This window comes from Pseudophryne corroboree, chromosome 3 (genome assembly GCF_028390025.1).
Source record: "Pseudophryne corroboree isolate aPseCor3 chromosome 3, aPseCor3.hap2, whole genome shotgun sequence".
Lineage (NCBI taxonomy): Eukaryota > Metazoa > Chordata > Amphibia > Anura > Myobatrachidae > Pseudophryne > Pseudophryne corroboree.
In genome coordinates, this window is record NC_086446.1 from 220,460,365 (window position 1) to 220,604,543 (window position 144,179).

The 144,179-nt window shown below is 43.2% G+C and overlaps 2 protein-coding genes and 2 long non-coding RNA genes across 7 annotated transcripts in view; all 4 read left to right on the forward strand.

Annotated features, from left to right (window-relative positions):
- Positions 1–14,158: 14,158 nt before the first annotated feature.
- SNCG (synuclein gamma) lies at positions 14,159–47,050 on the forward strand. 3 transcript variants are annotated; one of them, XM_063963433.1, is made up of 5 exons: positions 14,159–14,585; positions 22,378–22,419; positions 24,220–24,347; positions 28,696–28,767; positions 46,450–47,050. In XM_063963433.1, exons 1-5 carry the CDS (start codon positions 14,465–14,467, stop codon positions 46,468–46,470), a joined length of 384 nt encoding a protein of 127 aa, XP_063819503.1. In that variant the 5' UTR covers positions 14,159–14,464; the 3' UTR covers positions 46,471–47,050. The 3 variants fall into 3 exon arrangements, with proteins under 3 accessions (XP_063819503.1, XP_063819504.1, XP_063819505.1); XM_063963434.1 differs by lacking the exon at positions 14,159–14,585 and adding an exon at positions 18,828–18,897; XM_063963435.1 differs by lacking the exon at positions 14,159–14,585 and adding an exon at positions 19,989–20,047.
- Positions 47,051–57,273: 10,223 nt separating this feature from the next.
- On the forward strand, positions 57,274–81,756 carry LOC135055139 (glutamic acid-rich protein-like). 2 transcript variants are annotated; one of them, XM_063958831.1, is made up of 3 exons: positions 57,274–57,700; positions 76,426–78,387; positions 80,296–81,756. In XM_063958831.1, exons 1-3 carry the CDS (start codon positions 57,487–57,489, stop codon positions 80,358–80,360), a joined length of 2,241 nt encoding a protein of 746 aa, XP_063814901.1. In that variant the 5' UTR covers positions 57,274–57,486; the 3' UTR covers positions 80,361–81,756. The 2 variants fall into 2 exon arrangements, with proteins under 2 accessions (XP_063814901.1, XP_063814902.1); XM_063958832.1 differs by lacking the exon at positions 57,274–57,700 and adding an exon at positions 71,523–71,580.
- A 25,741-nt stretch (positions 81,757–107,497) lies between these two features.
- LOC135057611 (uncharacterized) lies at positions 107,498–117,211 on the forward strand. The gene is made up of 3 exons (XR_010244241.1): positions 107,498–107,642; positions 108,176–108,226; positions 117,137–117,211. It is a non-coding gene; the product is annotated as an uncharacterized LOC135057611 (long non-coding RNA).
- Positions 117,212–142,447: 25,236 nt separating this feature from the next.
- LOC135057612 (uncharacterized) overlaps positions 142,448–144,179 on the forward strand; it is a 2,167-nt gene continuing 435 nt past the window's right edge. The window contains exons 1-2 of the long non-coding RNA XR_010244242.1: positions 142,448–142,496; positions 143,070–143,120. This is a non-coding gene — a long non-coding RNA (uncharacterized LOC135057612). The remainder of the gene's footprint in view (positions 142,497–143,069; positions 143,121–144,179) is intronic.

Sequence of the window (144,179 nt, forward strand, 5' to 3'; positions counted from 1 at the left end):
AAATTTTCTCCAACAAGTAGTCCTAACATTTTTGATCTTTATGTTGACCTTAATAGGTACATTCGCACTCTTTGTAGAAAAAGGTATTTTGCTAAGAAAAATCTAACACTTAAGGGAGATGACTCTTTACCTATTATTTTGGACAGTTCAGATTATCCTTTGCTCACAACATTGGAAGAACTGTGGGAGGAGAATCATGTACCAATAGACTCAGGTGGGAATGAGATAAAATTATATGATATAAAAAAAGAGAACTCTAAATTTAAAGTGAAGTCGGAATTTTTTCCCATTTCGGCTAAGAGTAGTTGTATAGAATCATTTTATAAGATCACATTGGAAGACTTCAAAGAATTGGTAGGACAAAATAATTCTAGATCTTTATCAAAATTTTCTTCTAATCTTACTAGACAGGAAAAACGAGCGATTAAAAAACTGACACAGGATACATCAATAACAATTAAAGAGGCAGATAAAGGCGGGGGCCTAGTTATTATGAACACGTCATATTATCTGAAGAAATCCTTGAGTCAATTAGGAAATAAACAATTTTACAGTATTCTTGCTCAAGATCCCACTCTGAAGTTTACACAGGAACTCAAAACATTATTGGATTATGGCCTTGGCCTGGGGGTCATATCCAGGGAAGAATTACGGTTCCTGTTCCCGCACTTCCCCACCACTCCTACCTTTTACTTTCTTCCTAAAATTCACAAATTCCTCACTGCACCCCTTGGACGTCCCATTATTTCAGGCATCAATTCTCTCACCTCTAATCTTTCTTTTTATATTGATTAATTTCTTCAACCACAAGTATCTCTATTAAGATCACACTTAAAAGACACTAAAGATTTTTTGAACAAAATACAGAACATCCAGTGGAAGGAAACATATGCGTTCCTGACACTGGATGTACAAGCACTCTATACTAATATCCCCCATATCATGGGTTCACAAGTTATTTCCAAATTATTTAATAGGACACAAACTTTGGATAAACAACACCAAGACTTTCTTATACAATGCATCACGTTTATTCTTTCACACAATTATTTTATTTTCAATCACCAATATTATTTACAGCTCACAGGTACTGCCATGGGGACCAGGTTCGCTCCCAGTTATGCTAATCTGTACATGGGTGACTTTGAGGACACCCATGTGTGGTGTGCTGACTGGGAAGCGAACCTGGTCTTTTATGGTAGATACATAGATGATTTATTTATTATTTGGGATGGGGATTCTCTTTCTGCTTCTTCCTTTGTCACTAGCCTCCAATCCAATTCACACAACCTTACCTTCACTCACTCCTATGACAGGAGCAGTATGAACTTTCTGGATGTGACCCTTCAGATCATGGACAACCAAATAATAACATCCAATTTTGTCAAACCAGTTAATACTAACTCTTATCTACACTACAAGAGTGCCCACTATACACCATGGAAAAACAATATACCCAAGGGGCAACTAATGCATCTCAGACGCAATTGCTCTGACATAGAGACGTTTAAATTACAAGCTAACAAACTTTTAGAATCTCTTAGAAATAGGGACCATCCACCCAATCTTTTGAATAAGGCTCTAGACGAAGTGATTAATATGAATAGACAAGATCTACTTCGCCCACCCTCCTCCAAAAATATAGAGAAACAGGACACAAAAGAGAGAGAAATGGCCTTTATTTGTAAATATAATAATTGTGCGAAAGAGATCAAAACCATAATTGAAAGAAACTATAGAGTATTGAAACATGACAACATCCTTGGGAGTCTCTTACCTAATAAACCACAGGTTATATACAGAAAAAAACGGGCTTTAAAAACTATGTTAGCCCCTAGTTATTTCAAAATTCCAACAATAGAGAAAAATAGTGGAGGCACAAGTTGGTTGACAAAGAAACCTTTAGGCTTCCATAAATGTGGAAAGAGTAGATGCACCATGTGTCACCATATGGAACGTAAGACTACCTTTATTTCAATCCCATTTTCTAATGAAAAATATTATTTGAAATCTTTTCTAAACTGTGACTCCAAATTCGTGATATATGTGTTGACATGTGGGTGTGGTTTGAATTACGTAGGACGAACCACCAGATCGTTGCATACACGATTCATGGAACATCGACGGAACATAATACGCAAATATATGGCCCACAGTGTATCACGACACTATTTTAATGAACACAACAACAATACTGCATGTCTCTCAATAACTTGTCTTGAACATATTGCCCCCAAAGATAGAGGAGGTGATAGATTCAATAAGCTCTGTCGGAGAGAAGTATTCTGGATGTTGAAGTTTAATTCTTTACATCCAGATGGACTTAATGAAGCAATTGAATTAAATACGGTTCTCTAATTAGAGATTTATGCTCTTGTTCTGGTTTCAATAATTGGAGTTCATCTATCTCTTCTGGATGTAGTATTAAAATATAAAGGTTGCCTAAGTATACTAAAAAAGGCAAAAGTGTAGTCTGATCTATATAATAATTCTTTTGACAAATAAATTGGATTAAATTATACTATTGAGATGAACATTATTAGAAGAAATGCAGTCCTATGTATACATATATTTATTATAACTGATAGATTGGGGTCGATATTTATAAAATATCGTTCTTTATGTATGTGTATATGTTTATAACTACATATATGACATCTGGAAAGTATGTGCTCTCTGAGAATTGTATACTCACTGACTGAAAATTATATACATGCTGGTATCTTCAAATGAGTTTATGTGTTTATATGATTTATGTACACATGCAGGACTCTATAGAGACAGCACTTTCGGTGGAGACACGTATGCACACATATAAATATGGGCACATGGATATGCTGTGTGCATTTGTGTATGTGTGTCTTTTCCCTATACTGTTGCGATAAACCTCTCTTTACATCTATAAGCATACTTGTATGTATTAGGATGTTGGCCAGATCCATCATTTGCCAAAAAGAAAGCGTCAACTGATACAAATATTGATGATCAAATGTAGGGGACTATGGGAATGATTTTAGTTATGGTATAAATTAGTTTTAATATATTACATACAATGTATCTCTTTTAGGGATTGAGGTATATAAAGAATGTCCAGTACTCTATATGAAGGGGAGTTATGTCCGTGTCACGTGACTCCCGTCATGTGGCTAAAAAGGACCAATGGGATTGTGGTCACGTGATTTAGTATTCGAGTCACGTGTGTTAAGAACGTCCCTCTAAACTCTAGAAACAGCATCTAGTACTTCCCAAGAAGGGAATAACAGAATCTCCGATCACGTGACCGTGATCACATGCTTCAGTCGGACCAATGGGATTGTAGTCCATCCGGATCACGTGTTACATAGTGTCACGTGACCGGCATTTCTTGAATTTAACTTTATGTTTATTCATGGTATTAATACTCATTTTAGGGTGAGATTCACCTTGATGGAAGGAGTAGAATGTTATGATATTAACCATGTTCTTAAATGTATATTTCTAGACGGTTTGCTGTGTTTTTTTTAATTAAGCACTGAACAGGTGCAGGATATCAATTCATTAAGAAGGGTATAAATAGATACCTAATATACACTGAATTTATGCTCCTGAGGAAGCTGGATCACTTTGTTGCCAGCGAAACGCGTTGAGCCTATTCACCGACCTGGACACCACTCTCTGATATCATACCGGGACTCTGACACTTTGGGCTACAATTGGACACTGTTCCTATCACTGGGAAATTACCACAAATAAAGACCGATCCACATCTACAGCTAGCAATAGACTTTTCCTAAAGCTGATGCCATCAAACACGTCTAATGTGGAACTGGTAACTATTTCTGCTACAGTGAGTGTCATCTGGAGATTGTCCTAGCCTTTACAATACATGTCTCAGAGAAGAGTGGACTTTTAATACATCTCTCCAGTGAGAGATTATGATTGCAAGTGGTATCTATCAGATAATAGGAATCGATTCCTGTTTTTTAATGGTCTAATAAATTGTATTTTATATTCAGCAAACCGTCTTTTTATAATTTGTACAGCCAGCACTGGTATCCTGTGTTTTTTCTTCTTTAGTTTATTGGGGAACCGACCATCCCCTTACCAGCTGCTGCTGACTGCGCACTTACATATTTTCTATTTCTTGAAATTACTTCTATGCCTGATGTCACCTTACTGAGAACGGAAAACAGTTAGATCCCGACAAGCGGGATCCCGGTGGTTGATATACCGATGCCAGGATCCCAAGGGAGGACACAATCCCGGCGCCAAAATACCGACGCCAAATGGAATGCCGGCATCGAAATACTGACAGCCGGCATCCCGAGTGTCCTGACCACGGAGCAAGCTGCCGCCCTGTCGTGGAGGGGAGTGGGGGGTTTGGTTAGGTTTAGGCACCAGAATGGGGGTTAGGCTTAGGGTGCAGGGTAACTCATACTGAACCCCCTGAAAACGTGTATACCTATTTATTTTTAAAGTTATGATCCACAGGTTCTCCCTATATAATATTGTGTTATATTCAAAATGTGCTCTGTGCTGTGTAAACCAGTGCATATTGTAACAGTATCCATATTGTGTAAAATAGTTAAAAGGCTAGGGGTCTATGTAATAAGTCTTAGAGAGAGATAAAGTGGACAAAGATAAAGTACCAGCCAGTTAGCTTTTAACTTTCATTTCTCAAACACAGCCTTTAGTTAGGAGCTGATTGGTTGGTACTTTATATCCACCCACTTTATGTGTCTCCAAGGCTTAGTACATAGACCCATAAATCTTGTGGCACTGCAAGAGTTAATTTGCTGCATAGATGAGGTAATTGTGAAACCAACGCACCTTCTCCACAGGGAACCAACAGCCACCAACTGCCATGGAGGGGATAATACCTGTGTCTCCAAGTGTGTTAGGTGTGTTTGTGGATTGGTGACTGGGAACTGAGACCCCCTCACCAGTAAGAGCCCCTTTTATGCACATAATGCCAGGTAAAGCCCCTTACATGCATACTACACCAGGTAGAGCCTCTGACACACATTGTGGAAGGTAGAGCCTCTTACACACATTATGCCAGGTAGAGCACCTTACACACATTACACTAGGTAGAGCCTCTTACACACATTGCACCAAGTAGAGCCCCTTGCACACATTATGCCAGGTAAAGCCTCTTATACACATTGCGCCAGGCGGAGCCCCTCTATATATAGATAGAGTGTGTGTATGTGCCCCTCTTTTGTACCTACAGTACACTGTCATCCAACCTCTGTACTTACAGCACATAACTTCCTTCCTCCTCTGTACTCCCACTGGCGTCCCTCCTCTGTACCTACAGTAAGCTGTCCTCCCTTCTCTATACCTACACCTTTGTACTCCTCAGTACTCACACTGACTTCCCTCCATTGCTGCATTGCACATTAATAAATGCATAATACTGTTACATGAGCAGCCACCTCCCTGGTCTGGCACACTGCCCCGTACCCCAAGCTCTCAGTAGCAGGCAGAGTAACACACTGTATTATGTACTGTATATTGTCAGAAACAATATACAGTACCCAGTGGCATCACTAAGGTACTGCTGGGGGTGCAGACTGAGAGGTAACTCCAAAATGCTGACTTCTTAATGACAGAAGCTGGGTACTGCACTGTGACTTTATGTGCAGCACTCATCCCCTATCACAGTGTAGGAGCTAGCAATGCAGCCAGACAAGCCCCTAGGGGCAGCCCAGCATCTCCGGAAATGCTGGCCCCCCCCCCCCCCTGGAATGATGAAAACAGGGTCAGGCCATCAGGCCACATCCTTCCCATGAGGCCATGCCCCTTTTTGGACACATGCACCTTTGGCTTATGCTGGGAGCTTGTCGGCACACCGGGTGTCGCTGAATCCAGTGCCACCGCTGACAGTACCCACAGCAGGGTTGGCTTTTGGCCCGTTTGACAGGAGTGGTCAAACGGGGTGCCAAGTTTTTAAGGGCATGTGGCAAATTTAAATGTAGAGCCAGCCATCAGCCAATCAGAGCTTGTGGACCAGCAGATATGGGTGCTGATTGGCTGCTGGATCACAAGCTTTGATTGTCTCACGATCCGGCACCATATTCGAGATGTACACTGGAGATCGGAGACCGGACTTGCTGAGGGACAGGAGAGGCACCTGCTGCAGTCTCATCACCTTGGACACAGTATGGAGGCCAGCAGAAGCAGAACCCAGTTAAGCTAAGGAAAGCCCAGCCCAGCAGTGGTGGCAGTTAGCACTATTGAGGGCAGTTTGTGTAAGCAGCATTACTGGGGGATTATGTGTGTCTGGCACTATTGGGGCAGTATGTGTAACTGGCACTATACTTGGGGCATTATGTGTATCTGGCACAACTGGGGCACTATTTGTAACTGGCATTATACTGGGGACATTATGTGTATCTTTGACTATACTGGGGACATTATGTGTATCTGGCACTATACTGGGAGCATTATGTGTATCTGGCACTGTTGAGGGCATTATGTGTATCCTATTGGGGGTAGTATTTGTAGCTGGCACTATATTGGGGCAGTATGTGTACCTGGCACTACTGGGGGGAATTGTGTATCTGGCACTATACTGGGGGCATTATGTGTACCTGGCAATACTGGGGGCATTATGTGTATTTGGCACTATACTGAAAGCATTATGTGTATCTGGCACTACTGTGGGCATTATATGCAAGGAGCACTATTGTGCAAGTTTATGGTTCAATTTAGATATTGTTGTATTATATTGATTTATTGACTAAGGGATTTATGTAATATTCGACTTGTGTTTTTGTAAGTTAATGGAGTTTTCCATCCTCTGGCAACTTTTACTAATTATGTTTTGTGTCTTTCATGCTTCTTTTTTTGTTTCCACCAAAGCCTTTCTACCATCCAGCCAGAGTTACATGTTTATTCTTGCCTTTGTGTATAGCATAAAACTGGGTTAAAAAGCTGGGACACAAAAACAAACAAACAATATAAAAAAAACAACTAAACAAAAAAACAACAACAATGGTAACAGGTGGATATCAAGGCATCAATGGTAATACAAGCAAGAATCAAAAAAGGAAGCCAGAAAGCTACAGTAATGTACCAAGTAAAAGTCATTGATAAAGTGATACATTTAATGCGTCTTGGAAACAGCCTTTAAAGCAGGGGTGGGGATCCTCCGGCCCGCGGGCCGTATACGTCCCGCAAAGCCGTTTGTTCTGGCCCACCTGCTTGTTTGGCAGCGAGACACGCCGCCGCTCAGTCAGGCGGCGGCGTGTCCCAGTTGTTAGGGCAGGGAGGAGAGCACAGCTACTATGTCCGACAGCGGTGGGTAGGATCTCAAAACAGCCGCCGGTTCGTGAGTCAATCAGAGCTCGCTGACCGTCAGCCAATCAGGAGCCGCTGCTGCCGGTCTGAGAGCTCTGATTGGCTCGCGAACCGGAGGCTGGTTTGAATTTCTACATGCCGCCACAGCCAGATATACCCGCGCTCTCCTCCCTGCCTTGACCCGACAGCTGAGACACTCCGCCGCCAGACGGAGCTGCATCAGCGTTGAGCTGTATGGCACTGTGGGTGCATTTGTACATCTGGCACTGTAGGGGCATTTGTATATCTGTCACTGTGGGGGCATTTGTGTATCTGGCACTGTGGGGGCATTTGTATATCTGGCACTGTGTGGGCATTTGTGTATCTGGCACTGTGGGGGCATTTGTGTATCTGGCACTGTGGGGGCATTTGTATATCTGGCACTGTGGGGGCATTTGTGTATCTGGCACTGCATTGGCATATGTGTATCTAGAACTGCACTGGCATAGGTGTATCTGGAACTGCACTGGCATATGTGTATCTGGCACTGCACTATTGGGCGCATATGTGTATCACGTCCCATTTTAATTGGCCACACCCATTTTTTAAAACTCAGTACCTCTAAGAGGCATAACTACTGGGGAGCACGGTAATTTTTGTATGGCCTCCAAAGGATTTTTATAAATATACAAATGTCCCTTGGTAGAAAAAAGGTTCCCTACGCCTGCTTTAAAGAGATAACATAAGTTAAGTTTTCTCCATTTTCTTGATTATTTCAGTTATTTCAGATATTTACTGTGCATATATATCCTTATAAGCAAAAAGCCACACTCCCCCAAAAAAATTGTATTCACATTAGCTGGGGTGCATAAATCCATTGATTAATTCTGTTCTCACAGGGTCCCCATAATAGTCAGATATAGCAAAAGGAAGTACTCACCAGTCTTGTTGTATAGTGAAAAAAGTTTCTTCAAACCTCCCAGCAACATTACAGATAAAGTCGACATTTTGGCCCTAGCATGGATATTTTTCAAGACCAGTTGCACGACAGACAGGTTCACCATCCAATATATATATATATATATATATATATATATATCAAACGTGTAACCGGCACTCACGCTTCATCTACAATCCTGCCGCGGTGCTCATTAATAGCAATCAGTATATAGTCCAAAATACGGCACTCTGCGGACTTGATCAGCAAATTAAATAACAACTCCAACAGCCTTGCTTAGCAACATTTCGGCTTCTTATTAGCCTTTTTCATCATGCTGCTGGAAAAAGGCTAATAAAAATCCGAAACGTTGCTAAGCAAGGCTGTTGGAGCTGTTATTTAATTTGCTGATCAAGTCCGCAGAGTGCCGTATTTTGGACTATATATATATATATATATATATATATATATATATATATACACACACACATGATACATGTTAAGAATTATTTAACTTTTTTGTTGATGTTATTTTATTATGTTTGAAAAAAAAAATAAAGATGTAAATACAGTAGTTTATAACAGAGCCGGATTAACGGCGTGGCGGAAGGGGCGGTCATCCCTTGGCCCCCACACACTGTCCTCACAACTGCAAAAAAACATTGGAGTAGGAGTACAGCATTAACCTGTCTCCTCTCCGTCCTCCTCGGCAGCTGAGACGTTCCATTACAGCTGCGGCCGCCGAGGAGCTTCATTCACTGCACTGTGAAGTCTCGTGAGATTTGACATTATCTCACAAAACTTCACACTGCAGTGAGTGAAGCTCCTCAGCGGCCGCAGTTGTAATGGAACGTCTCAGCTGCCGAGGAAGACGGAGAGGAGACAGGTAAATGCTGTACTCCTACTCCAATGTTTTTTTGCAGTTGTGAGGACAGTGTGTGGGGGCCCCACAAATTTGTTGCCCAGGGGCCCCCACAGACCTTATTCCGGCCCTGGTTTATAATAAAAATATATATATATATTTTTTTATGAAAAGCAATCTCAAATTCTTCCATCAAAGACTTTGGGTGTGGGTAATGGGGTGTGCAACATTGTATTGCCTCTTAGAACATTCTTAGCAACATTGTTTCTGCCTGTTAGAACATTCTTAGCAATTGACATGATGAGGGCAGCTGATTCCATGTGAAATTTTGGGAGTGGAACTTTCTTAAACTTTTGCCTTAGTTCATCTGAAGCGTTATTATATATTTTATAATGATTCCACTACAAATAATACTGGTATAAATTATTGCTATAAACTGTAATTAAATACAGGCTTTCTGTTCTGTTCTTAAAGATTCCAATTATATTGTTTGAATGACTAGGTTTCAAGTGCTTTCAGACAAAGCGCAACTTCTTTACTGTAAGTTATGTTATATTTAAATTCAGAATAAAAGTAAAAGTTAAATGCTAGGTATAAACTAAACCAAATTACCGCTTAAAACAAAAAATGAGAACAGTAGCTTATGCTGGATACTCACTGGGTGGCCTGATTCAAAGATGTATGTGAATGTATTTGTAGCTGCGTTCCTGTGTGCAGCGCATGTGTGATAATAATATACTAATACTGCAGATCCTGGAAATGTATTGAGATTTCCACATGCAGCCTCACAAATATAAGCAATTGCATGCAAATGCTTAGCAATGGTCACCATATTTCACTCCCTGAGTAACCGTATGGTGGCGCAGAATGGGCGAGGAAATTTGCACCATGTTTTGTGTATACCGAATCGTAGTTTTACTCTGTAAATGGTGGCGATATGCCAACGTTTTTGCCACTACTCCCCGTTAACTCCCCCAAACAGTCCATGACTATCAATCACTTTGTGAAACGTACCTTGGAACATGCACAATGCGACTTGGTGCATGCACTGTCAGCCAATAATAGCTTACATCGTTGAATCAGGCCCCCTTTACGCTATAACGGATGATGTTGCAATCCATGATGGATCACAACATCCATGTACTGTATAATGTTTACCCTCAAATGTGCTGCATGTCCAATGGGACGATTCCACGGCCGACACTATGTTGTTAGATGCAGCATGTATTGATACGTCACACCATTGTACAGCGGATCATGTAGTGTGTACGGCAGTGCATTTTATTGTTACATCGCATTGGTATGTCGCTGGGTCACACAGTCAGGTGTGTATCCAGCTATACAAGGATGACTTCCTTTGCTCTATCGATGATTTCAACATTCATAATTTAAAATGTATGTTTGTATGGTGGCACAAATTACTACAGAAGATTAGGGGTATTTACTATGAAGAGGTGCAGCCTCAGAGTCTGTCCAGGTTAGACTTGATTCATACTGTGTTTTTCCTCTGTGAACTACTGGAAGTTGTGCACATTTATGATACAGTGATTAGTCTAGCTTTGTAAATGGGTTAATCCATCATGTGGGAAGGGTGGTCTATATACTTTATAAAATATAATGGTGAATAACACTTCTTTTCTGGTACCGGAGTGATCATTCAATTTGATCCTGCACTGTTAAATCTATTGGCAACTTGTAAATAATATCATGATACAAAATAAGCATTGAAATCTCAGACAAACTATGAATTCAAAGATAATTTTTTCTCAGCCCTACACAGGAGTAACACCCCTCAGAGTATAATATATGTGAATGGCTTTTACATATCTCTACTTTGGTATATTTGCCAAATCAGTGACGTAACCTTCACTGTGCAAGTGATAAAGCTCAACAGATATATGGCTTTTTTTCTGCTAAATCAGTAAGTAATCAATACTGCAGGAACATCTGGAGATGTGAAAGCTTAGAAGATCTGACCTTGAGAAAGTCAATAGCCTCTTACAGATGATGTAAGCTGATGTAATTAACTGGTTCATCTTTCCAACAATATTCATACATGCTTTGGCCTGTTTTGTAAGATATAGGGCTAGATGCATTATCGCTTGGAAAGTGATAAAATGGAGAGTGAAAAAGTGTCAGCCAATCAGCTCATAACTGCAATGTCACAGGCTGTGTTTGAAAGATGTCAGTTAGGAGCTGATTGGCTGGTACTTTATCCCTCTCCATTTTATCACTTTCCAAGTGACAATGCATCTAGCCCATAGTCTGAAGCAAATAAGTCAGTACAAATTCTCTTTTGTGACCAATCGACTCATTTTATAATAAAATCTAAGGGAGACTATTGAACCATAATGTGTATGTGTGAATATAGAACACAGGACATTCTGGAATACCCTAATGCAAAATGTGAGACCCAGTAATAATGTAAAACCAACACTTTTAAATTAAATCAAATATATAAATAAATGACATACGATGTAGTATTTCACTGAATGTACTAATACGTATATTACATATTTATTCATATTTTCTGAGAAAAAGAAACATATGGGAAGCTCATTAAGTGTATACACTTTTTTTTTGGATAAAAAACACATTTGTGTAATGTGTACGTATTCACCCGTATAAATTTATGTCACCATTGATTTGCATCCACTTACTCCTGGAGAGGCAGAAAATTAAGGGTAATATTGTGTCATAAAAGAGGGATTTATCAAAGATTGGCGAGAGATAAAGAGGAGAGAAAGTCCTATCCTATCAGCTTCTAACTGTAATTATACAGTGCTTGAAAAATAACAGGAGCTGACTGGTTGGTACTTTATCTCTCTCCACGTGTTGATAACTCTCTCTCATAGAGACATGCTTTTTAGGAGGCGTACCTCTTGCAGGTACCAGAAAGCTGGTGAAACAACATGCAATGATGATGGTGCCTAGCAACTGCACCATCTAGCCAGAAACAAGCTACTTTTGCAATTCCTCAAAACTCTTCTATGACAATTAATTGTGTACAAATAGGGTAATGGCATTTACTAATACCACCGTTAGTCCACATCTCTACACTATAACATACAGATCAACAATTACATGTATGTACAATTTTTCCTGTATACATAGTTTTCTATATACATTCAGTGACCAAAGTTGTCAATTTATAACTGAACCTCTCACTGAGATATTGTTTATTTGGAAACTTTTTGTATGGTATATCTATGTTAGTGATATACTATACTCATTTATGTTATTATATTGTATTGTATATATAATTGTGATAATCACATTTTGTGAATATTAAAATAATGCAAATGTATTTGTGTAATGTAAACTAAAAGACATACATTACAGTATGTGTCATTTTTTAAAGTTATTCCCATGTACTGTATTTTAGCCCCTCCAAATCTACTACCAGAGACCCCTTCCTAGTTACGTCATTACTGGCACTGGTGGAACCATTTGCTCTTTTCTTTCTATAAATTGGAAGCAAAACTAAGTCATGCTGCCTATGTATTGGTCCTTGAGTGAAGCCAGTATTCAGTGGACACTTTAATATACATGGCAATTTAATCTCCTAATCTATCATGCTGCAGAGAAGGAAGATGGAGGGGGGAGGGAGCAGAATGAAACTACAGTACACTGCATTGCTTGACATTCATTTTCAGTGTTAAAAAAAAAACTAGGAGACTTTGGAAAATTAGAGGATTAGTACAAGGAATAGTTACTGTATGGTACTACATGCTTTTAGTGTCCATTATATAAGACGCTGCCTCATTACCCATGGGAATTCTCAGCTATCTTCATGTAAATATAACATCACTATGCAGCAAACATACATCTGATAAGGCAAGTCCATCCATTATATGCTTTGATGTACAGTTTGGAGTGCAGTAGACAATGTGAGAAATGTATGCAACTATACTGATGAAAACTTATAAAAATATATATATACCTTGACTATAAGAAGTATTGGTAAACATGCAGTGATGCAGCTGTAAGAGCTAGAGAACACACTGATTTTAAAACTTGTAACAAACATCTGCCTGTGTTATTTTAGTTTCATTGGTAAAACTGGCTCCACAGAGAGTTTGCTGACTGTGGGGGTAATTCAGACCTGATCACTAGGCTGCATTTTCTCACAGCCTGCGATCAGGTCCGAACTGCGCATGCGTATGTACTGGAATGCGCAGGCGCATTGTACGACTGCACCGGGCATTGGTGCATAGCGACGGGATGGTGCGATAAAAGCTATCGCACAGGCAATCGTAAGGATATTTACAGGAAGAGGGCATTTGTGGGTGGCAACTGACCATTTTCAGGGAGTACCTGGAAAAATGCAGGCATGTCCAAGTGTAGGAGGGTGTCTGACGTCAGTTCCAGTCCCGGACAGGCTGATGTGATCGCAGCGGCTGAGTAAGTCCTGGGCTGCGCAGAGACTGCACAAAATCAGTTTGTGCAGCTCTGCTAACACATGCATTCGCACACTTGCACAGCTAAAATACCCTCCCCCAGTAATCGGCAACTATCTGATCACAGGGCTGCAAAAATCGCTGCCCAGCGATCAGGTCTTAATTAGGCCCCGTGTTTTACTTCCATTATCCATTTGGTGGATTGCAGACAATATTGAAATGTTTCTTGCATGTGGTTTCAGTATCCTACTTTAGCACTGTCTATGACATACAGTAAGTGGCAGTTGCAATGTCAGGTCAGACTGAAATGCACTTACAGTACAACGCAGCTGCATCACAGACAGGTTGCATAGATGCAGCTGTCTACCTACCTGCACTTAATTATTATTTAGTAACTAGTTTTCCTGCAGTAATGTCTCTTAGTGTCTCATTGGTATATAGAGTATAAAACATTACACTGAAATTCCTTTTTGAAGACATTAATGTTGTCCTTTTTTATACAATCATCAACATAAAAGGTGAAATAAAATCATTTCTGCGTAAGATTTCATGCAGACTGGTCTCCAGGATAGAGCTTATGCTTGTACAGCATCTCTCCCTGCATCTGCAGCAGCTTGTCCTTGAATGAGCGTATCATACTGCAGCACAGCAAATCTCTAGCTCTGGATGTAGCTGGAAATTTTCCAGTGGTCCTTTGCATCTATAGATCTCCCTCCACCCCTCATTCTGCACTCATCCATCCCTTCCTCACCCCCCCCTGCTCCTCCTCTCAAGGCCCCGTCCCCCCCTAACTGTCCCATTCTAGCAGACATCATGAATATTTTAGAGTAGGATACTCGTGGTCATTGGACAGACTGCAGTGCAGCAATTTGATAAGAAGCTAGGGAAAGCTCTGAAAACTACCACACTACTACCACCCTACTGAGGACCAGCAGATCATCTTGTGATATACGCAGGCCATCTAAGGAGTCCCTTAAACTTTACTGCATAGAAAAAGCTAGCATGGATGTCTTTAAGAAAGGTTTCTCAATAGCAAAGGAAGGCGTGGTGGCTGCTGCAGAGAAAACCAAGCAGGGTGTGACAGAGGCTGCAGAAAAGACCAAGGAGGGCGTGATGTATGTAGGTGAGTGAATACAAGTTTGGAAAATGAAAAAAAAAAAAAAAACATACTACATATGCATAGTTAACGTTTCCCACACTGGGGACATTCCCTGTTACCACTTGCTGAAACCTGCCCTGCCCTACCCAACCCATAGTTCATGCTTAGTACTGAATGATACTAGTAGATTTCCACATTTATAATATTCATTTGCATTGACAGTGTAGATGTTCTAAATATTTGGCACAGGGAACAGTTCACTTCGGAATGTGACCTTGAATTTTAATGTTTTCTGTACTTTTAAAACAGACATATTTAATACAGCTACTATGCTACAAACAAAAAGCAGAATACATAGGATGTACAGTAAAGTAATAATATGGTGAAATAATTCTACAATCTTACTATCATTCATTTCTATTCCTTCAATTTAAATTAGAATTGAAAGAATCTATATGTTCACTGCATTCAAGATGTCTTAAAAAAAAAGAATTGAGGCACATTGTATTATACGTTAGTGAAAACTATGGCTCAGATTAGTAATACATTTTGTACATAAAAGCGTCAGACATTTCTAAATAAACTTGATATAACATTGATTAGACAATTGTGTTACTGTAGAGTAGGTGAACAAAGGTTAATGACTGCGCTAGTAACTGTAGTTCACTATTTCTACCCTGCTCATGCTGTGGGGAGATTATTACAGACACTCAGGGAAAATAGATTCTATCTCCAGATCAGTCAGAGAGTCAGCTCATATCACAGTGCACATCTTACTGGAGAAGCCACAAAGTAGTGAGTGGGTCTCAAGAATCAATTAACTTGTGAGCTGTCCAAAGTGCTGATAATCTATTTCAAGGACGTCCAGATTTTTTGAATGTCTATTTTTTTCCACTAATACATCTGCACAAAAGTTATGTTATTGCTTTGACTTGCTATGATAACTGGGGATTCTTAATACAATAAGACAAAAAGAAAAATACAAAGTACAGTAGTTTCTCTTTTTAACTGCTTGGATTAATTGACGATAAGATTATTTTTTAGCATATTCCATAGAATTGCACACGTCAAAAGGCAATGTTTAATCTAACATGTAGAATAATAAATAGCCAACATACACAGATTTGTTTATGCACAATAGAAGGGATACAAAACCAGTGTTCCTTGGAATATATATATATATATATATATATATATATACACACACACGCACAAAAACACACACACACACACACCCATATCTAATTTTAATTTATATAATATATATTATATATATATATATATATATATATTTATATGCACACAAACACACACATCTAATTTTAATTTCTGTTTGATTATTTAAATACAATGTCAAATATCTCTCCCCATTATATTTAGATACTAAAATCCAGACAGACTGCTTACTTCCCATTGGATTTTATTAGAAACAGGATGTTTTAGACTTTTTTTTATGTTGCAGAGTACCTGTAATAAGACAGCTGTATGTGGTATATTGTTACAAAGCCTTGTGACAGCTCTATACAGAGCTAAGGACCTAAGGAGTCAGGACCTAGGCCGGTTTCCATCTGTTGTAGGGAGTGGCAGACAGAAAACAATGACTGATGTGAGTTCAGCTGGGTGTGTCAGTTACACTGCAGTAGCATTATTGTTAGATTTATTTCAACTGCAGGCTTAGAAAACACAAATACAACACCCTCTACTGAGCTCATGAGATCATATTCAGCATAATTTAAAGGACATCAGAAGAGCAATCACACCATCAGGCCAGAGAGCACTGTATGTACTAAGACTATCTTAGTGTCTGGAAAGCAAAGTCAGTGGCTGAAGAAGGGTTACATACAGTAAATACATATAGAGCACAGGACAATTTGTGCTTTGACATGTCCAGTTCTTTCAAGAAGAATGTTCCCATAATAATACCAGACCTCCATTTTAAAAACCCTGTAATGTGACATATACCAAACTATTAAATCTTTAGAATAATAGATAACATAAGAGCATTTTCACTGCTTGCTCATTCTGCCTGCCAATTCTTAAAATGAAAACTTATTGATTTGTATTCCATGTTTTGTGGATATGCAAGTATACTATGCACACCATAATGTATTACGTTACTTTATATCAATTTTAGTATAAACAACTGCTTTGGAAATCCGTCTGCTGATTGGACTGTTGTTAAAATGTAAATTAGTCTAAGGAAACTTTGCTAGTGCAGTAAATATGAGACAATAAGTATATAAAGATCTCTTTTCTAAACTGATATTACATAGGTCAATATCATGGAGGGCTCACATTTATCCTAGTTTGCATTTAATTGATATACACATCTCTTTCACCAGTAGTTATTTGCACCTACTAATGATTATGTCAAAAATAAACATGTAAAACGGGTAAAATGTAATACATTTGCTAACCTAAGTTGCATTGCAAAACATACAAAACACATTTATATTATGAAATAGTGCCAGGAAGCACTCTTCTGCATTATTAGCAGCCCTGCAGATGATAATGGGTCTATCCCTTGTGGCATGACATGGCATTACTAGAGTTAGCTATACAATGGGCCTTTACAGCAATAATAATATCTTAAAGGCCTAGCATATAGGAATATAATAGGATGAACAACTATACTGGATCCAAGAGCAATGTAATGGGAATAATGATATCAGGAAACCTTGAATTATTTACACTTTTTTTTTTAAAGTAAAAAAACAATAGTGGTTAAATGAATCAGCATATCCTTTCTAAGTTATAATGAGGTACCATTATGGGCAATGCCAGCCCTTCAATCACTTTACATTCATTATTAATGTTTATTAGAGACCATATTACAAGTTGTTTTTTCAATATTTAGAAGTTGGTACACATACTAAACTGATTCTCAGCAGTATTCTTAGTGTTCTAAACAGTCTGTTTTAATACAGTATAAGCAGAGGGAGACCACAACAGTTTATAACTGCATAAGACTCCATTAATATTTGTTAAATATATGCTGTATAAATGGCAATAACAAGCCCGGAATATACTGTAAAAAGTAAAGGCCTGGCATAGATTTTAATATAAAATAAACCACTTGGCTTTGGACTCCAGAATTCAGTATAATTGTACACACGTGCTTCTGGCAAAGCATGAGTCAATGGAACCTGTGTTAAAAATATTGTTGGATGTCAAATACTGACGGACTTCCATATAGATCTTAGATATAGTAATACTCTTGATAATGATCATAAAATTGATCTCTAAAAATATTTTGTTCAGTGCTCTACTCAGCTGAATTACTTTTCACTCAAATAAGAATCAATCGACAAACTTTCTGTAAGACGTGATGGAACAAGCTGTCTGTGGTGTGTTGATGTCCATCTACAGAACACAGCACTGCAGAGGTTGGGTGCGGCTACCATGCCCTGCTCCACTCAATTATCCCCACACCTACAGAGAAAACTGATTATTATGGGAAAGTAAAGCAATATAGGGCAGAACCAGTACAGACAGGAACATATACTGTCTGTCTGCCAAATCTAGGAACTGGTTACACCTGTGACACCACCTGCTAATACTTTAGACAGACGTTAAGTAAAATATTATAGATTACCTGTCTGTATACATTAATAAAACATGTAGACAGACCGATGGACAGATAGATCTAGATTATTGATTTCCATTAATTTTGGGCTGCCCTTAAAATGAATAAAAATGCCCTGATTATAAGTATGGACCCTAGATGCGAATGGTGTGCTGCCTAGCATGACTTACTACATGGATTACACTGGAAACAGTGGTGGTCAATACAAAAGGAATATAGCACCATTATCAATGCTCTATCTCTGGTATAGTTTGTTCTAAAAAAAAAATCTAGTGAATGTGTCATATATCTCTGTATGTGCATGCTTTCAGCTCTTTATACAATGCAACTTGCATTTTAGTTATAGTGGCCCTTTTTTCTGCTTGCAGCATTAAACAGCACTTTTTTGCTTTCAGTAAAGAGAGATCACCATGATAGTTCCCTGTCAGGTCGATATGACACACACACACACACACACACACACACACACACACACACACACACACACTTATACTAAAAAGACTAATGGTACAATCTGATGCCTCTGAAAGTGAGGAAGATGCGCCAGACTACGCTCCATTAACCTCCTAGTATTACTCTGCAAATGCAGCAAGAACACAGGTGAGCTGCATGATCAGCAATACAAGAGACAGGAGACAGTTCCATTATGTTTTGTGCCACTTTGTGTATGTATGTACACAACATACATCCCTACTCTTCTGGAATGTATGGTAGACTCCGGAATTTCTGGGAGTTCTCCTCGACTACTTGGTGAGTAGACCCCTTTCCCAATGAAGTGGGCAGGGGCGCCATGCTGATGCAGCACATGCAAATTGTGTAATCACAGTCCTGTGCTGTACATGCTGATAATGGCAGCATTATGCAGTGGGGTGGTGGGTGGGGGTGAATGATGATGCAAATCATGTCAGTGCCCCCTGCACTTGCCGCCTAGACCTCATCCCTGGGATCTCAGGAAGGGGATTAGTGAAAAATAGGCAGGTGTGGTACATATTCTTCACAAATAATTTCCGTTTCCCTGACATATGTATTATTGCTAAGTAGATCAAATACAATGAGTAACCAAGTCAGGGATTTAAGCATGTTCCTAATATATATTATACATGCACTAAATAAATACCAGAAAGGCATAAATATTTTATTTTATTTATTTTTAGCTCCATAATTGCCAGTACTGTGTGACACCAGAGCTAAGGGTGTTTACAACTTCAACTGCACCTGTATCTCACAAATAAAGCAGCAGATGACTTGCTCCTGGATACTGTGTAATCTTTATATTTGTGTATGCCTTGTGTATATTCATACACAATGCTGTACATGACCATGATCTTAACAGAATTCTGTAATACTCTATAAACATTAGTAACATTACACACACGAGTAAAGTTTCCATAGCAGGATCCAATCAGCAGCTGGCTTTTATCTATTTACTAGTCAGTGTAAGCAAATGTTATATTGGTTGCTATGGTTTAAACTCATATTTGGACTATGAGCAGTTTAAGTAAATAATCTTATTCTGATAGTGTAGCTGTATTAAATGTAATCTGTATTATAAATAAAATGTAATTTATTTAGCATGCAGGATAAGAATAGATGCGTAGAAATGCATCCTGCATCTAACTCTCTTAAGCAGCCTTGGGCAGGGCCACCTTAACGTATGGGTAGAATGGGTAGCTGGCCAGGGCCCCACAATTGTAAAGGCCATCCAGCAGGGGCTGGCTGGGCTGGGAGACATCTGCCAGACAGTGATTGGCTGTCAGCATTCTGATTGGTGGATGGCTGGAGTTATCCACCAATCAGAGTGTAGCATTCTCTACCTACCTCCCAGCCTGCACCATTCAGAGTGCTGACAACCATTCACTGTATGGAAGCATGTGGAGATACAGCGTGGGACCACAAGGGGGTAAGTTATTATTTTTTATTTATTCTATGAATGAGTGGGTAGGGGCCCCAGTGCATTGCTTTTCCCAGGGACTACAATGCTGTTAAGACAGCCCTGGCCTTGGACATTATTCAAAGAAGTAACTTAGAGTAATTACCATAATTATAAAGATCAATCAAAACATTGAAAAGGCAACTGATCAAACAGGGATATATTGAGTAAATTAGCTATAAGTTTCAGTTTCTGTGAGATCATATAATTCCCTTCAGAAAATGTGCAGTTAAGAAGCTAATGAGCTGACAAGCACTGCAGCTCAAGTTATAGGGCCTAATTCAGACCTGATCGCAGCAGCAAAATCTTTCTCTAATCGGCAAAACCATGTGCAGTGCAGGTGGGGCAGATGTAACATGTGCAGAGAGAGTTAGATTTGGGTGGGTTGTCTTGTTTCTGTGCAGGGTAAATACTGGATGCTTTATTTTTACACTGCAATTTAGATTTCAGTGTGAACACACCACACCCAAATCAAACTCTCTTTGCACATGTTATATCTGCCCCACCTGCACTGCACATGGTTTTGCACATTAGAGAAAAAGTTTGCTGCTGCGATCAGATCTGAATTAGGCCCAAAGTACGGTATGTGTATTATTGTATTAAAGAGATCTGTTCTGAAAATTATTTATTTTTAAAGGCACCCCCCCACCCATGAGGGTTAGCCCTAACCAGGGGTGTAGCGAGGGTGGCTCCGGTGGAGCGCGAGCTCCGGGTGCCGAAAAATGTAGAGGGTGCGCTGCTAACCACCACTCACATTCCCGCGGGCCACAGTACTGGCAGCCACAGAGTAGGAGGAGAAGCACACTGACTCGGAGACTAGGTAGAGTACAGGGCAGGTCAGAGGTGACAGCAGGAGACACTGACAGCTGGCACATGCCGGAGTTCTGCCCACCCTCTTTATAGTGTTGTGAGGAAGTAATGCTAACCATTACACCGTCCATACTGCCATGCCCCTATATGTTGTTGTAAGCCTTTGGTATGCACTGACCCTAATTTAAACATGGGGGGCACCCAAAGGAAACTTTCGCCCTGAGCTCCACATGGTCTAGAACCTGCCCCATCACCAATTTAGGATTTTGAAATAGTTTATTTTCAAATGTAACATGCCACCACATGTTGGCTAGGCCCCCAATTCTGTACAGGGGAGGGGGGCGCCAAAACATATACCCTTGCTCCGGGCACCATGGCGCCTAGCTACACCTCTGGCCCTAATTACCACCCCTGGAGGGTTAGGGTTAGGGTAGGGGGGGAGATAAAAATACTTAGCCCCTCCAATGTCAAGATCTGCAATGCCGATGTTGGTCATGTGACCACCAGCATCCCGACCAGGGGTATTTCAAACCGAACCCCTTTCATATGATTCAGCTTTAATTAGTAATATTTTAAACACTATAATAAAATAACTTGAATCAGACATATTAGCATATCCATTCTGTTCTCAAGCCTCTGTTCACATACTAAACTCAAGGTATTGATAATAGGTGTGTTTTAAATCAATAATGTTGTGCAATATTAATTTTGTAAGAACCCACCTAGTTCATGCATTAAACCCCAATTACATGGAAAAAAAATCAATAAGTTAGCAATGCTTTTATCTACTGTTTAACTAATTTAAATGTAAATGGATGGTATGTAGTAGTATACCAGGAATGTAAAGCAATAAATATTAATTAGTATATCAAGTTAAGTACTTTAACTGTCTCTTGCTATTAGGGCTATGGGGGTCATTCAGACCTGATTGCACGCTAGGATTTTTTGCTGCGCTGCGATCAGGTCAGAACTGTGCATGCATATGCACCGCAATGCGCAGGAGCGTCGTACGGGTACAAAGCAGATCGTTGCTGGGTGATGGATTGTACAAAGAATCCATTCGCACAGCCGATTGCAAGGTGATTGACAGGAAGAAGGCGCTTGTGGGTGTCAACTGACCATTTTCTGAGAGTGGTAGGAAAAATGCAGGCGTGTCCAAGCGTTTGCAGGGCGGGTTACTGATGTCAATTCTGGGCCAGAACAGGCTGAAGCGATCGCAGCAGCTGAGTATGTTCTGAGCTACTCAGAAACTGCACAAAACTTTTTTGTAGGGCTCGGCTACACATGTGATCGCACACTTGCAAAGCTAAAATACACTCCCCTATAGGCGGCGACTATCTGATCACAGCGCTGCAAAAAATAGCTAGCGAGCGATCAGGACTGAATGACCCCCAATATCTCCAATTAAATGTAAACTAAAATATTTTGGACACTAGAACATCAAGACTTGCATGACTGTGTTGACATATTCTGTCCATTTCTTTTTGTAGGTACCAAAACTAAGGAGGGTGTGGTTCACAGTGTCAGCACAGGTAAGTTGGACAAATCACCTTGCCTTTTACAGCACAAACCACAGGTGTGGCTGATCTGAGACTAAAACGCTTATCAAAGTGTTGTAGGACAAATTAAGTGCAATGTTACAAATTAAGGGGGTAATTCCAAGTTGATCGCAGCAGGAAATTTTTTAGCAGTTGGGCAAAACCATGTGCACTGCAGGGGAGGCAGATATAACATGTGCAGAGAGAGTTAGATTTGGGTGTGGTGCGTTCAATCTGCAATCTAATTTGCAGTGTAAAAATAAAGCAGCCAGTATTTATCCTGCACAGAAATAAAATAATCCACCCAAATCTAACTCTTTCTGCACATGTTATATCTGCCCCCCCCCCCTGCACTGCACATGGTTTTGCCCAACTGCTAAAAAATTTCCTGCTGCGATCAACTTGGAATTACCCCCTAGGGGCTAGATGCATCATCACTTGGAAAGTGATAAAATGGAGAGTGATAAAGTACCAGCCAATCAGGTCTTAACTGCCATGTCACAGGCTGTGTTTGAAAAATAGCAGTTAGGAGCTGATTGGCTGATACTTTTTCACTCTCCATTTTATCACTTTCCAAGCAATGATGCATCTGGCCATTAAACTTTTATTTGAGAGGGACCTCGGTGCTAATTCTGCATTATGTATCTATAATATACAGATGGGCCTCTCAGCACTACTGTAATTATGCATTATGTGTTTATAATATACAGCTGTGCTGTGCAAATATAGTTTTGCAGCAAGACAGCTTGATTGAATTTTACCAGCTTGATAATAAAAGCCTTAGATGAATATGTCCTTTCATTTTGTATGCACTGATTTAATATCTCCTTTCCCAAATTTACTTTCAGTGTCCCAATGATCTTAACCACTGGATAATATTTATTCCAAAAACTACACAAAACAAACTGTCACTTTTTTTTTTATTTGATTGAATTAGATTAAGAACATTTATTTAAAACATATCCAATCCGATTTAATTTAAAAAAATAGTTTTTATAAACATTGGTACTAACATCGATGGTCGATATATCTGACCATCGATGATCGATCTATCTGACCATCGATGATCGAAACATCGCAACTTTTCCTGACTGCTGCTCCTCTGCAGTCACTGGGTGGCCACACAGAATGTGATGGGCTACTTTTTTACATTTCCCCAGTGATGGCTAATGTCTGCAGCCACAGTGTGGGGGGTGCTGCTGGGCTCTTCAATCAACAGTGATGGGTAGCATGGCAGGCACTGGTGGAGGGAATCAGGAAGTAGAGGGATCCTGAGGTCCCTCTGATAATGGCAGCTGCTGGAAGATTATCCTCCGGCAGCGGCCTAGTGGGCATTTCTGACTGGTTGCATCTGATGTGACCACGCCAGGCAACTGGCAACACTAAACTCCATTTCTGAAAATTGCTTTGTTGATTTTTTTATGACGTCGCCCATTAGCCCTAATAAAGCACACTGTAGTAAAAAAAAGCATTAATGGCTTTTATGAAGCCTGCTAAATGGACTACCATTATATATATACATGAATGTATATATTTTAGTATGTAAAATTATTGCATTGCAGCTGAAAAAAATTGAATCATCATACCACGATTTACGTATTATAAATGTCATGTCACTATTTCTACCTCCTTACTATGCTATTTAAAGAATATGTTGTTGTAGACGACATCCATGCAGCAGTGAGGGAAATCTCTGATAGTCACAACATCATTTTCAAAGGAAAAAAACCTGCTGTGTTGAAAGGAAGTCGTTGTTAAATATTTACCTGACATTTCTTTTGTTGTAATTTTTAGTGGCTGAGAAAACCAAAGAGCAGGCCAACGTGGTGGGAGGAGCAGTGGTGACAGGAGTAAACCAAGTGGCTACAAAGACTGTAGAAGGAGCAGAAAATGTGGTAGCTTCCACCGGTGTTGTAAAAAAGGTTATTCACTTCCACAACAAATATATTTATACCCTGTATATCGGTCATCATTATAAAAATAACACATGACTATGGGGCATATGTACTAAGCTTGGAGAGTGACACTTGGAGAGAGGTAATGTACCAACCAAGCAACTCCTGTCATTTTTCAAATGCAGCCTATAACATGGCAGTTAGGAGCTGATTGGCTGGCCCTTTTTCTATATTCACTTTAGCTCTCTCCAAGGATTAGTACATCTCCCCCTATGGTAAGCTAAGTGCATGCTTACTGTATAAACTATATATTGCGGAACACATACTATATGCTTACCTTCTGAACTATCTATTCTTCACTATACTACTACCCTGGCAGCAGTGGTACATAGACACAAATTCCACTATAACTCTTTAGTTCAATTTTTTGGTCCACACATTGCCGCTTTTACTTATCCATCACCAGACAGATCCAAGGTCCCAACTATGTACTGGAATAAGTGGAAGACATATGTGTATTCCATCACAAGTTACAATGAGCAGTATCTTTGTGCTTTTAGTTATACTCAAAAACATTGAATAACATTTAATAGACCTGGGGTGGTTATGTAAAGTTTTTACAAATATATTCCTGGCAGTCACACTTTTCTGCTTTTAAGTGGGTGGTCTGTACTAAAAAAAGATCAATAATATTCTAAATCAGCCTGACATATGAGGATAGGTGGAAAATTCTATTATTATTATTATTATTATTATTATTATTACTACTACTACTACTACTACTACTACTACTAGTAGTAGTAGTAGTAGTAGTACCTACTTTCAGTTGTATAAAACTGAACATACCTTCCATTCTAAAAAAATAGAACATATACAAACATCAATAATCTCTTTCCTGCTCTTGCAAATGACTGGCAATTCGTGAGAGCAAGAACATTTAAACAGAGAAGATCCCCAGTTTTGCCACTAGAGAGCAGTGTTGCAGTATATCATATGGTGGCATTTATTGCTATGCTACAGAACACAATTTGTTCATGTGTTCTTAATCACTTTAAATATATAACACTCTTCACCTCTCTAAGTGTAATAGACAGTCAACGAATAATGTAAACAATAAAATGTATATAGAGCCTTCAATTACATGACATCAGACTACAAGATTGTTACTTTTTCCCCATAAAATTAAATTTCAAAAAGCCATTCATAAACTTAGTTACAATGCATCTTTTTTCCTAAAAATGAAAGTCTGCAATTATTATTATTATTATTATTATTATTATTATTATTTTGCCAGACTTCTTTAAACTGAAACAGCTTAAGGTTAAGCAGTAGTCTCTCTTAATACAGTTACACTAGATCAATAATGCATTCATTCAAAAACTCATTCCAAGGGGTGCATACGGCCACAAGATAGATATACAGTAAGGATGTTGGGACAGGAACACTACAGTTGTACAGGGAAAGGATGGAGGAGATATATGTTCCTTCAGAGGTGATGGGGGAAATGTGTTATCATAGATGAGGGTGTTACAAGGAAGGTGTTCAAAGAAAATTTTTCATTTTGTTGTGGCTCTTCTAACGGCTAAAGTACACCAATGTTGCCGACAGGCCAAAAAATGTTGTACACCCCTTATATAAACAATAGTTTTTTTAATACAGTATGTATGTTCTCTCACTGGTCTCCTGGCATAGAAAAAAAACGTCAAATGGAGATTATTCTATGAATATTGTTTTATAAGTTACTTTAGGAGTAAAAATGTGTACAACGTCAACATTATGATAAAATGTAATAAGTAATAATACATTAATAATGAATACTAATGAGCCTAGATGGTTGTGTCACAGATTGCTCAATTTTAGAAGAATACAGTTTGGTTACAAAGATTTTTTTAAAAATGTCAAAAACAATGCTACATAATAAAGGGGGGGGGGGTCCATAAATTAAAGTGTTGATTGAGCTTTCTATTTTTCATAGAGTAACTAGTACATGGTTTTCAGTGCAAACATTATATTTTATTATAACTAATTAGGAAATTATGTTTTGAATAGAAATCAATTTACATTTAGTGTATACTTTAAAAATATAAATTTTCATTGCAAATAATACATATTTGTAGGCAAGTGATTGTGACATTTTTCATTTTCAAGAATTTGACATCCATAAGAGATTGTTTTCTCTATTGAAATAAATAAAATTTAAGTAAAAGACCCCCACCATTGCTCACTTTTACAGCATGTGCTATGATTTATATTCTTTTTGTCCTTTAAAATATTTTTTTTTATCAAATTGTTTTTCTTTTTAAGAGATAATCCCCTAAAACAAATAAATAGTCATCTGTGCCACTATAAAGCGCAAATACAGCACTGGACACAAGACTGCTCTGATAGGCAAAATATTGATATTGTCCAAACAGTGCATTGAATTAGGAAAGAATAAGTTGTTGGGGTAACAAAAATAAATATTATTTGAGGAAAAGCAAACATGCAATTCAACATAGCCTATTTTAGTTTTCCTGGGTGGAAACAAGTGCACAATGCATTCACGATATAAGATCATAAACTAGGTCATGATGACATCCTACAGGAAAACTCCCTATTCCTAATGAGCTGGTTGTGGGAACTTGAGGTTTCAGTTAAACAAGTCTGTGCTGGAAAAACAGGTGAAGGAGAGAAACTCTGCTGTGAATCTGGATGTGCAGCATTATGTTAAAATGGGTGGGTTAGAATTAAGTATGAATAAGCAACATTTAAAGTCAGCCAGTACTAATTAGTGTACATATTGTGGGGGATTATGGAAATGTGTGCTTTGCTTATCACACTAGATCAATTCCCCATTCCGAAACTATCATAGTTGCAAGGCAAGGCCAAGTGTCTGTGCAGAAAGTTACGCATTATGATTATTTTACAATTGCTGTAAACTGTGTATAGCTAATGTGGAGGATTTGTTACAGGAGGCCGGTGGTTGGCATGCCGGCAGTCACATGACTGACACTCATGACACTTACAGTGCCAACAGGGGATGGAGTTCTTGTGGGGGTGGTGGCTAGGGCTAAATTACAGGGGAGGGGATGGCTAGGGCTATGATTTACGGGGGTGGCGTCTACGGCTAACCCCCCTTTTAGTGCCTCACCCTAAACCCCCCATTTCAGTGTGACATGCCGGGATTCCGAGTGGTGTCGGGATTACGGCGTCAGTCACATGACCACTGGGATGCTGACTGCATCTTGATATATCTGCATACAGCAGTAAACGTGCACTTCCTGCGTGGCATCACTAATTCTGTATTCTGAAGTGGCATACTACTGTACAGACAACTATTAAATTGTAATGATGCCTCAGTGTGTAATAATCACTATGACAACAGGGTGACATGGTGGTCAGCAATGCTGTTTTACATCACTTTGGTAATGTAAATGTGTGGCGTTTGTACATTATCCTCATGTTTGAATGGGTTTTCTGCAGGTTCTCCAGTTTATTCCCAAACACAAAATACATTCAGATGAATTGGCCTGTGATGAAATGAACCCTATGTTGTGTGTAGTAGAGAATATAGATTGTTAGCAGATCCACTCAGGCAGGGACTGATGGGAATAATTAAATATTCTCTGTAAAGCCCTTTATAACATGTAGATGCCCTATAGACAACTGTTAATAATAAGATATGCAGTCCTGTTGTTCTATTTCTTGCAGTGGCAAATGCAGGATTTGCATGGGGGGGGGGGGGTTTCCAGAACTGGGTGGTGCCAATCACGGGGGTGGGGACTGAGGTGACCCAGTATATGCTGGGTCCGTAAAACTAGTGTGTCTGTATATATATATATATATACATGTATATCTACACATATATATACTGTGTGTATATATATATATATATATATATATATACACACATATACACACACACATACATATACACATATACATAGCATATTAAACATGCATACATATATATATATATATATACACACTCACACACATACAGTACACATATATATACACATGTATATATATCATATGTGTGTATGTGTGTGTTGTATGTATGTATATGGATATATATATGTACTGTAATTAAAATAATTGCCACCAGGAAGACAGCAGGCTGCAGAGGACGCTAGACAGCCATTAATAATACTCATGCAGCTATAAAAAAAAACAAATTTTTAGTGGAGGGGTTTTTTTGGGTGCTCGGAAACCCCCCTGGGTGCGCCACTGTCTTGAGCAGAATATACTGTATACTGAGTGTGTTCAATGTACCCTAGGTCGCTGCCTCTTCTGCCAGCCTCAAGTCCCACCTTTATTAGTCTTCTATTGTTTGCTCCTCAAAAAGGCATTGATTTGTATTTCTGATTAAAGTTAAATATTTATTAAACTATAGGAGGACCTGGCACATCCAGAAGAAGCTGCTCCAGAGGAACCAGCTGTTGAGGCCACAGAAGAAACGAAGCAGGTAGGAAACGACTAAAACTACCATGATTTAATTACTTGTCATTTGGTACCATAATCAGGGCTGACGGAAGATGTATCCGGCCCAAGTACTGCGGTGTGGCTCATATATGAAGTGTGAATATAAATACCAAGCCTTTTTCATATGCTCCGTTACCTGGGGATGTAGGGACTTAGAGATCTAATTACTAAGCCTTGGATGGAGATAAAGTGGACGGAGATAAAGTACCAGCCAATCAGCTCCTAACTGTCATTTTTCAAACACAGCCTGTGACATGGCAGTTAGGAGCTGATTGGCTGGTACTTTATCTCCATCCACTTTATCTCTATCCAAGAATCCTTGGGAGTGCAGACACACCTCTGTAGTAAAGGCTCCTAGACAGTGCCAGGTACTGTGTACCCGCTTGCTCCCTCTCAGTGCCATTACCATTATGTCTGTCTCATCCACATTCTTCCCATTGTGCTCTGTAAGGTTGCAGTACTTATTATTTGGTAATAGTGACAGATGCTGTAGAATATACTGTATCAGATTGATGAGTGATTGTTGAAGAGCAAACATTATGTTAGCAATTGTACAAACTGCTACTCAATAAGCCTGCTCACACAAACACATCTATCAGCCAACACTACACTTTACGTACAGTAGCAACTTCAGTGCTGTGTCAGCTGCTGTAGGTGGCAGCTGAGAGCAACTAAATAAACAGAGAATGTCATGCTACATCTCTATGAAGTATCTCTATGAAGCAGTAATGCCTATTTGTAAGAAAAAAAAACTTTTAATACTAATTATGTAAATCAAATAGCCTCAAATATGCAGGAACACTGAGAATTGCACTAAATTAAGGAAAGCTTACTGGTAATTGTTTGCTAAAAGTTACTTTCTCTTATGTCCTAGAGGATGATGGGGTCCAATTTAGTACCATGGGGTAAAGATGGGTCCCTTGGGAGCCACTGGCACTTTAAGAGTTTAACAGTGTGGGCTGGCCCCTCCTACCAGACCCAGTTTAGAAAATGTGCCCGGAGGAGCCGGTCACAGCTCGGGGAGCTCTTAGGAGTTTTTCTAGTTTTATTTTCTGAGTTTAGTTAGGTACAGGCAGGCTGCTGGCAACAGCCTATCTGCTTTGGTGTGTGGGGTGCGGGGGGGGGGGGAGTAGGAGCCAATTCTAGAAGTTAATGGTTCTCTATCTCCACTGACAGGACACTGAGCTCCTGAGGGTGCTGATCGCAAGCCCACGAGGCGACCGCTCACTCCCGCAGTACAGCCGCCACCCCCTAACAGAGCCAGAAGAAAGAAGAGTGGTGAGTACAGCGCCGGTGGCCCGGTTAGCGGGTCGTGGGCGGGAATGGTGGCACAAGGGTGCACTCCAAGTTGGCTCAGCAACATGGTTTAAGCGCTTGAAGGGCATCCTGAGCCAGCGCACATGCCCTACACTGGTCACCGCTGCTAACAGGGGCTTGTTCCACTGTTAGCATATAAATCCTCAGGCCAGTATAATCCCTCAGTGCGGGCAGCGGCGCGCCATTAGTGGGGGTGGGGCTTCTCCTCAGAGTGGTTCCAGCTCTCACCAGAGCCATTTTCTCCCTGCAGATCTGCTGAACAGGACGCTGACAGGGAATGCTGCCCCCCACATAACTCCAGCTATCCTCTGTGGTACCAGGGTGTTCTAGACAGAGGGGGAGTGTGTTACTGGTTTTAATCTATTAAGGTTGATTGATCAGCGCCGGGCTTTTATCATAATAACTGCCTATACAGGCGCTGTGTGCCTGGCTCCTTATACTCTGTGACTCTCTGAAGATAATCTGGGGGAAACTGTGTCTGACATTTTCCTATATGTGTGTAAGTGTGTATATCCCACATTACCATGTCTAAGACCTCTGTCTCCTGTGCTGCAGAGTGTTTATCTTCTCCTGAAGAGTCTCTTCCATGTACTCAGGACTGTAATATGCTTTATCAGCCTTCCGAATCCGAACCCCCATGGGTGGATTCTTTAAGGGGAATGATATCACAAATTTCAACTAGGATGTCACATAATGAGAAAGAGACGCAGTTTTTGAAAAAATCTGTGGAGGGTTTGACATACTCAGTCTTCACTTCTTCGTCTAAGACCCCCTCTGCATACCCACAAAAACGTACACTTACCCAGATAATGCAAGTTGACACTGATACCGACTCTGATACAGCGGACGGTGAGGGGGATATGCAGGGGGGGGATGCATCACTCGCTAAGGGGGTGCAGCTGATGATTGAAGCCATTAGTGATATTTTACATATTACTGAGAAGGTACCGGAACAGGTAGAGAAATCTTATTTTACTGATAGTAAGAAATCCTCCCTTACTTTCCCGGCTTCTAAGGAATTAAATTCTTTATTTGAAAAATCCTAGGAAAACCCAGAGAAAAAATTCCAGATCCCTAAAAGGGTTCTCATTGCTTTCCCTTTTCCTGAGGACAGGAAAAAGTGGGAAAAACCCCTATAGTTGACGCTTCTGTATCCAGGTTGTCAAAGAAGGTGGTTTTACCTGTCCCTGGTTCAACAGCTTTAAAAGAGCCGGTTTACCGCAAAATTGAGACTACACTTAAATCAATATACACAGCTACTGGTGTAGCTTTACGGCCCATCATTGCTTGTGCGTGGATTTCTAAAGCCATATGTAAAGTGGTCAGGCACATTACTTGAGGATTTAGATACCATGGATAGGTGTGACATTGACTTGTTTTTGCTGGAGGCCATGAAGGACCTTGGCATGCTGAATGCGAGGGCTTCCTCCATGGCGGTCTCGGCATACAGAGGACTCTGGTTAGGCCAATGGACTGCGGATGCAGAATCCAAGAAAAGTGTGGAGAACCTACCTTTCACAGGTCAGGCTCTGTTTGGGGATGCATTGGATGTGTGGATTTCCGCTGCTACTGCGGGTAAGTCAACCTTTCTTCCCTCAGCAGCACCACAGGCTAGGAAACCTTATCCTACATCTACGCTGCAGTCCTTTCAGACCGCAAAGTCTAAGAAGTCCAAACCCCCTTCCACTTTCTTTAGGGGAGGTTGGGGGAAACCCAGAAAACCTGCACCAACAGGATCTCAGGAACAGAAACCGGGTTCTGCTTCCTCAAAATCTTCTGCATGATGGTGGACCTCCCAGCCTGGAAGTCAGGCAGGTGGGAGCGAGACTAAAAGATTTCAGTCACATATGGGCATCATCATGCCTGGACCCCTGGGTAACAGATATTGTTGTCCAGGGGTACAGACTGGAGTTTCAAGATCTCCCACCTCGCAGACTCTTCAATTCAGGCCAGTTTCGCTGACAGAAGGGGTTATCCTACAGGATGCCATTCAAAAATTGGTTCAAACAAGTGTCATTGTTCCAGTTCCTCCTCACCTACATCAGTTTCGGTACCACCTGTTTGTGGTACCAAAACTGAACAGTTCGGTAAGGCCAATATTAAACCTAAAGTCGTTGAACCCTTATTTGAGGGTCTTCAAATTCAAGATGGAGTCTCTGAGAGCGGTGATCTCAGGTCTGGAGGAGGGGGAATTCCTAGTATCCTTAGATATCAAGGATGCATACCTTCACATTCCAAACTGGCCACCTCACCAGGCTTATTTCAGATTTGCGCTGCTGGACTGTCACTATTAGTTCCAGGCACTGCCATTTGGCCTCTCCACAGCACCGAGGGTGATCACCAAGGTCATGGCAGAGATGATGCTACTCCTCCGCAGACAGGGAGTGAACATAATCCCATATCTGGACGATCTGCTAACAAAAGCATCTTCCAGGGAGAAGTTGTTGCAGAGTATTGCTCTATCAACTTGACTACTCCAGGATCATGGGTGGATCCTGAAACTACCAAAGTCACATTTGGAACCGACAAGGAGACTGCCCTTCCTGGGGATAATACTCGACACAGAAGTGCAGAGGGTGTTTCTACTACTGGAGAAAGTGTTGGTGATCAAATCAATGGTCCGGGATGTCTTGAAGCCAGCCCGAGTATCGGTTCATCAGTGCATTCACCTTCTGGGAAAGATGGTGGCCTCCTACGAGGCTCTACAGTACGGAAGATTCCATGCACGGATCTTCCAGCTGGATCTCCTAGACAAGTGGTCGGGTTCACATCTTCACATGCACCACTGGATATGCCTGTCGCCGAAAGCCAGGATTTCTCTCCTATGGTGGCTGCAGACTTCTCAGCTGCTCGAGGGCCACAGGTTCGGGATTCAGAACTGGATTCTTCTAACCACGGATGCAAGTCTGAGAGGTGGGGGTGCAGTCACCCAAGGAAGGTGGTCAAGTCAGGAAACTGTCCTTCCAATAAACGTGCTGGAACTAAGGGCCATATACAATGGCCTTCTACAAGCGGCACATCTCCTGCAAGATCGAGCCATTCAGGTTCAGTCGGACAATGTCACAGTGGTGTCCTACATAAACAGACATGGCGGAACGAAGAGCAGAGCCGCAATGTCAGAGGTAACGAGAATCCTCCTCTGGGCGGAAAGGCACATGCTGGTGCTGTTGGCAATCTTCATTCCGGGAGTGGACAACTGGGAAGCGGACTTCCTCAGCAGACACGATCTCCATCCAGGAGAATGGGACCTCCATCCGGAGGTATTCGCAGAGGTAACACGCCAGTGGGGCATACCTCACATAGACATGATGGCCTCTCGCCTCAACAAGAAGCTTCGGAGGTACTGTTCCAGGTCACGAGACCGACAAGCAGTGGCGGTGGATGCCCTGGTAACTCCATGGGTGTTCCAGTCAGTGTATGTGTTCCGTCCACTTCCACTCATCCCAAGGATTCTCAAGCTAATAAAAAGAACAAGAGTTCAGGTGATCCTCTTTGCTCCGGACTGGCCGTGAAGGGCTTGGTACGCGGACCTTCTGGACTTGCTGCTAGAAGATCCGAGGCCTCTTCCTGTCTGCGAGGACCTTCTTCAACAGGGGCCGTTCGCCTATCAAGACTTACCGCGGCTACGTTTGACGGCATGGAGGTTGAACGCCAGATCCTAGCTCGGAAGGGTATTCCGAACAAGGTCATTCAAACCCTGATACAGGCTAGGAAGGTAGTAACATCTAAACATTACCATCGCATTTGGAAAAAATATGTGTCTTAGTGTGAATCCAAGAACTTTCCTACGGTGGAGTTTCAACTGGGATGGTTTCTCCTTTTTCTGCAAGCAGGTATGGATGTGGGCCTACGCTTGGGCTCCATAAAAGTCCAGATTTCGGCCTTGTCCATTTTCTTCCAGAAACAATTGACTGCTCTCTCGGAGGTTCAGACTTTCGTGAAAGGGGTTCTGCACATCCAACCACCCTTTGTGCCTCCTACCACCTTGGGATCTTAATGTGGTGTTGCACTTCCTGCAATCGCATTGATTCGAGCCTTTACAGGAGGTGGATGTCAAATTTCTTACTTGGAAGGCGGTCACACTGTTGGCATTGGCATCTGCTCGATGTGTGTCTGAATTGGGGGCATTGTAATGCAAGGGCACCTACTTGGTTTTCCATGAGGATAGAGCTGAGCTCTGTACGCATCAGCATTTTCTTCCGAAGGTTGTGTCTGCTTTTCATATCAACCAACCTATTGTGGTGCCAGTGGCTACTGACTCCTCAATTACCTCATGGTCCTTTGATGTTGTGAGGGCCTTGAAAATATATGTAAAGAGAACTTCTCATCACAGGAAGTCGGACACTCTGTTTGTCCTTTATGATCCAAACAAGGTTGGGTGTCCTGCTTCTAAGCAGACAATTTCTTGCTGGATCAGGTTTACTATCCAGCATTCTTATGCTATGGCAGGCCTGCCATGTCCAAAATCTGTTAAGGCACACTCTACTCGTAAGGTGGGTTCTTCCTGGGCGGCTGCCCGGGGTGTCTCGGATTTGCAGCTTTGCCGAGCAGCTACTTGGTCAGGGTCGAACACATTTGCTAAGTTTTACAAGTTCGATACTTTGGCCTCTGAGGACCTAAAGTTTGGTCAATCTATTCTGCAGGAACCTCAGCACTCTCCCTCTCATACTGGGAGCTTTGGTACATCCCCATGGTGCTAAATTGGACCCCAGCATCCTCTAGGACGTAAGAGAAAATAGGATTTTAATTACCTACCAGTAAATCCTTTTCTCGTAGTCCGTAAAGGATGCTGGGCACCTGCCCAGTGCTTCGTATTCCTGCATTGTTACTTGGTTCAGTATTGTTGTTTCAGCCATTGCTGAATTGTTCCATGTTGGTTAGCTTTGCTTTCCTTCTGTTATGTGTGAGCTGGTGTGAATCTCACCACTATCTGTGTTTTCCTTCTCTCGAAGAATGTCCGTCTCCTCGGGCACAGTTGGAGGGGCATAGAGGGAGGGCGCAGCCCACACTGTTAAACTCTTAAAGTGCCAGTGGCTCCCAAGGTACCCGTCTATACCCCATGGTACTAAATTGGATCCCAGCATCCTCTACGGACTACGAGAAAAGGATTTACCGGTAGGTAATTAAAATCCTATTTTATGATGTATATGAAAGGGTCTGATTAAGAAGCTTTAAATTCTTCAACACATATTTTCTTCGTGTCACTCTATTCTCACATTTATATTAATGCTGCTGACAGTCAAAATTTCATATGCATTATATTTACGGCAGACTGATAATGCCGTTGTAATGTGATTTAAAGCATTTTGGCATTATATGTTAAACATGATAGTCAAGTATCATGTTTAAAGTATTATACTAACATAGTTAAAATCCTTTAAATTACATTATAATCATGGCTGCATTCTCCTGTCTACATAATGCTGTCCACATTTTGACTATCAACAACATTACTATCGACAAATTATACACTATGTATCCCACTTTCATCAGTTAAGGTGGGTACACACTAATAAATATATCTGCAGATCAATTGATCTGCAGATATATCTATGGACGGATCAGGCAGTGTGCTGTGCATACACACTGCCGATCCGTCGGGGACTGACGTCATGAACTGGGCGGGTGTGTACACACGCCCGCCCAGTTCAGCTGTCAATCACTGCCGGCCGCCGCAGCATGTGTACGGGCGGTCGGCCGACTGCCCCGTACACACACAGCGATGCGCCAATATATCGGTAGATATATTGGCCGTCGGCTGTGCTGCGCGGCCGACGCGATACGTCTGTGAACGACGGAGTTCACAGACGTATCGGCTGTACACACTGGCCGACGGTCCCGCGATATATCGGCCGTTCAAGAGAACGGCCGATATATCGACCAGTGTGTACGGGCCTTTACACTCCACAGCTAACTGCCTCTGGGGAACATGTACTAAGCCTTGGAGAGTGAATACAGTGGAAAGAGATAAAGTACCAGCCAATCAGCTCCTAACTACCATGCTACAGGCTGTGTTTAAAAAAAAATAGTTATGAACTGGTTGGATGGTGCTTTATCTCTCTCCACTTTATCACTCTCCAAGGCTTAGTACATCTGCTCTAGAAGTTTTTAAACTGCAACTTTATATTTCCAAAGAGTAATTTACACAATGGTCACTAGGGGTGCTCACAATATTAAATTTCAGGTTTACCTACTCAGACACCTATTACAGCTCAGTCAAGACATCCAACAAATGTTTTAAATGTATAAAGTTACCCGGGTCACTTTTGGGTGAAAATTTCATAAAAACATTTACAGTTGTATGAAAGATGAATTAACATGTTTATCTTTCGGCTTGATGATTGTCCTTGGTTTAAAAGATTTCACTTAACCAGTACTGTAAAACATGAGATGTATTTGATAATACAACGTTATCTTCTTTTCAAGAGTCTGTACAATCTCAATAGACAGAATGCTCTGAATATTTATTAGCAAAAGTGGCAAAAGTGGAAGTTGACTGCTCACCGAGTGTGAACGTTGTGTAAGATTGCAGCCTGTCGCATTTCATATACAAATCAATTTAATATACTGTACATGACTCTATGATAAAACTTTCCTTTTATAAAGTCCTTGCAATAATGCACAATACTACTAGTGTGAATGTGAACACTTTCTGACTCTCTTCTGTGTGTGGTGAGGACCAGGGAACATCTTCCAAACTTCCTAATTCTACTGAGGTCTTAATAATCTTTATTATTAGTAATTTTTATCTATTTATAAATAGACGTGCTAAAATAAGGCTTATGGTGTGTACATACGGTGCAATATGCACTTAACTTTATTTACGATTTTGACTATATAGTCAAAACCGTAAGGAAAGTTAGTGCATATTGCACCGTGTGTACACAGCTTGCGATGCCAATGCCTGGTCCCGCGCGATCGGCATCGCAAGAAAAAATAGACTGCAGGCAGCCCAACATTGACTCCGGCCCCGTCAAATAGTCAGTGTCGGGCAAACAGCGCATTGTGCCATGTGTACACGGCTTTAGAGAAGGAAACCCAAAATGACATAAATTACATAGAGGGGAGTTGGAAAGAGACATAGGTCACAGGCAAATGCCCAGGATTATGGTCAGAGCCATCCCTACCTAATTTGGTGCCCTAGGCAAGAATTTATTGGTGCCCCTTATGTCTTTATACCTTATGGTGCAATCTATCTGGCCCGACTGAGAGCCTCTGTATTTTCATTATAATGTTGGATCTAAATCGCATTGCAGACACAGCAAAAAGATGCTCACAATATATTAGATACGTTAGGCTGCAACTTTAACTCAAAAGAATTGGTTTTACACATCTACAAAGTCGCAGATGAAGCACAATGGAACTAGGTGTTAGAATAAGGTGTGTCTGCCTGAATCATAGCCCCTTTTACTCAGATTCAGACAACGTTAGTCTGTGCTAGCAATACAGTTCTGTCACACCCAGTTGCAGTGGCGTAACTACAAATTTTTCTCCCCCAAGCCAAAAAATTCTTCGGCGCACCCCCCCCCTTCATGCTCCATAATTGGGAGCAAGAAAGGGATAAATATGCGCGCGCCAAAAAAGGGGCATGGTTTCGTTGGAATGGGCGTGGTTTCGCATAAAGGGGCGTGGCATTGCAGGAAAAGACTATCTTATACCCCAGTTTTGCAACCTGCACGCCCATACGTTGGCCACCACAGGAAAGAAAAATAATCCTGATTCATGCCCCTTACATTATTTGTCATTTTTCCTCCTTATAGTAATGCCCAGTATACATTATGCCACATACTGCAATGGCCCTTAGACATTATGCCGCACACAATAATGCACATGACACAATATGCACACACTGTAATGCCCCCGACACATTATGCCACACAACGTAATGCCTGTGACACATTATGCCACACACCGTAATGCCTGTGACACATTATGACAGGAATCGCAATGCCCGTTATACATTATGCTAACACACTGCAATGCCCCTGATACATTATAGCACATACAATGTCTGTGACACATTATGACACACACCGCAATGTCCGTGATACATTATGCCACACACTGCAATGACCCTGAGACATTATACCACATATCACAATGCCCGCGATATAGTATACCATACACCGTAATGCCTGTGACACATTATGACACACACCGCAATGTCCGTGATACGTTATGCCACACACCGTAATGCCCATTACACATTAAGTCCTACAGTAAGGCTTCTAATTACTTTTCAATTACCTGCTCGTTGTCAGGGGTTTCATGCACTGGGTGTCATGCTCGTTGCCAGGGGTTTCATGCTCTTGGTTCCATGCACGGTGCCAGGGGTTTTCATGCTCAGGGTGTCATGCTCGTTGCCAGGGGTTTCATGCACTGGGTGTCATGCTCGTTGCCAGGTGTTTCATGCACTGGGTGTCATGCTTGTTGCCAGGTGTTTCATGCACTGGGTGTCATGCTCGTTGCTAGGAGGTAGTCCTTGTTGCTAGGGCTGTGCTCCCAGTGCCACATATGTCCCCAGTGCCAGATATTCCCCCACGGTGCCAGGTACTCACATGCCCCAGTGCCAAATATAGCCCCCCCCCATGTGCCAGGTACACATATGCCCCCCCAGTGCCACATATGCCCCCAGTGCCAGATATTCCCCCCAGTGCCACATATGCCCCCAGTGCCAGATATGCCCCCAGTGCCATATATTCCCCCCCCAGTGCCATATATGCCCCCAGTGCCATATATGCCCCCAGTGCCAGATATTCCCCCCCAGTGCCATATATGCCCCCAGTGCCATATATGCCCCCAGTGCAAGATATTCCCCCCGTGCCATATATGCCCCCAGTGCCAGATATTCCCCCCCAGTGCCATATATGCCCCCAGTGCCAGATATTCCCCCCCAGTGCCACATATGCCCCCCAGTGCCACATATGCCCACAGTGCCATATATTCCCCCCCAGTGCCAAATATGCCCCCAGTGCCACATATGTCCCCAGTGCCAGATATTCCCCCCCAGTGCCATATATGCCCCCAGTGCCAGATATTCCCCCCGTGCCATATATGCCCCCAGTGCCAGATATTCCCCCCCAGTGCCATATATGCCCCCAGTGCCAGAATTTCCCCCCCAGTGCCATATATGCCCCAGTGTCAGATATTCCCCCCAGTGCCATATATGCCCCAGTGCCAGATATTCCCCCCAGTGCCAGATATCCCCCCCCCCAGTGCCATATATGCCCCCAGTGCCAGATATTCCCCCCCAGAGCCATATATGCCCCAGTGCCAGATATTCCCCCCAGTGCCATATATGCCCCAGTGCCAGATATTCCCCCCAGTGCCAGATATCCCCCCCCCCCCCGCTTTTTGGAGGGACACGGAGGGCACAGCTCACCTCTCCTGTGTCCCTCCTGCTGCATCATCTCCGGCGGCCGCGGGTCTAATAGGGGGAAGTGCCGGTTCGTGAGCCAATTAGAGCTCACGGACGGCACTTTCCCCTATTAGACCCGCGGCTGCCGGAGATGATGCAGCAGGAGGGACACAGGGAGGCGCGCTGTGCCCTCTGTGTCCCTCCAAAAAGCGGCGGAGGGAAGGAGACTGCAGACTGACATGCGGACGCTCGTCCGCATGTCAGTCTGCTGTAAATCAGTGGCGCCCCCGCAGCCCCTCGCCCCCAAGCCACCGCGAGGGCTGCGGGTGCAGTAGTTACGCCACTGCCCAGTTGTGTTATCTATGAGAACATTTTGGTTGCCTTCCTGAACTCATATTGATCACTTTAGCCCTTGCATTCCTGCCACACCAGCCATGTTTGTGGCTAATGATTAGACTCAGGCTTGTTGCCACACCAGCTACATTATTCCCTGCCTTCCTGCTAGCCCACTTGAACTGCCTGAGCCTCATTAGCATCTCACACACCTTCAGTTTTCTATACATGCTGTCCTAATCTCAGGTAATGTTTTTTCTCTGACGTCCTAAGTGGATGCTGGGACTCCGTAAGGACCATGGGGAATAGCGGCTCTGCAGGAGACTGGGCACAACTAAAGAAAGCTTTAGGACTACCTGGTGTGCACTGGCTCCTCCCACTATGACCCTCCTCCAGACCTCAGTTAGATTCTTGTGCCCGGCTGAGCTGGATGCACACTAGGGGCTCTCCTGAGCTCCTAGAAAGAAAGTATATTTAGGTTTTTTATTTTACAGTGAGATCTGCTGGCAACAGACTCACTGCAGCGAGGGACTAAGGGGAGAAGAAGCGAACCTACCTAACAGGTGGTAGTTTGGGCTTCTTAGGCTACTGGACACCATTAGCTCCAGAGGGATTGACCGCAGGACCCGACCTTGGTGTTCGTTCCCAGAGCCGCGCCGCCGGCCCCCTTACAGAGCCAGAAGCAAGAAGTGTTCCGGAAAATCGGCGGCAGAAGACTTCTGTCTTCAACAAGGTAGCGCACAGCACTGCAGCTGTGCGCCATTGCACACCTCACACTCCGGTCACTGATGGGTGCAGGGCGCTGGGGGAGGGGTGCCCTGAGGGCAATATTAGACACCTTGGCTGGCAAATCATCACAATATATAGTCCCAGGGCTATATATGTGATAAATTACCCCTGCCAGAATCCATAAAAAAGCGGGAGAAAAGTCCACTGAAAAAGGGGCGGGGCTATCTCCCTCAGCACACTGGCGCCATTTTTTCTTCACAGTGCAGCTGGAAGACAGCTCCCCAGGCTCTCCCCTGTAGTTTTCAGGCTCAAAGGGTTAAAAAGAGAGGGGGGGCACTAAATTTAGGCGCAATATATGTATACAAGCAGCTATTGGGGGAAAAATCACTTAGTTATAGTGTTAATCCCTGCATTATATAGCGCTCTGGTGTGTGCTGGGATACTCTCTCTCTGTCTCCCCAAAGGACTTTGTGGGGTCCTGTCCTCAGTCAGAGCATTCCCTGTGTGTGTGCGGTGTGTCGGTACGGCTGTGTCGACATGTTGGATGAGGAAGGTTACGTGGAGGCGGAGCAGAGGCCGATAAATGGGATGTCGCCCCCTGTGGGGCCGACACCAGAGTGGATGGTTAGGTGGAAGGTATCAACCGACAATGTCAACTCCTTACATAAAAGGCTGAATGACGTAACAGCTGTGGGACAGCCGGCTTCTCAGCCCGCGCCTGCCCAGGCGTCTCAAAGGCCATCAGGGGCTCAAAAAAATGCCCGTTACCTCAGATGGCAGACACAGATGTCGACACGGAGTCTGACTCCAGTGTCGATGAGGTTGAGATATATACACAATCCACTAGGAACATCCGTTACATGATCTCGGCAATGAAAAATGTGTTACACATTTCTGACATGAACCCAAGTACCACATAAAAGGGGTTTTATTTTTGGGGAGAAAAAGCAGCCAGTGTTTTGTTCCCCCATCAGATGAGTGAATGAAGTGTGTAAAGAAGCGTGGGTTCCCACGATAAGAAACTGGTAATTTCTAAAAAGTTACTGATGGCGTACCCTTTCCCGCCAGAGGATAGGTCACGTTGGGAGATATCCCCTAGGGTGGATAAGGCGCTCACACGTTTGTCAAAAAAGGTGGCACTGCCGTCTTAGGATACGGCCACCTTTAATGAGCTTCTGATAAAAAGCAGGAGGCTATCCTGAAGTCTGTATATACACACTCAGGTTCTATACTGAGACCAGCAATTGCCTCAGCATAAATAGTGCTGCTGCAGCGTGGTCTGATACCCTGTCAGATAATATTAATACCCTAGACAGGGATAATATTTTGCTAACATAGAGCATATTAAAGACGTCGTCTTATATATGAAGGATGCACAGAGGGATATTTGCCGGCTGGCATCCAGAATTAATGCAATGTCCATTCTGCTAGGAGGGTATTAAAAACCCGGCAGTGGACAGGTGATGCTGCCTGTAAAAGGCACATGGAGATTCTGCCTTATAAGGGTGAGGAATTGTTTGGGGATGGTCTCTGGGACCTCGTATCCACAGCAACAGCTGGGAAGAAAATTTCTTACCTCAGGTTTCCTCACAGCCTAAGAAAGCACCGTATTTTCAGGTACAGTCCTTTCGGCTTCAGAAAAGCAAGCGGGTCAAAGGCGCTTCCTTTCTGCACAGAGACAAGGGAAGAAGGAAAAAGCTGCACCAGCAGCCAGTTCCCAGGATCAAAAATCTTCCCCTCGCTTCCTCTGAGTCCACCGCATGACGCGGGGGCTCCACAGGTGGAGACAGGTGCGGTAGGGGCGCGTCTCGGGAAGTTCAGGGACCAGTGGGCTTGCCCACAGGTTGATCCCTAGGTTCTGCAAATAGTATCACAGGGATACAGGCTGGAGTTCGAGGCGACTCCCCCTCGCCGTTACCTCACATCAGCCTTGCCTGCTGCCCTCGGAGAAAGGTAGTACTGGCGGCAATTCACAAGCTGTACTTCCAGCAGGTGAAATCAAGGTACCCCTCCTTCAACAAGGCCGGGGTTACTATTCCAAAATGTTGTGGTACCGAAACCAGACGGTTCGGTGAGACCCATTCTAAAATTGAAAGCCTTGAACACTTATATACGAAGGTTCAAGTTCAAAATGGAATCGCTCAGGGCGATTATTGCAAGCCTGGAGAATTTCATGGTATCACTGGACATCAAGGATGCTTACCTGCATGTCCCTATTTACCCTGTTCACCAGGAGTACCTCAAAACTGTGGTACAGGATTGTCATTACCAATTCCAGACGTTGCCGTTGGTCTGTCCCCGGCACCGAGGTATTTACCAAGGTAATGGCCGAAATAATTATCCCGTACTTGGACGATCTCCTTATAAAGGCGAGGTCCAGGGAGCAGTTGTTCGTCGGAGTAGCACTATCTCGGGAAGTGCTACAACAGCACGGCTGGATTCTGAATATTCCAAAGTCGCAGCTGGTTAATAAGACGCGTCTACTGTTCCTGGGTATGGTTCTGGACACAGAACAGGATAAAAAGGGTTTCTCCCGGAGGAGAAGTCCAAGGAGTTGTCGTCTCTAGACAGAGACCTCCTAATACAAATACAGGTGTCGGTGCATCAATGCACGCGAGTTCTGGGAAAGATGGTAGCTTCTTACGAAGAAATTCCATTCGCCAGGTCCCATGCAGGGATTTTCCAGTGGGATCTGTTGGACAAGTGGTCCGGGTCGCATCTTCAGATGCATCGGCGGATAACCCTGTCTCCAAGGGCCAGGGTGTCGCTGTTGTGGTGGCTGCAGAGTGCTCATCTTCTAGGGGGCCGCAGATTCGGCATACAGGACTGGGTCCTGGTGACCACGGATGCCAGCCTTCGAGGCTGGGGGGCAGTCACAAAGGGAAGAAACTTCCAAGGCTATGGAAAAGTCAGGAGACTTCCCTACACATAAATATTCTGGAACTAAGGGCCATTTACAATGCCCTAAGTCAGGCTAGACACCTGCTTCAACACCGGCCGGTGCTGATCCAGTCAGACAACATCACGGCGGTCGCTCATGTAAACCGACAGGGCGGCACAAGAAGCAGGATGGCGATGGCAGAAGCCACAAGGATTCTCAGATGGGCGGAAAATCATGTGTTAGCACTGTCAGCAGTGTTCATTCCCGGAAGGGACAACTGAGAAGCAGACTTTCTCAGAAGACACGACCTCCATCCGGGAGAGTGGGGACTTCATCCAGAAGTCTTCCAAATGATTGTACACCGTTGGGAAAGGCCACAGGTGGACATGATGGCGTCCCGCCTCAACAAAAAGCTACAAAGATATTGCGCCAGGCCAAGGGACCCTCAGGCGATAGCTGTGGACGCTCTGATAACACCGTGGGTGTACCAGTCGGTGTATGTGTTCCCTTCTCTGCCTCTCTTACCCAGGGTAATGAGAATAATAAGAAGGAGAGGAGTAAGAACTATACTCATTGTTCCGGGTTGGCCAAGAAGAGCTTGGTAACCAGTACTCCAAGAAATGATCTCAGAGGACCCATGGCCTCTGCCGCTCAGACAGGACCTGCTGCAGCAGGGGGCCTGTCTGTTCCAAGACGTACCGCGGCTGCGTTTGACGGCATAGCGGTTGAACGCCGGATCCTGAAGGAAAAGGGCATTCCGGAGGAAGTTATCCCTACGCTATTTAAAGCTAGGAAAGAAGTGAACGCAAACCATTATCACCGCATATGGCGGAAATATGTTGCGTGCTGTGAGGCCAGGAAGGCCCCAAAGGAGAAATTTCAGCTAGGTCGATTTCTGCACTTCCTACAGTCAGAGGTGACTATGGGCCTAAAATTGGGTTCCATTAAGGTCCAGATTTCGGCTCTATCAATTTTCTTCCAAAATAGAACTGGCTTCACTGCCTGAAGTTCGGACTTTTGTTAAGGGAGTGCTGCATAGTCAGCCCCCGTTTGTGCCTCCAGTGGCACCGTGGGATCTCAACTTGGTGTTGGATTTCCTGAAGTCGCATTGGGTTGAGCCACTTAAATCCGTGGAGCTATAATACCTCACGTGGAAAGTGGTCATGCTGTGGGCCTTGGCGTCGGCCAGGCGTGTATCAGAATTGGCGGCTTTGTCATACAATAGCCCTCATCTGTATTTTATATGGATAAGGCGGAATTGAGGACTCGTTCCCAATTCCTTCCTAAGGTGGTATCAGTTTTTCATGTGAACCAACCTATTGTGGTGCCTGCGGCTACTTGGGACCTGGAGGATTCCAAGTTACTGGACGTAGTCAGGGCCCTGAAAAGTATATGTTTCCAGGACAGCTGGAGTCAGGAAAACTGACTCGCTATTTCTCCTGTATGCACCCAACAAGCTGGGTGCTCCTGCTTCTAAGCAGACTATTGCTCGTTGGATCTGTAGCACGATTCAACTTGCAAATTCTGCGGCTGGACTGCCGCACCCTAAATCTGTAAAAGCCCATTCCACGAGGAAAGTGGGCTCTTCTTGGGCGGCTGCCCGAGGGGTCTCGGCTTTACAACTTTGCCGAGCTGTTACTTGGTCGGGTTAAAACATTTTTGTAAGAGTCTACAAGTTTGATACCCTTGCTGAGGAGGACCTAGAGTTTGCTCATTCGGTGCTGCAGAGTCATCCGCACTCTCCCGCCCGTTTGGGAGCTTTGGTATAATCCCCATGGTCCTTACGGAGTCCCAGCATCCACTTAGGACGTCAGAGAAAATAAGATTTTACTCACCGGTAAATCTATTTCTCGTAGTCCGTAGTGGATGCTGGGCGCCCATCCCAAGTGAGGATTGTCTGCAATACTTGTTTATAGTTATTGCCTAACTAAAGGGTTATTGTTGAGCCATCTGTTGAGAGGCTCAGTTATATTTCATACTGTTAACTGGGTATAGTATCACGAGTTATACGGTGTGATTGGTGTGGCTGGTATGAGTCTTACCCGGGATTCAAAATCCTTCCTTATTGTGTCAGCTCTTCCGGGCACAGTATCCTAACTGAGGTCTGGAGGAGGGTCATAGTGGGAGGAGCCAGTGCACACCAGGTAGTCCTAAAGCTTTCTTTAGTTGTGCCCAGTCTCCTGCGGAGCCGCTATTCTCCATGATCCTTACGGAGTCCCAGCATCCACTACGGACTACGAGAAATAGATTTACCGGTGAGTAAAATCTTATTTTTCCAAACACGTACATGTTCCCCAACCCCCTCCCCAGTCTCACACATCTTAATGTGTCCACAACTTTGGCTTTCCAAATGGCCTAGAGTCCCAGTTTCACTGTCACCAATACTCATTGTTGACCTGTCATTTGCATGAGGTCTTTGAGATGCTAGACCAGCTCAAAACCCCTGAAGGAATCCCTTTTTCAGGGATTTCCAGTCTCTCCCTCTTACCGAAAACATTATGCTTTTCTGTTCTTATTGGAAAATTAGGCCAATCTGCTCCTTCAATCTTTAAGCCAGCTGAGATCAAGTATTGGTTGCAAAAGCTCAGCCATCTTCTGGGGAAAGGGGGAGGGGATGCCAGCACAATGCCTGCTAGATGTTCTACTAGAGAAATGGTGCCCGAGGCATTTTCGTACTTGGCTTATGCCCAGGGCTGGCTCTGATATACTGTAATTATAGGACACTGAAATAGGCGAATGGTTCTCAATCCCACTGTTCACCAAATTAAGTCATGTTTTTTAAAATTTCTTTGTGTGGAAACAGGTGGGTTATTTACTGACCAAACAAAATAGATTAACTCATGTGTATATTACTAAAAAAAATCCTGAAAACATGATCTGTTGAGGAGGTACTTGAAGACTGGAGTGAAGAACCATCAAAATATGATCTAAGTATTTCAGTGTTTATGCTCTGTTGTAGTCAACATATTGATGCTAAACTAATAGATGTCAAAAATTGTCTCACTACCATAGCTTTTATTATATTAACATACTTTGCTTCATTGCAGGCTGGCGGTGGAGAAAATTAATCAACTGTTCTTACATGCTGCTGAATATCCTTGAAGAAGATGTATAGCTAATACCACATCGCTAATACCACATCAGGGAAGCCTTTAATTTAGCAGTTAAAGGCATCCACCCACTATCCATCGTACAGTTTATCATGTAGGTGTATGGATCCATGTCCTGATACTGTATGTTCAGCTAAAGTAAACCTATCATGCATCACTCATTCCATTTTTTGTTTCATGCTCTCTAACATGGGGCTCATTCTGCATTTCCTTTAAATTCCTACAATCATGTCTATCTAGCCAACCTTTGATTTTCTATATACTGTACTTACAAAATGACCTGTCAAAATTTGGATAATTTGTTATATGTCGTCTGTCCTATAACTTATGCCAATTCTGTATTTTATTTAACATCAGTACTCATTTTCATGTGCAAGTCTAAACAACTAAATCTGTAAAACTAATCTCTGCGATTGAACCCGCACTGTATTGTACCACTCTTAAGTCTGTTTTGTTAACTCAATTTTCAGTCGTTAGCATATCTGCACTTTAACTCCCATATCAGAAATGATCGTTCTTAATTACACTACTAAAACTGTTTGCGTTTAGTGTGTAATTCTTGCTGCATTCACAAAAAAATTAAAATGAAATCTATAGCTCAAAGAGAGTTTGCTTTCACGATGAAATGTTCAAGATAACAAAATATTTATTTGTGAAGTTTTCCATACCTTAACAGAATATTACTACTTTTTCCTCCTTCCTGGCAAACGTCTGGAGAGGAGATGCAGGGTTGGGGCCAGCCTCTTCACATCATTAGTTCTCATTGAATCATGTTATATTGGCCTGGCCCCTTTCTATGGTACCTGAGAATCCTTGTATTATCTATCCATCCTGCCTATATCACTAGGAAGTGGGCAGAATGAGGGGGATCTACCCAGCTTCCTGGGGTCCAGGGGACTAGCTGAAATATTGAGAGTCTCCTGCAGCTTCCGTGATATTGTATCAAATGTATGTGGTCTAATAAGCAGGCAATTCCCACCTTACTTTTTGAACACTCTGTAGCTGATTGGGCGCTCATCTTGTCTGCAGAAGCCATAAGACAGGGGGGGAATAAGTATCACTTTCATTTTGCATGAAATTCTCTGGGAAATACCTGCAGAAATTAAGCATTCCCATAAAGAATGAAGGGCGGTCCCTCCATTTTCAACCACAAAAGCAGTCCCCATTGGTTTCTATGGTGACTACTAAATTGTCCAATTTACCAAGCTTTGGTAGCTAATGCCATCTTCATGCTACCACATCGCATTTTATTTTCAGAGAGCACATTATGCTTGTTGAGTATTTACCCAGCAGCAAATGCTTCCATCTATCTGACATGTGGCTTGTGTGCGCTACAGTATAATAACCACCTGTCATTCTACCTCCCAGACTTCATCCGTGCTGCTCCACACTTCTTTACCCTACCTGACCAGATTCTTCCTAATCTCTTACTTTTAATCACTCTCTCAGGTTCTCCTCTACACTGTAATATATGATATATTAATTACTATCTGCACTAGTTCTGATTACAAGGAGTTGCCTTTTCTTAAACTGTAAGCTCTCATGAGCAGGTCCTCTCTCTCTCTCTCTACACATCTTACATCGTTACATGTTTTGTCAAACTTGAATGCAGTTGTTTTTATTTTTTTTCGTGTTTGTAGAGAGAGTATGACTTATCACCTTACAAATTATATCAACAATCAATAATGATGAAAATAACGATAAAGGTATGCAATCAATGTAGTCAGTGGAATAAAAGTAAAATACAGTACTTGATTGTATGGCAGCCGAAATCTGGATGGAACGCTGACACGGTATATGTCACTGATAAGATCTGACCTCAGACGCTATGCTAAGATATGAAGGCTCTACTACAGGGGTTGGTAATAAGGGGCCCCTGCAGCTGTTGCTGAACTACACATCTCAGCATGCCCTGCCACAGTTTTAGCATGTCCTGATAGCAAAACTGTGACAGGACATGCTTGGATGTGTAGTCCCACAGCAGCTGGAGGGATGCTTATTGCCCACCCCTGCTCGACTGTGTTTCTGACGAGACAATAACAAAAATACTAAAGGGATTACTAAAGTGGTATATGGGTTGCATAACAAATCTTAGAGGTAAGGCATCAAAAACTGAACAAGTACAGCTTAGAGAAAATACAGATGTAATTTGACTGAAACGTTGAAATATATCAAAGGTATTAATTGAGTACTAGAAGGCAGGGTGGGTTAATTTGTCAAACAATGGGATTTCTTAATCAAGAAACACTGTAAAGTTGGGAGCAGGGAGTCTAAAAAGTAACAAAGAAAATAAATATATATATATATATTGTTTTTACAGAAAATGTGATGAATCCATGGAATAGGTTGTAAACAAATTAATCACAACAAGAAGAAAAGGATGGAATAGATACAGCTATAGATTCATTATCACTATGTTTTAGTCTAATAATGTTACCAAGAACTTCATTATTGTCTGCATGGCTTGAATGTGTTTCTGCTGACCAATGGCCTTATTCAGGTTGGATCGTTCCTGCGATCTTACAAGAAGTCTCTGGATAGTCTGAAAACTTCACATGCGATCAGTGGTGCAAGTAGAAAAAATGTCTTACGGGTACTGTGTGTGTGCGCGCCGTCAAAAAATGGGTGTGACCAAATGCCACATGGGGCGTGGCCAATGAAAATGGGGGTGTGATACACATATGGGGGGGGGAGCAGATACACGTATGACCCCAATAGTGCCAGATACACGTTGTCCCACAGTGCCAGATATACATTGCCCCACAGTGCCAGATATACATTGCCCCGCAGTGCCAGATACACATTGCCTCACTGTGCCAGATACACAAATGTCCCCAGAGTGCCAGATACACATTGCCTCACAATGCTAGATATACATTGCCCCACAGTGCCAGATACACAAATTCCCCCAGAGTGCCAGATATACATTGCCTTACAGTGTCAGATACACATTGCCCCACAGTGCCAGATACACAAATGCCCCCACTGTGTCAGATATACAATGCCCCTCAGTGCCAGATAGAGAAATGCCCCCACAGTGCCAGATATGCCCCCAGTGCCAGATACAGAAATGCCCCCAGTACCAGATATGCCCTCAGTGTCAGATATGCCCCAGTTCCAGATACACATGTCCCCCCAGTGCCAGATATGCCCCCAGTGCCAGATACACATGTCCCCGCAGGGCCAGATATGCCCCCAGTGCCAGATACACATGTCCCCCCAGTGCCAGATACACATGTCCCCCCAGTGCCAGATATGCATGTCCCCCGAGTGCCAGTTACACATGTCCCCCGAGTGCCAGTTACACATGTCCCCCGAGTACCAGTAACACATGTCCCCGCAGGGCCAGATATGCCCCCAGTGCCAGATACACATGTCCCCCCAGTGCCAGATACACATGTCCCCCCAGTGCCAGATATGCATGTCCCCCGAGTGCCAGTTACACATGTCCCCCTAGTGCCAGTTACACATGTCCCCCGAGTACCAGTAACACGTGTCCCCCAGTGCCAGATATCCCCCCAGGGCCAGATATGCCCCCAGTGCCAGATACACATGTCCCCCCAGTGCCAGATACACATGTCCCCCCAGGGCCAGATATGCCCCCAGTGCCAGATACACATGTCCCCCTAGTGCCAGATATCCCCCCAGGGTCAGATATGCCCCCAGTGCCAGGTATACATGCCCCCAAGTGCCAAATAAACCTTTGGTGCCAGGTATACATGCCCCCCCAGTGCCAGATATTGCCCAGTGCCAGGTATACATGCCCCCCCCAGTGACCGATATCCCCCAGTGCCAGATACACATGCCCCCCCAGTGCCAGATATACCCCCAGTGCCAGGTACACATGTCCCCCAAGTGCCAGATATGCTCCCAGTGTCAGGTATACATGCCCCCCCAGTGCCAGACATGTCCCCCACCCCTGCTCACCGCTGCCGTCCTGTCTGTGTGAGGGGAGGAGAGCGCAGCCTGCGCCTCTCCTTCCCCTCAGTCTCCGGCGGGTGCGGGTGTCTCAGTTTAATTCAGTGCCGATCCGTGAGCCAATCAGAGCTCGCGGGCGGTGCTGAATTAAACTGAGACACCTGCGCCCGCTGGAGACTGAGGGGAAGGAGAGGCGCAGTCTGTGCTCTCCTCCCCTCACATCAGCGGCGGTGCGGCGGCGGCGGGGAGCATCGGTGTGCAGCAGAGGGAGGGAGGCTGGGATGGAGCGGCGAGGAGCGGCGGCCCGTCGGTGTGGGTATGGCGTACCCATGGCTAAATTCTTAAGGGTACGCCGTACCCACCCGTACCCGCACACTTGCACCACTGCATGCGCTGGAACAGTTCTGTGCATGTACAGAATGAGTCCTGCGATCGCATTGCAGTAATTCAATTGCATCTGTCTGATTGACAGGCAGAGGTGTTCATGGGGAGGGATGGGGGCGGTAGGCGTTACTGGAAATGGGGCATATTGCCCCCATTTCCTGGGAGTGGCGAGGTCAAGGACTACATCGCGAGAAGCAGCTTCTTTGGCCTCGCAAGCCCCCCATACATCAGGTAGTCTGAGTAAGCTTAGGCTTACTCAGCCTGCTGTCGCAGATGAACAAGTGCTGTATTGGGAGCCAAGCACAGAGAATGCACTGGCTGCAGTTAAGGATTTTTTAATGATAAGAATGAGTGAGGATCACTCTAGTGCTAAGGAGTCAGCCTATCAATATACAGTACTCTGTCAGCAGTGATAGTTTTCCAGATTGTGCCTGGCAGGTCTTTATGATGACATCTCTCATCTGTAAGCATAGTAACTTGGACTTAGTGCCCTATTACAGGGCACAAGTACAGTACATAAAGTGAACTGCTCTGTTTAGTGCATGTGCTTTAAAACACCTAACACATACAATTGGGAATAGTTGTATGATTGTATCAAGGGTGTGTGTATCCCTCAAAATATTGATTGTGATATTGTTGTAAACCAGTAACTTTAATCCTGACACATCAAACAAACTACATTCCTGCAAAGATACCCATTTTTCTGTCCCCATCACACTCGGGAGCAAGTTCACCAACAGCCCGGAGAATCAGGCTGTGTTTGAAAAATGTCAGGAGCTGATTAGTTGGTATTTTATCGTTCTCCACTTTAGCTCTCTCCAAGCATTACAAAGGTAAGATATTTTTTTTAAAAGCGATCCCCATGACTATTTTAAAAAAAGCAGTAATAGATAATAGACAAGAATAAAAAGAAAGGGGGGAAGCAGGAGAAACAACACAAGAGACAAAAAAAAGTAAAAGAAAAGTTACAGAAAATTCTAAAACACTAACGAAAACATAACGGAACAAAAATAAAAGGGGGAAAGTAAATTTACAAGAAAGAGAGAAGAAAAAAGACAAATAGTTTAAGAGAGATAGAAAAATGTTTATTGTTTGCCCATATGCATCCTGCAGCCTCACCGCCTTGTACAATTAAGGGTCTATTTACTAAGCCTTGGGGGAGATAGTTGATGGAGATAAAGTTCCAACCAATCAGCTCCTCTCATTTTTCAAACACAGCCTGTAACATGGCAGTTAGGAGCTGACTGGCTGGTATTTTATCTCTTTCTAAGGCTTAGTAAATGAACCCCATGGTTTCACAGCTATTATCATTATAATTTCCTGCACTTTATACAGTACCTCTAGTGTAAAAGATTCATCTGAAAATAGGTATAATTTTGTGTATTCATTACTCAGCACAGCCTGCAATTCCTTCCACACAATCCCAACACTCCCTCATTGAGCATAGCCTATATATTGATGCCATGTTACCAAACCTGCAGCTGCAAGTGGAGATGTGACTGAGTTACGTATGGCTCCGGAGAATGTGCAGAGTGCACACACAACATACACCCTCAAAAACGATTTGTGTTCAGTTCTGCATTGGCCCAAAAATAAGATTTTACTTACCGATAAATCTATTTCTCGTAGTCCGTAGTGGATGCTGGGGACTCCGTAAGGACCATGGGGATATAGCGGCTCCGCAGGAGACAGGGCACAATAATAAAAGCTTTAGGATCAGGTGGTGTGCACTGGCTCCTCCCCCTATGACCCTCCTCCAAGCCTCAGTTAGGATACTGTGCCCGGACGAGCGTGCATAATAAGGAAGGATATTGAATCCCGGGTAAGACTCATACCAGCCACACCAATTACACCGTACAACCTGTGATCTGAACCCAGTTAACAGTATGATAACAACGAAGGAGCCTCTGACAAGATGGCTCACAACAAGAATAACCCGATTTTTGTAACAATAACTATGTACAAGTATTGCAGACAATCCGCACTTGGGATGGGCGCCCAGCATCCACTACGGACTACGAGAAATAGATTTATCGGTAAGTAAAATCTTATTTTCTCTGACGTCCTAGTGGATGCTGGGGACTCCGTAAGGACCATGGGGATTATACCAAAGCTCCCAAACGGGCGGGAGAGTGCGGATGACCCTGCAGCACCGAATGAGAGACTCCATGTCCTCCTCAGCCAGGGTATCAAATTTGTAGAATTTAGCAAACGTGTTTGCCCCTGACCAAGTAACTGCTCGGCAAAGTTGTAAAGCCGAGACCCCTCGGGCAGTCGCCCAAGATGAGCCCCCTTCCTTTTGGAATGGGCTTTTACAGATTTTGGCTGTGGCAGGCCTGCCACAGAATGTGTAAACTGAATTGTATTACAAATCCAGCGAGCAATCGTCTGCTTAGAAGCAGGAGCACCCATCTTGTTGGGTGCATACAGGCTAAACAGCGAGTCAGATTTTCTGACTCCAGCCGTCCTGGAAACATATTTTTCAGGGCCCTGACAACGTCAAGTAACTTGGAGTCCTCCAAGTCCCTAGTACCCGCAGGTACCACAATAGGTTGGTTCATGTGAAAAACAGAAAACACCTTAAGGAGAAATTGAGGACGAGTCCTCAATTCTGCCCTGTCAGAATGAAAAATTAAGTAAGGGCTTTATATATGATAAAGCCGCCAATTCTGACACACGCCTGGCTGAAGCCAGGGCTAATAGCATCGTCACCTTCCATGTGAGATATTTTAAGTCCACAGTGGTGAGTGGTTCAAACCAATGTGACTTTAGGAAACTCAAAACAACATTGAGATCCCAAGGTGCCACTGGGGCACAAAATGAGGCTGTATATGCAGTACCCCTTTTACAAACATCTGAACGTCAGGCACTAAAGCCAGTTCTTTCTGGAAGAAATTCGACAGGGCCGAAATTTGTACCTTAATGGACCCTAATTTTAGGCCCATAGACAGTCCTGTTTTCAGGAAATGTAGGAAACGACCCAGTTGGAATTCCTCTGTAGGGGCCTTCTTGGCCTCACACCACGCAACATATCTTCACCAAATGTGGTGAAAATGTTTTGCGGTTACATCCTTCCTGTCTTCGACAAGGGTAGGGATGACTTCATCTGGAATGCCCTTTCAGGATCCGGCGTTCAACCGCCATGCCGTCAAACGCGGCCGCGGTAAGTCTTGGAACAGACAAGGCCCCTGCTGGAGCAGGTCCTTTCTTAAAGGTAGAGGCCACGGGTCTTCCGTGAACATCTCTTGAAGTTTCGGGTACCAAGTCCTTCTTGGCCAATCCGGAACCACGAGTATCGTTCTTACTCATCTCCCTCTTATGATTCTCAGTACTTTTGGTATGAGAGGCATAGGAGGTAACACATACTCTGACTGGTACACCCACAGTGTTACCAGAGCGTCCACCGCTATTGCCTGAGGGTCCCTTGACCTGGCGCAATATCTGTCTAGTTTTTTGTTCAGGCGGGACGCCATCATGTCCACCTTTGGTTTTTCCCAACGGTTTACAATCATGTGGAAGACTTCCCGATGAAGGCCCCACTCTCCCGGGTAGAGGTCATGCCTGCTGAGGAAGTCTGCTTCCCAGTTTTCCACTCCCGGAATGAACACTGCTGAGAGTGTTATCACATGATTTTTCGCCCAGCGAAGAATCCTTGTAGTTTCTGCCATTTCCCTCCTGCTTCTTGTGCCGCCCTGTTTACGTGGGCGACTGCCGTGATGTTGTCCCACTGGATCAATACCGGCTGACCTTGAAGCAGAGGTCTTGCTAAGCTTAGAGCATTGTAAATTGCCCTTAGCTCCAGTATATTTATGTGGAGAGAAGTCTCCAGACTTGATCACACTCTCTGGAAATTTTTTCCTTGTGTGACTGCTCCCCAGCCACTCAGGCTGGCATCCGTGGTCACCAGGACCCAGTCCTGAATGCCGAATCTGCGTCCCTTTCATAGATGAGCACTCTGCAGCCACCGCAGAAGAAACACCCTTGTCCTTGGAGACAGGGTTATCCGCTGATGCATCTGAAGATGCGATCCGGACCATTTTTCCAGCAGATCCCACGGAAAGGTTCTTGCGTGAAATCTACCGAATGGGATCGCTTTGTAAGAAACCACCATTTTTCACAGGATCCTTGTGCAATGATGCACTGATACTTTTCCCGGTTTTAGGAGGTTCCTGACTAGCTCGGATAACTCCCTGGCTTTCTTCTCCGGGAGAAAACATCCTTTTCTGGACTGTGTCCAGAATCATCCCTAGGAACAGTAGACGTGTCGTCGGAAAAAACTGCGATTTTGGAATATTTAGAATCCACACGTGCTGTCGTAGAACTACTTAAGATAGTGCTACTCCGACCTCCAACTGTTCTCTGGACCTTGCCTTTATCAGGAAAGCGTCCATATTTCTTTTAAGAAGAATCATCATTTCGGCCATTACCTTGGTAAAGACCCGGGGTGCCGTGGACAATCCAAACGGCAGCGTCTGAACTGATAGTGACAGTTCTGTACCACGAACCTGAGGTACCCTTGGTGAGAAGGCAAATTTGGACATGTAGGTAAGCGTCCCTGATATCCAGTGACACCATATCGTCCCCTTCTTCCTGGTTCGCTATCACTACTCTGAGTGACTCCATCTTGATTTGAACGCTTGTATGTAAGTGTTCAAATATTTCAGATCTCACCGAGCCGTCTGGCTTCAGTACCACAATATAGTGTGGAATAATACCCCTTCCCTTGTTGTAGAAGGGGTACTTTGATTATCACCTGCTGGGAATACAGCCTGTGAATTGTTCCCAATACTGCCTCCCTGTCGGAGGGAGACGTTGGTAAAGCAGACTTCAGGAACTTGTGAGGGGGAGACGTCTCGAATTTCCAATGTACACCTGGGATACTACGTGTAGGATCCAGGAGTCCACTTGTGAGTGATCCCCCTGCGTGCTGAAACTCTTGAGATGACCCCCTACCGCACCTGAGTCCGCTTGTACTGCCCCAGCGTCATGCTGCGGACTTGGCAGAAGCTGTGGAGGGCTTCTGTTCCTGGGAATGGGCTGCCTGCTGCAGTCTTCTTCCCTTTCCTCTACCCCTGGGCAGATATGACTGGCCCTTTTGCCCGCCTGCCCTTATGGGGACGAAAGGACTGAGACTGAAAAGACTGTGTCCTTTTCTGCTGAGATGTGACTTGGGGTAACAAAAGGTGGATTTTTCAGCTGTTGCCATGGCCACCAGGTCCGATGGACCGCCCCTTTATACGGCAATACTTCCATGTGCCGTCTGGAATCTGCATCACCTGACCACTGTCGTGTCTTCGTCTGGCAGATATGGACATCACATTTACTCTTGATGCCAGAATGCAAATATCCCTCTGCGCATCTCGCATATATAGAAATGCATCTATAGTCAATAAAATCTTGTCCCTGTCAAGGGTATCAATATTTTCAGTCAGGAAATCCGACCAAGCCCCCTCAGCGCTGCACATCCAGGCTGAGGCGATTGCTGGTCGTAGTATAACACCAGTATGTGTGTATATACTTTTAGGATATTTTTCAGCTTCCTATCAGCTGGCTCCTTGAGGGCTGCCGTATCTGGAGACGGTAACGCCCCTTGTTTTTATAAGCGTGTGAGCGCCTTATCCACCCTAAGGTGTGTTTCCCAACTCGCCCTAACTTCTGGCGGGAAAGGGTATACCGCCAATAATTTTCTATCGGAGGAAACCCACGTATCATCACACACTTCATTTAATTTATCTGATTCAGGAAAAACTACAAGTAGTTTATTCACACCCTACATAATACCCTTATTTGTGGTACTTGTAGTATCAGAAATATGTAACACCTCCTTCATTGCCCTTAACATGAAACGTGTGGCCCTAAAGGAAAATACGTTTGTTTATTCACCGTCGACACTGGAGTCAGTGTCCGTGTCTGTGTCTGTGTCAACCGACTGAGGTAAATGGGCGTTTTTACAAGCCCCTGACGGTGTCTGAGACGCCTGGACAGGTACTAATTTGTTTGCCGGCCGTCTCATGTCGTCAACCGGCCTTGCAGCGTGTTGACATTATCACGTAATTCCTAAATAAGCCATCCATTCCAGTGTCGACTCCCTAGAGAGTGACATCACCAATACAGGCAATTTGCTCCACCTCCTCACCAACATCGTCCTCCTACATGTCGACACACACGTACCGACACACAGCACACACACAGGGAATGCTCTGATAGAGGACAGGACCCCACTAGCCCCTTGGGGAGACAGAGGGAGAGTTTGCCAGCACACACCAAAAACGCTATAATTATACAGGGACAACCCCTTATACAAGTGTTTTCCCTTATAGCATTTTTATATATGTAATCATATCGCCAAATAAGTGCCCCCCCTCTCTGTTTTAACCCTGTTTCTGTAGTGCAGTGCAGGGGAGAGCCTGGGAGCCTTCCTCACAGCAGAGCTGAGCAGGAAAATGGCGCCGTGTGCTGAGGAGAATAGGCCCCGCCCCCTTTTCGGCGGGCTCTTCTCCCGGAGTTTGTGAGATCTGGCAGGGGTTAAATACATCCATATAGCCTCAAGGGCTATATGTGATGTATTTTAGCCATAAAAAAGGTATTATACATTGCTGCCCAGGGCGCCCCCCCCAGCGCCCTGCACCCTCAGTGACAGTTGGTGACTGTTGGTGAAGTGTGCTGACAACAATGGCGCACAGCTGCAGTGCTGTGCGCTACCTTATGAAGACTGAAAGTCTTCTGCCGCCTGTTTCTGGAGCTCTGGACCTCTTCAACTTCGGCATCTGCAAGGGGGGTCGGCGGCACGGCTCCGGGACGAACCCCAGGGTGAGACCTGTGTTCCGACTCCCTCTGGAGCTAATGGTGTCCAGTAGCCTAAGAAGCAAATCCATCCTGCACGCAGGTGAGTTTACTTCTCTCCCCTAAGTCCCTCGTAGCAGTGAGCCTGTTGCCAGCAGGACTCACTGAAAATAAAAAACCTAACAAACTTTTACTCTAAGCAGCTCTTTAGGAGAGCCACCTAGATTGCACCCTTCTCGGCCGGGCACAAAAATCTAACTGAGGCTTGGAGGAGGGTCATAGGGGGAGGAGCCAGTGCACACCACCTGATCCTAAAGCTTTTATTATTGTGCCCTGTCTCCTGCGGAGCCGCTATATCCCCATGGTCCTTACGGAGTCCCCAGCATCCACTAGGACGTCAGAGAAAAATAGTAAGAAACAGACAAAAATATACTGTATGAGGAAAAAGATTGGAAGCCAGATAAGAGGTGTTCCATTTATCAATTAATATTACTGCTGGCATATTTTGTATTACAGTGGTACTAGTCAATATGCCCAAAGTATTTAACATCACTTACCTGTTCGGAAAGGTCCCATGGTTCCCCCTGCTTGGAGGTTTCTTCTACTTAGCTGCTGACAACCCACCGCTGCTAGGGATGGATTGAGGGTAAATCTGCATGCACGATTAATGTCTGCACATGGACATTGTATTTCATCCCGGCAGAGACATAGCAATTCCTGGAAGGCTTTGCTGAAGCCAAAAAGACTTTGCTGGGGCCCCAATGCAACAAACGGGATGCATACAGCGAATAACATCTATAAATACTGTAATAGCAAAGTCACAAACAACAGTAAGCAGCGGCTAAGCCTGCTAAATACATAACCCTTTAAGTGAATTCTCAAGAAATAGTATTTAATTTGTAAATGGATTCCATAGAGAGAAGAGAGAAAGACAAATCTATAAGAAGATATTAAATAAAGAGAATAAGAACAAAGAAGAGGGCAATAAAGAGCCAGGAATAAAAGAGGACAGAACACATTCAACACCTGTGATATTCCTGATTCCCAGGGAGCCACGTTCACATCAAGCTAATGAGGGCATTCAATAGGCCTCTGGTCTACGCAAAAACAGTTGTTACCATCATTTAGTAGAGATGAGCGCCTGAAATTTTTCGGGTTTTGTGTTTTGGTTTTGGGTTCGGTTCCGCGGCCGTGTTTTGGGTTCGAACGCGTTTTGGCAAAACCTCACCGAATTTTTTTTGTCGGATTCGGGTGTGTTTTGGATTCGGGTGTTTTTTTCAAAAAACACTAAAAAACAGCTTAAATCATAGAATTTGGGGGTCATTTTGATCCCAAAGTATTATTAACCTCAAAAACCATAATTTACACTCATTTTCAGTCTATTCTGAATACCTCACACCTCACAATATTATTTTTAGTCCTAAAATTTGCACCGAGGTCGCTGTGTGAGTAAGATAAGCGACCCTAGTGGCCGACACAAACACCGGGCCCATCTAGGAGTGGCACTGCAGTGTCACGCAGGATGTCCCTTCCAAAAAACCCTCCCCAAACAGCACATGACGCAAAGAAAAAAAGAGGCGCAATGAGGTAGCTGTGTGAGTAAGATTAGCGACCCTAGTGGCCGACACAAACACCGGGCCCATCTAGGAGTGGCACTGCAGTGTCACGCAGGATGGCCCTTCCAAAAAACCCTCCCCAAACAGCACATGACGCAAAGAAAAAAAGAGGCGCAATGAGGTAGCTGACTGTGTGAGTAAGATTAGCGACCCTAGTGGCCGACACAAACACCGGGCCCATCTAGGAGTGGCACTGCAGTATGTATGTATAAAGAAAGAAAAAAAAAACCACGGTTAGGTGGTATATACAATTATGGACGGGCTGCCGAGTGCCGACACAGAGGTAGCCACAGCCGTGAACTACCGCACTGTACTGTGTCTGCTGCTAATATATAGACTGGTTGATAAAGAGATAGTATACTCGTAACTAGTATGTATGTATAAAGAAAGAAAAAAAAACCACGGTTAGGTCACTGGTATATACAATTATGGACTGCCTGCCGAGTGCCGACACAGAGGTAGCCACAGCCGTGAACTACCGCACTGTACACTGGTTGATAAAGAGATAGTAGTATACTCGTAACAACTAGTATGACGACGGTATAAAGAATGAAAAAAAAACCACGGTTAGGTGGTATATAATACAATTATGGTTGGACGGACTGCCTGCCGAGTGCCGACACAGAGGTAGCCACAGCCGTGAACTACCGCACTGTACACTGGTTGATAAAGAGATAGTAGTATACTCGTAACAACTAGTATGACGACGGTATAAAGAATGAAAAAAAAACCACGGTTAGGTGGTATATAATACAATTATGGTTGGACGGACTGCCTGCCGAGTGCCGACACAGAGGTAGCCACAGCCGTGAACTACCGCACTGTACACTGGTTGATAAAGAGATAGTAGTATACTCGTAACAACTAGTATGACGACGGTATAAAGAACGAAAAAAAAACCACGGTTAGGTGGTATATATTATAATACAATTATGGATGGACGGACTGCCTGCCGAGTTCCGACACAGAGGTAGCCACAGCCGTGAACTACCGCACTGTACACTGGTTGATAAAGAGATAGTAGTATACTCGTAACAACTAGTATGACGACGGTATAAAGAACGAAAAAAAAACCACGGTTAGGTGGTATATATTATAATACAATTATGGATGGACGGACTGCCTGCCGAGTTCCGACACAGAGGTAGCCACAGCCGTGAACTACCGCACTGTACACTGGTTGATAAAGAGATAGTAGTATACTCGTAACAACTAGTATGACTGACTATGACGGTATAAAGAATGAAAAAAAAACCACGGTTAGGTGGTATATATTATAATAATACAATTATGGATGGACGGACTGCCTGCCGAGTTCCGACACAGAGGTAGCCACAGCCGTGAACTACCGCACTGTACACTGGTTGATAAAGAGATAGTAGTATACTCGTAACAACTAGTATGACTGACTATGACGGTATAAAGAATGAAAAAAAAACCACGGTTAGGTGGTATATATTATAATACAATTATGGATGGACGGACTGCCTGCCGACTGCCGACACAGAGGTAGCCACAGCCGTGAACTACCGCACTGTACACTGGTTGATAAAGAGATAGTAGTATACTCGTAACAACTAGTATGACGACGGTATAAAGAACGAAAAAAAAACCACGGTTAGGTGGTATATATTATAATACAATTATGGATGGACGGACTGCCTGCCGAGTTCCGACACAGAGGTAGCCACAGCCGTGAACTACCGCACTGTACACTGGTTGATAAAGAGATAGTAGTATACTCGTAACAACTAGTATGACTGACTATGACGGTATAAAGAATGAAAAAAAAACCACGGTTAGGTGGTATATATTATAATAATACAATTATGGATGGACGGACTGCCTGCCGAGTTCCGACACAGAGGTAGCCACAGCCGTGAACTACCGCACTGTACACTGGTTGATAAAGAGATAGTAGTATACTCGTAACAACTAGTATGACTGACTATGACGGTATAAAGAATGAAAAAAAAACCACGGTTAGGTGGTATATATTATAATACAATTATGGATGGACGGACTGCCTGCCGACTGCCGACACAGAGGTAGCCACAGCCGTGAACTACCGCACTGTACACTGGTTGATAAAGAGATAGTAGTATACTCGTAACAATTAGGATGACACTATGACGGTATAAAGAATGAAAAAAAAACCACGGTTAGGTGGTAGGTATATAATAATAAATAATACAATTCTGGTCGGACGGACTGCCTGCCGTGTGCCGACACAGAGGTAGCCACAGCCGTGAACTACCGCACTGTACACTGGTTGATAAAGAGATAGTAGTATACTCGTAACAATTAGGATGACACTATGACGGTATAAAGAATGAAAAAAAAACCACGGTTAGGTGGTAGGTATATAATAATAAATAATACAATTCTGGTCGGACGGACTGCCTGCCGTGTGCCGACACAGAGGTAGCCACAGCCGTGAACTACCGCACTGTACACTGGTTGATAAAGAGATAGTAGTATACTCGTAACAATTAGGATGACACTATGACGGTATAAAGAATGAAAAAAAAACCACGGTTAGGTGGTAGGTATATAATAATAAATAATACAATTCTGGTCGGACGGACTGCCTGCCGTGTGCCGACACAGAGGTAGCCACAGCCGTGAACTACCGCACTGTACACTGGTTGATAAAGAGATAGTAGTATACTCGTAACAATTAGGATGACACTATGACGGTATAAAGAATGAAAAAAAAACCACGGTTAGGTGGTAGGTATATAATAATAAATAATACAATTCTGGTCGGACGGACTGCCTGCCGTGTGCCGACACAGAGGTAGCCACAGCCGTGAACTACCGCACTGTACACTGGTTGATAAAGAGATAGTAGTATACTCGTAACAATTAGGATGACACTATGACGGTATAAAGAATGAAAAAAAAAAACACGGTTAGGTGGTAGGTATATAATAATAAATAATACAATTCTGGTCGGACGGACTGCCTGCCGTGTGCCGACACAGAGGTAGCCACAGCCGTGAACTACCGCACTGTACTGTGTCTGCTGCTAATATAGACTGGTTGATATTTAAAGAGATATTAGTAGTATACAACAATACTATACTGGTGGTCAGGCACTGGTCACCACTCCTGCAGCAAAAGTGTGCACTGTTAATTAATATAATTGTACTCCTGGCTCCTGCTAACAACCTGCAGTGCTCCCCAGTCTCCCCCACAATTAATTATAAGCTTTTAATTTATACATTGATGACTGTGCAGCACACTGGGCTGAGCTGAGTGCACACAGACTGAGTCACACTGTGTGACTGACTGTGCTGTGTATCGTTTTTTTTTTCAGGCAGAGAACGGATATAGCAGAGAGAAGTGAACGGATATATTATATTAAATAAAAGTTAACTAGCAACTGCACTGGTCACTGACTGTGGTAAACTAACTCTGTCTGCGACTCTGCACAATCTCTCTCTATCTAATCTATCTATCTCTATTCTAATGGAGAGGACGCCAGACACGTCCTCTCCCTATCAATCTCAATGCACGAGTGAAAATGGCGGCGACGCGCGGCTCCTTATATAGAATCCGAGTCTCGCGATAGAATCCGAGCCTCGCGAGAATCCGACAGCGTCATGATGACGTTCGGGCGCGCTCGGGTTAACCGAGCAAGGCGGGAAGATCCGAGTCGCTCGGACCCGTGGAAAAAAAGTGAAGTTCGTGCGGGTTCGGATTCAAAGAAACCGAACCCGCTCATCTCTATCATTTAGGTGATGACAACAGAAAGTGTGTCGGATTGGAGGGGAGATGGTAGATTGATCCATAATTTGGCTCACAGGAGAGTGTAGGATGCTTGGAAGGTGAGTAATCTGCCCCAATGTATAAAGGAGACGTATGAGCCCAAGGCAAGTCTCTATTTCTCTATCAGCCTTGACCTCACTAATGTGATTTTCTAAATGTTTTACAGACTACAATTATATAAAGCAAACAAGTAAGGAAAACCAGAGACTTCTGCACTGCTTGTTAAGAACCAAACATTAAATCCCCATATAGGGTACAGCAGGCATGTACAAGATAAAATCCAGTGATAGCATATACTGAACTCAAACAAACTGATGCAGATTTGAATGTTCCCCTGGAGCGCACAGTCAATTGCTCCCTATGTAGACCTACAGTAGACGTAAGCGATAACATGCATTTATGCTGGCATAACTTTTGCACCTAGTATAGGGCAAGTACACAGTAATGATGATGATTATTCTACAATGCAGCAGACACAGATGCGTAATTATATACAGTTTGCACATTGCAGGTATGCAGGCATCTTTTGAGTGACGTACGTCTGATTTACTTCCAACACTGCATTAGTAATCATACTAGTGGCATATTATATTAACTCTTTCCTCCACATATAGCTATAATGTCCCCTGCAATCTGCAACATGCAGCTGTATTAGGATGGGGCACATTCACCAATCAGAAAAATAAACAGCAGTATTATTTTAATTTCTTGGTCACTATACAGATTCATTCAAATTACCTGCATCCATCCTACATAAAATGCTAGGGTATCATTTATAACTCCAGATCAATAATAGTTGCAGTCATCTGAGCGAACAATAATTTGATGATGATGATGATGATGTTCTTTCATGCTGGGAGCAGCACAACATGACTGTGTGACTCATGGCAGGCATAACTGGTTTCTGGATAGGTGTCAATGGAAACTTAAATAACCACAATGACAATAACAAATAACTTAAACATCTCATATGTGACAAAGTATTTATATTCATATTTAAGACATGTGTAATAATTAGCATTAACAACATGCATCAAGATATTAAAATATTAAACTGGGACTGTGCCAAATATATAACAATCAGGAAGAATTTTACTGACAATAATTGGGTGCATATATTCATTAACGTCAGGGCAAAAGAAGAGTACAGGGTTCTAGAGACTAGTGCAGCGCAGGGATGGCCATCAACCACCGATGATTTGAAATCATCGATGGTCTATGACTGATGGTAACTACTTTTACCATCGATGGGGAGAACCAGATAGATTTCTACCATTGATGTTACAGAGCAACAATGTTTTTTTTAATCGTCTTTTCAAAGGTGTCGGGACACTGAGCATAGCTCCACCAATGACACCATGAAGCCCAGACCCTGAGCTCTAATTGGCCCAAGAGTGTTGAGACATCCATGTGGCCTAATACAGGCCACACACCCAAAACTTCTATGTAAAATATTGTTGTCCCCCCTCAGCAGCCAGCCTGCCCCCCCCCCATGCACCTTTAAAAGGCCCATGCCCAGATAATTAGTGCCTCGTCCTCACTGCCAAGGCAGCAATTATAAACATTCAACTAAACCCTTCCCATGATATCTCATAGACAAACCTCCCAACATTTGACCTATCTCTCCAACTCTCCATTAGAGGTATCCATAAAGGATCAGATCTTCTCCAAAACTAGGCCCTTACATATCCTCTGCCCTATAAGACCTTTAGATACTTTGGCTTCTATAAATTGATTGCTCTTTTCTTATTTCATGTTATTCTTTATTTTATTCTTAACTTGTATTTTTTGTTATTTATTGTTAATATTATTTTTAGGCAAGTTTTTGTTTTATCTTTTACTCTTCATCCTTTACCTTTTTACCCAGTAACAAAACATACACACAAATTCAGTGAATGTGTCTGCACCTATTAATGTAATATGTGGATCAATACATTGGGCTATAGTTTATGATAGAAAGCAGAATACCACAACAAAATTATGATGGCATTAACGTGACTGTGTGTAATAAGCAATTGGAATCACATCGGAATATGGGGGTAATACTGAGTTGATCGCAGTAGCAAGTTTGTTAGCAATTGGGCAAAACCATGTGCACTGCTTGGGAGGCAGATATAACATTTGCAGAGAGAGTTAGATTTGGGTGGGTTATTTCATTTCTGTGCAGGGTAAATACTGGCAGCTTTATTTTTACACTATAATTTAGATTTCAGTTTGAACACACCCCACCCAAATCTAACTCTCTCTGCACATGTTATATCTGTCCTCCCCTGCAGTGCACATGGTTTTGACCAACTGCTTACAAATTTGCTACTGCGATCAACTCAGAATTAGGCCCTATATTTTAGCACAGTGTTGGTCATTCTCAGGTGTGTAACTAGGGATGTACAATTGAAGGGTCCAAATCATTATTTTGGTTTGATCTAAGATAGTCACCTGTGTACCAATACAATGAGATTATCAGATGGAAAAAAATTGAATTTCCTACCATATCATTAAATTGCACCTGCACACAGAAGACTCTCGGGGGGTAATTCTGAGTTGATTGCAGCAGGAAATTTGTTAGCAGTTGGGCAAAACCATGTGCACTGCAGGGGAGGCAGATATAACATGTGCAGAGAGAGTTAGATTTGGGTGTGGTGAGTTCAATCTGCAATCTAAATTGCAGTGTAAAAATAAAAGGCAGCCAGTATTTACCCTGCACAGAAACAAAATAACCCACCCAAATCTAACTCTCTCTGCACATGTTATATCTGCCTCCCGTGCAGTGCACATGGTTTTGCCCAACTGCTAAAAAATGTCTTGCTGCGATCAACTTGGAATTACCCCCTCTGTACAAAGCTCAGTGCAAAGTCAGGAGACAAAAAACTGGCACTTACCTCACTGATGTCATTCAGAAAATCTGCTACTAGTAAGTAATCTGCATTTGACACCACCAAACACAGATAAGAGCCACCAGCCAATCACATGCATCATCAGTCATAGCCAGTCATTGGAATCCTAAACTGTAATGGGCAGCCACTTGAGCTGCTTCTCTGTCCTCATATCAGCCAATGAGATATCTTATCAATCTTGTATTATCCTACTTGGACAATAAATCATGTCTGCTCACTTGACCAAAAAGTATACATTGTCTGCCACCCTGTACTGTTAAAAGTTGTATACAGCTTTCAGTTTATGTATGCCTGTGTCAACCTGCCAGTATTCTCTGTAGCTTCGGATTCAGCCTTCCAGCCATGGTTACCATAAAAGAATAAAACAATTTCCATTATTACACAAATACAAGCAACTAGTGAGTATATTGTAAAATATATTCTAATTTTTCTTACATTCATTGTGCTAAATAATATAACATACCATAAAGGTGTTGTAATTTGGCATGACATCTCTACAATGAGAAGAGCATCAGGAAATAGTATCAACATCTTTTTGTGAGACAATGTCGATCCAACAGATATATTGTGACTTCTGTGTTAACTGAAAATCACCCCAATACACTATGTGGGAGATGAATCAACACTTCTAAAGAGTTGAGAAGTGAAGAAGTTGCCCGTAGCAACCAATTAACTAATGACTATCATTTTATTGCTAGCTAGAAGCTGGTTGAAATAGACAGCTTATCCACTTTTCTACTCTTTAGAAGGTTTAATTTATTTCCCCTTATGCATCAATCGTTTCAATAAATCAATCTACAACGTCGATTTCTAGGTGCAGTGGCGTAACTATAATGGGTGATTTAGACCTCATGGGGCCCTAGGAAAGAAATCGGTTTGGGGCTTCCCTCCTTCAAACAATACACAGCACTATATTTTCATTCCTAGTTGCGAACGGCATCACAAAAGACCCTAGGTGCATGTGTAGAGCAATCGTGGTGTGTGCACAGACTACCAATAATCACTCAGTTGCATTAACATCTGCATTGCGTACAAATCTGAATCAGGCCCCAGGTCTTTTGGAAGCAGTCTTGAAACATGTGTCACATTTAAAGTAAACCGACCGTCCACATACAGTGGATGAAACCATTTTGTGTCTCCAAATATTTCTCAGCCTATCAAGAACATCACTTTACTAAATTGTCACTGGTCCTTATAAGTCGTTAGGCTGCATTCCTAGTATTATTGGTTCAGGACCTTGTATTTCTTGGACTGGACAGGATCTAGGTGTATGGATGAGTGTGTAAAGGAGACTGCAATTCCACCTTATACAGCGGTTCAAAACTGTATACTCTGGGCCTGAATCTACACAAAAATAGATAGATCTGTAAATCCAGGACACAAATCGTCCCTACCCTAATCCTGACACTAATTTATCCTTAACCACAAACTTCACCCGAACCATAACAACAATGGCCTACACAAACTCATTTCGCTAAAACTTACACAACCTTAATACCCTATCCCTAACCCCTAAACAAACCCTAATACCCTAACCCCTAAACTAACCCTAATACCCTAACCCTAACCCCTAAACTAACCCTAATACCCTAACCCTAAGATTTTCCCTCTTAAGTTAGTACTATAAAGATGGATGGCCCCCTCCCCGTTGCTCTTTACATACAACACAAAATTCTGATCTGACAGAGCGCTAGGGATCAGAAGGTGGCATCTGCAGTGGAGGCTGTGGTTTGGACACAACGAGCAGGTGGTGTGGTGGGTTAGGCTACATACAGATGTGGCCAAGTTCATCTTTGCTGCGATGCAGCATACTGCAACATGGCTTGCTGCATGGCATGTCAGCTGCGTCTATTCGCAGCCGGAGATTGCTCCATTAGTTTCTAATGGAATTAATGGAGCAATTGCTGGCTATTAAGGCAGGTGAGACTGTGATAGCAATCCTGGTGCCCCCACACCCTGCATTTTGAAATGTCGGGGTCTATCTATGGCGTCTCAGCTATTCAGTAACAGTGGCTGCCGAGGAGCTCCTGCACAGTTAATCTCAGAGGACAGGGAATCCCGCAAGACAGTTACTGCAAGCCGCCGATGTCTGCTAGTCGGCCTGTGCTCCATGCTGATCTTTAAGTGATGGTGTGTGTGTGCTTATACATGTCTGGGGGGAGGGACATTGCCGGCAATCATAGAAGTAGTGGGGGCCCCCACAATCAACGTTGCCTGGGCCCCCACCACTGTTCATCCGGCACTGTGGCGAATAGTCACAGCCTGGCCTGTCATGCAGCATACCATATAGCTATAAGATGAGCATGCCTACATCTATACACAGTAATGTGTATGCCTGTGCTCTGCTTAGTGCATATGATATATAACGATGGCAATGAGTTATCACCACAGACTATGGTGGGCAGGGGTGTATTTAGGGGTCCAAGCGCCCCGGGCAAAGTAAAGGACTGGTGCCCCCCCCCCCCCCACTCACCATATTTGAAATAGGGAAGACACGTGTGCCAAAAAAGGGGTGTGGCCAGTGGCCACTCAATAGTACCCCAATTCAAATTACACCACAGTAGTGTTTCTACTGTACATTATTCATGGTATGCTACACTGTAGTACCCCTTATACACATTATTCCATACAGTAGTGCCCATATATGTGTATATATATATATATATATATATATATATATATATATATATAGGAAGGAGTGCATGCTCCTGGGAAAGTGGGCGTAGCCTCACAATTTTATATTATATCAAACTAGAAATATATAATCACACCCCGACACATGCACACACACAATTAGTAGCCTTACACACAATACCCACAGTAGTTCTCCTTACACATAATGTCCCCAGTATAGTGTCAGATGCACATAATGTCCCCCAGTATAGTGCCAGTTACACATAATGACCCCAGCAGTACAGTGCCAGATACACATAATGCCTCCGAGTATAGTGCCAGATACACATATGCCCCCACAGTGCCAGATATACATATCCCCCCACAGTGCCAGATACACGTATGCCCCCACAGTGCCAGACACACATATGCCCCATGTTGATTTTACTATTAAAGGCAGTACTTTTAGGTAGAATCAGTTTTAGAGGCGGCAGCTATCCCCCCAGCCCCATGTAGTTCCTCAGCATCAGGGATGCCCATTAATGATCAAAGAATGCAGCAGCAGCAGCCACTGTAATTGGCGCCGGGGTCCAGCACTGCACCACAATACAGACAAGAAACTCTACATAAACTACACCTCTCAGCAGCCGCTGCTGCATGCCGTGATCCTTACTGGGCATCCCAGCTGGTGAGGAACTACACGGGGGTGGTGGGATAGCTGCTGCCTCTAAAAGTCAATCTACCTACTGCCCGCGGGTGCACCCCTCTTCGGCTGGCGCCCCTGGCGAGTGCCATCCTGGCCAATAGGAAGATACACCCCTGATGGTGGGCCTATCTTTCAGGTTGTGTGGCACAGGGCTTTCATTTGCATTTTCACACTGCAAGCACTGGGTACCTGCTTAATATAACAGTGACATTACTGGGGTGCCAGAGTAATTACTCAAACTAGACACTGACTACCCAGCAACCCTGCAATTGATAGATGTCAGTATGAGCATAAAGAGATACAGAACACCCCCCACCCACCCACCCACACACACACCTTTTTTTTCAAGTACACTATTGGATTTATATTTTATGGTAGATGGGAAGTGGTCAGGACTGCCATATTACAAGTAATTAACATGTATAGTGCAAACAACTGGACTCTAGGAACGTTTTGGACAGGCCAGATTCCTTCCTGGGGCTTGTCTATGGGCCCCTTGGGACCTACAGGGCTCCAGGTGGGTGCCAAGGTTGCTTGTGGGAAATCCAGGCCTAAATGGGTGCAGTGTATGCGGTGCACATGGGCCTCCGGGTTCTAGGGGTGCCCACACCGCACACCCAGCAGTGACGTGCGGTGGGGTGAGGCCTCCTGACACCCAGCACCCATTTTTTAAAATACTCACCTCTCTGAAGTCCCACATTGGCAGCAGCACCTCTTGACAAATCACTGGGAAAATGGTGTGGCATCCATTTTCACAGTGTTTTGCACATATGCAGTTTGGAATCTCTGGGAAAATGGCCACCGTTCCATTACCCTGAAGATCTGAGAATGCTTAATACAGTTTTTGGCCCCTAGTACTCAGACCATTGTGCTGCTGGCTACAGAGGAGGAGGCCCGGATGGAGGAGGCTGCACATGGGCCTCCTCCTCGGTCAACACGCCTCTGGCTAGGTGACACAAATGCCATTGCAGACTACAGAATGTGTGAAACAGACCCAAGTGGTGCTTAATGATACACACATAAAACCTAACATACAGTACATATAAAAATATATTTATTAGAACAATAAATGTGCAAATACCTCCCGGGAGTACAAGCAATAGATATAGTTAAAAACATAACACAATTACATCAGGTATATAGACCAATAAAGTGCAATAAAATCTATTAGCCTACTTGTATAGTATCCAACAGTCTAATCAAAATCAGGGAATCCAACTGACTAAATGGAGAACCATTGTAGAATTATAAAAGTTAAGACCAAAAAAACAACAACAACACAGAATGGACTGCTTTAAAATTTACAGCAGTTACAACTGTAAAACAAAACTGTGTCTCAATGATACATAAATACATTCTGATACATTTTTTTACACTGATATCTGTACACAAAATCATAACCTTTTATGTAATGAGATTATATAGCGAGCATAGTTATATGCTGTAAAAATCGGTGACAGGTTCTATTTTGTTAAATTGAGATTATTGAGAAATTTTAAATATAAAATTCTCTCATCTCCCTATTCCTAGTTAGCCTGGAAGATGGACAGGTAATAAGAGAGTGTATTGTATTCTAATTACCAATTGGGTATGGGTAGTGCTCTACCATCCTCTATAACTAGTGAGAAGAAGTCATGCCATGGAATATTGGGTGGGCAGAGAGAAGCAACATGAGGGATCAGCCTTTGGCTGCTTTGCATGCTAACAGGGCTAAGTGGCATGCTAATTAGTCTGATTAGTATGCAAATTTACTGATTTAACAAAGTCTTTAATTAATGAGATTAGGATTTTTTCTCCCCATAAATGTTGAAGTTTTGAATAGCATATAGGTAACACAAGAGGATCTGTTTGTGAAGTGAGCAGTCCTCTTTAAGCATTACAAAAGTCCTACATGCGCACACTAGATAGTTAAATAGTTCAGTGACCTGCAGCTGATTAACTACTGTAAATCATGACGTCACTGTTTTATAAGCATGTGTACAGAAACATCAAAGAATGATTATTTCCCATGTCCTTCTCTGTTTTTTCACACAATAAACCCTTTGGTTAGAACAGACTATATAATCTATTACACGAGCACAATGATAGTCCACGCTTTCATAAAAAAACAAATAAAAACTGTTCAGTTATATTAGACATCTGACAGCTGTTGTGCGTCATTTTGTTTAATAAAAATGTTACTCTTGATCAACACTTTGATGTCACTCATTATACCTGTGAAGCACAAGTAAAGGTATATATAAGACTATTTAAGAGATTAAAACTATTTGGATCATCAGTCATATTTCGTTTCCATACTTCTTCCTCTGTACATTGACAGAATTTGCCATGTCGGATACAAAAGACAACCAGAATCAATGTGAAAAGGATAACAAGGCTGGTAAGTACTCCTTTCCTTTAGGGCAATCCTGTCTGTATTCAGTTGCAGGCCTCTATGGAAATATACATTCTTTCATTTTAGTTTAAGCCAAGGAGGATAAATTGGTGTTATTAAGCACACTAAAGGGGGGTACTCACGGGAGAGATGTGTGCTGAGCGATCTTAACACACATCTCTCACCCCGCTCAGCACAGCGCGATGTGCTGAGCGAGGGGGAAAGCCGACGGAGGGCCGCTCACTTCACACAACGGTGAAGTGAGCGACTCGCTAGATTGAGCCTGCATGCAGGCTCAATCTAGCATCGGCGATAGCGATGCGCGGGCCGCGCATCGCTATCGCTGGAGGGCATACACACGGCAGATCCGTGCTTAAAATCTAAGCAATCTAGCAAGATTGCTTAGATTTTAAGCACGGATCTCTCCGTGTGTACCCCCCTTTACATAGCAAGGGAGATGGCAAAAGGAGATAAGAATTGCAATTACAATGGAACCCCAATACATAGTTTCAAATACATTTGCAAGATAAATATGTGCCAATTTATTTACATTTATTTATTTACTTTTTAATATTATTTTTACATTTCATATTACTAGATATTTTATTATATTAATATAATGTTTTATTAATATTGCTTGACAATTTACTAACTCTTTATTGATGCAAAAGACCTAAAATGTTATCAATTATTGGTCACTGATTATACTTTTTGGTGGCAAAAACCATAACTATTACTTACAATCATTCAGTTATTAACACTGTGCCACTGTCATTTTTCATTCTAGAATCGTATAATATAAAATGTGGCATGTTTACCAACTGTTACCATGTGTACTTTCTATTGAATAGTGTTTTATGTTATACATTAAAATGGATGGTATTGTTGAGGGGCTTATTGGAAATTATTAATGCATACACTTGTTTTCAGTGATTACAGTTTTCCTATTATTATTTATTATCTGTAATTTATATAGCGCACATATTCCACAGTGCTTTATAGAGAAATTTTGCCATCCACATGAGTTCCAGTGGAGCTTACAATCTTTATTCCCTACTACATTTACTTGCACACACACATTCACGCTAGGGTTCATTTTGTTGGGAGTCAATGAATTTACTAGTATATTTTAGAATTGTGGGAGGAAGCAGAGTACCTAGTGGAAACTCACATAAGCACTGAGAGATTATACAAACTCCACACAGTTAGGGTGGGAATCGAACCCATGACCTTGGTGCTTTGAGGCAGTAATGCTAACCATTACACTATCCATGCTGCCTATTATGAACCTTATGTAGAAAAAACCCATTATGAGAATGGTGAAAATGTGCTGCTCCTGACTATTAATGATAACAATTAGATTTATTTAACAACATCGTGATTTACATTTATTTATTTTATATTTATGTTTATGTGCAGTACGGATAAAGAGGAGACTAGCATATCACATCAGCCTTATGCTGATGCAGAATGGAGAAGAAGAGTTTTCACAGGACCGTTCTGGAGGGTTAAACATAAAAAAAATCTGTATCGCCTTAAAAGGTCCCGATTCAGGACTTTTAAATAGCTAATCAAATTAAAAATAAAAAGTAGGTTGTCTAACCCATGATGGGAAATAATATGCAAAACTAAGTCTTACAATATGTTGAAATTCCCATGCCAAAATTGTTACAATTGTAATGGAAATAGTTGCAAATATTAAAACAGCAAATAATTTGATTTGGTTAATAGTAAACAACAACCATAGTTACTTTTAAATTGCTGGTAACAAAAATAAAATTTCAAAGTGTAATAACATTATATATATATGGGTTCCAAAGCACACCTCACAGGGGCAAGAAGATAGAGCAGACTACAATGTACAAACTGTTAATGATATCTTCACAATTAGACAATTTCCAGAATTACATAAAAAAAGCAAAAAGCAGGGGTTCCTGTTTGTGAGAATTTACATTCTAAAGAGAAGAAGGGCAGTCACAAAGTAGGAGAGGGGGCAGAACTCTGGGTTGCAGAGGCTGTAGACTTAGAAAGTAGGGTGAAAGGAAGATGTGCATTCTAAGGGCAGTTAGAGGCTGGGAGGATTGAAAACAGACTACTTGAGTGAGTGTGGGCACTGCAGAGGTTGGAAGTGGTGCAGACAAAATCCTGAAAGCAAGTATTGGAAGAGTGGCTGAGTGAAGTGGGTTGGAGGAAATTAATGTGGAACTGAGGCTGGAGATGTAGGGAGAACAGGGCTTTATAGGTAAATGCGAGAAGCTTGATTTTAATTCTTTATGGCACATGGAGCCAATGGAGAGTTTGACTGGTAAGAGAGAAAAATTTGATGTGTAGCAGAGTTAAGGAAAGACTGAAGAGGGGAAAGGCTAGAGTTCTGCAAGTGGTGGACCTACATTTTTGGGGCGCTGAAACTTGAACTGTTATTGGGGCCCCTTTGCAACCAACCACAATATGGCAACATTCAAAAGATCCAAATGGCCTTGCTGCCCTTGCAAGGACCTCAAAGCCCAAATGACAGAGAATGAGGTGGTGAGGTGAAGTCCTCTAAAATTGGCAATACAGTGTGCTCCTTCCCACTATCCCTAGTCTATGGGGACAGGCCAGGTATTTGGCATGGTGAGAGAGTCTGTGTGCGCAGATGTGGTGGGTGACAGGGTGACAGAGTCTACAAGGCAGATGTGGTGGGTGACAGGGTGACAGAGTCTATGAGGCAGATGTGGTGGGTGACAGGGTGGGAGTCTGTGGGGCAGGTCTGGTTACAACCCCCCCCCCCCCACTGGATCTTTTTAATGTCTACTTCACAGCAACCCCTCTTTAATAATCAGCTAACTGCACTCCCCTTCAGTAGTCACCTCAGAGACACCTCCCCCTTTAAATAATCAACTCACAGAACCCCCACTTCATTAATCACCCCCAAAAATCTTTTCCCCCTTCTTTTCAATAAACAACTGAAACCACACTCTGCTCAGTGCCAGGAGAATTACTTTGTTAGATACCACCTTGTCTCGGCTCATTCTCACATTTCATTACTCCCAGCCTACGCTATTGCTGGGAATCTCACAAAGAGAAGTTATGCAGGTTGTCTGAAATAGTTGCTAAAAACAGATACACATTTTATGCTATTTAAAGAGTGCTAGTCTACAACTCCCAGCAGCTCCTGCAGTACTAAGTGACATGCATCCAAGCTGTAATAGCAGCTATGCTGTACTTGAAGCCTGGTAGTCATGGTGTTATTTGTGATGAGCAGGGGTTAAAGTGAGGGCGAACGAGGTGGAACTGAGTTTCACCACCTGTAATGGTAGGGGGAACTAGTTCCACCACCTCCTTTGCCCTGCACAGTAATTCCAACAGAAAAACTTGCCCCATCACCTACATCAATATATGATGCAGGTGGCGCTAGTGTTACTGATTAGCTGCAACCACCTACTTCTTCCTCAGGTCCTGGTGGATCCATAGTCCTTCTCCATCTACAGTCCACCCCTCCTGGCACTCATACACGCTATGTCTGTTGGACAGCATTTATCCCCTCCTCAGGTTCTAGTGGTTTCCTTTTCCGGCACAGCATATGTGATGTAATGCTGTCACCGCTGCTGAAGTGAAGAGGAGCCATGAAGAGGAACAGGCTCTGTGCATCTTGAAGACAAGATGAAAGGTGGCTGGAGGCAGGGCCGTCTTTTCATATGGGCTCAATGGGCACTTGCCCAAAGGCCCCATGAGTATAAGGGCCCTAGGCTGATAGCTGAGGTCTCCTCTTTCCAGGGGTACCAGATTTTTGAAAATCGGCCCTGGGGAGCCAGAGAAATCTGACTTCAAAGCAATGGTCCCCATTGAAGCCTGTTAATTGCTCTTCCCAGCAAGTTATCTCGTGTTCTGTCTGACTTAAAGTTTTTCTGAGGGTATACACCAAAAACTGTGACTCTCCCCTTTTGGCGGACATTGGCAGCTTTCCTCTACTATGCCCAGAACCAGAGCTATCAGCCTTCAAGCAGCTGGTCCGTGCTCCAGCTCCACACACCTGGTATGCAGTTTTTTATATTCGTTGGTGGATTGCTCTGGCTACTGAACTCTGATCCCCAAGACCCCTGTACCTCCTGAAAGGTGGGACTCTCTAGTTTTTTATTCCATTCAAAGCTAAGAAATCTACTTCCAGGAACATGAGATATCTGCAGTCAAGCAAGTTGCCTCCCCTTCTACAGTTTAGTGTTCTCCCCCCCACCCCATCTCCCACCATCTCTGCAGTAAAGGAATAACTAGCAGAAATTACTGCTCTAGGTCCTACATGCTGAGCGGAAGAAAGAGCACCACCCACCCCTAGCGCTGGTGGATGGGTAGGGGCCACAGTGTATTGCTGTGCCCAGGGGAGGGGGGAGGTGGCGGGTAAATGAGTTCCACCACCTCTCCAGGACCACTTTTAGCCCTGGTGATGAGCTATAACCATACAGTACATAAAAACAAGAGGTGAAAATGGGCCTCTCTAGGATTAGGGGTCCTGAAGCTTAACTTCATTAGTTTCATAGTAGATCCACCCCCGAGTTCAGTAGGACTTTAATCAAGGTGAGAGATGTGTGTGTGTGTGTGTGTGTGTGTGTGTGAGAGAGAGAGAGAGAGAGAGAGAGAGAGAGAGAGAAAGAGAGAGATTAATTAGATTGATTATATATACTTTGAACAGTGTTATGTAATATGACTGGCTCTATATAGTAACCCTGACTATATACTTGTAGAACACTTAGAAAAATCTAGATTAATAATGCATACCCGTATACTTATAACAAGGCTGCAGTGTTTGTTAAACTATTCATGGCAGGCAATATCTGTCCAGTGTCCTTTGTAAACACATTATTTAATTTCACATAGGAGAGCACACACCAAAAAATGCCATTCACTGTGATGTAGCCAAAGTCCACCAAGAAATTCCTAAGAACAGCCAAAATTCTGCAAAGTGTGAACAAGAACCCAGTGAGCCATCCAAATCTCAAAATGAATACATGAAAGACCAATCACAGAGAAGTCAAGAAGAATCATCCAAACACAATGAAGATGAATTATGCAAACTACACCAAAAAAAGCTGCCAGCCAAGAAAAAAGATTTTTTTAACCTTCACCAGAATGAATCTGCTAAAAATCAAGAAGAATCCACCAAGCACCATGAAATAGAAATTACCAAGCAGCACCACGACGAACCTTCCAAGCTCCAACAGGATCAAACTTGTAAACAGCATGAGGAACCTGCCAAGCACCAACAGGATAACATGGATAGTATCCATGCCAAGCACCAACAGGATAAAACTTCTGAACACCATGAGGAACCTTCCAAGCACCAACAGGATGAAACTTGTAAACACCATAAGGAACCAGCCAAGCACCAACAGGATGAATCTTTTAAACACATTAAGGAACCAGCCAAACACCAACAGGATGAAACTACTAAAAAACATGAGGAACCTTCCAACCACCAACAGATTGAAAGTTCTAAACACCATGAGAAACCTTTCAACCACCAACAGGATGAAATTTCTAAACACCATGAAGAACCTTCCAAGCACCAACAGGATGAAACTTCTAAACACCATGAAGAACCTTCCAAGTACCAACAGGATGAAACTTCCAAACACCATGAGGAACCTTCCAAGCACCAACAGGATGAAACTTGTAAACACCATAAAGACCCAGCCAAGCACCAACAGGATGAAACTTCTAAACACCGTGAAGAACCTTCCAAGTACCAACAGATTGAAAGTTCTAAACACCATGAGAAACCTTCCAACCATCAACAGGATGAAATTTCTAAACACCACGAGGAACCTTTCAAGCACCAACAGGATGAAACTTCTAAACACCATGAGGAACCTTCCAAGCACCAACAGGATGAAACTTCTAAACACCATAAAGAACCAGCCAAACACCAACAGGATGAATCTTCTAAACAGCATAAGGAACCAGCCAACCACCAACAGGATAACACTACTAAAATCCATGAGGAACCTTCCAACCACCAACATATTGAAACTTCTAAATACCATGAGGAACCTTCCAAGCACCAACAGGATGAAACTTGTAAACACCGTAAGGAATCAGCCAAACACCAACAGGATGAAGCTTCTAAACACCATGAGGAAACTTCTAAGCACCAACAGGATGAAACTTCTAAATGCTGTGCGGAACCTTCCAAGAACCAACCGGATGAAATTTGTAAACTCCATGAGGATCCTTCTAAGCACCAACAGGTTGAAACTTCTAAACACCATGAGCAACTTTTCAAGCACCAACAGGATGAAACTTCAAAACACCATAAGGAACCAGCTAAGCACCAACAGGATGAAACTTCTAAACACCATGAGGAAACTTCCAATCACCAACAGGATGAAACTTCTAAACACCATGAGGAACCTTCTAAGCACCAACAGGATGAAACGTCAAAGCACAAACATGGAGAACTCCCCCAAATTAAAGTACAGGAATGGTCAGAAATTCCCCAAATTGAACCTCCTAAGCTACACGAAGAAGTACTTCATACCCACCACCAGGTAGAACCACACAAACACCAAATAAATGAAACTTACAAACACCAAGAAGACCTTTCCAAAGACCACAAAGTAAAAACTCCCAAGCACAGTCAAGAGGAACCTGTCAGGGCACACCAAAGGGAGCCTTCTATGCCTCACCAAGTAGAATCTTCCCAGGACCACCAAGTGGAATCTTCAAAGGCTCACCAAGTGGAACCTCCGAGGCATCACCATGGGGAGCATTCAAGCCAACAAGTTGATTCTTCCAAGTCTCATTCCGTGAGTGAACATAAACCCCTGAAAGCTATTAAAGGTATTACATATTATACAGTAACAAGTGTAATAGTTTTAGAAAGATGATTGTAAGGGGTATTTTTATTAAATTAGTAATATTTATGTTGAAAATCAATCTAAAGCGATGTTATATTTCCAGGGCTAAAACACACATTTACTAACAGATGATTTTTTTATATAAATTATTAAATGTTAGTACAGATATAGTCAGACTCATTGTGGCTACGCCTAGTTGCAGGTGTGACTACAATAGGTTTCCACAATGCATGCACACACGTCAGTGGGCGCGTGCATTTATATTCACTCCCGTGATCCATATGCGTTGCATTGACGGGTTCTGGATGCGGATAGGCGCAGCCAGGCAAAGCTAGTGGTTGCCGTGATGCGTATGCATGTGCGTATGCGTAGTGGCAACGATGCTTCATCTGTAAATATGTGTTTTCACCCTGGAAACACAACATTGATTTAGATTGATTTCTATTTATTTGTAATCTATAAAAATCAACCTTTAGTAAATATATCCCTAAGTGTCACAAAAGTAGATATAATAGTTTTGTGCTAATCTCATTGAATAATAAAATAAACAGTTGTACAGTAAACTAGCTACAATATGTAGCATTCTACAGTTTGGGCCCTCACACATTAGGTGCCCCCACACATAGCTATTGTGTGCTGCTCCAGCAAATAGTAAGGGACCATACACATCTGCATTAGCGGCGGGAAGGTGAGCAGCGCCTGTCAGTGGAGGTGACGCAAGAGCCAGGCAGTTGCTGAGAGTGGGCGACGCAGTGCAGCTTTGCGGCAGCTGAACTTGCCATAGTAGTGGTGGGGTGAACTGTCTGGGAGGCTGCTGAGGCACCGGCTGTATGTCCTAAGTACACGGGAGCAGGTGCCAGTGCTGAAGCGACTGAGGGAAGCAGTGCGTCTTTACTGTTATCGGGCATCGGGCTGTCTTCAAGCATTACAGCCAGTCCTTGCTGCCCATGTCAGCAGTAGAAGGAAGCAATTTTACTACAGGGGGCCCACACAACTTTGTTGCCCCTGGGCCCCCACCAGCCTTAATTCGGCCCTGGCACTACCAGACATAATGTCTATTGTCTAAGCATCACTCTCTCCCTCTAAATTAGGGTGGCCAATCCCGTGAGATCAGGATTGGTGGCATCTCGGGATTTAAGACTAAAATTGGACGGGATTCAGTCCCGGGATTGGAGCTTCCAATCCCGGGGATTTCGGGATTAGAAAGCCACCTTGTATTTTCAATGCCAGGCAGAGTTGAGCGTCTTAAGGAGGCTCAGACGCTGCCCAGCTCGCTCCTCCCGGCTCCCCCTGCCCCCAGCTGTGTGCACTGTGCAGCATGACGTGAAGTCAGAGGACACACTGCACAGTCCACCTGCACTGCCCCGATCTCACTTCATCGCCCACCGCCTGCAGCAAGTGAACCTGCCCGCACTCCCCGCGGATTGTGTGTAGTTCTGTGGGTTAGGCAGGTCCAGGAAGGGGGTGGGGGCATTGAAGATTGTAATTTTAAAATCTTTAACCCAATCCCGGGATTGATCATTTTTCAATCCCAATACCTGGGATTGAAAAAAAGCCCCGGGATTGGCCTCCCTACTTTAAATGATAAGCTTTCGCATGCAGGTACCCCTCTCTACCCTCTGTCTCACATCTAGTAAATGAGCCCTAGTTTTTGGTAGCATTTCAAGGGACAACTCTTATTTTTAGACTATTGGGATTCAAGAATTACTATACTAATTTTCTTGGCAGAACACCGTGGTGGTCAAAGCACCATAGCTTCCATTATCCCCACTGGTTGTCTGTTAACAATGCTGATGACTGTTCAGTATAAATGCAGCTTAAAGAGCATTGAATTCAGTAGCTGCACCTGCACTATCATACACATATGTAATGTCACTTACTCTGTCTACAGATTCCCACAAGGATTCCTCGCCTGCAGCCAGTCACCCAGCACATTTGAAAGATAGAAAAAAGTGACCTCCTAAATATGAAACATTTCATCCTCGTTTTTGGACAGTACTGTACAAGTAATCCCGCTAACTGCATTCTCAGTATTTATTAACATTTTTGTAATATATATTTTCATATTTTCTTGCCTGCCTTTGATGCTTTCTATTGTCCAATATATTTTTATTTTATGTGAGCTGGGCCTTTTTCCTGATTTCTCTTTAAATATACATGATTACATTTATGATCTTATGTTTGTGTTGATGGTAATTTAGTCACTTTATTATGTACTTTTTTATATACATCTTGGCAATTATAGAATGTTGGAATTTTTGATTAGCTGAAATTCTCTGTACACAGATTGCAGACTGAGCCAATACTGTACCTTTTATTTTGTACAGTAGATGCTCTAGCTATAGTTTAGAGTATAAACATTAAAAATAACAATAGTTGTATTACCAAAGGTAGTATTGACTATGTATGAATTCAGTTGTATCTTCTAGCAGTCTCTTAGGGGTCCATTCATAATGTTAATATTGGGTGCCGGTTGGCTACCAAAAATTAAGTATCCAAGTAGCAGCGATGGATACAAATGTAGCAGAGCTATTCTACATTCCGTCGGTGCAGTGACAGCTGATTCACAGACTGGAGCACACATGTGCGCACAAGAACCCTATGTTCGACGGAATGAGACAAACAGGGGCACAGAGGGACCTGATTGGATCCCTCTTTGCAACCCTGGATCTCTTTCCAATAGGAAAGAGCCAGGGTGTGGGAACAAATACCATCTGAATATGTGAAAGGCTGCCACTATCAAACTCTGAACATTTTGTATTTTCAGAGCTTGATGATTTGAGGTCCACATATCAGTGTATGGGGCAGCTGGTCAGAATGTCAGCTGAAAGGTATATACTGTATATCTCCTGCATAACTTACAATGAATTGCCTCAATACTTAACATTTTCACCTACTTTTGCAGAAATTAAGGATTGATGAATAGACCAATTCTTCAGAACAAAGAAAAAATATTTGCCACTACCTTTTTCTGAGATCATTGGATGCACTGTAATTTAAAATTTTGGTAGACTTTTGCAAAACTGGAGTAACATAATCACTAGCAGCAGAATAAAGGATCTGAATAGGCTTTTTTACAATGTTACATGGAAATTTCCAACTGTATGTACTGAGGCGTACAAACTAAAAATGTTATGGTGTGAGCAAAAGGCCAAGGACTGCTATATGGCCTGGAGCCCCTTTCTGTCGCATTTGGTGTCTATTTTACAACAGTTGTAACAGTGACTTTAGATATATCACTTGGCCAACCCTAGTTTAATAGTTATTGTATTCTCAGGGTGGATTGATGAGTTTCTGAGGGAATTATTTCATAGGGCATTTTGTTCTGATTTGTGATGTGTCAGCATGTGTATGGGGGGGGGGGGCTCGCTATGACATGAGCCTGCTCCGGACGCCATGGTGGCTCTATGCCCCTGTGAATGCACCCATTGTCTACCTTATGATCTGGTGACAGTGAGACTGTGAGACATCTGCTAATGTTTTAAACCATCCACAGGGGGCTATTCAGACTCAGACACTATTTTGCAAAAAACCCCAGCAGACAGGCGGTTATTGGGCGTGACAACCCCCGGCCGACGGCTGCCTGGCCTGCCAATCACATTTCAATTGCATACTTCCCGGATGGAATCGCATAGTGAAACCCTGCACACATACAATGCGATCACATGCGGGAAGTATGCAATTGAAATGTGATTGACAGGCGGCGGTCGGCCAGGGGTTGTCAACGTGGTGTTGGTGGGGAGTGGTGCTGGAAACGCAGGCATGTCATGATTGTTTTTGGGGCAGTCTGATGATGTCACCTGCATTTCCTGTGGTGGGAAACATGTCAGCGGTGCGCCTGCATATGAAGCTTGGCTGCATATATAGGGGTCTATCTCTATTACACAATTTGTATGTTGTGATTGCATTTGAAATGGGATCGCAACGCAGGGCGGCGCTACACATCCTGGGCGGCCTTACCCAGTGCTGACTGGACCCCAGCAAGCGATTTTATCAGTAGCAGGTTTGCGTTTTTAACAAAATTCCTACTGAGTCTGAGTAACCCTAACAGGCCGCAATCATTTGCGCTCTCTCTTCCATTGTCATACAACTGACAAGAGCAGTCAATGGGAAGTGCAGCTTCCAGGTCTCGTGTGTCTGCTTATGCTTACTGCAAATTGTGATAGCAAAATGAATGGGGCTTCTAAGGAAGACCAAAAAAAATCAATTTGAGAGAAGAAAATGTACACATGAAGATAATTTCATTTTTGATAAACTGAAACATCAGTTGATGAGTTCAAATAAAGCGCTTATCATTTCATCCCCAATTTTATTTCCTTCCTCCCTATTTGCTTTTGAGGAGAAGTTCATGGGGGTCAAAAACAGTCTTTGCCCACCCAACAGAAATCATGGGGGGACAACTGCGCCAGATACTAGATGAAAAATAATATATAAAAAAGAAACACATACTGTGAATAAATGCTTTTTATAAATAAAGACTACACACATATATGGGTATTTATCTTCTTTCATCCAGTTTTTAATCCAGGTGGAGTAGAGGGTGAGGTCTGCATCTCAACTGTTTATGATGGGAGGGACCCCATACTATGTTCCTGTTATTATAGTGTGACCTGTCATAGCGTAATGTTGGTTGAGGCTACTGCTACACTCACAGTAAAGGGCTCTTGCCTTTCCCTCTCCAGTGGTGCGGCATGCCAGTAATTTGCAAAAATCTTAACATAGGGGCAGGCATATGTTTTTTTATGTGCATGCACAGTACAAAAATGTGTATATTATGCTAAAAACTCAAAATTAGCCTCTAAATATATAATAATACTATAACCATACTCACAAAAGAGCTGCCAGATGTTTTTATTTAGGGTATATAGTATTACTTAGTCCGGTATCCTATTAGGTACAATCCTTTTTCGGACGATAAAAAACACCTAATAGTGCGACTTTTGGCCAATGGTCATTATCTCGCTATACAATTATAACACTTTTTTTTCGCCTAAAGATGGACCCACGATCGTGGAATAAATCATGGGATCTGGGATAAGCTCCCAATTCCATGTGTTATTATGGCTCAGACAGCTGTTTATCACAGATTAAGCATAATCCCCTATAGCTGGCCTGTATCCGGGCTAATTGGATTGCCCTGGTTGAATCCATTAGCAGTGGTAAATTGCCGCAATGGTTCCCAAACTTTCTTGAATCACGGCACCCCTAGGCTTGTCATCTTCAGGTTCAGTTATGTGGTGGTGGACAGGGTTGGGATTCTGTTTGTCCACATAACTTTATGATTGGAAACCGCTATCACTAGTTTTTTCTCCCACATTGACCATGAAAAATTGAATGTAGTACTGGATTATACCAACCTGTGGCACCTCAGTTTGGAAACCACTGCTTTAAAAGTTATATTATTTGTGGAAAGAGATATTTTTGTCTTTGTATAATTTCCATTTTGCATACAAAATCTATTTATATAAAATGATAAGCACGATGCATTATAATTAAAAGTTGTTATCTTACATAAGTAAAAGGAATAACATACTGTATAGCGCAATCATATTTCTTAACTATTATTATTATTATTGTATAGTTGCTGTAAATAATATATATAATAAAGCTAATATTTGCTCAAAAAACATGTCTGTATTTTTATATCCTTGTTTATCCTAATAGCTGTTTTCTAAAATTTAGCTGCAGGGGCTCGGGACGTTTGCCGTGATGTCAGAGCACCATGAACCTCATTCAGGTCCAGTTGTTCTTTCATCCTGATGTGCAAAGTACAGATATAGCCATGCTCAACATACTGTGATGCGGCATGCTAGGCTGTGACTATTTGCAGCCAGCGATTGCTCCATTAACTCCTAAATCGCACCCTGGCATGCCACGCGGCAGGCCGTATTGCAGCATGTTGTATTGCAGTAAAATGAGCATAATTACAGGGACAGCAACACTATCAGTTTGTGAAAACAGCTGAAAATAGAGGCCAGGGATCTCCGTCGTTGCACAGAGATTTCCTGGTCTCTGCCACAGGTAGCTTGCGCATGGGTGCTGCAAGCCGCCTGATGGTACCACCTGATTGCTACTTTAAAAAAACAGGGAAACTCTCACAAAATCTCTCACATTCTAATTCTCACACCCTATTATATCCCCCAACCCCCCATAATGGAAAACCCCAGAGTCTTAAAGTGTTTGGGATGAAACATATCAAACTTGGTATACTAGGAGTGGATCTAGACCAAGAACTTTTAATCCTATGGGACTCAATGAAGGGAAAAGCTATTTATCATACAGATGTGTTCTTATATATCTGTCCTTAATATTTCATGCAGTGTGAGATGCCTGGCATAAGTGAGCTGCCAGGTCCTGGGCAACTCTGCCAGTGTTAGGAGTCTTTTTTGACGCAATGGGAGAAATTGCTGAATAATTTGATATATGACACTGTGTGTGCCTAAAGGTGGGTACACACTAGACAATTTGCTCCGTGAGCGATATCATATAGTGTCTTGCCTTGACTTCGGGGAGGCTGATATAGTGCATACACACTGGACGATATGGCTACCTATATAGTTCAGTGACATCACGCCGTGCCTGGCCCATACATGCAGTCCTGGACGATAAGTCCAAATTGAGCTGCATGTACACACCACAAAGGGGGTCGATAACAACCCGTGGTAGCGCACATCGTCCACCGGCCATAGCATACTCTCTGGGCGATATTATAAATTATATCACTCAGAAGGCTGAAAATTAGCGATATCGTCTGAAATATTGACTAGTATGTATGTACCTTTAGTCTGTCTATGGAGCTCAAAGGAACTTGGTATGGAAAAAAACCACAGCCACTGCATTGTAGCACTTCGTAATTCGTATACAGATTCAGAGACTCAGGCGCACACAGATATGCAAGTGTTGCAAATCAAATTAATCAGCAGTCTTTTCAATCATAAATTGTATTGAGGTACTAAATTTGAATGCAGGTACAAACATTAAGTGAGGTCATCTCCTATATATTAGCCCAGATCTGTGAATCTGTGACTCATTTTCTAACACTGGGTGGTGTCACAATGCTGGGCGGAGTAAGAGTCATAGAGTCACAGAGCTGCCCAAATATACAGGAGAGGTGGCTGGATGCAGGCCATGATTCTTTTATTGTCTGGTGAATAGTTTCTGCACCTGCCCCTCCCCCACCCACGGCATCCCCACCCCTCCCCCACCCACCGCACCCGCGATGCCCCAGCACCCCCTACCCAAACTGCTGCACCTCCGCACCCGTCACTCCACCATCCGCAGCGCCTCTGGACCCCATCCCCCATCCGCGGCACCCAGGGCCGGCTCCAGGCATGTTCCAATAGAGCGGCCGCGCAGGGCGCCACCCTTAATGGGCGCCGCATGCTTGCGCCGCCATATTGGAACCTGGCTGGAGCACCTGTGACTGCAGCACACAGCGATCCGTCCCTTTATCCATTCCCGGCCCGGCCCGCCCGCCTCCTAATAGTGGTAGTATAGTAGTAGCCTCGAGTAGCAGTGGACGGCCGCGGCTGACTGTGTGTGGTGTGTGCGTGCCGCCCTGCTGCCCCGTACCGATGACTCGTCATCATGAGGTGGGAGTGCTGCCTGTGGGCGGGTCGCGGACTGAATGTAAACTACACAGGCTGTCCGCGCTGACGCTATACGGCGGCAGCGGCTCCGGCGTATGACGTCAGACGCCGGGCGCCGCCGCACAGCGCACATAGCCGAATCGATCATCAGACCTTACAGCTTAGTCTCTGCCTCTGCCGTCTGCGGACCGCCCACAGACCACAGTACTCCCCCTCAGAGATGAGTCATCGGCACAGGCAGCCACTGATAGCCTGGAGGCGGGACGCTGCTGCAGACTGCCTGGCCGCCGCCTTCCCTTCCTCCTGCTGCAGCTGCTTAACACGTGAGTCACACAGAGACCAGTCCAGACCAGTTCTGCTTAGTTACAGCCACCCACAGTGTGGGGGCATATCTGGCACTGTGGGGGCATTTATATATCTGGCACTGTGGGGGCATATCTGCACTGTGGGGGCATATCTGCACTGTGGGGCATTTATGTATCTGGCGCTGTGGGGGTATATCTGCACTGTGGGGGCATTAATGTATCTGGCACTGTGGGGGCATATCTGCACTGTGGGGGCATTTATGTATCTGGCACTGAGGGGGCATATCTGCACTGTGGGGGCATTAATGTATCAGGCACTGTGGGGGCATATCTGCACTGTGGGGGCATTAATGTATCTGGCACTGTGGGGGCATATCTGCACTGTGGGGGCATTTTATGTATCTGGCACTGTGGGGGCATTTATGTATCTGGCACTGTGGGGGTATATCTGCACTGTGGGGGCATTGATGTATCTGGCACTGTGGGGGCATATCTGCACTGTGGGGGCATATCTGCACTGTGGGGGCATTTATGTATCTGGCGCTGTGGGGGTATATCTGCACTGTGGGGGCATTAATGTATCTGGCACTGTGGGGGCATATCTGGCACTGTGTGGCCATTTATGTAGCTGGCACTGCTGGGGGGGGCATGTCGCGTGTAGCTGGCACTGCTGGGGGGGGCATGTCGCGTGTAGCTGGCACTGCTGGGGGGCATGTCACGTGTAGCTGGCACTGCTGGGGAGCATGTCATGTAGTGTTCCCGCTAGGCGTCTGTGGCTAGGCAATGTGTCTCAGTGCTCTCCCTGGTGCAATGTGTCTCAGTGCTGTGCCTGGCGCAAAGTGTATAGGAGGTTCTACCTGGTGCAGTGTGTATTAGCTGCACTACTGTGTGGTGTAATGCAAATTGCCACTATTATGTGGCCACGTACCTTCCCCACAAAGTAACTCCCCTTAATTTTTGCTGCGCGCCTTCGGCGCGCACTGTCCATGCTTTAACGTATGGGTATGGGAACAACAAGCAGTATGTACATCATTTTGCCCTCCTAACTTAAAAATGTGCCCTCCCTGTGATCAGCACCATGCCCTAAAAAGTGAACACTATCATGTGTAGCTGGCACTGCTGGGGGGCATGTCATGTGTAGCTGGTACTGCTGGGGGGCATGTCATGTCTATCTGGCACTGCACATTATGTGTATCTGGCACTATACTGGAGACATTGTGTGTAAGGAACACTACTGTGGCTATGTGTAAGGCTGCTAATTGTGTGAAAATATGTTTATAGTTTGATGATATGAAGTTACGAGGCCACGCCCACTTTTCCAGAGGCCACAGCCACTTTCCGGGAGCGCGCGCGCCTTCGCCGCGCGCATGGGGGGGGGGGAGGGGGGGGCGCTTTTACATTTTCTCGCTCAGGGTGCTAGTAGGCCTGGAGCCGGCCCTGGCGGCACCCCCATACCTGCCACTCCCCCACCTGCATCAACCTTGTTCCCCCCCACCCGCTACCCTCCCGACCCCCTACCCTACTCGCAACAGCCATGCACTTGCCCCTCCTCCACCCACAGCACCTCCGCCCCTCCACCACCCGCAGTGCCTCCGGAACCCATCCCCCATCCATGGCCCCCACTTCTCCGCACCTGCCCTACCCGCAACACCTCCCGACCACCTCCCCCATCCGCAGCACCCCTTCTGCACCCACCCCTCCACCACCCGCCCCTCCCCCAAACCCATCCCACCCTGCTCCTCCCCCAAATGCAATGAATCACCTGTGCTGTGCTTTCTTAAAAGGTGTGAGGAGAAACCAGGAGGAGGGGGTTGAATCTAGGTGTGAAGTAATCAGGTGTGAAGTAATTAGGAGGAGGGGCTGATTACAACAGCTGGCTAGAATCTATTTAACCAGTGACTAGACTCATTTGAGCTTGCTCATTGTGAGGGCTTGCATTGTAAAGGGAAGCTTGGTTTTTTAAGTGAATTGTGAGTTGGAAACAGCAGCAGGTGAGTTAGAATACAGAAAAAGGTGCATTTTATAATACACAATCAAGAACATAAAAATTTGCAATACCATTAATTCTCTGGTGAGGCTGCAAGGGGCTGACCTTGTGAGTGAGTGAGAGGGTCTCTAACTTGGAGTAGCAGCAGAGGGGCTGAGATTTCGTCTGTGTGTGAGGGGCAGATATTTTGAGGGTATAGGGCTGCCTTTGTTTCTGTCTTTGTTTTTGTTCTATTTTGTGTGTGAGCATACTAGGTACTGCCCAGGGACGCTGCCGGTGGGGAAAGAGCCTACTGCTGCTGCCAGCAGGTACTACCAGGGACCCACAATCTGCCTGTGGGGTCTGAATCCACTGCTGAGCTGCACAAGGGGGCAAGGAAGACTGCTGCTGTAGACATCATAGGAAAGAACAGAAGGGGACGGAGACAGCTGAATAAAAGCGAAGGAACCAGTGACTACTACTGCATAAAAGCGAAGGATTAGGGGACGCAAAGGATAGATAAGTATAAGCCCAACTTCATTATTGTATAGTGAGTGTTTTGCCTAGATTGTTTTGCTTCTCTATTTCTTCTTGGGTAACAGGGAGTTAGACCTTACAGAAATATGGGTGGGGCTGTGATTGGGGATTTCACTCAGTGCATGTCGTGCAAGATGATTACACCTGCACGAGGTGTGTGCGAACGGTTGCCCTGGAAGCCCAGGTAACTGATCTAGAGCAAACTGTTACGCGACTAAGGGACATTCACAATCTCGAGCAAAGTTTAGATGGAGTTGAGGGAGGGGTCACTGGTAGATGAGGATGACCAGGCAGTTAGCTGGGTCACAGTTAGAAGGAAGAAAAAGAGGGGGAGGCTCGACATCTCTGAACTATCAAACCCGAATAAATTCGTACGACTGGACGAGGAATCGGAGGATGATAGTGAGGAAATGACGGTGACGGAGGAGACTGTTCCATCTAGCAACCAGAGGAGCGGTCCCTCTGGCGCAGTTGGGATAAAAGTTAGTAAGGTACCTACTCAGATTGTGGTGGTAGGGGATTCCATTATTAGGAAGACAGGGCAATCTGCTACCGGGACCTCGATCGCCGTACGGTCTGTTGTCTCCCGGGTGCTCGGGTGTGGCACATCGCGGACCGGGTAGATAGATTGTTGGGAGTGACTGGGAAGGATCCAGCGGTCTTGGTGCACGTTGGCACCAATGACAAAGTTAGTGGAAGGTAGAATGTACTTAAGAAAGACTATAGGGAATTAGGCAAGAAACTTAAGCAAGGACATCTAAGGTTATATTCTCCGAATTATTACACGTGCCACGCGTTAGCCCAGGAGACAAAGGGAGATTAGGGAGGTAAATGCGTGGCTTAGGGATTGGTGCAGGAAAGAAGGGTTTGTGTTCCTAGAACATTGGGCGGATTTCTCAGTCTGGCGCCATCTTTTTTGTCATGATGGATTGCACCTGAATGAGGAGGGGGCAGCGGTGCTGGGGAGAAGGATGGTTAGAAGGTTGGAGGAGATGTTAAACTAGGTGCCTGGGGGGAGGATTTAGCAAGAAATTATGGGTCATTCAGTAAGAATAGCAGGGGTGGCATTAGTGTACAAAACGGGGGAGGAGTAGGGGGGAGGAATAGAGCAGACGGCAAGGGTAGCAACATGGGAACTAAAAAGGGTTTTAGAATAACAGTAACCAATGACGATTATGGGTCATCTTTGCTGCATAAGAATTATGATGTCCCTACCATAAGGGGAAATACATATCTCAATTGTATGTATGTAAATGCTAGAAGCTTTACAGGTAAAAAGGGGGAACTACAAATCCTCGCAGCAAGCAAGGAATATGATATTATAGGCATTACTGAAACGTGGTTGGACGAATCTCATGATTGGACAGTCAATCTAGAGGGTTACATGCTGTACAGGAGAGACAGACTAAATAAACGAGGTGGAGGGGTATGTCTTTACATAAAGCCATTTCTAAAACCTGTTATACGGGATGATATTCAAGAAGGGACTGTAAATACTATTGAGACGTTATGGGTAGAAATTGCATGCAGGGGTAAAGGAATAAAGAAGTTATTGGGATTATGCTACAGGCCGCCTGGTATTAATGTGTCTGACGAGAAATTGTTACCGAATCAAATTGAAGAGCAACAGGAGTAGTAAACATAGTAGTGATGGGAGACTTTAACTATCCCGAGATAAACTGGAAAATCAATTCATGTGATACTGCTAGGGGCAATATGTTTTTAAACATGCTAAATGATAATTACTTAGTTCAATTAATCGAGGAACCAACTAGGTACAATGCAATCTTAGACCTGGTATTAACTAACAATGGGGAATTGGTATCAAATATTGAAGTAGGAGAGCCCATAGGTAACAGCGACCACAATATGGTCACATTCAATATCAGTTTTCATAAGCAGTCCTATACTGGCTCAACTAGGACTCTAAACTTTAGCAAAGCCAACTTTAACATGATGAAGGAAGCGTTAAGGGACATTGAATGGGAAATTCTGTTTCATGGAAAAAATACTACAAAGAAATGGGATGTATTAAAATCACTGCTAATTAATAATACTCGTAAATTTATTCCCACCAGCAGCAAAAAAAGGAATAAAAATCCCAAACCAATGTGGTTTAATAAAAATATAAAGGAATTAATGGACAAAAAAAGACGGGCATTAAAAAAATACAAATCTGAGGGGGATGCGGAGTCATTTCAGCACTATAAGGACTGTAACAAAATATGCAAAAAAAGAATAAGAGCGGCTAAAGTAGAAACTAAAAAACTAGTAGCAAAGGAAAGCAAAGCGAATCCCCAAAAAAATGTTAAGCACATCAACAGCAAGAGACTAAAGAAGGAGAGTATAGGCCCTTTAAAGGACAAGAGGGGAGTCTTAATCAAAAATGATAATGACATAGCAAACAAACTAAGTTTTTTTCAACAGCATTTACCAGAGAGGACCAAATGCTGGGTCTAACACAAAATCTCAACGAAGATAATGTCCCACTGCTAAATGCTTATTTATGTGAGGAGGTAGTCTGTGACCGATTAAAAAAGTTAAAGATTAATAAGTCACCTGGTCCCGATGGAATTCACCCGAGGGTTCTTATGGAGCTGCACGCTGAACTAGCAAGACCTCTATTTTTTATCTTCATGGATTTGGTTAAATCGGGTATGGTTTCCAAAGACTGGCGTATAGTGGAGGTAGTGCTGATATTCAAAAAGGGGAGCAAAGCTGAACCAGGTAATTATAGACCAGTTAGTCTTACATCTATAGTGGGGAAAGTATTGGAAGGTATTCTAAGGGACAGTATTCAAAACTTCCTTGAAGCAAATAAGGTCATTAAAAGGAACCAACATGGATTTGTGAAGGACAGATCATGTCAGACCAACTTACTAGGCTTTTATGAAACAGTAAGTGTGAACCTTGATCAGGGTAAAGAGGTGGATGTAATCTTTTTAGACTTTGCCAAAGCTTTTGACACTGTACCACACATGCATCTTATCTATAAGCTACAAGAAATAGGGCTAAGAAGCACAATATGCACTTGGGTCAGTAATTGGTTAGATAATAGGGAGCAGTTCGTTGTGGTCAATGGATCATTTTCAAATTGGACTAAAGTACTAAGTGGTGTGCCACAACGGTCTGTACTCGGACCACTGTTGTTCAACATTTTCATCAACGACCTAACAGTAGGTCTAGAGAGCATGGTGTCAATTTTCGCAGACGATACCAAATTGTGTAAGGTTATAAATATGGAGGGGGATGCTGAATCTCTTCAGAACGACTTAACTAAACTGGAAGCATGGGCAGCAAAATTGAGAATGAGGTTCAATACAGACAAGTGTAAGGTAATGCATTGTGGGGGCAAGACCAAAAATAACACCTACATGCTAAATGGGGTAATATTAGGGGATTCTGAACTGGAAAAAGACCTAGGGGTTCACATAGATAACAAATTAAGCATCAGTACCCAAAGTAGGAGTGCAGCAAAGAAGGCTAATAAGATATTGGTATGCATAAAATGGGGAATTGATGCAAGGGACAAGCGTATTATACTCCCCTTATATAAATCACTAGTGAGGCAACATCTTGAATACTGTGTGCAATTTTGGGCACCATATTACAAAAAGGATATCCTGGAGCTAGAAAAGGTTCAGAGGCGGGCAACCAAACTAATCAAGGGCATGGAGAAGCTGGAATATGAGGAAAGGCTTGCAAGGCTAGGCATGTTTACATTGGAAAAGAGGAGACTAAGAGGGGACATGATCACATCTACAAATATATAAGGGGTCAATACACAGAGCTTGGGAGGGACCTGTTTTCTATAAGATCAGCACAGAGGACACGTGGTCACTCGCTTAGGTTAGAGGAGAGGAGTTTCTGCACATTGAGGCAAAAAGTTTTTTTCACAGTAAGGACAATACATGTTTGGAATTCCCTGCCTGAGAGAGTAGTAATGGCGGACTCAGTCAACACCTTTAAGAATGGGTTAGATAAATTCCTATTGGATAAAAATATTCAGGGTTAGGGTGCGTAGGCACGCATTATAGTTAATATACTAGTCCTAACATAAAAATAACTAGTCCAATAATAAGACTGCATAGGAGACCACAAATAGGTTGAACTCGATGGACAATTGTCTTTTTTCAACCTTAGTTACTATGTTACTATGTTACCTAGTTGGTACATATGAACAGGTACGCAATTGCAGAAACTTCCCTATATACATTGCAATACTGTACATTCAAAAACATTCAAGAAACAAGAAAAAGAGTAAGAGTAACCCCCTAAGAGTCAGCCAGTGGATAAAATGGGGGTAAATATTGGAATCTGCACTCAATTTTAGAAAATGGATAGTACTGGGGTAGGGGGCCGAAATGGGATAGATTACCGTAAGGGAGAAATAGAGAGATAGAAAAGTGTAAGAAGGAGAAGGATTAATCAGCACAGTCTTCATGTGCGTTATAATCATATTGTATTGTGATTAAGATGCATTTCTGGCAAAAAATATGCAAAAACTGATGCTTGATGCCACAGAGGACCTTGCGGGCTATTTGGCACGATTACAGCAATGATGTATGAGGACACATCTGTATCTTTAGCGAGATATTAAAGCCATGACCAACTTTAATAACAACCTTGTACATAACAACTGTACTTAAGACACTACCTCTATGTATGCATATATGGACACTTGAACTTAGACAATAGAGATATACAGTATTATCAGACTAGTTACCAGTCCGTCAACATGATGGTCAACATAACAGTAATGTCACTGCCGACGGCTGTGCGAGCCAGAACGGTGCAACAGTTGAATTGCTCATCGGGCGCCATCTAGTGGCCACCAGTGTGTGTAAAATTCTTGAATTCCCCCATAGAGTTGAGGAGCAGTGTTTATAATATAGTATGCCAGTATTTGGTAGAATTAATTATGGCCAGAGGTGTGGGATTAAAGTGATATTTATGTACCTACTGAGCAGGAATAAGAGTATAGTCAACAACAATATCTTTACAAAAAATACAGGGGCAGATTTATTAAGCTCGGTGAAGTGATAAATTGGAAGGTGGTAAAGGACCAGCCAGTCAGCTCCTAACTGTCATTTTTCAAACCCAGCCTGTGACATGGTAGTTAGGATCTGATTGGCTGGTCCTTTATCACCTTCCACTTTATCACTTCCCCGAGCTTAATAAATCTGCCCCACAGTACTCTATTTGGACAATAGAGTAACATCAATTTTTCTTCCAATTTTCTTTTCCACTTTTTTTTTTTTTTTACTTATTTTTACAGTATGAGTATGTACTTTTTTTTTACATGTCAGCAACTCCCATTATAGAATATTGGTCTCTTTCACAACTTTTGATTATATGTATTAGTAATCATATACAGTATATTGAACATCACTCATTTATGTATTTTGTGTAACATAATCTTCTTACACATATATTTCTATTTCTATTTTTCTTCACTAATGGAATCACAGTTCACATTTTTCCATATATACTTTACATACACAGGTTTATTAGAATTGTTACACTTATGTATTACACACCCATAACTGCACGGTAGAATCACAACACATCATCATATTAATTAATTTACACATTAAAGAGATACAGGGGTCTATTCATGAAGCAGTGAAAAGTGTGGAGAAGTGAGCCAGTGGAGAAGTTGCCCATGGCAACCAATCAGTCGCTACATATAATTTTATAGAATGCACCTGATAAATGTTACTTCAAGGCTGATTGGTTGCCACTCTTTTCACTGCTTCATGAATAGACCCCACTTTCTTTACTATAAACGATATATTTGTATTTGCCACTATTTTGTATAATATACACTGGCTATTTATAATGACCATATATTGGTTAAGCTGAATATGATAGACAGCAATACAAAGAATTCCCACTGACGAATGGAGGAGCCACTGACAGGCCAATAGAGAAGAGAGAGCTGTGATTGGATGGACATATCTTGTGACTGGAGCCAGGTATTTGATTGGTCGTTCATAACAAATATATTCCAGACAGTGCTGGCAATCTGGTCGGCTGTGATAAAGCTCTTATGATGGTAGAAAACATGTTAGCTTGGTGCTCCCTGCATCCATCTCTTATAATATTGTGTTGTGTATCTACAGTACATGCATAGCTAGACCAGCTAGTAAGTGGGATGGACAAGGCATAGAACAGTGAGTTTTAAAATGCCACTTGAGCTTGTGAATGAGACGCTGCTACAGCACATTGTATTCTCAACAGAAAATCCCTCATTAACTCCACACTTGCTGTGTACTGAAACATCAGTGTGTGCTTTGCTTTCCCATGATATAGGATATGAATAGTATCTGTGGGCAAATTAACACTTTTATACAACAAATGGCAGCTTACAATGAATAAGTAATAGAAGGAGATGTAAAGGATATTGAGAATTAATTACTATTATTCTATGAGTACACTGCTTTTTTATATAAAAATAAACCAGATTTATGTGGATGGTATAAATCTCACTAAAACTATGGATTTCACTATTTCAGTGAGTTTAGAATACCAAACTAGTGCCTCACTAATGATCTGTGCACACAATTATTAAACTATTCACATATATGATATTAATGTGTCTAAACAATTAGGCTAATCATGGGTAAGAATATCCAATATCATTCTTGAGGTGCACGATATATATGATCCAGAGAGAAAAAACAGTATTCAATTTTATTATTATACACTGGACTTTAAATTATTAAAGACTTGTGCAAAATACATGAGTAACTAAAATACCAACATAATAAAGGTATATAGCATCTCCTTTAAGGATCTCTACACATTAAAAACCATTACAGTATGTTTGCATATAACTAATATGCTGAATGCTAAGGATAACTGCAGGCAGATACCTAATATTATAGTGCACATGATATTTGATCCCAAGATAATATATTGACTCTAGGTCATACTCTATTATAAAGCTTAAAGAATAATTATCACTACTGTGAAACACTAAACTAGGTTATTGCACAAGTCCTATTGCCAAGGATACTGCATATCAATGATTTCAGGAAATTAACTCTCAGGTGCCCGGTACTACCAAAGCCATAGCTAGACTTTTTGGTGCCTTGTACCATAAAGAGAATTGGTCCCCCCCCATGTTTTCAATAGGGATATAAGGAGTATGCCTCGTGGGGAAGAGGCATGCCAAGATTGAACCCAGAGAAAGCCCATGCTATGATGTTGTTATTCAGTTACAATACCCTTTATTAAATAACACATTTCAACATACTGCCATACCCAGGATTCAAACCTATAACCTGTTGAAATCTAATCAAGCACCCTACTCATTGAGTTATGTGATCCTGCATAAAAACTATGAACACTATATGAAGCTACCGGTACAGTAGCCAACCACTACATAGATTTGCTCAGCCACAATGCTGGCTCAAATAGTATTCTGTAGCTTAGATTGATCTACCTTTCTATGCAAAGGCAGATAGCGCATTTCATAGATTGTCTGACTGCAATGCCACAGGCAATGAGTTTGAATCTGGGGTATGTCAGCATCTTGAAATGTAGTAAAGGACAGTGTGACTGAATAACAAAGAAATCTCAAGTTGAGTTCATGAATGTTGTATAGGTATTAGTGACAGAAGGTGTCAGGGTAGGAGACAGGGGCAGTCTAGAGATGCTGGGGGAAGCTCCAAGTGAAAGTAATTAAAACAGATAATTACAAGTACCGCCAACAGCACCCCCTACCCTGCAACGCTATGTGCGGTGCCCCCTCTGCACACACCTAGTTACGGCCCTGTGTACTACACATATGTCTCTCTATGTAAGTGACAACTTATGGATAAGGTACATCAGTGATATGCAGGTCGATGTGTGATTAATATATGTGATATTATCTCACCAGCTGTGCCCTTTCATTTCACCTACTGGCTCACAAAACGCTGTATTTCTTGTTAGGCAGTACCATTGGCATATCTATAATGGGTGCAGTGAGTGCATTGCACATGGGGCCTCAGGTCCAAGGGTAGCCCCCACCACACACCCTGCACCCATTTTTTATTACTTATCTCTCCAGAGACCAGCAGTGGCACTGCAGCTGCAACCTGAAATCGCATTAAAAATGGTGCGGTGGCCATTTTCCCAGAGATTTGTGCAAGCACAGTAGAGATTAGTCATATTACCAGAGACCTACTCATGCGCAATAAACTCTGGCACAACAATGACAGAGTCTACTGTACCATAGAGTATAGCTCCCAACATGACCCTCTCCAGGACGGACGCGATGCTCTGCTTCTGGACTTTTTTCCTAATGTATGATTGCCGGCACCTGTGTTGAACATGTTAATGGATATGAAAGGTGTTTCACTACAGGTGATGGCAATCATAAATTAAGAGGGAAGTCCAGAAGCAGGGCATTGTGTCCCTCCTGGAGAGGGTCATGTTGGTGAGGTATGCCATAGAGAGGAGGGGGCCTCACGGACACGGAAGTCTGCACACAAGCCTCTCCTCTCTTAATCCACCCCTGGACAGCAAACTTGAAAGAACTGTATTTATAGCATCAAGAATAAAGGGATACATTACTAATTCTGTGATAACTGTCTACGTGTACAGGGGTCTTGTCCTTTGTATTATGAATTACAGTAGTTAGCACCCCCAACAGAACTGTATTTACATTACCAGATACATTACTAATTCTGTGATTACTGTACGTATAAGTGTGCAGTAGTCTTGTCCTTTTTATTATGAAGATTTGGATAGTGCAAAGTGAATTTTAGATGTTTGTTCAACACTCCTGCCATCAGCTGAGACTCATATAAGGCCACTTAGGAAGAGGCCAGCACAGTGATTCACAGCATGTGGTCACAGCAGATAGCACGTTCCCCTATCGAGAAAGGTTGCAGAATTAGGGGGTTGATGTATCAAGCAGTGGAGAAGCTGTCCAGGGGCAAACGCAAGATTTATTTGGTGGGGTTTCCGTGTGTGTATATATATATATATATATATATATTGTGGGGTATGGTCTCAGTAATAAAAAGTTTACTAAAATGCTAAAAACACACAAAACCTTATTAGAGGTGTCTGCCACCCCTTAAGATTGCAATACTGGTACAGTACTGCTGAAAAAAGTATATAGTGGGGCGATAAGGGTACCGGCAACTAGTGTTGTTTAAAAGTACAAATGCTAAAACTTATACTTTATGAGCCAAAAAATATAAAATTGAACAAACAGTTTTTAATAATAACACATAAAAATGGGATAAAACATAAAAAGTTTTCCAAATAGTGATAAAAACATAAAGGTCAGATATAAAGGTATGGAGTAATGACTTAACTTAAAATAGGCAAGGGGGTCACTGCAGGGAACCCATATATTTATTTTTTTCAATAGGTAAAGGGCTTCACCCTATTTATAAAGCACTACAGCTGACAATAGCCATCGCTGAGGTACTCCTGCAAAGCTTTGCATGGGGAGGCTAGTTATTGCTTTTTTCCAAGGGCAGTGGCAGTAAATATACAGGTTAAGTATCCCTTATCCAAAATGCTTGGGACCAGAAGTATTTTGGATATCGGATTTTTCCGTATTATGGAATAATTGCATACCATAATGAGATATCATTGCGATCGAACCTAAGTCTAAGCACAGAATGCATTTATGTTTCATATAAACTTTGTACATACAGCCTGAAGGTAATTCTAGCCAATATTTCTAATAACTTTGTGCATTAAACAAAGTGTGTGTACATTCACACAATTCATTTATGTTTCATATACACCTTATACACACAGCCTGAAGGTCATTTAATACAATATTTTTAATAACTTTGTGTATTAAACAACGTTTGTGTACATTAAGCTATCAGAAAACAAAGGTTTCTCACTCTCACTCAAAAAATTCCATATTTCGGAATATTCCGTATTTCGGAATATTTGGATATGGGATACTCAACCTGTAATGCTAGTTGTCCTTATAAACTATTGGTATGTCAGAGGAAATTTTAAATAAGCATTTTAAATATATTAAACTATTTTTCTCATTTTAGAAATTTTTATTTTTATTTTTGATTTTCAAAATATTAAGAATTTTATATATATCTCTATCTATCTATCTATCTATCTATCTATCTATCTATCTATCTATCTATCTATCTATCTATCTATCTATCTATCTATCTATCACCATATCAATATAATTATATATATATATCTCACTGTATAACACACACACTTACATATATGCATTATTACACACACATACATACATACATACATACATACATAACACACCACACACATAGGCTGTTGTACATACAAACAAAATACATGCATTACATAGCACACACACAGGCTGGCGGACATGCAGTACGAACAATACATAAATTACACAATGCACACACAGGCTACTGGACATACTGCAAGAACAATTCATGCATTACACAACACACACAGACACACACACACACACAGGCTACTGGACATACATACATACAAACATACACACACACACACACACACAAACAAACAATACCAGTTGCAGAGAGGAGTACGCTGCAGAATGGGCGTAGAGGGAGCAGCGCCTCCATATGCATTGCGGCTTGCAGAAACTGAGCTCTGTAGATCAGAGCTCACTGCTGCGGCAACTGCAATCGCGGTCGTGGTTAGTGTTGAGATGGAGACAGAGCTGTCTCCGTCTCTGAGAAAAGAAATTCAGTTGGTCAGGGGAGGTTTCTGGGTACTCAGACCCCCCCCCCCCCCCCTCTTCCCCCTGCGTGTGCCATTGCTGTCTATAGCAAGTTAGCAACCAATTACCTTTGAGGTAGTATTTATCAAGTGCATTCCTCAAAAATGGTAAGTAGATGCTGGTTGGTTGCAATGGCAACTTCTCAAATGGTCTACTGCTGGTTTTGCCTACAGCGTGCAATCCATTACACAGGGGTTTTCCTACATACTAATCTAAAAAGAAATGCACATCTTACACACTGGATCTTATTCAAGTTGTCTATGTTAGGTATTTCATTTTTGCTTTTTAGAAACAAATATATGCCAATATGACATTTATTGTTATTTATATAGCCGATCAACAAAAGTTGAATTTTATATTTGATAAAATGGTAAATAAGGTTTTGGAGTCTCTTTTATAACAGTTCTTTTAAACTAGAGATGAGCGGGTTCCATAGGCAAACGCGGGGGGGGGGGGGGTTCCGGTTGCCCAGGAACCCCCCTCCTCTTGGAATGTGGCTCAAATTATGACAACAATAGCAATGGTATATAATATGATTACTAGAGCGGCCACCACATCATGCACTTTAAGAGACCTAGCAGAGCTGCTGCACATGCCCAGTGGTAGCAGCTTCTTCTACCAAGTTTGCTGTGTGTGCGGATCTGAGTTTTCTTGCAGTATACTGGACCAGAGACTAGCTACCAGGAAGAGAGACAGGAGCCTTACCATGAGGTGGGAGGATGTGTGCTTAGAAAATGCAATACTGGTTCTATTATATTTGTATATATATTTATAGAGTTTAAGAACCTATGCCCTAGACCATCTATAGTGTTAAATATTAATAATGTGTATTCCATACATTGCCCAGTGTATAAAAAGACCAATGTTATAGGTCCAGGGTCATTACTAGGTTTCTATACTGCTTCCCCAGACTCATGCACTTGCTCCAATATTCCACAGAGTGGGATATTGTGGACTGTATTTAGAAACCCCCCTCTTGAAATCCTGTGTTTGCCACTGGGTTCGGTTCCCTGAGAACTGAACCCCCCCGAACTTCACTATCCGAGGCCGGATCCGAGCCCGGCTCGGGTTTTCCTGCTTGACTCGGAAACCAGAACGAGGCAAAACGTCATCATCCCGCTGTCGGATTCTCGCGCGTTTTGAATTCCATATAAGGAGCCCTGCGTCGCCGCCATTTTCACTCCAGCATTGGAGAGTGTAGCGAGAGGACGTGTCTCCGTCTTCAGTGTCTGTGAGGGAGGGAAAGTGGGGTGGCGATTCCAGTGCTGTCTTGTGCTGCTCAGTTCAGTGTGGTGTCTTATGCTGCATCAGTCCAGTCACAGTGGTGGTGTCTTCTGCTGCCATATGTCCAGTGTAACTGTACAGGTCCAGTGCAGTGGTGCTGTGTTTTCCTGCATCAGTACAGTGGTAGTGTCTTGTGCTGCATCAGTCCAGTCACAGTGGTGGTGTTCAGTGTCGGACTGGGGCATGCAGGGCCCACTGGGGAAATGCAGTGTTAGGGGCCCATGTTAGGGATGTAGCCAGTCTGCAGAGGGGGTGTGCCCTGTCACCTCATTGGTTTGATTAACCATTAGAGAGTTCAAATCGTGAAAAAAGTTTTCAAAATACAGTGCGCAATAAAAACAGAAGTGCAGCTACACAATATACACATGTGTGCATCCAAAACACACTATGGAATAGACAGAAGAAAAAGAAGTGTATATTGGTAGTAGCGCTCTCCAGTAACCATGTTAGATGTCACCCATGTGTAAGAATCAAGACATGAAAGTTGATTCACCGTATAACGAAGAAACAGGGTCTCCTGTTGCCTTCTGGTCACATGAAATCAAGTGATCACAATAGAATAATTCTTTTTTCAGGGGACTCAGTAGTGGACCCAGCTTATAATCTACGAAAGAGAAAATATAAGCACCTCCTAATCCTTTGGCAAGGATAATTGATGGAGGTACTTATAGCACAAAATATAGTGTAACAAGCCTTTTAAAAGGGTCACATTTATTATGTACAAAATGCACGTACAGAAAGACAAATTTAAAATAGCATGTCAATCTCCATAAGGCACATCACCAACGTTAGAATCTGTCCAGGGGATTCGAATGGCGTCAGGTGTCCAGTGAAACAGGTGAATGAGCTCCGGATGCCCACCACCACAACCATGCAGAGTTCACCCTGTAGTAAATCGATGAGTGCAGGAGTCCAGATAAGATACAGCCACGCTTAACGCGTTTCGGACGAGATCCGTCCTTCGTCAGAAGCATGGCTGTAAGGTGTAAGCTTCACTATTTAAACCCTCTTAACGAGGGACATCAGCTGATAACAATTGCAGCACAGGACAAACCGCTACCACATCGGAAAACGATCTCGCTGGAAACGGACGTGCGTCATGCGTGTCACTGCTGCCCGGAACTTCCTGTATTTGCGTTCCAGATGCGGCTCATTAACTTCCGGAAGTTCCTATATTTGCGTTCCATAGCCGCAAACTTGAAACGGAAGGTGTAATTCCGGACTCTTACCATCCTGAGTGACATATGATATCTTCATATTTCCAGTATAGGCATGTCCCGAAAGATTATAGTCCACAAAGTATTCCTCTCAATAACCATATAAAATAAAACAAATAAAAACAGATATTACCATATAAAATAATAATACAGATTAAATTCTAATAATAGTAGACCTGGTAAGAGGAGGTGAGTTATATCAGAAAACATTTTAATTCGAATTCACCGTTTAAACCCCCTGGTGTCAGGGTATTCAAACGGTGAATCCATCTATTTTCTGCTTGTGAGAGTCTTTTCTGCACATCTCTAGTTCTCCATTTTGGGAGGATCATTTGAATACCACAAAATGATTTTAAACAACATTCTTTTGACTCATGAATTTTTTGGCAAAACGGGGAGGTGTGTCAGGGTCAGATGGGCAGAGCACATCTACAACATCCGTAAGGGGCTTGATACCCACACAGTCTCTTTTCATTTAAAAAAAATTCATGAGTCAAAAGAATGTTGTTTAAAATCATTTTGTGGTATTCAAATGATCCTCCCAAAATGGAGAACTAGAGATGTGCAGAAAAGGCTCTCACAAGCAGAAAATAGATGGATTCACCGTTTGAATACCCTGACACCAGGGGGTTTAAACGGTGAATTCGAATTAAAATGTTTTCTGATATAACTCACCTCCTCTTACCAGGTCTACTATTATTAGAATTTAATCTGTATTATTATTTTATATGGTAATATCTGTTTTTATTTGTTTTATTTTATATGGTTATTGAGAGGAATACTTTGTGGACTATAATCTTTCGGGACATGCCTATACTGGAAATATGAAGATATCATATGTCACTCAGGATGGTAAGAGTCCGGAATTACACCTTCCGTTTCAAGTTTGCGGCTATGGAACGCAAATATAGGAACTTCCGGAAGTTAATGAGCCGCATCTGGAACGCAAATACAGGAAGTTCCGGGCAGCAGTGACACGCATGACGCACGTCCGTTTCCAGCGAGATCGTTTTCCGATGTGGTAGCGGTTTGTCCTGTGCTGCAATTGTTATCAGCTGATGTCCCTCGTTAAGAGGGTTTAAATAGTGAAGCTTACACCTTACAGCCATGCTTCTGACGAAGGACGGATCTCGTCCGAAACGCGTTAAGCGTGGCTGTATCTTATCTGGACTCCTGCACTCATCGATTTACTACAGGGTGAACTCTGCATGGTTGTGGTGGTGGGCATCCGGAGCTCATTCACCTGTTTCACTGGACACCTGACGCCATTCGAATCCCCTGGACAGATTCTAACGTTGGTGATGTGCCTTATGGAGATTGACATGCTATTTTAAATTTGTCTTTCTGTACGTGCATTTTGTACATAATAAATGTGACCCTTTTAAAAGGCTTGTTACACTATATTTTGTGCTATAAGTACCTCCATCAATTATCCTTGCCAAAGGATTAGGAGGTGCTTATATTTTCTCTTTCGTAGATTATAAGCTGGGTCCACTACTGAGTCCCCTGAAAAAAGAATTATTCTATTGTGATCACTTGATTTCATGTGATCAGAAGGCAACAGGAGACCCTGTTTCTTCGTTATACGGTGAATCAACTTTCATGTCTTGATTCTTACACATGGGTGACATCTAACATGGTTACTGGAGAGCGCTACTACCAATATACATTAGAGAGTTCAACTTTTGGGCCCCTTCATAAATATATACAGTTAATTCAGTTGCTGCATGCATGATAATGTAGTAGATTAATAACAAATTAATAACAGCAATGCACTGTAGAAAATACACCATAGTCCAGTATAAAGTAACATATGTATGATGTATAATTCAAGTGCACAGTCTCGAACCTGATCCTTAGTGCAGGAGGTGGGCCCCCAGGCAGTGAGGCCCATCGGTGGTTTCCCCTGTACCCCTGTGGGCCAGTCCAAGCCTAGTGGCTTCCTCTGCTGCCATATGTCAAGTGCTGCTGTATAAGTCCAGTCCATTGCAGTGGTCCTGTGTTGTCCTGCATCAGTCCAGTGGTGGTGTCCCTGTGCTGCTTTATATGTCCAGTGGTACAGCCGTATATGTCCAATGATACTGCCATATATGTCCAGTGATCCTGCCGTATATGTCCAGTGGTACTGGTGTATAAATCCAGTGGTACTGGCGTATAAATTCAGTCCAGTGATACTGCCATATATGTCCAGTGATCCTGCCGTATATGTCCAGTGGTACTGACGTATAATTCCAGTGGTACTGGTGTATAAATCCAGTGGTACTGGCGTATAAATTCAGTCCAGTGATACTGCCGTATATGTCCTACGATACAGCTGTATAAACCCAGTGACACTACCATATCTGTCCAGTGGTACTGCTGTATAATTCCAGTCCAGTGATACTGCCGTATATGTCCAGTGATACTACCATGTAGGTCCAGTGGTACTGCCGTATATGTCCAGTGGTACTGCCGTATAAATCCAGTCCAGTGATACTGCTATACATGTCCAGTGGTACTGCTGTATAAATCCGGTGATACTGCCGTATTTGTCCAGTGGTACTGCCATATAATTCCAGTGAAACTGCCGTAAAATTTCAGTGATACTGCCGTATCAATCCAGTGATACTGCCGTATAATTCTAGTGGTACTGGCGTATAATTCCAGTGATACTGCTGTATAATTCCAGTGATATTGCCATATAAATCCAGTCCTGTGGTACTGCCGTATAATTCCACTGATGCTGCTGTATAATTCCAGTGGTACTGGTGTATAATTCCAGTGGTACTGGTGTATATTTCCAGTGGTACTGGTGTATAATTCCAGCGATACTGCCGAATAATTCCAGCTGTACTGCCTTATAAATCCAGTGTACTGCTGTATAAGTCCAGTGGTACTGCCGTATAAGTCCAGTGATACTGCCGGATAATTCCAGTGGTACAGCCGTGTAAGTCCAGTGATACTGCTGTATAATTCCAGTGATACTGCCGTATAAATCCAGTTGTATTGCCGTATAATTCCAGTGATACTGCCGTATAATTCCAGTGATACTGTCATATAAAGTCCAGTGGTAATGCCATATAATTCCAGTGGTACTGCCGTATAATTCCAGTGGTACTGCCGTATAATTCCAGTGGTACTGCCGTATAATTCCAGTGATACTGCCGTATAATTCCAGTGATACTGCTGTATAATTCCAGTGGTACTGCCGTATAAGTTCAGTCCAGTGGTACTGCGTATAAATCCAGTACAGTGGTGGTGTCTTGTGCTGCCATAAGTCCAGTGGTGGTGTCCTGTGCTGTATATTATTTACTCCAAATAAAAGGGTTATATACATTACTTATAATATTATCCAAATAATTTTTACAGGGTTTGCCCTGTATGGTGTAGGGGTACGCTCGTCTGTGCTGCATATTATTATAATAGCTCCAAATAAAAGGGTTATTATTTTCCAAATTAATTTTACAGGCTTTGCCATGTGTGTGTGTGTGTGTGTGTGTGTGTGTGTGTGTGTGTGTGTGGTTTAGGGGTACGCTCTCTTGTGCCACCAATATTGTGCCTGTATTACATCGGTGCAAATTCCAGCATGTCCCATGTTTATTGTGCCGCACACTTGTGTCGCTTAGCTTAGTCATACAGCTACCTCATTGCACCTCTTTTTCTTCTTTGCATGATGTCCTGTTTGAGGCCTAGTTTTTTTAAGTGCCATCCTGTCTGCCACTGCAGTGCCACTCCTAGATAGGCAAGGTGCTTGTGCCGCACACTTGTGTCGCTTAGCTTAGTCATACAGCTACTTCATTGCACCTATTTTTCTTTGCATAATGTGCATTTTGGGGCCTAGTTTTTTTAAGTGCCATCCTGTCTGCCACTGCAGTGCCACTCCTAGATGGGACAGGTGTTTGTGTCGCACACTTGTGTCACTTAGATTAGTCATCCAGCCACCTCGGTGAAACCTTTTGTCCTAAAAACAATATTGTGAGGTGTGAGGTGTTCAGAATAGACAGGAAATAAATGGAAATGAATGTTCCTGGTAAAGGTCTTCCTGGTAAAGGTCTTCATCTTTTCCACATTTTGTGGAAGTAACCTCCTCGCTGAAAACATTAGTGGCGTTGTCAGATATCACAAATCCCCAGGAGAGTATAAGTGGGGTAAGCCAGTGTGCAATGATGTCCCTCAGTTTCTGTAAGAGGTTGTCAGCGGAAACCGGTGATACACAGCATAGCCTGCCTAGGAATGAGTTGGCGTTTGTGAGATGCTGCTACTTGTGCCGCTGCTCTTGTTGCTGCGGAAGGAAATACATCTACCCAGTGGGCAGACGACGTTGATGGAATTGCATCGTCAATGTCATGACTGGTGGCAGCAGCTTTAGCACTAGTACTAGGAACTGGAATTCCTGTTCTTTAACTATTTTTCCCTCCACATTTTTGTTCTCCATTTCACAGGACAATGCCCCTTTAATTTCACTGCAAATAGATCAGTGCCCCTTTATATTCACAGCACCCCTGTATTTTTACAGTATACAGGACAGGGCCAGTGTACCTTTATTTTAACAACACCTCTGTATTTATAGCATACAGGACAGGACCATCACCCCTGTATTTTAACAACAACACCCCTGTATTTTTACAGCATACAGGCCAGGGTCAGCACCCCTGTATTTTAACAACACCCCTGCAATTTTACAGCATACAAGACAGGGTCAGTGTACTTTTATGTATACAACACCCCTGTATTTTTCACAGCATACAGGACAGTGTCCCTGTACGGCACAGTGACAGGACAGCAACACCCATGTACAGCACCCCTAACAGCACAGGACGCCACAGGACAGCACCCTTAAAGAGCACACACTGACTACACCCGACGCCACCACCCACAGAGAGACAGAGGTTTGTATCCCTCACTCTCCAAGTCCTGAGTGAAAATGTCAGCGATGCATGGCTTCATACATGGAATCCAAAACTTGTGAGAATCCGACAGCGAGATAATGATGTTTTGCCTTGTTCTGAGATCCGAGTCTGGCGGAAAGTCCAGAGCCGGACTCGGTTCCCAGCTCGGATCGTAAAGTTTGGGGTGGGATGTGTGTGTGTGTGTTTGTGTGTGTGTGGGGGGGTTGTATCTCTGATATCCGAACCCGCTCATCTCTAGAAACGCATAAAACATAGATGAAGATGACTTATTGTTTAATGGTAATTGTCATTAAAAATACATTCCCTGTGTAATACATTTTCTTCTATGATAACTCGTAGGAAATAATTGTAATTTTCAATACCACAGGTGTGTAAAAGACTGCCATTTAACAGACACCTCCCTTCCTTTTGGGAAATAGATAAATCATTATATGCAAATATAATATTTCCCAACACACACAGGGTCTCTGAGTAAGTTGAAGGAATATGCAATAATAGTGCATCATACCTGTAACTGGTTTTGGTTGTCTCTCAGATGTATAAAAGCCCACAGCACTGCAAGAGACCAAGCGCAGTGCAGAGATCTTTTACATTCAATTATTTTCACATTCCATCTACTAAATTCTTCCAGAGAACAATGTCTGGAGTAAAGGGACAACAGAAGAAATGCCCTGAGCCGTGCCAAGAGCCTTGCCCCCCATCACCACCCCAACAACAATGCCAGGATCGTAAGTGTTTCTTTATTATTCCTGTTCAAAGTTTACAATGATTAGGTAGATTTGCTGCAAGTCATATAATGATTGTACTAGATTTACAGTGTATGTGAACAACAGGTGGTGCCAATCTGGCATATTAGGCACAGACTAATATTAATGAAAGCCATATAATATATTATACATTGTAGTACTATAAACCTTCTTCTAGCATAAATTGCCCTATAATATCCTGTACCATTACTGTATATGCTGTTCCAATAAGTCATAAGACTTGATATGTCTCAAGCAAAGCTACATTGATGCCATTGTGTGCAATTATACTGTGCCAGTTGCGTTTTAGAAATTCTGAACCATGTCAGTCAAGTATTAAACGTTTTGCCAGATATTGACCTAAGGCTATAGTAGAGTCAGTACTACATAAATTATAGCAACTGTAACTATGATGTAAAACATAGAACGCTTTAGTCTCTCATTTGTTTTATTACTAAAATTATACCACCATATATTCCTGTAATAATGATTTCATTATGTTTCCTTTGTGTCAGCTTGCAAGCCACAGCTGGTGTGTCCTGAACCAAAATGTCCTCCTCCACAAGGTAAAATCCATCATCAAATATTTTCCAGTTACTGTTTGCATGTTATCCACATAACTCGGTCTTAAGGCCAGTCTTCCATCCTCATGCCATGGCCATCTCTACCTCACTTACTACCTGACCCAGGCCACCTTCCACTTGTTTGTTCCTCATGTCACCTGTCTGTCTCCCTCTCCCCCTAGATAGTAAGCTCCTTGGAGCAGGGCCCTCTTTCCTCCTGGTCTCACAGCCCTCTTTTCTTGCACTTTAATTACAGCTCTCGCCTACTTAGTGACTGTCTATACCTGCATTTCCTCCTGCTTTTGACTGTTCATTTCTTCCAATGGCTTCTCACCCCCAGTAGTATGCCGATTACTTCTTTGCTTCCTAACATCTCAGCTGTATTGTGTACTGAAAACTGTGGTGCTCAATGCTAACTGTCACTTGTGCTCTGTTTTACTTTTTTGTGATGTTAAGTTCTGTATACCCTATATTGTTCTAATGTGTGTTGTATGTACGGCACTGCGAAACACTTATGGCGCACTATAACTAAATTGTAATAATAATAATAATAATAATCTGTTATGAGGAATTGTGTTTATATGTATGAAGATATTTCTATTACGTCCTTGAGGATGTTGGGGACACCAAAAGAACCATGGGATATAGACGGATCCGCAGGAGACATGGGCACTTTAAGACTTTCAAAGGGGGCGTGACCTGGCTCCTCCCTCTATATCCCTCCCCAGACTCAGTTTAGAAAATGTGCCCTGCGAGATGGAGGCACTCGGGGGAGCTCTTAGAGTTTATCTGAAAAGACTTAATGTTAGGTTTTTTATTTTGAGGAGATCTGCTGGCTACAGACTCCCTGCTTCGTGGGAAAGAGGAGAGAGCAGTCTAGACCTACTTCTAATGAGTTTCAGGGATCTGCTGCTGCTGACAGGATGCCTTCAGCTCCTGAGGGGAGATGAACGCTGGGATGTCTTGGATGCTCGCTCCCACAGCTTGCTGTCCCCCCTCTTCAAGCCAGAAGTCAGAAGACAGGTGAGTATGTGAGGAAAAGACATCTTCTCTTCAACAAAGACGGCATATAGAGGTACCGCGCAGCATGATTTGCTCAGTGCGCGCCAGGCTCCCGGACTGTACACACCGCTGGGTGCAGGGCGGTGGGGGGGGGGGCGCCCTGGGGAGCTAAAAATACCTCATAAATAAGGCTGGCATATCTGCCCGCAAACCCCCGCCAGTATAAACATGTAAAAATAAGCGGGAAGAAGCGCACCATGTTGGGGGTGGGGCTTCTTCCTCCAGGCTCACTCGGTGCCATTTCCTCCTCCAAGCAGCAGCGCTGGTCCTTCCTTACAGCAGCAAGTACCAGAGGCTATAAAATGAGGGGGGGCAGATTATTTACATACATATTATAGCACTGCAGCTCTGTGACACTTGAGGGTGTTTTTCAGACCTGCACTTTGGCGCTGGGGTGTGAGCTGGCTCCTTTGCTTTTGTTCCCTCACAGGCTTTCTTTTGGGTGCTGTTAGGGAGACAACATGTCTGAGGCAGAATTTTCCTCTCAGGGGGATAATTTATTGGGGACACCAAATGTTTTGGTGGTCCTGTCGGCACCGCCGACTGCTGATTGGTTAACTACTTTAAATGCTTTAAATGCTAATGTTACTCTATTAAATCAAAAGTTTACTGAGTCTGACTCTCAACTGCAGATTTGGAAGAGATCAGTAGATGACGCTTTATTACAAGGGTCACTAAAACGTGGTGTTGACCAATTAGATGACACAGATACCAACACGGACTCTGATACCGGTGCCAATTATGCTGATTCTAGATTAGATCCTAAATTGGCTAAGAGTATTCAATATATGATTGTGGCTGTCAAAGACATATTACGTATTGACGAGGACCCCTTTACACCAGAAACGAGGGTCCTTATTTACAAAGAAAAGAGACGCTCGGTTTCTTTTCCTCCTTGTTTTGAACTAAATGACCTTTTTGATGGCATTTGGAATACACCTGATAAGAAATTTCTCATTCCTAATAGGATCAAGGTGGCATACCCCTTTCCCGCAGCGGATAGGGATAAGTGGGAAATACCACCCACAGTAGACAAAGCCCTAGCACGCTTGTCTAAACAGGTAGCGCTCCCTGCGGCTCAGTCGACGACTCTTAAGGAGCCGGCTGATCGTAAGCAGGAGGCTACTTTAAAAGCTATTTTACTACCATGGGGACGCAGCTTAGACCGCTTATTGCGTCAGCGTGGGTTAGTAGCGCCATTGAAAAATGGGCTGAAAGTTTATCTGCGGATTTAGATACTCTGGATAGGGATAGCATCCTAGTGACGCTTGGTTATATCAGGGACGTGGCTGCGTACTTGAAAGAGGCTGCATGAGATGCAAGCCTCCTGGGGGCTAAGGCTAATGCTATGTCAATTGCGGCTAGGCATGCGTTATGGACTCATCAATGGAATGCTGACGCTGATTCCAAGAAAAATATGGAGTCCCTTCCCTTTAAGGGTGGGGAACTGTTTGGTTATGGCCTTACTGATTTAGTATCAGCGGCCACAGCGGGAAAATCCTGTTATGTACCTAATGCTCCTGCGCAACAGAAGAAACCGCACTATCAAATGCAGTCCTTTCGGCCCAATAAATATAGAAAAGGCCGAGGTAACTTCTTCCTCGCTACCAGAGGTAGAGGAAGGGGCAAGAGAACTCCCGCCTCCTCGAGTTCACAAGAGCAGAAGTCCTCCCTGGCTTCCGCCAAATCCACCACATGACGCCGGGTCTCCCTTACAGGAGACCGCACCGGTGGGGGCACGTCTAAGGCTTTTCAGTCAGGTTTGGGTTCACTCGGACCTGGACCCTTGGGTGTTACAAATTGTGACCCAAGGGTACAAACTGGAATTCCAAGACGTTCCCCCTCGCCGTTTTTTCAAATCACCCTTACCAGTTTCGCTTCCAGACAGAGTTCTAGTCTGTGGAGCAATACAAAAATTATGTCAAAATCAGGTTGTGATACCGGTCCCCCGGGCGCAACAGGGGAAGGGTTTTATTCAAGCCTATTTGTAGTACCGAAGCCGGATGGCTCGGTACAACCAATCCTCATCCTAAAATCTCTAAATTTTTTCCTGAAGAAATTCAAATTCAAGATGGAGTCTCTCCGAGCAGTAATCTCCAGCCTGGAGGAGGGGGAATTCATGGTGTCTTTGGACATAAAGGATGCCTACCTTCATGTTCCCATTTATCCCCCTCATCAAAGTTATCTCCTGTTTGCAATCCAGGATACTCATTACCAATTTCAGACGTTGCCGTTTGGCCTGGCCAGGGCTCCGAGGATTTTCACAAAAGTCATGGTAGAAATGATGGTTCTCCTCAGAAAAAGAGGAGTTACAATTATCCCGTACTTGGACGATCTCCTGATAAAGGCGAGGTCCAAGGAAAAACTGGTACAGGACATTGCACTGTCTCTGTCGCTTCTACAACAGCACGGCTGACTTTTGAACCTGCCGAAATCACACTTAATTCCAACAACCCGGTTGGCATTTTTGGGTATGATTCTGGACACGGTCCAGCTGAGAGTGTTCCTCCCTCCGGGGAAAGCACTGGAAATTCAGAGTTTGGTAAAACTCATTCTGAAACCACCAACTGTCTCCATTCATCAATGCATTCGATTGCTGGGTAAGATGGTGGTGGCATACGAGGCCCTCCAATTCGGGAGGTTCCATGCCAGAGTGTTTCAGTGGGACCTGTTGGACAAATGGTCCGGATCCCACCTTCATATGCACCGGAGGACAGTTCTAGCCCCTAACACCAGAATCTCACTCCTGTGGTGGCTACACAGCTCTCACCTCTTAGAAGGACGGAGATTCGGGATCCAAGACTGGATCCTAGTGACCACGGATGCAAGTCTCCGGGGTTGGGAAGCAGTCACACAAGGGTGACCTTCCAAGGAAGATGGTCAAGTCAGGAAACTCTTCTTCACATAAACGTGCTGGAGTTGAGGGCCATTTACAACTGCCTTCTACAAGCGGAGCATCTTCTACTAAACCGGCCTGTCCTGATCCAATCGGACAATGTGACAGCAGTAGCGTACATAAACTGCCAAGGCGGCACAAAGAGCAGAACAGCAATGGCAGAAGCCACAAGGATTCTTCGCTGGGCAGAGACTTGGGTAAGCGCTCTGTCAGCATTTTTCCGTCCGGGAGTGGACAACTGGGAAGCAGACTTCCTCAGCAGATACGATCTACATCCAGGAGAGTGGAGCCAGGGACGAAACAAGGATCTTCGGCACCTGGGGCAAGGCAGCAAGTTGGCGCCCCCGATGCACCCCCCCCCGGCGTGTGACACACACACACACACATATATATATGTGTGTATATAGATATATGTGTATACATATATATATATATGTATATATACATATATATAAAACCTCCACAAGGGCAAAGGGCTTCTTATGTGAGGGGGGGGGGGATGTAGCTAGACATTTTTTGGGGCTACGGATAAAGAAAAAAAGAGGATATAGCCCGTCGTACATTGATAAATATACGTAAAATCACACACCTGTACACATGTCACATACATGCTGTCCCATACCTAAACACATACACGCACGCATACATTCACTCACATATAGTCATGCACCTGTATACATAGTCACACATATATACATACATGCACACATATATGTACACACACTCATATTCATGTACAGTCACACACATGCTCAGATTCATACAGACACACATTCATAGTAGTCACACACACATACACACACATTCATAGTAGTCACACACACATACAGTGCCCCTTCCCTTTGTCACACTCACAGTTTAGGGTCTTTTGCTGCTACACAGTGAGCTTCTGTCTCCCATGCTACTGGCTGGACTGGCACTGTGTACAGTGCCGTGTAGCCCCGCCCCCTTTCGGCTAAATCTTCTTGTTCAGCTCAGCACTGCTGTGACAATGAAAGGCAGCTGGGGAAGGCTGGGGAGTTAGCTTGTTCCCTGTGCACCCTCTTTATCCAGCTCTGCCGGGGCGGGCAAAATGCGCGACTGCATAGAAGAAAGTGAAAATAAACTACAGCTTCCGCAGCAAGGGCTGCTGTGAGCTGTAGTTTATTTTCAGTTTAATCACAGCAATGCTTTGTGCCCGGCTTGTTAGGCAGACGCAGCAGCTAGTAGAGTCTGGAGCATAAGCTCCAGACTCTACTAGCTGCTGCGGCTGCATAACGAGCTGTTAGGGACGAGGCAGATAAGGAGGGATGTTTGGGGAATTAAACTGATCATGACGGCACCCCCTCCGATCCGGCGCCCAGGTCACATGCCCCCCTAGCCCCCCCCCCCTAGTTGCCGTTCTGGTTGAGCCTCTATCAGGAGGTCTTCTCCCTACTAACAAATCTATGGGGGGTTCCCCACATAGACATGATGGCGTCCCGCCACAACAAAAAAACTACTAAAGTATTGTTCCCGGTCCAGGGACCCTCAGGCGGTGGCAGTGGATGCACTGACGTCACCTTGGGTGTATCCGTCGGTGTACATTTTCCCTCCGCTTCCTCTCATTCCAAAGGTTCTGAGAATCCTAAGAAAATCACAGATTCCAGCGTTCCTTGTAGTTCCAGACTGGCCAAGGAGAATTTGGTACCCGGATCTTCAGGAGTTGTTAGTCGAAGATCCATGGCCTCTTCCTCTTCGCGAGGATCTGCTGCGGCAGGGGCCATTCGTCTATCAAGACTTACAGCAGCTATGTTTGACGGCATGGCGGTTGAACGCCAGATTTAGCCCGTAAGGGTATTCCCGATGAAGTCATCCCCACTCTTATCCTTGCTAGGAAGGGTGTGAAGTCGAAACACTATCACCGTATTTGGAGGAAATATATTTCCTGGTGCTAGTCCAAGAAAGCTCCAGTGGAAAAGTTTGACCTTGGACGTTTTCTCCATTTTCTACAAAATGGAGTGGATGCGGGCCTTAAATTAGGCTCCATAAAAGTGCAGATTTCTGCTTTGTCAATTTTCTTTCAGAAACAATTGGCCTCACTTCCTGAGGTGCAGACCTTTGTAAAAGGGGTCCTGCACATCCAACCTCCTTTTGTGCCACCTGGTGCACCTTGGGACCTTAATGTGGTTTTGACATTCCTAAAATCACATTGGTTTGAACCTTTAAGTAAAGTGGAGTTGAAATTCCTCACTTGAAAGGTTGTCAATTTGTTAGCATTGGCATCCGCAAGGCTGCTGTCTGAATTGGCGGCCTTGTCTCACAAGAGCCCTTATTTGATCTTCCATGAAGTTAGGGCAGAATTGAGAACTCAGCAACAATTTCTGCCAAAGGTGGTTTCCTCTTTTCATATTAACCAACCTATTGTGGTGCCAGTGGCTACTGGCACTTTGGCTGAGGAAAAGTCTCTGGATGTCGTCAGAACTTTGAAAATTTACGTTGCCAGAACGGCTCCAGTTAGAAAAACAGAGTCTCTGTTTGTGCTATATGCTCCCAATAAACTTGGGTATCCTGCTTCCAAGCAGACCATTGCCGCTGGATATGTCACACGATTCAGCAGGCTCATTCCACTGCAAGTTTGCCGTTACCTTAATCGGTAAAAGCCCATTCCACTAGGAAGGTGGGCTCGTCCTGGGCAGCTGCCCGGGGTGTCTCGGCATTACAACTTTGCCGAGCTGCTACTTGGTTGGGGTCAAACACGTTTGCTAAGTTTTACAAGTTTGATACCTTGGCCGATAAAGACCTAAAGTTTGGTCAATCGGTGCTGCAGAGTCATCCGCACTCTCCCGCCCATTATAGAGCTTTGGTATAATCCCATGGTTCTCTTGGTGTCCCCAACATCCTCAAGGACGTAATAGAAAACAGGATTTTAATACCTACCGGTAAATCCTTTTCTATAAGTCCGTAGAGGATGTTGGGCGTCCGTCCCAGTGCGTACTGTATCTGCAGTTATCTTCTGGTTACACACAGGTTGTGTTATGGTTTCTTCAGCTGAAATTGCTGAATTTTGTTCATGTCCGTTGGCATGTGTTCAGTTGAATGCCATGTTATTCGGCATGTTTATGGCGTGAGCTGGTATGATGCTCACCTTGTTGTTAATTCCTTTCCTCAAAATGTCCATCTCTCCGGGCACAGTTCCAAACTGAGTCTGGGGAGGAATATAGAAGGAGGAGCCAGGTCACGCCCCCTTTCAAAGTCTTAAAGTGCCCATGTCTCCTGCGGATCCATCTATATCCCATGGTTCTTTTGGTGTCCCAAACATCCTTTACGGACTTATAGAAAAGGATTTACCGGTAGGTATTAAAATCCTGTTTTCACCTCAGTGTACTTTTGCTTTTCATTCTGGTCCTCTATTTCTATACTTTTAAGTTTTTTTATTATAATGATTACTACTTAGGCATATCTGTACAGTGCTGGTTAAAAAGGACAAATTAAACTTCTCAAGCCTGGGAACCTCTTTCACAGTTTTTCTTTACTCTATTCAGTAGTCAACACAGCGCATGTGGTCCCAGTGCAGGTCAGACGGTGGCTGAGAAGATTAAAATGTCCTTTTAAGTTTTAACCAGCCACCAGTAGACTATTGTATTTGCTATAGGAGATCCTTGCACACACTTAATAAAAAATCCAGAGGAAGTCACATGTGATGAAACGCATTGGTTCATACCGTCTTGACCCGATTGGTTTAATTTGCTGTTTGCGTGTGCCCCCCGGCTGGGGTTGACATGAAGTTCCCATATGTACCATCAGGCCAACAAGGGTCAAGAAGGATATAGTTATGTGTGATATGAAATATATGATCTGTTTTTAATTAATCGTTTTTTAACCTTTGAAAAGTGAAATATTCTATCTGGGTGTACTCTGATATGAAGGTTTCTCTCTCAGACCTAATCATTTAATTTTGATCTCCATTCTTCAAAAAAGCCTATGAAGGACATCAAGATTGTTAAAGAAATCTGTGTTTAATAGCAGTTAAAATTATGGGTGCCTCCCAAACACCAATATCAGGGACGTGCGGTGAGCTAAATAGCTCAGGAGACACTGGCTAGAACCAGAGCCAGATTTACATGCAATTTTTGAGCCAAAGTGTACATCTGGACATTATACACAGGTGCAGCAGTATAAACTCCTGGAAATTTGGTGAAATTTGATCAGAGATGTGCGGAAACATTAGCCAGGTAGACTTTTTACTCCAGAATTTTGGCTATAAAAATTATTAGAATAATGCAAAAAAGATATTTCAAACATATTATTTGTATTTTTCATATACTTTATACAGTCAAAACTCTGGCACAAATGTTAGTATGACAGGAAAGGCTCTGCCTCACTTGCCTCACCCCACCGCACGTCATCGACCAATATATATATATATATATATATAATCTACATGATTGCAACCAACAACATTTAGTAAACTTACCCAGAGTTTACTTGGCCAGCGCTTGCCCCCTCCCTGTCCATCCACCCTCTCCATCTGTTCTGAAGTAGGTCAACAGTACATAAAAAACTACAGACATATAACGATCTACTCTTATGAGCACCTATATATGTCTCTCTCCGCACTCAGTGTGGTACATCAAGTGACCAGCAGAATCAGTGAGAAATTTGCACTTTTATATATTCAAATTACAATTACCTTGTTGTTTAGTGACAAATATTCATTTATTTGCATTGGTGTTTACACTTTCAGGCACATTATATGTAGTAGGGGGTTCATCATTTCATCACTTTTCCTGCCATACTTAGTCATATTTTATCCAATAGACTCTGATTTTGGTTATGTATAATCATTTTAGTGCTCATATACAGTATAATCATTATAAATGTTGGACAAGTTGAACAAATAAAACAGCAACATGTGACAAGCACCTTGTTATACACGCACATACTGAGGATGTACAGGTCAGCAAATTACAATGTGTGTCTTTTATTTTCTGCAGAGCCATGTCAGCAACAGCAAGACCAGAAATGTGTGAAGAAATAGAGAAATCAAGAATCTAAGACTTCCTTACGGAGAGATTCTTATATGATTTATTATGTGATTACTCATATATCTGTTTATTGATTGTATTTAAGTGAATCAATTAAAGTTTCTTAAATACGACACACAGAGCTATAGTGCTTTTTTTCAAAAAGGATTAAAACAAATTTTAACAGTTGTAACACAGCACACAGGAAGCACAATACAGTACAATACTGGTCACCCTATAACCAATACTTAGGTATCCACTTTGGACCTCATGGCCTTTTAACCTTTATTTTAATATGCTTGATAGCCATGTCACCTAGAACATGGGGTGACTGGGGAACACAAAGAGGTAAAAAGTGTATTGGCCACAGATATTTCTTTTTCAGAAAAAAGTGCAAGAATGATGGCAAAGTTAATCTATCATTTTGCTACAGTGAGGAGTGAAATATTTAGAGGTATTCATTTATTTTTAGCATTTACTTTGCGTGCATTCATTTGTTAGTTACCAATACACTTAGGCCCTCATTCCGAGTTGATCGGTCGCAAGGCGAATTTAGCAGAGTTACACACGCTAAGCCGCCGCCTACTGGGAGTGAATCTTAGCTTCTTAAAATTGCGACCGATGTATTCGCAATATTGCGATTACTAACTACTTAGCAGTTTCAGAGTAGCTCCAGACTTACTCTGCCTGTGCGATCATTTCAGTGCTTGTCGTTCCTGGTTGACGTCACAAACACACCCAGCGTTCGCCCAGGCACTCCCACCGTTTCTCCGGCCACTCCTGCGTTTTTTCCGGAAACGGTAGCGTTTTCAGCCACACGCCCCTGAAACGCCGTGTTTCCGCCCAGTAACACCCATTTCCTGTCAATCACATTACGATCGCCGGAGCGAAGAAAAAGCCGTGAGTAAAAATACTTTCTTCATAGTAAAGTTACTTGGCGCAGTCGCAGTGCGAACTTTGCGCATGCGTACTAAGCGGATTTTCACTGCGATGCGATGAAAAATACCGAGCGAACAACTCGGAATGAGGGCCTTAATTTTATCATATTTATGGCCAATTTTACTATACTCATTTAATTATTCGACACATCCAGATACTTGGAACAAATAAAAGGAGGAGATTCATGTCGTCCACTTAGTAGATGGCCAGATTCGCCAACCATAATTTTAGACTTGATAGAGGAAATTGATTACAGTCTAATTGGCACACAACCATTGCTTTGTCTGAATAAACACAATTGTTTGGTCTAAATGACTGAAATAGTCGATCAAAGTGTTACCTATGTTTCCAAGTTTACATATTACTCTGCTTTGTAAAAATACTTTATTAACCATGAAAGATAAGAAGTACAGTATGGATTATATGATTTGCCTGGAGACTGATATTTTAGTGATACAGGTTGAGTATCCCATATCCAAATATCTGAAATACGGAATATTCCGAAATACGGACTTTTTGAGTGAGAGTGAGATAGTGAAACTTTTGTTTTTCGATGGCTCAATGTACACAAACTTTGTATAATACACACAGTTATTAAAAATATTGTATTAAATGACCTTCAGGCTGTGTGTATAAGGAGTATATGAAACATAAATGAATTGTGTGATGTAGATACACTTTGTTTAATTCACAAAGTTATAAAAAATATTGGCTAAAATTACCTTCAGACTGTGTGTATAAGGTGTATATAAAACATAAATGCATTCTGTGCTTAGATTTAGGTACCATCGCCATGATATATCATTATGGTATGCAATTATTCCAAAATACGGAAAAATCCGATACCCAAAATGCCTCTGGTCCCAAGCATTTTGGATAAGGGATACTTAACCTGTATAGGAGTTGATCCTGAGTTAAATTTACACTAAATTGAGTTTGGTAAAATATCTAAATTGATTCCACATATGTGGCCAATATATACTCCATATATATGTAGTATGTATGTAAATTTGCTTGAATCTGACACGTGTGATCAGAGAGCAGGATTTCTATTTTTAAACCTGCAGCTTAGTTCTAACTGCGTGGATCATAGGGTTTGTAAACGCACCAACCAACCAGTCCCCTATATACACTATCACTAATATGCACAGACACTTAGTGAAGTGTGGAGTCTCTGGAGTCTGAACACAGCACAGCCTAAAGAGCAACGTATAATAGCGCAGCGTGCAGAGTGCCCCTATATACACTGTTACTATACTGCACAGCCACTTAGTGATGTCTGGAATTTGGACAGAGGACAGCCAAAACAGCAGAGTATAACACAGCAAACAGCAGCATGTATTGAGTGAAATGGCGCTGAACCTGACCGCGGCACTTATATGGAATCCAAGTTCCGTGAGAATCTGACGCTGGGGAGATGACATTCAGCCTTTACGTGGGATCCAAGTCTGGTTAGAACACCCAAGCCGTTCGGATTATCTCTTAGTTTTATATATATATATATATATATATATATACACAGTTATATACAGTATATATTATATATATATATATTTACTGCAACTGCACATGACGTCTGGTGGGGATATTTGATTGTATGTGAATACATACTTATATACCATATATACGCACATACATATATTTGTATGCTCCTTATTGAGATATTATTAATACATTTTATTTATAAGGTGCCACAAGTATTTTGCAACGCCGTACAAAGGACAGTACAGTGAGACAAAACTTAGCATTACAGTAAATAAATAACAAAAACAGAGTACAGGTAACAAAGAGCCCCACAATTCTCAAAACATAATACAGCTAAGATGTAAGTAGCGAGGGAGTAATCCATTGTATTGCTTGGGATTGCCATAGATAGAGACTTTACCAGCAGGAGGAAAAGCGGGTAAAGATGGTCGCCGAGTAGGAGAGAGCTGCAAGTGAAATGTGTCGAGAAGCGGGCTTAGACAACAAGAGGAAGGAGGCCATGCTCTGAAGAGCTAACAATCTATTGGGAAGAGGCGACAGACAGATGACATGAGGTGTGAGCAAGTGGGAGGTAGCCTGATGGCAGTATGTACGCAAAGCAGAGATGTTCAAGGCATGAAGCAGGGGGATGGAGGAGCAGTCTCAGGACTAGGTTATGCAACGGAAGAATATGCTTTGATGAATACTGTAGGTGGGTTTTCAGAGCCCGTTTGAAGCTTTGCATGGTTGGCGAGAGTCTTGAACTGGAGCATGGGAAGCAGTGACCAGGGCAGAGGAGAGGTGACGGTCATTGGCCGACCATAGGGGACGGGAGGGAGTATGAAGGGAGAGGAGGTTGGAGATGTAGGGATCAGTGGAAATAGAGTTCCATCCCTTCATCTGTAAGTTCATTACTCACTCCCCTTCCTTCTCCATATGTACTGTATTGTACCCCAATGCCCGTGTTTTCCCTGTTATGATGTTTACAAGTGCAAACCATCCATCAGGCTGTAATATCTGTACTGTCTGTTGTCCTGCAGAAACCCCCATGAGTTACTAATCTAAAAGTTGTTTTCTTGTTTTCTCTCATCATTGGCATGGTTCCTCTTACAGGCGGCAACAGCATTGCAGCAACGCTGCAGGAAGCAGACATGTAGTCAGGTGCTGCTTGCTGATGGAGAGCCAGGATAAAGGGGCCTGGAGGAGGTGTATCAGGGCTATGAAGAGCGGCCATGGGGGCGCCGCTCGGGAGCCATAGTTACATCTGCATACTATGTGCCCTCACATGCAGGACTGCCATCAGAAATTGTGGGGCCCGGGCAGGGGCGGATCCAGAATAAAATGATAGGGGGGGCACCATGGAAGGGGCAAGTACATTTGCGTGCGGCTTCGGTGCATGTGAGGTGGCGCTTCTTATACAATGCCCACAGTTGTAGCGCTCATTATGCAATGTCCACTGTACTGGTAGTGCCCCTTATATAGACCCCATAGTAGTGGTGTCCCTTATGCAATGCTCGTATTGCCCCCAGTAGTAATGTTGCCTGTAGTAATGCCCCCAGTCATTATGCCCCCAGTGGTAATGCCCCTGCAGTTATGACCCCAGTAGTTTACCCCTGCCCCCTTTAGTTTAGCCTCCCAGTGGTAATGCCCCCACTAGTTTAGCCACCAGTAGTAATGCCCCCCTGTAGTTTGCCCCATTGTAGTTTAGCCCCTGTAGTTATGCCCCCCTTATAGTTTAGCCTCCAGTAGTAATGCCCCCAGTAGTTTGGCCCCTGTAGTTATCCCCCAGTAGTTTGGCCCCTGTAGTTATGCCCCCAGTAGTTCGGCCCCCCTGTAGTTTAGCCCCCAAGTAGTAATGCCCCTGTAGTTTAGCCCCCAAGTAGTAATGCCCTCCTGTAGTATGCCCCCAGTAGTTAGCACCTTTGTAGTTGGCCCCCAGTAATAATGTCCCCCAGCAGTTTGCCCCCAGTAGATGTCCCCCAGTAATAATGTCCTCCAGTAGTTTGCCCCCAGTAGTAATGCCCCCTAGGACTTTGCCCCAATAGATGACCTCCCAGTAGTAATGCCCCCAGTAGATGCCCCCCAGTAATAATGCCCCCAGTAGCTGCCCCCAATAGATGACCCCCCCAGTAGTAATGCCCCACGTAGATGCCCCTCAGTAATAATGCCCCCAGTAGATGTCCCCCAGTAAAAATGTCCCCCATTAGGTGCCCCCAATAGATGACTCCCCAGTAGTAATGCCCCCTGTAGGTGCCCCCCAGTAATAATGCCCCCAGTAGCTGCCCCCAATAGATTACCCTCCCAGTAGTGATGCCCCCAGTAGTGATGCCCCCAGTTATAATGCCCCCATTAGTAATGCCCCCCCCAGTAGTAATGCCCCTTGATGATGCCCCCCCAGTAGTAATGTCCCCCCGTAGTTTGTCCCCAGGAGATGCCCCCGCTGCATTAAGTAAGAAAAAAACATAATACTTACCGAGCCCCGTTCCAGCGCCGCTGCAGTCCTCCTCCTGGCTGGCGTCCTCTCCTCAGCACTATGAGAGAGACGTCATGACTGACGTCTCTCCCATAGCGCACGGCGCAGTGACAGCGCCGGAAGCCGGAGCTCAGCACTGAGCTCCTGCCTCCGGCTACCGCTGTGAAGGGAGACGGGCGCCCGCTGGTAACACAATCTCAGCGGGCGCCTGCCATCTCCCTGTGCGGCGCCGATGCCGCGGGGGGACGGAACGGGGTGGAGGCCACAAATGACAGGGGGGGCACGGGCCCGAGTGCCCCCCCCCCTGGATCCGCCACTGGGCCCGGGACTGACAAAATAAACATGGCCCCTGCCACCCAAAAAAGATTCTGCCGCACTCCTCCACCCCTATGTGATTTCATACATTGTGATATACATATGGGTGGAGTGTTGCAGACCTGCAGGAACGGTTCACAGAGATCTGATGGCAAGGAAGGCTTGTTTTGAGACGTCCTCCCTGCGCATCAGCCTGCTGTTGATTCAGAGACTGCTGCAGCTCGACAGGTATTGACAGTAGGAGCCAGGGGTGGGCCCCCCTCTCTGTAAGGGCCCGGGATACCAATCCCCACAGTCCCCCCCCCCCCCCCCCCCCTTGATGGCTGCCCTGCTCACGTGACTTGATATTACACGTGTCAGCATGGAGGAAGTGCTGAGACACTATGTGATACAGCCTGATAGCGGCAGCTGCACCTGATTAGACCCGCAGCAGCAGTCAGCACAGTGTAAAAGGAGGAGGCCGATACAGAGACAGCCTTCATTTGTTTTGCTAGATGACAGGCAACCGCCTAAAGCTGTCTGTAATGGTAGAGCCGGCCCTGGGCTAATTACAAATGAAATATCCATTATCATTCTTAAGGTGCATAATATATTTGATATCCAAAGAGAAAATCAGCAATATTCAATGTAATTATTATACATTGAGCTTTATATTATTAAACACTTGTGTGAAACCTATGTGTACTTAACGTACACATAGGTTTCACACAAGTGCCATCATAATAAAGATATATAGCTTCTCTTTTAAGGATCTGTGCACATTAAAAACCATTATGTTTGCATGTGATTAATATGCTGAATGCTAAGGATAACTGCAGGCAGATACCTAATATTTAAACACATAAAATATGCACCAAAAGGGCGCTCTCTTAGTACCAAGTTCCAAAAGAGTGTGTGAGAAGCAGATAGGGGTGTATCACCAGAAAAAATACAATATAAATAAACATCGTTATATGAATGGAGGTGATTCGATCTTGGATAAATCCAGGACATACAATCTGTCACCATACAAAGTTCCTTCAGTAAGCTGAAAAATATGAAAAAAGCATAACAATGAGCTCCACAATGGCAAATAGCATCAGGTGGCAGCTTAATAGAACCCCTTGGAATCTGGATGTATGTAGGAAAGGACCGAATCTGTGGCTCCAGATGCTCAGATCCTGCAAGGCAAGTGTCCTCCTTACAAGCACTCAGCTGAGGAAGCCTGGAGTCCACGATAATAGAGCCATGTTTAACGCATTTAACTGTTCTTCATCAGAAGCATGGTACAGGCTCTAAACACACTTTATTTATGCCTAAAATAATTAAAATCCCCAGGTGAAGTCTGTTTGCTGCTAATTGGCATTCTCTCCTTACACATATGTAGTTAATCCAGAAGCCGGAAGTGGATCCGCGGCTGTGTGCTCCGTTGCGTTCCAACAACCGGAAGTGTGTCATTATGTGTTCAAAGAGCGTTCCACATTTAGTTTCAGTCAGTCTGGTTTTCTTATGTTTTAAACTCTATCCAGATTTTGGTGCACATGTAAATAATGGGGTGAAGATTACTTTGAGGGTGACTGAAATTTCAAAATGTATGCATAATTAATTCCTGTTACTTTTGGGTACTCCCTTGTATATATCTTCTCCTCTAAGGATCTGTGCAGATTATAAACCATTATGTTTGTAATAGTATGTGACTAATGTGCTGAATGCTAAGGATAACTGCAGGCAGACACCTAATGTTATAGTGCACATGATATTTGATCCCAGTAGTAGATATTGACTCTCAGGCCATACTCTCTATTATAAAGCTTAAGGAATAATTATCACTACTGTGCAACACTAAACTAGGTTATTGAACAGTTCTATTCACCAAGGATTCTACATACCAATGATCTCAGGAAATTAACCCTCAGGTGTACTGTACTACACATATGTCTCTCTATGTAAGTGACAACAGCTTATGTATATGGTACAACAGTGATATGCAGGTCTATGTCTGATTAATATATGTGACATTATCTCACCAGTTGTGCCCTCTCATTTCACCTACTGGCTCAATAAACACTGTTCTTGTTAGGCAGCACCATTGGCATATCTATAATGGGTGCAATGTGTGTGGTACACATGAGCCCACACTGCGCACCCTGAATCCATGTTGTATTACGTCTCCAGAGTCCAGCATTGGCACTGCAGCTGCAACAGAAATCTCAGTGAATATGGAGCGGTGGCCATTTTCCCAGTGATATGTGCATACACAGTAGAGATCAGTCATGTTCCCGGAGACCTACTCATGCGCAATACACTCTAGCACAATGCCAGAGTATACTGCACCACAGAGAGGAGGAAGACCACACTGGTGTCTGCATACAGGCCCCTCCTGCTTAAACCGCCCCTGGACAGCACCCTTGAAAGAATTGTATTTACAATATTATAAATACATTAATAATTCTGTGATAACTGTCTACGTGTACAGGGGTCTTGTCCTTTGTACTATGAATTAATTAGCACATCCTACGTAATGTATACAGATTTACATCACCAGATACATTACTAATTCGGTCATTGCTGTATGAGTGTGCAGAAGTCTTTTCCTTTGTATTATGGAGATTTGGATAGTGCAAAATGAATTTTAGATGTTTGTTCAGCAAAATCAGATAAGACACATATAAGGCCACTAAGAAAAAAGTCATCACAGTAATTAACAGCAGGTGGGCACTGCAGGTATGGCTTTCCGCTCAGGAGGAAGGCGGCAGAACTAGGGGGATGGTGATGTATCAAGCAGTGAATACAGTGAATTTTTCTCTTGCAAGTTAGCAACCAATTACCTTTGATGTAGTTTTTAACAAGTGCATTTCATAAAATGGCAGGTAGATTGGATTGGTTGCAATGGGCAACTTCTCCACTGGTCTACTTCTCCAGTATTTTCACTGCTTCATACACAACCCCTAATATTGACCACAGTGTTTGCGGGCCAGTAGGTGTGGAAGGTGTCAGTAGCTCATCCGAATCCCTGACCCCAGAACTGATGGCGGCCCATTAGCAGCCTGAGCTGCCACATAACCTATACAATTACAGTAGGTAAGACACCCCCGCCCCCCATAGTTTTTCCTGTGGCCTGCAATCCATTACACAGAGGTTTTCCTGTATGTTAAACTAAAAATAAATGCATATTGGGGGGTAATTCCAAGTTGATCGCAGCAGGATTTTTGTTAGCAGTTGGACAAAACCATGTGCACTGCAGGGGAGGCAGATTTAACATGTGCAGAGAGAGTTAGATTTGGGTGTGGTGTGTTCAATCTGCAATCTAATTTGCAGTGTAAAAATAAAGCAGCCAGTATTTACCCTGCACAGAAATAAAATAACCCACCCAAATCTAACTCTTTCTGCACGTTATATCTGCCTCCCCTGCAGTGCACATGGGGGGTAATTCTGAGTTGATCGCAGCAGCAATTTTGTTTGCAATTGGGCAAAACCATGTGCACTGCAGGGGGGGGGGGGGGGGGCAGATATAACATTTGCAGAGAGAGTTAGATTTGGGTGGGTTATTTTGTTTCTGTGCAGGGTAAATACTGGCTGCTTTATTTTTACACTGCAATTTAGATTTCAGTTTGAACACACCCTACCCAAATCTAACTCTCTCTGCACATGTTATATCTGCCCCTCCTGCAGTGCACATGGTTTTGCCCAACTGCTAAAAAATTTCCTGCTGCGATCAACTTGGAATTACCCCCATGGTTTTCCCAACTGCTAACAAAAATCCTGCTGCGATCAATTTGGAATTATCCCCATTGTACACACTGGATCTTATTCAAGTTGTCTGTGTTAAGTATTTCATTATTGCTTGTTAGAAACTCCTATACTGTATGCCAATATGACATTATTTTTATTTATATAGCTGATCAACAACAAAAGTTTAATTTTATATTTAATCAGATGGTAAATAAGGTTTTGGAGTCTTTTTTTGTTACAGTTATTTTAAACCTGCAGTAAGTAATTAGTCCTGTATTGCGGCCTGATGTGTACACTACTTGCCTTGGACTGGGGTAAAACATTGTGTACTAGCCACCAGAAATATGGGAACTACTTGGAGAGAAAACTACCAGGCATGGGTGCCTATTTAGTGTACTAAGGGGCTAATTCAGTAAGCCCAGCTGAAGGGCAGAGGTGGTCATTCCGAGTTGTTCGCTATGTTTTTCGTTCGCACAACATATTCGCAAAGTTGCGATTATGTTGTAAAACTGCGAACATCCGCCCCCAACGTACATTTGCTATTTCGTACGCAGTACTACACAAAGCAGGCGTATGCCAAATCACAACGCATTAATGCGAATCCATTGCATACGCACACTCCTCATCGTAAAAAAACGATCTCATCGTAGATTTACGCATTCCTCTTAAATGTGCTAAGGTTTGTGCAAACAAACGCACAGCAATGTTTTTTTTTTCTTAATTTAGATGACACCTTGCAATTCAAACTCAGCAAGCGTCCCTCAATTATAAATCCAATTAGTGTAATAATTGATTGTGTGCATGACCAATTAAGTCTGGAAAGAATACCTCAAGAACACTTTGTAGGCATAATTGGACATTACCATGTTTGTTTTTTAAGAAGTGCAAGAGATGTGTAAACTGTGCCTGACATAAATGTAATTAGCATAATTTGGTGTGGATGTTTAGTGTGTGAATGTATGTGTTTACATGTTTTTAAAAAAAATAAGCTACTAACTAACCTAATTTGTATGTAATAAATAAGACTTAAACTCTTAATTTGTTTGTGTTTTTTTTGTTAGGTAACCAATTTCTGCTTTGCAATATGCTTTAATATTTTGGCATTAAAAACATCACAAGCGTATAACAGTAAATTACATTTTTTTATTTTTACAACATTTTTTGTTTTAAGCTTTTTATATTTATATTTTTTATTTATTATTTTTTAAATATAATTTGCCAACATGGCCTCCAAATGTGCCTGCATCCGGCCAACGATGCCTGCCAGGCTTGTGGGATCTCCAATGGCACCATCTGAAATGCAGAGTCAAAATGCAAATTAAAACAAAACTCACATTACCTATTACATCACAATTCCAAAAAGCACACTTTCATATCAAATGATATACATCATGGATGTATAAATGACAAAACAGTAGCATACCAACACACAAGCATACTCAGCAATGTTTGTCCTTGCAAAATTTCAATGTGTAAAAGTCTACCACACCATGATGTACATTTACTAAGATGGGAGTTATATTTAGGGTGTGATGTTGTCCATAGCAACCAATCACATTCTACTTATCTTCTAGAAGGTGGGAAATAACTGAAACTTTGTTTTTTTTTGTTTGCTATGTTCAACATCCAATCTTGAATCACACCCCCAAATTAGTACATTTAACCCCATACTGGTCTTCAGTCACATCTGTAGTGAAGCAGACTTGTCTTTTGTGCTGTTTTGCCCTGCATCATCACACTGCATATCAACATCTCCAGAAGGACAACATATCCTCGCATGCCCACACTCCCTGAAAGCCTGCCTTACTAAATAAATAAGGTCAAACAGGTTTAGAAAAAGCAAATAAGCATTTTGGGAGTGTAACTTTCACAACACAAATCATTGTGTTGTTCGGCTGGCTAACAAAGTGACTCCTGCGACTTTTTTCGGTAAATATTGCAATACCCAAGCTCAATTGTAAAAGTAAAACCACACAAAAATGAACACTGAGGTCTAAATGTGTTGCATATAATGTTTCACAAACAAATCTTGTTGTGCAGGCAAACCTGTCGACATAGTGATTAGCAACCAGATGTAGACACTGTGCATATAATGTCCCGCACACTAATGTGAATGCATCATCCATACCATGCTGAAGAAGACAAGCATTTAACCTTGTCCAAAGATTGGCCACAGTACAACACTGCATTTATTTGAATGTGTTTTGTATTTGTAAAAATTAAAAATAAGGAATGTGTGCGAACTTACTCTCCTCTGCCACTTGGCCACCTCCCTCTACTGGCTCCGGGGCCTCTGCTGCCCATTCTGTAGGCGACGTTGGCTGGCTGGGGGATGGAGGCTGGATGGGTGAGGTTGGCTGGATGGGGGATGGGGGCTGGCTGGGGGATGGAGGCTGGATGGGTGAGGTTGGCTGGATGGGTGATGGGGGCTGGCTGGGGGAAGGAGGCAGGATGGGGGAAGGAGGGTCCAATTGGGTGAGAGGATGGAAGGGGAAGGTACTTACAGAGGGTGTTTGGGAATGATAGGGTGAGGGTGGTGGTGTGCTTTTTTGTGACACAGAGGGGGAGGGGGGCAGAGAGGGGAATTGGGAAAGAGAGTGGGCTTGGGCTGGAGAGGGGGTGTGGGCTGGAGAGGGGGATTGGGAAAGAGAGTGGGCTTGGGCTGGAGAGAGGGAGTGGTAAAATGAGGCTGAGGTGGCTGGAGAGGGTGAGGTGGCTGGAGAGGGGGATTGTGCTGGAGAGGGGGATTGGGCTGGAGAGGGGGATTGGGCAGGAGAGGGTGATTGGGCTGGAGAGGGGGGTTGGGCAGGAGAGAGGGATTGGGCAGGAGAGGGGGATTGGGCTGGAGAGGGTGAGGTGGCTGGAGAGGGGGATTGGGCTGGAGAGGATGAGGTGGCTGGAGAGGGGGATTGGGCTGGAGAGGTGGAGGGGGAGCCAGAAGGGGATGCTGTTTGTGGATGTGGCTGTTGTTTCCTCCCTGCACCAGCAGCAGCACCTTGCCGTTGTGCTCGCCCTAGAATGACATATGTAATTTTTAGGTTTTAACATATACATTTCAAACATCCGCATATTCATATTACTCTGTTCTGTACCATGTTAAAGAGACAGGGGTAACATTACTAAGTTAGTAAAATGTTTACACTGGTGATGTTGTCCTTAGCAACCAATCATAATATAATTAAACTTTCTTAAGCATCTTCTATCCGATAATATATAGAATCTGAATGTTTGTTATAGCCAACATCACCAGTTCACAAAACCACCAACATTTTTAAAAATAAACCACTGAGCAGGTTATTGTGTTCAGTTGTGAGCCTGTGTAGTAATTATGGCCAACAACATACAGTCAGTACCATACCTCCCAACATGACCCTCTCCAGGAGGGACAGAATGTTGTGCTCCGTCACTTCCCTCTTAATGTATGATTGCCATCATCTGTGCTGAAACACCTTTATTTACTAAATTAAGTGACAAGTCCAGAAGCAGAGTATTCTGTCCCTCCTGGAGAGGGTCATGTTGGGAGGTATGCAGTACTGCTTGCCCAACCCACACACACTCATGCTTATTGTAAGTGTGCACATTTTCACACTCTTACTTAGTGAAAGTATGCAAAGGTTATGCGTAAAATCAGTCATGTGCCGAAATGATACTTACTGTGCCCACGTAGGGTCCGGATCTGTTGGCGTAGCTCCGCCAACAAGTCCGGCGTATGCCTTCGCAGGTCGCTCCAGCGCCTCTCCAGCTGGATAATGGTCCTCCGGCTGCGGATGTGGCTTCTTAACAAGCGGCGGACCTCCGCGTAGGCCTCGCGCTTTACCCGATTTGGGATAAAGCACCCTACGCGGCCTACGCGGCGGTCCATCACCGCCACCAGGACGCTGAGCTCACGCCGTGTGAAGGGTTCAGCACGCATCATGGCAATGGCGTTTTCCATATATGGGCATATATTTATAGTGTGTGTTGGCATGTGATTGGTGTAAAATCTGTGCTGTCATCTAAATTAACTTTATTGATGTGTGCATTGAATAAACTTTATTGCTGTCTGCAGTGCTGTGAAGAGCAGAGGGGTTATTTCGCGAAAGCGGAAATTCGCAGTCGCGGAAGAACATGATAATAAAAGAACCTACCCTCACACACACACACACACACACACACACACACACACACACACACACACACACACACACACACACACACACACACACACACATTTTTACTTAAATATTTGTGACAATCTGCGTACTCACCACATTTTTGAGGAACAATCAGCTGCACAGTCAGCAAGTTTTCCACATTTAGACATTTAGTATCATATGTTGTGTATTTGGTTTTGAAAACAGGATTAGTATAAAAAAAAAACATTTTAACAAAGGAAAAATATTTTTAAAACAAAAAAACATTGTAAGGTTAACATGTTTGAATATTTACAGAAACAACTAATAATATATTCACAGACACCAAAACAATTACACAATGAACTTTCAAAAGCTACCTAAATGACATCAGAGCAAAATGAACATAAACATACAGTGACTTTGTGTTTTATTTTTTAAAATAGTTAAAAAACACTATACCTGAAATATTCCCGAACAATGCGTGCCCTTACTTCGTTTCCCCTCCGGGAAACACTCCCCCCACCGACTCTCCGCCCAACCCCTGGCTCCTCATCTGGCAATTCCTCTGTGTGAGGAAGCTCAACACGACTCCATACAGCTATGTTATGTAGAATTGCGCACAGGACCACAATTTTACTTACCATCTCCGGCGAATACATGATGTCGCCACCAGTGCGGTGGAGCACACGAAAGCGCCCTTTAAGGACACCAATCGTGCGCTCCACCAGCTGTCTAGTGGCAGTAAGCACGGAGTTAAATGCCGTCTGTGGTCCTGGCCTGGGCTTACTGTAAGGAGTCATGAGCCAGGGGGTGCAAGGATATCCACGGTCTCCTGTTTGATGAGAAGAAAATAAAATAATTAGAATGTAATTTTTTTTTAAATTATTGTAAGTAAATAAATAAAAACACTCACCCAATAACCACATGTCTTGTCCTTCCATCGATCTTAATCTGTGCCATATCCCTGATTGTCTAATGACATGGGGATCATGGGAGTTCCCCGGGAACTTAGCATTCAGGGACAGGATCTGGAGGGATGGCCCACAAACAACCATTACATTCAGAGAATGAAACAGTTTCCTGTTTCTATAAATTTCTTCATTATGTCTTGGTGGTACAATAGCTACATGTGTGCCATCCACAACCCCAATAACATGTGGGAAGCAACTACCACCTTCCTCAAATTGCCGCTTCACCACATCTAGGGCCCCAACTTTCAAAGGCATAGCAATAAATTGCTTAACGCGCTTAATAAAAGCCTGGCTGACACGCCGCAGGACCTTACTGAACTGGCCCTGCGACATGCCAACCAGATCGCCAACAACATGCTGGTATGAACCAGTGGCCACAAAATGTAACACAGCAAGGAATTGTGTCAATGCTGGTATTGCTGTAGGATACCTAATGGATTGTTCTAGATCACTCTCTATTATGGAGAGAGTGTCTAGGATTAGATGAGGTGGCAGCCTGTATCTGCGCAAAACCACATCATCAGGCATCCCAAAAAGGAGGACACGGGTACGGAAAATTGGTGGCCTAGCACGCCTCCATTGCCTTGGATGATGAGGAGCCAGTTGCGGTTGGAGGGCTTGCAGCGGTTGGGGTGGGAGTGGTTCCGTGGGTTGGGGTGGGAGGGCTTCAACTGCCACATGAACGGACATCACCAACTTAAAATGAAGGTAAGAATCATTTATAAAATATTTCATTTAAAAAAAACATTGTCAGCCATAATCAAAGACAAAGTGTGTGGGTGTTAACTTACTGCAGGAGCATACTCCATTTCTTCAAAAAGAAAATACGGGTCCAAAACACAAAATTGAAAAAAAAAAAAAAACCTTTAGCTAATTATTACAAACATAGATTAACATCACAAATCAAAAAGTATTTGAGATTTCAAACATACCCATATAATAACTGACACAATATATATTCAAACAACTGAGTATGAATAATGTAACTTTGTTTGTTACTTTAAAAAAAACTTTTTTTTAAAAAAAGGGGGTCCTTTAGTAGCTAATACAGCAAAAATCAGCCCGACTTTGTCAAAAGTAAATGCTTTGAAAACCAAGAAATAACACCTACTAGATAGAGAAATGGCCAATCAAAAATAAGATACACACTTGCTACAAACACACTCCAGGACACACAGGGATAGACTACTTACCTGGTCAATCAATGAAGTGACAAATTTATTAGAAAAAGAAACAAAAAATCAGCCAACTTGCTCAAAATCAAAATATGGATCCAAAATCCAAAACTGACACACCTACAAGAGACACAGAAGGAGTCTAAGAGACAGTGGCGTAAGTTCGTCCTAGTCGCCCGGAGGCATGATACATTTTGGTGCCCCCCTACACATACACACACATACCATATGTAGCTATCCGGCACCCAGGGTGAACAGTAGCAGCGTGCTCAGGTACCTTTCCCAATAGTAATATAGATACACATAGAAAGTGGACGCACTCCAAGTCAGTCATTACAATAAAACAGACACCAGCATACCATTATAGTACACCTACAGTGCTCCCTCACCCGCCAGGTCTCCATGGAGATGCTTTGGCGCAGCGGTGTGCCAATATAATTAGTGTTCACTGTGGTATTTTTTTTTAGGGCAGGGTGCTGATCACGGGGAGGGCACATTTTTCATTCGGGAGGGCACATTTTTAAGTTAGATGGGCAAACTTAGGTACATACTATAATGCTTGGTGCTCCCATTCCTATGGCCAAAACATGGACAGTGCGCACCGAAGGTGCGCAGCAAAAATCTAGGGGCGTTGTTTCGTGGGGAAGGTAGTGCCCCTAATACACATTGCACCAGTTAGAACCTCCTATACACACTGCGCCAGGTAGAGCACGTTATACATATTGCGCCAGATAGAGCACATTATACACATTGCGTCAGATAGAGCACATTATACACATTGCGTCAGGTAGGGAGCACTGAGGCACATTGCACCAGGTAGAGAGCACTGAGACACATTGCACCAGGTAAAGAGCACTGAGGCACAATGCACCAGGTAGAGAGCACTGAGATACATTGCACCAGGTAGAGAGCACTGAGACACATTGCACCAGGTAGAGAGCACTGAGGCACACTGCACCAGGTAGAGAGCACTGAGGCACACTGCACCAGGTAGAGAGCACTGAGGCACACTGCACCAGGTAGAGAGCACTGAGGCACACTGCACCAGGTAGAGAGCACTGAGGCACACTGCACCAGGTAGAGAGCACTGAGGCACACTGCACCAGGTAGAGAGCACTGAGGCACACTGCACCAGGCAGAGAGCACTGAGGCACACTGCACCAGGTAAAGAGCACTGAGGCACACTGCACCAGGTAGAGAGCACTGAGGCACACTGCACCAGGTAGAGAGCACTGAGGCACACTGCACCAGGTAGAGAGCACTGAGGCACACTGCACCAGGCAGAGAGCACTGAGGCACACTGCACCAGGTAAAGAGCACTGAGGCACACTGCACCAGGTAGAGAGCACTCAGGCACACTGCACCAGGTAGGGAGCACTGAGGCACACTGCACCAGGTAGGGAGCACTGAGGCACACTGCACCAGGTAGGGAGCACTGAGGCACACTGCACCAGGTAGAGAGCACTGAGGCACACTGCACCAGGTAGAGAGCACTGAGGCACACTACACCAGGTAGAGAGCACTGAGGCACACTGCACCAGGTAGAGAGCACTCAGGCACACTGCACCAGGTAGGGAGCACTGAGGCACACTGCACCAGGTAGGGAGCACTGAGGCACACTGCACCAGGTAGAGAGCACTGAGGCACACTGCACCAGGTAGAGAGCACTGAGGCACACTACACCAGGTAGAGAGCACTCAGGAACACTGCACCAGGTAGGGAGCACTGAGGCACACTGCACCAGGTAGGGAGCACTGAGGCACACTGCACCAGGTAGAGAGCACTGAGGCACACTGCACCAGGTAGAGAGCACTGAGATACATTGCACCAGGTAGAGAGCACTGAGATTAATGTTTACAGCTGCAAAATACTTACAAGGTTAATTTAGCCCAGGGGGACTCTCATGTACGTACCGGGTCTGGCGGCGCACGGCTGGCCGACGTGGAGGGGTCCGGCAGGCAGCAAACGGCGGGGCGGCAGGGCGCACAAAAACGGGCAGGGCGGGATTCAGCTGTCTAAAAAAGGGGCAGACACCTAGCGTGAACACTAGATATATATTAAAAAAAACACAAACGCCTCATTCACTTAAACACTCACACACGTCTCACTTAAACACACACGCCTCTCACTTACATACACATGCCTCTCACTTACACACACCTCTCACACACGTGCCTCTCACTTACACACACCTCTCACACAAGTGCCTCTCACATACACGTGCCTCTCATATACACATGCCTCTCACTTACATACACATGCCTCTCACTTATAGGCCCTACACACATAGCGATTTCACTGCACGATATGAACGATCTTGTTCATTAATGAACGAGATATCGTTCATATCGTGCAGTGTGGAGTCCCCAGCGATGAACGATGTGCGGCCCCGCGCTCGTTCATCGCTGGGGCCATGTCGGCTGTGCATGCAGGCCAATATGGACGAGATCGTCCATATTTGCCTGCAAGTCTACGGAGCCGAGTGACGGGGGGAGTGAAGAAACTTCACTCCCCCCGTCACTGCCCCCCCGCCGCCGGGTCGCTCGTCGGCCGTATCGGCCGTCGGGCACCTTGGTGGCGCATCGCCTAGTGTGTAGGGCCCCTTACATACACATGCCTCTCACACACACACACACACACACACATGCCTCTCACTTACATACACATGCCTCCCACTTACATACACATGCCTCACACACATATGCCTCTCACTTACATACACATACATGCCTCTCACACACATGCCACTCTCACACACACATCACACATGCCTCTTTTACTTGAATGTACAACTTTCCTTAAAAACACAGTACTTCCCCCCCAAATACACCTCTCCCCCACCCCCCACACAGTGCCTACCTTTGGCTATCATCCAGAGCATGGAGGAGCAGAGAGTTCTGAGCTTCCCTCGGCTGGCTTACTAAGGGCCCGGGAGGAGCTGTGCTCTGGAGCTCCCCCTAGCTGCAGCCAGTGCCATCTCTCTCTACAGGCGGCAGCTTCCGTGTCACTGACACAGCTCCTCCATCTGCAATAGCAGCGCAGTTCTCAGGCTGCGGGAGACAGTGGAGGAGATGCGCCCCCTTGTGGCCAGGAGCCCGGCGGCAGCCGACTCCACTGCCTCCCACAGTTCCGCCCCTGCTAAGAGATCATATAGACAATTACAACAAACAGCAACACACACAGGGATAGGCTACTTACCTGGTCAATCAATGAAGTGACAAATTTATTAGAAAAAGAAACAAAAAATCAGCCAACTTGCTCAAAATCAAAATATGGATCCAAAATCCAAAACTGACACACCTACAAGAGACACAGAAGGAGTCTAATAAATCAAACAAACTGTGTGAACAATATAACATACACACTGTAAAGTACAGGTAAGAAATAAAAACATATGGCATACTAAACCATTTAAATATCAAACAGATATCCTCCAAAATACATAAACCCAGTTCCATTGCACCACCATACATACTTGGCTTGATAATTGACTAATGTAGGAATACTCTCAAAAGAAACTTAGCAAAAAAAACGCACTACGCTATACAAAATGTTTAAAGCGAATAAACGGACATCTGTCTGCAAGACAATGCAAAAATTACTCACTGCAAAGTTGTACCAAAGACGACCACCTTCGAAGATAACACACAGCAGTTTTTAACATCATACACCCACTCACACAGGCTGCAAACAAGGCTCTTAAATAAGCAGTACAATCAGTCACACAATTAGCATAATTTACACCTGTGTGAATTTTCGCTGCGCACGTAGCTATAAATACCTACACACCTGTGCGTACAGACATGTCATTAGCAACATGGCTACTTGTGAGGATTTGGCAGCAGAGATGGACCGCGTGCAGCGGCAGCAGGCCGCATTGGCACAAAGACAAATAGCATTGCGTCGGCAAATGCTGGAATCTGCCTCTGCGGATTCTGAAGAAGCAGGACTCAGTACTAGAGACATTCCACCTTCTGATACCCAGCAGTTAGGAGGTGTTACCCTGCCAGACAGACAGACTGGGGAAACTGAGGGAGATTCAGCATTAGCCACACAACCACAACATACACAAGCAGCAAGTGACGAGGAAGATGGTGAGGAGGAACAGGATCAAAGCTCACAGGCTACTTCAAGGCGAAAAAAAAGGCAGCCCGCATTCACTAAGAGGGAGTTGTGTGTTTTGGTCACACAGGCCATGTCAAAAATACATAGAGGACCAAAAAACATGGGTGCTGCTACCAAAGATCGAATCTGGAGGGACATCACTCATTCTGTGAATGAAGTCGGCTCTATAGTCCGAACATCACAGGAAGTTAGACGACGGTAAGTGTATATTAGCAGTCCATTATCTGTGCAAAGTATTCTTAAAAAGCTAGTTACATGTGATGTTGGCTATATCTACAAAATGCAGAACATGTGTCCTATATATTAGATATGATGTCTATAGCAACCAAATGCAGAACATGTGTCCTATATATTAAAGCTGGAATTTATTTTTAAAATATACCTTGCCCCTATTTTTCCTAATATATGTAGTTGGGCCGACTTCAAATCCCGCCTGAAGGGCAAGAGGTCTGCGGAGTGGAATGCCTCAAGGGCTACAGGGGGCGGACCATCTGTCGCTGTGGAGTATACAGAGTTGGAGGAGATGGCGATGGACTGTGTCAGTTATGAGGAGGGGACAGAGGTGTCTTATATGGACACGGACCTGCCTGAAATACTGACGGAACATGACTTGCCAGGTAAGTTTACACACATATTTGTATTGTTTAATTGTTTTTGTTACAAAAGTCTCATATTGTTTTTTTGTACTCTTTTCCACACATTCTTCTATTTGCTTTGCACATAACAGCACAGGGGGGTGAGCAGGTAGAGTCACAGGAGGGTTATGTGGCTGAGGCTGAGGTGGAGGGACCTAGTGTGTCTGGCAGTGTGGGACCCCAAATCCCACCTATCCAGGTTCCAACTGGCCCCCCCACCCGACCCTCTGCTATCCCGGAGATCCTGCTTGAAATAGCTAGGTATGGTGAGAGCCTAAACGCTTTTCAGGACAGGATGATCCGGGAGGTAAGCCAGATAGCTGTCCGGCTCACTGAGCACAGAACCAGTGTGGAGCAAGGTGTTGCTCAACTCTGCCAAGGTCTGGCAGAGATCAGGCAGGGACAAGATCAACTTGCCTCCTCATTCCAAAACCTTGCAAATTACATCTTGCAAGGGCTCCAGGCCATCGCTGTCTCCCTTGCCCACAGTGGCAGAGAGGCAGCCACATCGGCTCCCTCCCCTGCCCCTGCCCAGGAAGAACATCCCACTGGGCAGGGCACACGAAGGTCGCTCCGCAGACCAAGCCAAGAAGAACAGCATCAGGCGGGAAAAAAAAAAAAGTGATGTCTCTCCAGATGGGCAGCACCCATGTTTTTCATGTTGTCTCTATGTTTTTTTTTGTGTTGGCTTGTGTGGCTAGAATGGCTAACTCCCTCTTAGTGAAATGTATTATTTCTGTTTTGATATATTGTAGCCTGTGAGCTTTTTTTCCTGTACACCAGAGCCATCTTCCTCTTCCTAGTGTGCTGTGTATTGTTGTGTTTGTGTGCTGGCTCCTGAATCTTTCTCAGTTCCCCAAATATATTTGTCTGGCAGGGTGTTTACACCATATTATTTTTTGGCATTAAAATTATTATTTTGTCAGAAGATGGAGTTTCCCTAGTACTGAGTTCTGCTATGTCATTTGTGTCAGTGGCATCTGCTTGCTACTTGGTCCATCTTTGCCTGTGATACTCACCTGTAGCCATGTTGTTTGGATCACTAAATATATTACAGCAGTAATAAAACAAAAAAAAACAAAAAAAAATTGTGTACTTTATTACTTTACTGTACTTTATGTTAATCTTAGTCCAGGAAAGTTTAGCAAAGCATATAGACACTTGGGGAACAAGGGAACAATCCGAAAAAACATACAAGCATTGCATCTTTAAAAATGCAACAGGTATGCCTTGCACCACACTTTAATGTCCATATTATAAAAATAGTCACAACTCAGGTTTTGTTTTACTATGGGCAACAGGACATAATTTTAAACATTGTCAGATATTCTAACCAAAGATAAAAGTTTTATTTACGTTAAAAATTACGTGTATGCTGCATTATGTTGGTCCTGATATTTGGGATATACAAAGGTAACATTTTATGTAGTTTAGATGTTGCTGATGTAGTTTTGCAGTTTTGATAATTTCACTTGTTTGCATTTGGTAGTATTTAACACATTAAAACATGCACTTAACATGAATGTTTATCCAAAAACTTGACTCACAATAAAAACCTTATTTGGCAGCGTTACAGATTTATAGGTGCTTAGAATAAACATGTAATGTGTCCACACAATTGCTGTTTGCAGTACTTCAGCAGAGCAGTGTTTAGCAAGTAATTGGACAACAGATGAATGGCATCGCCAATTAACTGCTAATTATTGCATACACACTTGTACACTACTTCGCAAATGCAGAGTAACTGGTTAATGTGTCCGTGTTTCCGTCATTTCCAGGATCAGACCTTCTCTCACCCAGGATGCCACTAAGATCATTATTCACTCACTGATTATTTCCAGACAGGACTACTGTAATCTCCTCCTAACTGGCCTCCCTGACAATTACCTTTCTCCACTCCAATCTATCCTCAATGCTGCTGCTCGGCTCATCTTCCTCACCAAATGCACTACATCCACCTCCCCTCTCCTACAAGCCCTTCACTGGCTTCCCTTCCCTTTCAGAATCTAATTCAAACTTCTCACACTCACTTACAAAGCACTCACCCACTCCTCTCACATTTACATCTCTGACCTTATCTCCCTTTACTCTCCAACCCATCCTCTTCGCTCACCTAATGCACGCTGACTCTCCTGTCTTCTGATTACTTCCTCCCACTCCTATCTCCAAGATTTTTCACGTGCTGCACCACTTCTCTGGAATTCCCTACCTCTCCCCCTTAGACTCTCCACCTCTCTACAAAACTTCAAACGGGCTCTTAAGACCTACTTCTTCACCAAACCCAGCCAAATCTCATCCTAACCCTCTGTTCCGTGCTCTCTATGTACCCCATCTGTGTCACCCCTGCCTGTCTACCCCTCCCCTTAGAATGTAAGCTCTCACGAGCAGGGCCCTCTTCCCTCATGTGCTTATCCTTTTCTTACTTTAATAATCCTCAACTGCCCAGATCCTGCAGTTTTTTGGCCACCTTGGAAATTATCTTTATGTCGTCTACTGGTGTAGTTATGCTTAGTTACCCTGTACTTGTCCTATATTGTCTTCAACTGTAAGTCACTGTCTTCCAGTTTTGATTATGTGCATATGTACTCTGTAATTGGGCGCTGCAGAACCCTTGTGGCGCCATATAAATAAAGGATAATAATAATAATAATAATAATAATAATTCCAAATTGTAGTCCACGTGGATCGTGGAAAGTATGAAAAAGTTCAAAAAATGATTTTTTTTAAAAAACTCATGTCGCCCTTGTTCCATGTCGACCTTGTTCATATCGACCTAATGACCATGTTGACCTAGTGCATGTCGACCAATAGTGGTCAACCTAATGACTGTTGACCTAAGTCTTGTCGACCTATTGACCGTCTGCCCCAGAGAATGTGCCTGATGAATATAGTGTAAAGACCGCTAAAGGGCCAAAACCCATGATTCACGAACACGTGTTAATTAACATTAGTCAGTAAGTGACATAGATTCATGACATCATCTGTGGATCTAATGGTTAGGAACCAATGTGGAAATGTGTAGTGCTGTAATAAAGGATATGTGCAATCGCATCCAGCCACATAGATTTACTGAACAATTGTAGCTCAACAGGGGCAGCGAATATTTGAACCCAATAAATTCACATCATTATAACTGTATAGTATATACACAGGGCCAGATTAAAAATGGGGTGGATGGAGCTACAGCTCCAGGCCTCCACATAAACATAGGCCCATCATCATGGCAGCATGATGATGACCAGCCATCAGCTGGCAAAATAGTTGGCCATAAATCATAATAATTAAGATGATATTTCTATTTTTCTCACAAAATCATGCAATTTTTTTTTTCCATAATTAGGGAGACATTAGGGCTTATATTGTAGGGGTGTACACGCCCATATGGATTTGGCCACACCCACACAGCAATTGTCACACCTCCCCGATTCTCACAATATACCCTTGAATATCTGCAGCCCCAGGCCCATGCGTCCCTTAATCCGGCCCTGTATATACAGAAGAAAGAGGTCACGAATAAAGGCTATTTTACGTATTAAGGACATGAATGGTACTCTGTCAATCATTGGAAGTTATTAAAATCAGAGATATATGTCTATTCTAAAAGACTAATAAGGCTGATGTGCTAATAGGTCATATAGCCTTTTCATAGTCCTATGAGTGATAAAAATATGCATGACAGTGTCACATAGATGACCAGCATATTACATGATATATCAATAGACACTACCTTGAGCATCAGTAAATAAAAGAACGTAGCTACATGTGCCTCTAAAAATCTGGATACAATACGATTTGGAAATAGTACATAATTGCTTTGTTAGATAAATTAAGGGCACGCTATGGAGCAGTGATGCGCACACTGCCAGTACCCAAAGACAACAGTTACATTGTAGCAATTCAATTGATTGGGATATTCCAGTTAACAGTGAAAATTGTTGTTCACTGATTATGTATGGTAAGAAATAAAGAAACAACTCCAGTGGATACAAATGTATTTAATTCACAACCAGAGGGAGTTACTGTAGCAAAAATAAAAATCACTGAAGAAACATTTATACAAGACACACTATAAAATAATAAAAAGTATAATAACAACAACAATGGTTTAGCATTTTAATATCACCTTTAATTTGTACACACTTTTTTTTCACTTGCACATATATTTCGCTGGCTTCTTAACAAGAAATAATAAAAGTTACATTTTAAATAGTGGTCATCTACCTATATGGTAGTTGACTTTCAATTGGTACAAAACCAAATAATTATTAGTCCGTGAGTGCCCTAATCAAGGAATACTTCCTTTCTTCTTTGGGCTATACTACATGTTAGCGGGGGTGGAGTGGGGGGCAGGACCCGGCATGTGGAGTGCACTTGCCCTGTGCTGGGCATCTCCCCACATGTTAGCGAAAAGTGGTGTAGTTGCACATTTTTTTCCAAAACTACAACCCATGCTGAATTAGGCCCTAAGTAACAAAAATGAAGGTCCATCAACTATCAGAAAAGGATAATCTACTTTATATAGTACGCTATCATGAATGGGGCCAGTATTATAATACTGAACAGTAGAATCATTGTTATAGCCTGCAACCATCCACATCAAGGGGCATAGAGAGCCATGCCAGGCCCTGGTAATGAATGGTGGGCATGGCCTAAAAAGGGTGCATGTTAACACCACCGATGCAGGGCCATTCTAATGAGGGTGGAGTGGGGGCAGGAAGGGGCGCTGGGGAACCTTGCTTGTGGGAAATTGGACCCACCAGCATCCTGGGGCTGCGTAATTAGTACCCTCCCCTCCACCTCTCAGCCCACTGCCCATGTCTTACAGTGACATGCCTCTATATGTTTTCTCATTATAGCATTCTCCTTGTTGCTGAAGTCAATAGTTTGGTTAGTCTGTATTACAGACGATAACACAAATGACACAGAGAAACGCATAAAACATAGATGAAGATGACTTATTGTTTAATGGTAATTGTTATTAAAGGTACATTCCCATTTTCTTACATGACAACTCATAGGAAATAATAGGACATTTCTATACCACAGGTGTGTAAAAGACTGCCATTTAACAGACACCACCCTTCCTTTTGGGAAATAGATAAATCATTATATGCAAATATAATATTTCCCAACACACACAGGGTCTCTGAGTAAGTTGAAGGAATATGCAATAATAGTGCATCATACCTGTAACTGGTTTTGGTTGTCTCTCAGGTGTATAAAAGCCCACAGCACTGCAAGAGACCAAGCGCAGTGCAGAGATCTTTTACATTCAATTATTTTCACATTCCATCTACTAAATTCTTCCAGAGAACAATGTCTGGAGTGAAGGGTCAACAGAAGAAATGCCCTGAGCCCTGCCAAGAGCCTTGCCCCCCATCACCACCCCAACAACAATGCCAGGATCGTAAGTGTTTCTTTATTATTCCTGTTCAAAGTTTACAATGATTAGGTAGATTTGCTGCAAGTCGTATAATGATTGTACTAGATTTACAGTGTATGTGAACAAAAGTGGTGCCAATCTGGCATATTAGGCACAGACTAATATCAATGAAAGCCATATAATATATTATACATTGTAGCACTATAAACCTTCTTCTAGCATAAATTGCCCTATAATATCCTGTACCATTATATGCTGTTCCAATAAGTCATAAGACTTGATATGTCTCAAGCAAAGCTACATTGATGTCATTGTGTGCAGTTATACCAGGGATACAGTCAAGATGTCCTGATGTTGGAACTCCGAAAGGGCTAGGAATCACAACACCCGGCAACCTGACCATTAGTATAGTCGATGGATTAGGCTGGGGGTGGTGGTGGTTAGGTTTAGACATCATATGGGTGGTTAGGGTTCAGCTACGTGGGGGGAGGGGGGATAGGTTAGGGTTAAGCTTTAGGCTCTCATTTGTTTTATTACTAAAATGATATCAGCCTATATTCCTGTAATAATGATTTCATTATGTTTCCTTTGTGTCAGCTTGCAAGCCACAGCTGGTGTGTCCTGAACCAAAATGTCCTCCTCCACAAGGTAAAATCCAGCATCAAATATTTTCCAGATACTGTACTGTTTGCATGTTGTCTGTTATGTGGAATTGTGTTTTTATGTATGAAGATACTTCACCTCAATGTACATTTGCTTTTCTTTGTAGTATTCTATTTCTATATCTTTATTACAATGATTACTACTTGGGCATATCTGTACAGTGCTTGTTATTCACGTATAAACGAGTATGTTTTCTGCTATAGTTATTCAGGAATACAAATTAGACTGTCATTTAACGAGAAAAAATAGTTTCTGTTGGTAAATATTTTTAATTGAGCTATTTTTAGGAGTGTGCCTTGTGATTGTGGTGCCCATAGCAACATTTTGTATCACCCAGTGGCCAATACACTATACAGTTTAAATATATATATATATATATATATATATACACACACATATATATTTACTGTATATATATATTAATATAAATATACAGTATATATATATATATATATATATATATATATATAAAACAAATGACCAGAGTGCGCTGAAATACCACAATTTTCCAAAGGCTGAGTTAAATACAAAAATGTCCCTGTAAGAATTGGCTGCTGTCCCCAAAGTGTCCCTTGCCAGTAAGGCCATAGGAATTTGAAAATAGAGTGGTGTTTGGGGAGCACCCAGAATTTTAACTGCTATTAAACACAGATTTCTTTAACAATCTTTAAGTCCTTTATAGGCCTTTTGTAAGATTGGAGATCAAAAATACTGACATGCATTCAACTCTTATGAGCGCCTAAATATGTTTCTCTCTGCACTCAGGGGTCTATGTACTATGCCTTGGATGGAGATAAAATACCAGCTAATTAGCTCCTAACTGTCATTTTTCATACCCAGCCTGTGGTATGACAGGAGCTGATTAGCTGGCACTTTATCTCCGTCCACTTTTTCTCCATTGAAGGCTTAGTAAATAGATCCCTTTGTGTGGTACAGTACAGCAAGTGACCAGCAGAATCAGTGAGAGCTTTGCACTTGTTTATGCTCAAATTACAATTACCTTGTTGTATAGGACAAACATACATTTATTTGCACTGGTGGTCT

Bases quoted from the DNA above. Each gene is read 5' to 3' on its own strand.
- SNCG (XM_063963433.1), top strand. From the start codon at position 14,465: ATGGATGTCTTTAAGAAAGGTTTCTCAATAGCAAAGGAAGGCGTGGTG. The intron at 14,586-22,377 runs GTGAGTGAATAC...TTCTTTTTGTAG, and splicing joins GGAGGGCGTGATGTATGTAG to GTACCAAAACTAAGGAGGGT. The intron at 22,420-24,219 runs GTAAGTTGGACA...TGTAATTTTTAG, and splicing joins GGTTCACAGTGTCAGCACAG to TGGCTGAGAAAACCAAAGAG.
- LOC135055139 (XM_063958831.1), top strand. From the start codon at position 57,487: ATGGCGCACAGCTGCAGTGCTGTGCGCTACCTTATGAAGACTGAAAGT. The intron at 57,701-76,425 runs GTGAGTTTACTT...AATTTCACATAG, and splicing joins CAAATCCATCCTGCACGCAG to GAGAGCACACACCAAAAAAT. The intron at 78,388-80,295 runs GTATTACATATT...CTCTGTCTACAG, and splicing joins ACCCCTGAAAGCTATTAAAG to ATTCCCACAAGGATTCCTCG.